Source organism: Cryptomeria japonica, chromosome 3 (genome assembly GCF_030272615.1).
Source record: "Cryptomeria japonica chromosome 3, Sugi_1.0, whole genome shotgun sequence".
Classification (NCBI taxonomy): domain Eukaryota; kingdom Viridiplantae; phylum Streptophyta; class Pinopsida; order Cupressales; family Cupressaceae; genus Cryptomeria; species Cryptomeria japonica.
This window is the reverse complement of record NC_081407.1, coordinates 197,881,417-198,025,595: the sequence shown is the minus strand read 5'-3', so window position 1 is coordinate 198,025,595 and position 144,179 is coordinate 197,881,417. Positions and strand designations below refer to the sequence as shown.

The window sequence follows — 144,179 nt, the reverse complement described above, 5'->3', positions numbered from 1 at the left end:
CTTGACATTTGTGTTGATGATGATGCCCTCCTGGCATTACTCAACATGCAAGACCTTGAGAACCACACCTTTATCAATGGGATTCAGCTTCATTCAGAAGCTTATTTTGGTAGTCAGGTTAACTCCCTCAGTCGCAAAAATGAAAATAAAAGTAAAAATCAAAACTCCCTTGGTGAAAACCTCTCCTAGGTACCTTTAGATGCAAAAAAAGTAAAAATAAATGACACATCTTCTAGTGAAAACTTGGATCGGGCGCTAGAAGATGAGGTACTTGACCTCTCTACCATGGTTCCCCCACATCAGGAAAAATCTCATCTACTCATTGAGGAAATGGACACAATCAATTTGGGTACAGAAGACACCCGAAGAATGTGCTCATAGCCAAGTCTTTAAGGATCAAGAAAAACAAAACTTTATGAACTTTTTAAATGAGACAAAAATCAATTTTTCTTGGTCATATGCTGACATGCCAAGCCTTGACCCTGAATTGGTAGTACATAATCTTATTGTCCGTCCAGATGCCAAACTTATTAAACAGAAGCTACACAAGATGCATCCCCAAGTGGCTCTCTTAGTCAAGGCAAAGATTCAAAAGATGTTGGATGTTAGTTTCATCAAACCCATAGACTATCCTAAATGAGTTTCAAATATTGTACCTATTGGAAAACTTGCTAGGGCCATCAAAATCTGTACCAACTTCAGAGACCTTAATAAACCATATTCGAAAGATGACTTTCCACTACCAAACATAGATATGATTGTATATCTCACGACAGGACATAAGATTCTCTCCCTAATGGACCGTTTTTCTAGGTATAATAAAATTAGAATTGCAGAAGAGGATCAACATAAGATAGCATTCACAACACCTTGGGGCACCTTTTTCTATCAAGTTATGCCCTTTGGTCTCAAGAACACAAACGAAACCTACCAGTGAGCCATGACCACCATCTTCCATGACCTTTTGCACAGCATAATGGAAGATTATGTAAATGATCTCCTAGGAAAGTCTAAAACAAGAGAAGAGCATATTCCAGTCCTAAAGAAGATTTTTGAGAGACTTTAGAAATATAAGCTACGCTTAAACCCTAGGAAATGCATCTTTGGGGTTACATCAGGAAAGCTCCTAAGGTTTAAAGTCTCTCACAAAGGCATTGAGGTGGGATCCCGCAAAAGTGAAAGCTATAATGGAAATGCCTCCTCTAAAAACACTCAAACAACTATGTAGCCTACAAGGAAAGCTTCAATCCATTGGTAGGTTCATTGCACAACTGGAAAATAAGTGTCACCCATTTGCACCTCCTATGCAAAGACACTAAATTCAAATGGGACAAGTCCTATGTCAAAAGGCCTTCGACAAACTGAAAGAATACTTGGCCTCCCCTCCAGTATTGATGCCACCGATTCCAGGACAACCCCTTCTTTTGTATATATGAACAACTACAGTGTCATAGTGGCATAGTGGCATTGGGGGCATTGCTAGCACAAACAAATAACAAAGGCAAATAGCACACAATTTACTACATCAACCACACTCTTGTAGGGTATGAGCTCAATTATACCCCCATAGAAAGCTCTTGCCTTGTATTGGTCTTTAGCACATAGAAACTGCGACACTATATGCTCAACAACAAGACTAAGCAAATAGAAAAGATTGATCCCTTAAAATACTTGTTGTCTAAATCAACTCTCACTAGACATACAACTAAATGAGTCATGCTCCTGAGTGAATTTGACATTGAATATGTAGATTGAAAATGCATCAAAGGAAAAGTCATAGAAGATCAACTGGTTGATTTCCCCCTACAAGGTGATCACCCCCTTATCAAAGAATTCCTTGATGATTCCATTATGATTGTCGCCACATCGTCAAAATGACAGTTGTATTTTGATGGCTCTTGCACACAAAATGGATCGGGGGTAGGAATCTTGCTCATAATACCTTAAGGGGACTGCATCCCGAAGTCATACATGATAGCATTCGCTTGTACCAACAATATAGTGGAGTATGCAGCATTAATCACTAGGCTCTGATTGGCTATCCAATGGAAGATAACATAATTACAGGTCTATGGTGATTCTCAACTTGTCATAAAAAGGTAAATGATAAATATCAGAAAAGGATAACAAGTTACTTCCTTATCGCAACATGGTTGAGGATCTCAAGAAGTAGTTCACTCTCATTTAGTTTGATCAGATCCCTAGGACAAATGCCAGAGCTGCTGATGCTATGGCTACAATTGGTTCTCTCCCAGAGATGCCGATAAATAGTTATAAGTGTGAGTTCTTGGTTGAGAAACTCCTAATTCCGGCATATAATTTCCCCGAATCTGAAATGGTGTGCGTCCTCGTTGGTCCTAACTCCCCTTGGTATCAAGAAACCTTCACCTACCTATGAGATGATATCATCCTCCCACAACTCACTAAAACCTAGCAACAAACCTTCATCCATTGATCTGCTCGATATACTATCCTTGGTGACACCCTCTTTCGAAGGCATTTTGATGGATCCCTCCTAAGGTGTTTAGATAAAGACGAGGCTGAATGGGCACTGCGCAAAGTACACAAATGTATTTCTGGAGCACACTCAAGCAACCTCACATTGGTTAAAAATCTCCTACACACGGGATACTATTGGCCTACAATAGAAGAAGATGCATATCACTAAGTGAAGAAATGTATCCCCTGTTAAAAACATGGCAACAAAATTCATGCACCTTCTCAAGATCTACAATCGTTCATCACACCATGGCCCTTCTCTTAGTGGGGGATTGATCTCATAGGGAAAATCCACCCCATCTCATCCAATGACCACAAATTCATATTAACTTCCATAGAATAATTCACTAAATGGGTGGAAGTCATACCCCTCACCTTCACAACTGGCAAATAGATTTCCAAGTTTATCCTGAACTACCTCATCTACCGCTATGGTATCCCTAAGGTAATAATTACAGACAATGGCAGACCATTCAAGAATCAGGATGGCAAATAATTATGCTAGAATTTTTCTATCCAACACCGCTTTTCCACTCCATATTACCCGCAAGGTAACAATCAAGCTAAGGTTTCAAATAAAACCCTTATCAAAATCCTCAAGAAGACAGTCAATGAAGTTGGCCATGATTGGCACTTACAACTCCATCCCGCCCTCTAGGCCTACCACACAAGAATTCACACACCCACAGGTGCCACCCTCTATTCCCTAGTCTTTGGTTTGAAGCCGTCCTTCCACTTGAGATCGAGATCCCGTCACAGGGTATCGCTGCAAAACATTCTCCCTGATGAAGAATATAGAGTGGTCAGATTACAAGAGCTAGAACTATTGGATGAAAGGTGTCTCAAGGCCTTGAACCATCTCCGAGTTTATCTAAATCGCCTTCGACTAAGCTACAACAAAAAGGTCCGAACCTGACAATTTGAGATTGATGACCTTATACTTATGGAAAATCAGAAAAATCTACAGGATCGTGAGAAGAAAGAAAAGTTTGAGCCTAACTGGCTTGGACCATATGTAATCATAGTAAAATACGGATCAAGTGCTTATCAGTTGGCCACTCCTGAAGGAGATCCCTTAGATGAGCCAATCAATATCATGCATTTGAAGAGATTCTATGCCTAGTCTTCCGAAAGGTCCTAGTTTTAAATAGTCAGAAAAAGAGCAAAAAAATCACAAAAATCACAAAAATACAAAAAAAGAAAAAAAGAAAAAAGCAAACAAAAATCAATTTGTCCATCACTTAAAACCACTTTGTGGCACTATGGGCAAGTACCTTGGTGAAAACCTAGTTTTAGGTGTTAAGGTAAATAAGCTAGATCCATCATCTCACATGATGTATCGACTTTCTAGGGATGAAACTTAAAGAATTTACACCTCCCGCTTGCAATTTTGTCATTTTTGTAGTGTTCATGAGCAAATTCCACTTCCTAGCATCGTAAAACCTGTTCCCCCAATCACCCATCCAGCCTCCATATTTTATTAGTGATTTCAAGAATTAATTCACCCTTAATCGTCCATTTGCTCATTCATTTTCATATCCATAATCTTTCATATGATGGATTGAATCCTTTTATGAGCATCTACGTAGGATGTTCTCATTTTGACCATCTATCCCCTCCCTATCCAACCTCGATATTCCATTAGTGATGTAGGAAATAATTCGCGTACAATCCATCATCTGCTAGTCTGCTTCTATCAGTGACCATCCACAATGGAAATGGAATGATTTTTGAATTATCCGCAATTAATAAATTTTGCTCCCCCTTCCGCTTCACCTCATCTCCCCCCCACGAGATGATGAGTCTTTGTCCGAACTATGAATAAGGATCATCCCATCATAGTGAGCTTCTGGACCATCACACTGAGCTTCCCCCCGATTTATGAGCTTATTCTTGACTTGCGCGTCATCCAAGCACCCATCTACATGACCTTAATCGAGTCTTCGCAATCAACCACACATCTGCATTCACATGCGCCTACCATATGCTCTATTACCTATTTATCCCTATCAGTCACCCTTGCCCAGTAGGATGCATCCTTCCCACATCGTAGTCCTAGTCCTACTCTTGGCAAAATATGTCAGTTGGCCATGTGCATGTCATTTGCGTGGTTTGATTTTTTTGCATTGATTTGCATCTTTAAGTCCCATGACTACTCCTATCTAAGGCTGCCATGATCATTCTATATCTTGGTATGTCTAGGTTGCATGTATAATGGGGTAGGTTTTGTGGTATGGCGTGTTTGAGACTCTCTCTTGTACGAACCTGGAGTCCCGTATCTACATCATCATGGTGTTTATGCGACTGTGTGCAAGAGACACCTATTGTCTGAGAGTCTAGTCCATGCCTCAAATTTTCACAACATCCTGATTCCTATAATCAGTGATGTAGATCATCCTTGGAAATATCAAAACTAGGTTTTCTCTCCACATACACACAACAACAAATCCCCTCCACTTCATCTATTTCATTTTGCACTCCCCATATCATCTTGTCATTTCCCATTTTGGAGATCTCAATTTATTCACTTCTCCCCTTCTCTGTCTAGTCCTATATCATTGTATTCTGGTTGGAACATTACAAAGCAAAATTATTATCCCGTTACCATTACCATTTTTCATATAGTTGCATTCTCATTTAGTTGCATATTTCATTAGATATATATTTTATTGGTTGCATATTCATTTACTCATATTACCATTATAGGTTCATTTTTTTGCATTTTCATTATTACAGTCTAATTATCATTTACTTGCATTTGCATATTTACTTAGTTGCATGTTTTCATCATTATCATATAGTCATTTTAGGCTCATTTTTGTTCTCATTATTACAACATCATTGCATTTTCATTTAGCTACATTATCATTTATTATCATATTAATAGTTGCATTCATTATAACTCATGTTCATTTAGGAGGCATTATCATCTTAAGTCCATTTCCATTGCATTACGTCTTTCATTTTAGGTTCAATTTATCATTATTATTTTAGGTCCATCGATTGCATTCATTTAGTTACACTAAATTACCATTTTAGTTTCATATAGAAGCATTTATTAGACATTGCATTCATTTCACTTTTATGCATTCATTAGACATTGCATTTATTCCATTTAACATTTAGATGCATTTAATTACACATTGCATTTATCTAGGCTCATTCATAATGCATTACATTACAATTCATGGTGCACCCATCAAATCATATGTACATCAGGAACAAATCATGAGCATATCACTAGCAATATTTCCACATGAATGTAATAAAGACATGATACACATAGCATGAGTGGAAATTACATTGCACAATCATCCATTTTCATAAACATACATCATAGGATAAGCATAATCACATCATGATAGATCCACATCACATATCATATAATCACATACATGCATCCTGCATCCACGAGCATGTTAGAAACATCATATAGAATACATATGCATACATATCACATCCATCCATCCTGCATCACAAATAGGTCAGATCATATGCATCATCATATCATATAATTATAACCATCATCCATCACATATAAATAATAGAGTCCATGTACAGTCCATAATAAATACACATGCATATTGCCGCCAAAAAATCATATCTCACATATAGCTCAAAAAAAAAATGTCTAGTCATAATATAATGATACCCTCTCAAGGGTCAAAATATGTCACATATACATCAATGAGTGCTAGCCTGCATTCTCCCTATCTCCTTCCCCTCCTAAGGGACCTGCTGGTGGTGGTTGGGGAGCTCTTATGCCTACAAACTCTCCTAATGCCTAAGTCCTCATCTGGGTTTGTCACAACTGTGTGTGCTTAGCGAAGGAGGGTGCCCAATGGTCTTGTAGTACTGATCGCTCATACAAGATCCTGTAATACTGTACCTCTCGCACGGTCCTCTATGTCGGTCAACGTGCATCCAAAACCTCTGTAAAGAGCGTCATCTGCTGCCCTGGGTCTAGTGCTTGCCTAGCCACATCCCGATCTCCCCGTAGTCTCATTACCTCAGCCTCGACTTTGCCCAATTGGGCTCACAAGGTCTCGAGATCATCGTCCATCTGCTGCATCTCATCCTGTAGCTACCCGATCGCCCCACTACTCCTGGCCTCCTCTAACATCCGCTTCGCCTCATTGACATTTCTCCTCAGACTCTCCCTCTCTGTGATGGCATTCTATAGATCCTGTCTCAAATAATTCCCCTCTCTCCTCAGCCAGTCCACCTCCTCTTGCAGATTGTCTGCTTGAGCCCTCTCTTGGTCCACCCTCTCCCTCTCCATGGCTAATTTCTCCTCCAAACTCTATGCTTTATCCCTTTATGTATCTCTCCAAGTGAGCCTGATCCAAAGCAACCCGTTTGCCCTGCCTTGCATGTCCTCTTGCTGCTCCATCCCCTCCCTCTTGACCTCCCTCCCCCGCTGGTATATCCATTGGCTTAGCCCCCTCTTTGGAACCGTGATCTTGAGTTTGTTCCCCAATCTGTCTTGCAGGCACTTGAACCTATAACAACACCTCTACTCGTGGTACCTGTTGTCCCCTCGCTCTCCTCCTCGACACTTGTTGTCGACCCCTGGCTCCTCCTGCTACTTGTCCCCATCCCCTACCTCCTTCGACAACATCCCCCTCTCTTGGCCTATCCCCCTCACCACCGACAATCTCATCAACAAATGGTGCTACCTCATCTGGCTCCAAATCTCCATGAATCGACAACTGAACTGACCCGTGTGCCTCCCACTAGCATGCATATGCTCCTGTGCATCTTGGATCCTCTCCTACATGCAGCCTCTCATCCCATGGCACTGTAGATGCCCTTTTCCAACTGACTCACACCTCAAACGACCCCACTTCCTCCCCCCATGTCTTCGCCTCCCTAGTAATCTGCGGATACATGCGCTCATGTCCCACAATATCTTAAAAAAGGTCGAACTATCTCACTGCCTGATGTGGCAGATACTGGTCTATCACATGGATAGTACGCCCGAAGAGCCAACATTCACTTTGAACCCATGTCAGCTGCCAATCACCTCTCCATCTCTCGCTGTCCATGAATGATCTCCATGTGAAGACCACCAGCTCATCTAACACTCTACGCCAAAACCAAACCGCTCTGACCCGAGTGTAATGCAGTAGGCCTCTATAGTGGTCGACATATGGGAACCATCATCATGGATCCTACACTCCCATGGGTTGCGTAACTGTAATGTGCTCTGAGGCCCAGATGTGAAGTAGTGTCATTCTTGTCTCGAGGTTTCTGTAACCTTGATATATGCACATGTGCATGTTATGGTATAACTGACCGTGCATAACAACCCCCCATGTATACTCTACACAATCCTCCAACATATAATACACACATCGACTCCATCCAATCGAAAACCCATGATCGCTCAAGTAGGGCATCATCCGCCTACTAATCAATCCGCACATAAATAATACCAAGCGAGGAATTCGTCAAATTTGCATGACCTCTCGCAATCGTATCCTGGTCCTGTCTATAGGCAGATCATCACACTCACATATGCTGCGTAGGTAGTGCTCCCCCTAGTCCAATCTGTACTTTGGAATGACTCCTTTGATGGGGACCTTCAAGATCTGCTAGACATAAAGAAGTGTGATGCTAGCCTCACTTGTAAGCAAATGGAAGGTGTAAGTCTCGCTGTCCCATCGCTCTACGAGCGCTGTCATCATCGTGATGTGCATGCAAATTCATGACCATCTCCCCATGAACCCCAATCCTACTGCACTCTGTATCTCCTTCTCATCCCTCCTCAGCTGCCTAAACAATGCCATTGTCTGTGGCCAGTGCTCTCGAGAAGTAATCGGATCAAGGTCTGCCCACATCTAGCATAATCACCTCATTAGCTCTCTTATTCTAGCCTATTTCTAGCCTATTCTACCCTTGGGGCATCTACGTGATAGCCCGACCCCTTTTCCCATTTTCCTCTATTTTCCTTTTTCCCTTTTTGGCCTTTAGGTGGAGACAACGTTTTTCCTAGGAGGAGACGTTGAAACTGTGTCCTATGCATCAATCCGCAAAGCGAAGATGTTGATCGACAATCGCCCCCTTTTGTTTTCCCTGTACCCGTCGACCAAAATTTGCGCAAATGCTAGTTGTCTACGTGGGCGGGGATTAGAATTTTTTTATCTCATTTGGCGCCTATGCAGACATTGAATGCTTGTGCAAGCGTCAATCCCCTGCACAAATGTCGAAATGATGATCGACGTCTACGCCCTGACCAATTTCCCCATCATTTATGACCCTAATTAATGCCCTACTTACTAAATCACAAAGTCAGGTTGGGGTACATACCGGTGGGCCATACTCGGTCGATCGCTGGAAGCGTCAGACCCTTTCAGCTCGATGCTCATGGTGTGAAATGTGTTCCATCTCTCTTGAGTGCTCTAAGCTCCTTCAAATTCCAAGGTGTATGTGTGACAATGACCCCTCCTTGGGCCTCGTGTGGCTTATATAGAGTCCTCCTCCTCCCTTTTTCTTCCCTTTCGCCGTTCTTCTTCCCGTTCCCTCCCAAATTCCCTTTTTCTTTCTATTTTCTCTTTTTTCCTTTCTTCTAATTGCTATTTTCTTCTTTTCAAGAATTTCCCCAATTTTTTATAAAAAAATTCCAATTAAATTCTTGAGGGGGCATATACCACTCGCATCTTCACACTGGGGCATCTTTTTATGTCTTTTACCCATCACCAATTTTGCCGCTGCGTAAAAGAGGAGCAAAATGTAGACATCTAAAATTAATTAAATTAAATATTTAATTAATTTATCCTTTCTACACAATTAATTCATTTAATCATGTTATTCATATTCTTCTCAGAGTTAATTAAATTAAATTAAATTAATCTTGTCACTATAGTCCAATAATTGATTTATCAAATAAATAAATTATTCTCTTATTCCTCTAAAAGTCATCTAAATAATTAATTCTTCTAAGTCCCCTTTAGTTAACTTAAGTCATGTGATTCCTACAAGTCACTTTTTCTAATTCTCACTTAAGCTAATTAATTCTTCTAGAAGCCTCATTATCATTATTCTACAATTTTTAATTCCCCCACTCATTTTCTCTCCTCTTGTCAAATCATCCTAACTTGTCCACTTGCATCCTAATCCTCCATTATTCCACTTAATCCTCCCACTTAATCATTTTCACAATCCTGTTCACCATGATTAGGAGCAAAGTCAACAACTTTCCATAAATGGTTTGTCCCCTCTCACCTTCCAAACCATAAATGCACCAACTTTGGTCATTTCAAGGATTTCAAATTTCTTCATTTCCCCATGCTCCCCCACTTCCCAAGGAATTTTTAATTCCTTTTCTCTTCTCCTTTTCCCATGCAATCCATTATTTGAGAATTTTTAATTCTCTTGTCCTCTCCCAAGGAATTTTAAATTCCTTTTTATTCTCCTAATGTACTTAGGGATCTCTTCCCCATGTACCTCTAGGTGTGTGGATACAAGAAATGCCTTTCTGGTAAATCTCTTGAATCCCACACCTTGTTCTCTCAATCTACTCCATCACTTTCCTTCAATCCTCACCCTTCACTCCAAATCAATCTTGGCCCTCCATTTCTTCCTTCTCAAATCTATAAATTGGGGTCTCCTCCCTTTCATTCCATCATCTATCAATTGTGCAATCTCATGTTGTTATTTTGAGTTTATAATCATCTCCTCAAGCATCACCATTATAGACAAATACATATGTCCTTAGTCATCTATCCATTTATCAACCCATCTTAGTGTTGTGTGTGGAGAGGAATCCACATCCTATCATAAGACCAATCCAAACAAGTTGAGGACGGGCACATTCTCAACTTCATCCAAGGTCCAATCAGAGGAAAAAGAGGCATCAAAGCAAAGGTATAAGGTTGTTTTGTGTTTTCTTTGAATGTTTATGTTTATTTGGATTTAAACTAACCTTCTCATCCTTGCATTTTTTTTCTAGCTTGGAGTTGACCTAGTTTAATCTCATGGTATGTGAGAATAATTTAAAAAAAAAAAAAATTCAAATATTAAGTTTACTAACCCTTATACTAGTTGTCATGAGCCAAATTCCACATGCTTGTTTGACATGTTAATATGTTATAGTATTTAAAGACATTTAATGTGCACTTAATCTCATCTATGCATATGGGATAATTATAAAAACATATAAAGAACACTTTAAATTTCTAAAGGATAAAAGAATCACATTCACATATAGATCATTTGCATATTTTTGAATATTATTTTTTGATATTTCTCATTGTTAATTTGACCTACTAAAAGAGTTTGACCTAGGAGAACTTGTTCACCTACCTTGTTAGCAAACTCTTAAATAGTTATTTTCAACACTACCTTAACACATTCAACAACTAGGAAGGTGAAGGTGAGTAGGTTTACCTAAACACATTCGATAGATCATTTTACATGACAAATCGTAATGAACTTGCAAGATAATATAAGCTAAACATAACAAAATATTTCAAAATAAGATAGATAGAATATTTTTTATTATCTGCATAACACTTTAGAGGGGCAATGTTCAAATAGAGCATACACTCCAATTACAAATATCTAAGACGCCTTCCCTTTGGACATTCAATTCAACAAATAATATTTTTCAAAATACAACTACTACCATCTAATACATGTAGTATACATACTCTATTCTAATACTTCTAAGAGATTCCTTACAAACCATGTTCATCCTTTTTTTATAAATACCACCATTCACTGACTTAAGCATCATATGCACCCAACTGCTACTAGCTAACATATAGTAGAATAGGGTTCATAACATTACCTCCTGTTTTGAGAAACTTTGTCCTCAAAGCTTGAGATGAAAAAAATAGAGAGAATGTTGGCTAGTTCCCATGGGGGCATCTTAAATTTGCAAATCCTTCCACTAGACTAAGAGCTCCTTTATAGAATAGTTTCAAATGTGGTTGGTTTGATTTTCTAAAATAATCTCAAGTTCTAAAAATGAGGATTCCTCCTCATCCAATTTAGGTACCTCTACTCAAGTGTGGTAAATAATCCTAATTACTTTTTTGAGATAAAAGACATGAAAAAATAGGTGAATATGAGAAGAAGGTGGGAGTGCCAACTTATATGCTACCTCACCAATGTGATAGATTACCTAATATGGCCCATATAGTTTGGGACCCAACTTATGAATACACTTGCACTGTAGTGAGCCTACTTGTAGGTACTTGTAGGGATGGTGATGGAAAAAAACCAATAAAAAATGTCAAAAGTATATTTTGTCCTATATTGACCCACTTGTTGTTTCATGTAATTTTATGCCAATGCCAAGTTTGCCTTATCTATCCAATAGATACCTTCAACTAGAGTGATTCTAATTATTGCAACTGTAGAAAAAATTGAAACGCACACATGTAGAAATGAGATATAACTAACAAGTGAAAGTATATTGTAAACCTATAGCAGATAAGTAATTAAATCATGATGAATTATATATGAAAATAAAAATAATCATAAAAGAGATGCAAACCATGACACGATATAAATGGAGAAACCATTGCAAAAAAACTACACACCCATAGAGATCCGAGTCTTCTATTAATCATTCAAATGAGCTACATGAATACAATTTTTTCTCTCTAAATTCCTAATGCACTTCATTATTTGAACAACTTGCGAAAATTATCCAACCTCATAGAACATGGAATGGTCTTGGAAACCATTTATAATCCTAAGAAACTTATGGCGCATAAATTGGTTATGGTGCATAAATTGGTTGAAATCAAAATGTAGCATATCCCTTGGTCTAAGATGCCCCCATCTATTAATAACACATTCCTTAAATATTTTCATAGTGTCATAACATAGAAAATTTGACTACCCAAACTTGAGAATCTAATTTTTCCTTAATTTTTCCTTTGTCTTCCATGCATTATATGCTTCATAAAATGTGTTCAATATTATCATAAGGCTGATCATGATTCTGTTGTAACCTCCCTCTTACATGCTCTTACACGTCACACTAACTTATCTTATGTAACCCCCATGAAGACTAGTTCAAATTCTCTTATACACCTTCTAAGATATCGACACATCCAAATAAAATAAGAATTAAGTGAGATGCCTACATGCTTATGTGAGGATAAAATACACAAGAAGACAAAATTCATGACATTACAAAATGGGACACCAACTTTTCCAATTGGAGATAAAAGGCACAAAACACAAAATAACTGTCAGAGTAATCTTTTATTAGCTAATATTTATTTAATTATTAGTCTATTATACTCTACGCTTAAGCTAAACTTAGGAATCTTATAATTCTTTAGGGTTTTCACCTTTAGGGTTTCGAGTATCCTTTTATAAGGATTCTCTCTTTGTATTTTCATTAACAACTGTAATTATTGAGTTGCATTCTTGTTGCACAATCAATATGACTGCTCTTTTCTGGATCTTTGAATTCTAGCCTCCATAGCTATTTTGCTTCTCTCTTTCTGTGACAGGTTTGCATGTAGGTGATCTTTAGGAGCTGTAGAGTTGATTTTTCCTCAACTCCAATATGGTATCAGAGCTCCAGGTCTGCATGCCCCTGTTCGCTTTATGAGAGATTTTGGGCCTTGTTCTTCACATTTGTTCTATTTCTGGGGGTAGCTGATTTTTTGGTACATTTTTGGTACATAGTTGGGTTCAGAAGGCTGATTGCATGAATTTTGATATGTAATTTGCCTATTTTCGGTGACAGGGGCATCTGGGGCATGTTTTTCGAGGCATGAAAAATCCATACGACTGTACCTGCAAATGCATCAAAAAAATTTCCTCAAAAAATAAAAAATAAACATTTTTTTTTATCCTCTTTATGCCCTAAAAGAGGGTTTTTTTTTTCTTTTGGCCGTAACTTGGTCATACGGAGACATTTTTCGACAAACCTTATATCGTCGGAAAGATTTTTCCGAGCTCTATTCAGATCTGGAGGTTTGAAATTTTTATTTTTTTTATTTTGATGGCATTTTTTGCTGTCAAATCTAGAAGTTCCTTTTTGCACTCCGGGAGACATCACTTGAGCATCCGAACTCCGTTTTTTGAAAACTTTATATTGTTGGAAAACTTGTTCTGTGTACTTTCCAGTCATATGAATTTTCTTTCCAGATTCTGTTCCAGGTATATTTTATTCATTTTTTTTGCTTTTCAGCACTCTGGTGTATATCTTGGATGTTTCAAGTCCTGAGATCTATTTCTTTGAGTAGGATGTCTCATCTTTGGTTGTTCTTTTTGTTTCCAGTCTTCCATCTCTTCTAATCATTGTAGCATTTTATTTATGCAAACACACTGAGATAAAGTGCCATCATGCATTGTATACTTGGGATCTTGCACATCTTGTGCCTTATTGTACATGCACTACTTATAAAGTGCCATGGGGGGGTTGATGTTTGCCTTTTGTTTTCCATCTAACTTTTTCAAATGAGTGTTCCTTCCATGACATTAGCCTCATGATGTGTGTCAAGTGAGTGTTCCTTCCATGACATTATGTACTCTCTCTACACCTTCGATGTTCCTAGTTCTTTGTCATGCAGTTCTTGTTGGCCGTTCTTTTCAGTGTCCATGTTCCTCTCCCTTTTCAGCATTATGGGGAGGTTTGTCCTGTTGTTCTAATGCTTCCTTGGTTCGATTGATCAGCTCTTCAGGCTTCGGTGTTTTATGCTATTTGTATCTTCGAGTTCAGTTGTTTGCCTTTGTTTGCCATCTGATTCGAGTAGTGTCATTTGAGGGCACTCATGCAGATTACAGTCTTCTCTACCTGTTCATGTTCTATTTCAGTGGAGGTTCTTCAGATCAACAGTTACTCTTCAACAATGTTTGTAGCTATTTCATGCTTCAGTGGTGTTCTTCATTCTCTTCTTTTTGTTCCTATCTTCTCGAACACTCTTGTTTGGAGGCTTCTTAGTCCTTCACTTGATCTTTCATCTCTTCTTGGAGAGGAGTTTTGTTCCCACTAGTTTTCTCCTTTTTTCTCCACTTTATAGAGATTTTATTGTACTTGGGTACCTCATCAGGCCTAGTTGTCGGGACCCATTGTTGCTTTCCTGCATTTTTTACATGCTTTTTTAGTCTTTTAGTTGTTTTTTAGCTACTCCCTAAGTTCATCTTAAGGGGGGGGGTGTTAGAGTAATCTTTTAATAGCTAATAATTATTTATTTAATTATTAGTCTATTATACTCTATGCTTAAGCTAAACTTAGGAATCTTATAATTCTTTAGGGTTTTCACCTTTAGGGTTTCGAGTATCCTTTTATAAGGATTCTCTCTTTGTACTTTCATTAACAACTGTAATTATTGAGTTGCATTCTTGTTGTACAATCAATATGACTCCTCTTTTCTAGATCTCTGAATTCTGGCCTCCATAGCTATTTTGCTTCTCTTTCTGTGACAGGTTTGCATGCAGGTGATCTTTGGGAGCTGTAGAGTTGAATTTTCCTCAACTCCAATAATAACAATACACAGAGAAATTAAAATATCAATATTAGGATTACAAGGTTGAGATAACTTATTCTAACATTCTATCACTTATTGAACACCTTGCAAGAGAATAAGGTAATAACACAAAAATATTGCAACATTATAAAATTAGGTTCTAGAAGATATAAGGCACATGACCTCCCTATACCAAGTAAACTCCATGCTCACTAACTTAGTAAGGGAATTTACAACATTCTCTAAGGTGTCCAATTCTTGAAACATGTCTTGACCACCCTAAACCATTTATTGAAAAAAGTGATATTAAACATAAATATGCTTCATTTGAGAATGATACATTTTGTTCTTTGCCAAACATATGTCACTTTGATTGCCACATCCGATCTTTAAATTTTTACATTGAACACGAATACTTGAATATAATCTATCTAACCATACCACCTCCTTACAAGCATGTTATACATCCATATACTCTACTTCTATAATGGACAACATGAATAGATACTTTTTTATATTCTTATCCAACTACAAACAAAGTAAAAACATAACTGCTCATGGATCTCCTACAATCCAAATCATTGATCCAATGCAAATCAAGAAGCCATAAAAATTAACTATTGCACCCACATCAACCATGATAATAGATATAATGGCTACAAGCCGCACATAGATATTTTTAATCCCTTTTTGCAAAATTATAATTTTATTTACTAGGATTTTCCACAAAACTATTAAGAACTCACACTACTTGGACAATATTAGATCTTCTACAAACCATGGCATACAAAAGGCTTCCAACAAAAATAGTATATGGAATTTTATACATCTCTTCAAATTCATCATTAATTATAGAATTTCAATCTAGAGATAGCCTAGTGGCAACCAAAAAGGGAATACGTACTATTTTATAATAATGCATGAAAAAACACTGCAAAATAGTGTTAGCATATTTCTTTGATTTGACTATAATTTTCTATTAACTTGATCCCTATTAATTTTCATACCCTATATATATATATATATATATATATATTGCAACTTCTAAATATTTCACATCAAATGTACCAAATAACTTTCCATTAAGTTACCTAATCAACTCTTATCCTTTTGAAGAAATAACATCAACATAAAGGATAATGATTAGTAATTGAACATGAATGGTTAAAATAAATACTAGGTCTTCAACTTCACTATGAATAAAGTTATAATATAATATAAAGATCTCTTTACCCTGCAAGCAAAGTGTTTATGATCCTTCACCATAAAATTACTAGGTTGTTTCATAAATATTTTCCCATCAAGATCCTCATGTGAAATACATGTTTCAATTCCTATCTGGTCTACCTCTAACTCCAAAAGAACAATAATTAATAAAAAACAATATAATAGATTCTAGTTTAGCCATAAAAGAAAACATATCACCAAACCTAATTGGGTGTAACCATTTGCCACTAATTAGTTCCTATATACCTCCAATTAACCATCTGCGAATTTACTTCTATGTACCCATTTACATATAAGGTCTTTCCTTCCCTTTTGCAACTCAACTAGATCCCACGTGTCACATTTTCTTAGGATTTATTTCATATTTCATGGATTCTAACCAAGACTCATGCTCATCTAAAGACAAAGATTTCTTTACAAATCTAGGTTCATTATTAGTGCATGATAAAGTAACTACACATGTATATTAATAAGGGATATGCCTTTCAATTAGATTATGTTGCCTAATAAGCATTCAAAGAGGTATAATAAGAGGCTCTTATTGTTCCATATTGATGCTTGAATCCAAACCTTCTCCTTCCTCATTATGTTCAATTTATTGTTATTCTATCCATGCATCTTCAAGTCTATCAATGCTAATATCACAATCTATTATATTCTTAAGCTTCACATTAGGTCGATTACCATTTTGAAATTCCCCAAGCTCTTTAAAAATAACATCACTAGGATACAAAATTTTCATTTCTATAGGATCCCAAATATAATAAACTTTAATATTCTAACCACAACCAATGAAAGAACACTTATTAGCCTTAAAATCAAACTTAGAACATTTTTTCCTAGGAACATGAACATATGCCTCGTTAAAAAAACTCTTAAGATATGAAATTGATGTTCGTTTACCTTTCCACACCTTAGAGTGTTTTTCAATAAGAGAAGTGGAAGCTTTGTTAACTAGGTAACAAGCAAGTGAATTATTTTGGGCCAAAACTAACATTCAAGCTTAGCACTATTCAATGCATGATTGTAGCTCTATCCACTACATTACTATTCATCCTTTCTACTTGTTGGCAACGACGTTAGCACAACCAACGATAGGTCTAAGGATAAACTTTCTCTCTTGAAAAGTGATAAATCACTTCAAGGTTCCTTTAGGCTAGGTCATAGTCGTGCATGTTTTTACTCAGTTGTTTGGTGTGGTTGTTTGTACAAAAGAACATTTGCAGGTCCTTAGCCTTGTTTAATGGAAATATAGTGTCATTTCTCTCAATAATGATGAACTTGCAAGACAAGATAAGATTTTCAACAACATAACACTTTGCAACATTAATCTAAAATGAAAGATTTCTAAACTAATAATTAAATTTAACTTGGATTTTTCAATAAATATCAAAAGAGATAGGGTAACAAGAAGTAAATTAAATCTACTTTATCTAGACAATGATAACAAGGCATTTATGTTGCTACAATAGATGACTAGATTGAATCTCACAAAAACCAATAACATATAAATCAGATTTCACAATTCATACATTCATTGGTGCACTCATCAAAGAAATTTCACAATAATATAATAAATTCAAGTTTCATCAAATCACTATGCCAAACCCATGCATTGTGCAAGATGAGACCATATGAAGCACACAATAATCAGGATTCAACAAGGTTATCCAATTTGAGCAAAGCAACTATGAAGCTATCAATATTGAATAACCAGATAACACAAAAATGTAGAAGACTAATGCTTGAATCTGATTGATTTCAAAATTCACAAGTTTTAGTAGTATAACACATTGAAATTGTAGCACATTTGTTTATAATTTATGCATAAAGAGTTTCCAAAACTTAAAATGTAAAACAAACATTCTAAAATAGAGTTTAGAATTAAAATATGCCAACCCATAGCCAGAGTTTCTAGCATAATAAATGGGTGCTTTATTGTTTCCAAATGAAATAAATCTAGAATTAAACTGAACTATTTCTACTTCCCAAATGATTCTAATCTATTTGCCATGCCTTATGCAAGAGGGAAATGTTTATGCAACACCTAGGATGCAACTTTGATAATATTTATTAATTAATTGAAAATAAACAAATTATTGTATTGTGAATTAATTAATAAAAATGATCAAAAGTGCATCCTAGGTGCTACATAGACATTTTATGCAAGAGGTAGGAACCTTATTTACTAGCTAGAAAAAGCAAAACGTGGCCCAAAACATGCGCTTAAACTAAAGTTTCCTATGCAGTTGGGCTGGGCATGATTTTTGATGTTGTTCTTGCTTCCCACATGACCCTATTCTCTTGCAAAGACACTTGAGTTTGATGTGGAGTTGACAGTGCAAGCTAGGTGTGTAGAAAATCATGGTGTGGACTTGCAATTAAGCTCAAACTCTTATATTTTTTTATTCAAGTGCGTAGGTAAAACACTAAGTGCATTTATACACTAGAAACTTTTAAAATCCGATCCATAATACAAAAGAACCTTATGCAAAACTTTTGGTTTGCCTCAATTTCGAATCTGAAACATGAGAACCTTTCACAAACTTGGAAAGGCCTTCACATATGCATTCACAACACTATTCAATTCCTCAAGGTTTGAAGCTTTTGAATACTATCTTCATAATATGAGAGTATCAAACCTTTTTCAAACTGACTTTTAAAGCCCTTATGTCATCTAGCTCTGGCTGCATCTTGATTATCTCAACTTTCATGATCATCATATTGTCAATATTCTCCTTAGTGTTTTGCAGATGTAGATTAGTTTGCAACTACCATCCACCCTTCTATAAATAGAGCGGAAAGAACGAGTGCCTACCCACAACAGTAGGAACTCCTCCAACCAGCAGGTGGAGTGGGGGACTCACTATTCTATGGTAGCAATAGTCTATCTAGAATATAGTCTAGATTCTAGAATAGATCCTCCTTTGCATAGGAGCTAACCCATCATAGCTCGCCCCCTTCCCATAATCCAATCCAACAAAGCTCAACAAGCCACTCTAATGCCACAGAATAGTAGGGGCTCACAACCAATTATATTACCAATTAATCAATTCATGCAAGCCGCTCCATAGAATTGAAGGGTGAGCTCGATTCTAGCAACTATTGATTGCAAGTTTTTCGATTTATGCATTAATTTACCGCATAGAATTGGGCAAGGTAGGGAATCAACTTGCACTTTATTTTTGCTAGATTAAGCATCAATAAGTGCTAGAATTGAGTGGGAGGCTATAGATTGGGGGGAGGGAATCTTAGTTCAATCGGTTCCCCTAAATTCAAGGAACCTACTAGAGTAAGCAATTTATAAACTTGCTAGAACAAGGAATCTACCTTAGTTTGATTGGGTTGGGTGGGCCCCTACTATTCTAAGGGTACATTCGAAAAACCCTCTACCCCCCTTGCTTATTCCTTGCATTGATTAATTACGAGGGTAGATTAATTGAGGGCGGTGGGTGGATAGCCGAAGAAGTCCTCCATATGGTTCTAGCCATTTATCTTCCACGGGCTATTGTTGAGCCTAAGCAAAGCATCCCCTATATCCTCCCACCCGCCCCTAGTCAAGTATGGCATTTCATTTGTTCCTCTCAGAACAACTTGAGAGGGAAATAGAGTAGCAACAAAATCGAAATGAGAAGCATGTCATAGAATTATAGCGTGAGTAATTCAAGCAGCCCGCTAGAATAACCTGCTAGATAGTTCTAGAATCGAGCTAGAATAACCACCCTATAGAGTCCTACCCTTAATTATTGAGTGGGGATTCTAGTAGGAGATATATTGCATTCGAGGGCGGGTTATAGTAGATCGATCAAACTACTATACTATAGATAGACTTATGTATAGATCGAATAGATAGATAGATAATGCCCACTTAAATTGCTAACTCCCACTAGCAGGTTAATTAATTAGGCATCGGGTAGATTTGCTTATTTTAGTATATTCTAGCCCCTTGGTAATTCTAAAGGGAGAGTAGGTTTATTAATTCATGACTCACCCTACAATTCTATGGGACTGCTCGACTCGAAGTTGGAGGGAATTATAAGGGCCCATGCCTTACTATTTTAAGGCCAAAAGCTAGAATTTTAATTAATAACACTAGGTGATAAGGAAGAGATAGTTGTCCACCCCGTGGAAATGAATATCTAAGCACCCCCTATTATAACTAGAGTAGTGGGGTGGGGTATCACTGAGTTAAATCTTGATGGATCATATACGTAATATGATCGATCTCTTAATCAACCATCAGTTGTATGTAGTATATACTAGATGCCCTATAGGTAGTAGGCAAACTATTTATAGTCTGTAGTTGAAGGGGCCAACCGCCATATAGAGAGAGAGGGGGGCTGTCCCAACTATATCTATATGGAGTCGGCATAGGCTGTTGGTCTTCTATCTCCCCCCCACCTGTGTTGGTAAGAGATATAGTTGTTGTGGTCCTACCAACACCTTACAAATAGTAAGGCCTCCCTCCCACCCTTTCATTAATAGTTCCAGAGCTCGATCGACAAAAAGCTTGATTCACTAGTCAAAGGTTGCTCGAACCAGCAATCATAAATTGATATACAACCTCCAAACAAATAGAGTTATAGTTGGTCCTTGATCTATGGTAGTATATACCAATGGTGAGCAAGATACAATGGTGGCTTAAGAAATCGAATCAATATAGGCAAACCAATCCAACATGACAACCTTATGAATAGAACTACATACTCAAGGAACTACAACTATATTACTACCCTATTCTATAGTGACAACATGTGTGGAGGCAAACACCCCAAAAGATGATTCACTCTCTTCCTTCTATCAACCGGTAGCACTTGTGAGTTGTTCCATGGGGAAGCACACATAAGTTGGTCGATGAGCCCCACTATTCTATGGGAAGCACACATAAGTTGGTCGATGAGCCCTACTATTCTATGGGAAGCATACATAACTTGGTCGATGATGCATTATAGATGCACTACGAATCAAACACCACCTCGAGACACTACTTATATAATTCAAGGACATCAATCATGATAGCGATCCCACCCATTAAGTAGCTATTCAAGCAAGGGTGGGAGAGAGGATGAAGGTCGGGGCTTTTCATTGATTTCTCAATCTAACAAAGTTGTGAGTAATGCCCTACCCACCCAAAAGGGCACATTACGTGCTACTCATTCTTGAGTGATCCTCAAAATATAAACTTACATTTGGAAGCATTGAGTGTAAGTTTACATTTTGAAGCATGGAATGTAAGTTTATATTTTGAGTGATCCTCAAAATTTAAGTTTACATTTGGAAGAACACTACATACATTCTCAATATATAAACTTACATCCAAAGACATAACATCTATACACTATAAATAATTGTTATATAACATACGTATGACTACTTACATTTTGAGTCTCAAGTATAGCTAGGGACTTGCTTCTACTAACAATGAAACTTGTATGGCTAATTTTGTGAGTACATTTGTTGACTAAGAAGCTTTTCATATTAAGACTCAATCATATCGTCGATTTATTATAAAATGGTGCTGCATTAACTATGTTCTAAATGAAGTCAACCTTGTAGACTTTATCTCATTTAAACTACTCATGATGATCATTTGATTGGTCATAATATTGGTGTGAACATTTCTAGATTAGACTACGTAAGCACTTTTCTTTATTGATATTTTTAGATTACAATCCATGATCCATCATCAAGATGAGCAAGTATAAGAAAATGGGTGATCATTAGGTGTTTTCTGAAATATCAACGAAGAAAAAACGCCTATTATGAACTGGTAATATTGCATATTATTTTGTATTCAAAATGGCTTTACATTTGTCATTTATGTTCCACTTTATGATTAGTCACGCTTGAGAAACATGATGGGACAAATAATACAAAAGCTCGTTCTAATGTTCTTGATTATTCAAGAATATTCAAGAAAACATCAAATAGTGCTTGAAAGTTTGTTACCTAGAATTCATTCGGTTCTCTTTACGAACACCATGTATCATTTCTATGTCAAGCAAGGATGTCCTCTTTATTTACGTCACTAACCATTATCAACATTGCATATAGTCACTCAAATAGCATAAGATACAATGTTTAACTCAAAGGAACCTTGTAAACTATTAATTTATTGTTTCTTTGTGTAACAAACAATTACATTAATCTAGTAACGATAGCGTTTCATGATTTGGTTTATTTGTGCTAACAGAATGCACAGTTCCTTGATTTTTTTGCATATATACGTAATAGACAAATTAGATTGTGTTCACAGTAAGGTAGTAAACCTACAACCGTCCTTTAAATTAATGCCAAAATCATTGTCCAGTCAAACCAATAACAAAAAGAGAAAAAACAAATAAAGCTCACAATGGAATTTCACAGAACCTTGTAATCAAAATTTTGCAAAATTTGTCATATATGGAATCCACAAAATTAAAATGAAACACGGAAATGTTAGACCTTTAATAAAGTACAGTTTATTCAATCTCAACACGTCAAAGGATAATGTCTTTTTGTGATCATGGATGTCACCTTTTGGTTGAATCCGCACATTGTATGATGCCTAAAAATAAATTTAAAATTCTTTCTTAAAGTTTGACTGTCTACATGATTCTTATGTTTTAGTACCATGAAGTAACAACGCAAAGTTGAACAGGATTTAATTCCAGTCATACTAAATTCATGCACCATCAGCCAAGTAATTTCGTTTTAACAAGATTGCATTCTATATATTACAAGATATTCAAAATTCTGAAGCATGAATGAGGAATGGAGACGAAATTAAATATACTGATTTATAATATTTGTCATTAACAACCATACTGCTTGCGAAATGGGGCCCTTCCAGCACAGATACATATCATGCCTGAGAACTGAAATCAGGCTCAGATAACAAAGGCTTTTGAGAAATCTAACTAAATAAGTATCCTGCAAAATTTGTACACTTGGAACTTGTCAAGTACACCAGCAAGCTGCACTGACAAGAATCACAGGATTCAATTTCAAATACAAGTTGTTGCTCAAAAAGACTGATAACAAGACAAGCAATGTAAATCTTCTATTTTCGATGATGTCTAGCACGCTTTGCATCGCCTCTTTGTCGCTTTTCATCTTCCCAATCACGATTGTAAACCCTGTACCAAGTTAAGGACACTGATCTTTGATAGCAAGAACTCTCACAAACTACCTATCCCTAAAATAACAGGAGAAATGATTCACTTTATATTGTGTTTACTATCCATTATATAGTTAAATGTTATAAAATGTACATTTAATCAGGTTAGATAATACTTAACTAACCTCCAATGAAATAAAAAGATCATAGTACTAATATACTTTTACATTAAAATTTGGAAGAGATAAACATGGAAGGATACTGCTCATGATCTCTTCGAGCAACTTTGCCACCCTCTTTGTTATGTATTCTTCCAGTAGAGCCTTTATCGTACCCACTTTCCTCTATGTATAAGCCCCTTGGCGCTGCTGTTTCTTTCCTCTCTCTCTCTCTACCATCATAAGGCTGAAGCGCTGTGACTGGTACAGGTGGAGGTGGTGGTGGTGATGGTCCATAATTAGTAGTGGTTTCTGATGCTGGAAGATGATCTCGTTTAAGCCTACGCCTCTTTGAGGCAGCAGACGCATCTGCTTCTTCTTTAAGGAGGTTTGTCTTCTCCCTATCCCTTTCCTTCTCAACCTGTTATGCAAATGTACAACAGAGATATAAATCACAGGTACAGGAAGAATGTCTTATGCACTTTATATTCACAAAAGAACTAATTTTGGAACAATTAATAATTAGCCTAAATACATTTAAGTTGCTTGAAAAAATACCACAGTTATTAATATCAATAGATCTCCATGCTAATCACATATTCTCTTTACATGCAAGGTATTTCAAATGTATAGTAAGCATGACTATAAAAGCTAAACATGAAGGATACACAAAGCACAAATATTCAAATTATAGCTTCAACTACATTTACACGTCAGTGAAACAATTCAAGAAGATTGTGAAGCTAGTAGCTTGAAGCAGGGAAAAGATACCTGTTAAAGTAAACTCTATATTTATCTCAAAAATCTTGAAAACCAATCCAAAAGTTTACACTTCTATTAGAAGCAGGGGCACATCAAACAACACTTAATTGCAAATTTCAAGCAATCCCATTGCAAAAGGTATAGTACACATTTAAAAAACTATTGAAATTACTAATTAGTAATCAATCTTAGAAAATTGCATGATGGAAAGTGTTGCTTTAAATGGTCCACATTGCAACAGTGTCACAACCTGAATTTTTATCAGATATAATTATTATTAATATTTTGGACATAATGTGACATAAGTAGAAAAGTAATTAATATGTTGACTGTTGACTTTATATTTATTTTATTTTTTAAATATGAATTAATTAATCAATATGTTTACTTAGAAATGCATGGAAATTTGATTATGATTATTGCTTTTTTTGTGTACTGACATATTGATGCAAAATCGAGTTTCTTGAGTTGATTACAGGTGTGAAGGCGAGAATAAGATCCAGGTACTTTTTCCGCCCAACCACGAAGCGTAAGCTTCCCCAGTGCTCTTTCAAGTGATAAAGAGCTCCCAACCCTACATGAGGTACCCTGGCAATCCGGAACCGGAGGGTCGGATGGAATCTAGTGCAACATGATACAACTAACAAGCATTTCACATATGAACATGTATTGTCCTAGAATCATGATATGGCAGAGAGTAAAGAAACATTATAATCACCTAACATCAACTGATTAATCAACAGCTTTGGCCAAAGCATTTTAAGCCGACCATCAGCAGGCAAATCTAAAGTAAAGACCCAACCTTCTCTGTTTACCCATATTCGGCACTCGTCCATGATACATTCACATTAAACATTTCTCCTACTTCTAATTGAACGAAAGGAAAACTACCCTCTAATGCAATTCAAAAAAGCAAATGTAGATTCAGTTAATTGAATGTTCTTATCCTACAGCATAAATAAGCATAGCCTGCTAAACTTCAATAGACACACTTCTAATGCAGGCACTTTCAACACAACCTGCTATTATTTATAGAATAGCAGTTGAAGCTGCAAGATTCGCTATCAGCTCTTTAGCATGTGTCTCTTAGTGCACAGTTTATGTATATAGCTGGCTATTACAAAAGGTTTGTCAAATCACATCCCAAGGTTAATTATCATAGATAGTCCATAATCTTCCATAAAAAATCAGTATTTGCATGCAACCAACCTTCCAAGCAGAAATACTCTCGATTCTCAAATATGATGGCAATTTTAATACACTTTGTTATTTGATTCCTGCCATTGGGCTTCTCACTATCAAATTTCAAGCTGTAAGAAAAGTCATAATGGGATGTAACGAGCACCTCACCTTTCAAATTATAGAACAAAGAGGTTATACATAGAGGTTTCACCAGCACCCATATTAATGATTCTAGAAAATACAGCAGAAATAAGATATATAAGCCATTGCTACAATCCTGTTATATATTCCTGAAAAATAAAGGAAATTTAAGAGGCAAAACTCTGTACCCATTTGAATTTTTGTTGCTCTTCAGATAATCTAATGATCCTTTAGCCAAAAACTCCTCTGTGCTCATACACAAGCCCTAGTACAAAGGCTTTTAAATCCTACATATGCAAACTTGAAGAGATAGAACAAATTGTAATGCAAACCTTCTTTCCATGCAACCACATGCACACTTTGCCTCATCCATCCCATGTCTGGATAGGGATTTGAAATTCAGTAACAAAAAGAAATTAAAAAATAAACACACAAAAGAAACTAGATACTACGTAGTTAAAGCACAAGAAGAGAAAAGATTAACTAGGAGCAGTGAAAAGAGTGGGGGGTTGTGTGAAAGAAGAGAGAAAATTAAAATGGTTAAACCTTACAAAATTAGAAAGAAAGACATTATATATTATTGAATTTCAAAAAACAATAACAGCCCCATTGAAAACAAGATAATGCTCATGTAGACTTTGGCAGGAAGACAAATCTGGTGACAGAAACACACATTATGATTTACAAAAGGAAAATTTGCATATTAAAGAGTAAATTTATATGAACTAAAGTTTTCATGCAAAAATGACACATTTTCTTCAATTCAATGCATGTTCCCTGCACCTAGTAGTTAAGATTAATTAACAAGAAATGAGAGCAAAGCAACTCTCATGACAGAGATGCTTACATAAATTCGAATACCTAATTTCCTGGTTGCCATACAAGTTTTAATCAATGGCATGGAATAGAATCTATACTTAATTAATACCTTTATTGGTAAAGTATCCCTCTCCTCACGCTTCCGGATCTCATCTTCTCTCCTCCGTTTTGAATCATCCATTATAGCCACAGAACCTTCTTCCAGCCTCCTTTTCTCTGTTTTTTCTTCACGCCTAGGGGAAAGCCTCTGAATCGGTCTGCTACTTGTACCTCTCCGATCAACTTCATCTTCTCTCCTACCCACAGGAAGTGATTGGGGAACAACATTCGGAGGAAGAGGTGGTGGGGGTGGTAGGTTCTGCATTGGAAAGCGATCATCAGGATGTGGCTTCTCTGCTGTTGACTCACTGTATCGAGACCTATTGCGGTCATCTTTATTTCTTTCATCCTTATTCCTGTCCAAAGGCCTCTCAAAATTTCTTTCTGTTGCCCTGTCTTGGGCTCTATCAACTGATCTTTCTCTTCCAAATCTTTCTATTGACCTATCCCTTGTCCTATCCCCTGGATGCTCTTCACTACGAGACTTGTCAGAGCGTTCTGGCCTTTCTCCTCTGTGGTCACGATCAACTCTTTCTCCAGCCCTGTCTTTGGTCCTATCTAAAGATTTATCAGCACCTTTGTCAAAATTGCGCTCTTCATACCCAGATTTATCCTGGTCTGTAGTTCGAGCTTTATCTACAGAACGGTGATCTAAACCTCTTACTTCTGAAGGTTCTGCAGTCTTCTCCTCACTATCACCCTTGCGACGTTTATTCATTCGGTCTGTCTCATCAGTTGTATTAGGTCTCTTTTGCTGCTTCTCCTTCATGATATCATCCGTAATTTTTGGAGCATGTAAAGCTTCTTCTCGGTGAGGGGATTTAGAAGGACGATTAGACTGAAGTCCCGATGCTTCTTGAGGTTCAGTCCTATCAACTTCATATTCTCCACCTATTCTCATGTCCACTGATTTACTTGTTTGAGTTTCTGTCTTTGAAATATTTGACATTTCCTGGGGAACTTTTGCTGAGGTACCTGATACTTTCCCTGTTCCAGAAGAAGAACCTGTGCCACCATTGCTTGGAACAATCACAGTATTAATTGGTAAATTTTGCCGTGTTTCTGTCGTACGCAAGGCAGGATCCCTGTCACCAGTAGATGGTACCACCCGGCCAACTGCTTTTCCAGATCTTGCATCTTCTTTAATTGTATCTGGCTTTAATTGCTTAGTCAAGGATGCTGACTGGCCACCCCGTTTTGGTGGAGGTCGAGGCTGTCAAAAGAGACGAGAAAAGTATATGAATATTTGTTTAAGTAATACTCCATCTACATATGAGTCAAATCTTGCCATAATATCTGACAAAGCACATTTCATGCATGAATAGAAAAGCAAAATAAAGAGCTCTTAATAAGGCAGTAGAAAGAACAAAAGTTAAGATTTTTAACTTTCACTAAGCATTTACATTTGCAGTAAGTTTTGAAGAGCCACTCTATAATAAAGAAACAAAAAACAAATCCTTATTTTTCCCATTATCTTAAAAAGAATATCAGCTTGTGACTTCATACAAATGAATCATTTAAGTGTGGAAAATCAGCACCAGAAATAGATACCTCAGCTTCAGTTGCAGTTGTTTTTGAAACCAGCTTGACTGAAATTTCTTCCGTTTTAGTTACTGTTGCTGGGTGAGTACCAGATCCTTTTGAAGGCTCGTCTAAGCTCTTTGACATTCCTGCTATAGATGACTTACTTGTCCCAACTTGAGCACCTCCTGATTGGACAGAATTCTGAGAATCAGTTGTACCTGCCACTGGCTTCACTGCAGCTTGATGTATATCGGATTTCATGGGAGGAGTGATACTTTCAGAACGCTCAAGCCTAGTATCTGTATTTAAAGCGCTTGAAGTTTTCAGTGAACGAGACATCTGTTCTGGTAGTGAGCCAGTGGCATCACCAGGAAGCACAGTTCCTGGCATGATACGCGTTCCTGAAGGATCATGTTGGGAAACACTAACAGAAGAATTTGAGACTGCTAAAGATGTAGCAGCCAAATGCTTGGCAGGTGAAGCTGAGGGCTTCAAGTCAATGTAACCCATATTAAACTCGTCTTCTGAAACCCATGAACTCTGCACATCCATTTTCTTATTTTTTTTAAATGCAGAAACACCATGCAAAAAATTTATAACCTCACTTTAAGTACTTCAAATAAAAAATAGTCAGATAATGCTCAAAATTACATTTTAAGCGGATCTATTGCTGAAAGCATTTGCAGAATGAACATGAAACACTAACAAAGGTGCTGTATGGGTGATAAACGAGTAAATTAGAAGTTGAAAATAGTGACCTTTCGAGAAGCAAGGGCTGCAGCAACACTTGTTGCTAAAACTTTGAGATCCTCTCTTTCATCTGCCTTAATTTTGCCTACCTGAATATGACAATGCAGACAATACAGTGGAAAGAGTTTGAAAATATGGAGGCAATAATTGTAAATAGGGAACTATGTTTTCTGAAATGCAACAAAAAGATTAGCTTGTAATCTCACCCTTTCAAGATTAATGCCACTTTTTCTTGTGACAAGAAAAACACTAGAAATGAAAATATGGAGGCCATAATTGATAATTGTAAATAGGCAACTATGTTTACCAAAATGCAACAAAACGATTAGCTTGTAATCTCACCCTTCTTTCAAGATTAATGCCACTTTTTCTTGTGACAGGAAAAACACTAGAAATTTTTGTCAAAATTATCAAGGCATTGCGAATATCCATGTATTCATTTGATTCCAAACATTGTATAAGCAGGCGTGTAATCCGTCCACTCCATTTCCAGTGTACCTATTAATGATGCATAAAACTTAAAATCAGTGAACAAAAATATAAAACTTATTCATTAACAAAAAAATGCATATCTTTTTAGCATGACCAGAAACCATGGTTGCAAGATTAGAGATGCATTAAAATTTATATATCAAACAAGGAAAAAAATTTCAGGGAAGAAATCTGATTCTATAAAAGCATCAAAACAGAAATATATATACCACTAATGTACACATCTCTAGTCTAAGAATTCAATGTTGTTTCCTGCTTCTGTTTCTACAGAACTAGAATGTGATTCAGTTTGATATGGAATTAATATATCCTCAACCAACTCAGTGAACTCAAAATTATCTAAGAATTATATTTAAAATATAATTAATATGCTAATTCCACATCATGTTTAAATATATAAGAATTTTATAAAATGTGTCAATTATAGTGATTAGGGCAGGAGATGTGCATTTTGTTATATTAGGGTGCCTTATTTGTAGTTATTATTATTTTCTTTTGTGAGTTGGCTGAGGATAGGGCTAATATGATGGTAAAAGGTCCGTAGTTTTGGGGGCAAGGTTATACTTATTATTAAACATCGGTATCCTACCTTCAAGCCTCTCAAAGAATCCTTCTAAGGTTGGAATCTTGAACCCCCTGATTGGTTGGTTGGGTCTAATTGGCTTTGGGGAGGACCTAACAAAATTGTCAGATATTTGTGCACTCCTTTTCCAGTTGAACTTTCTATAACAGAAATGTGCAAATGAATGTTTAGGAAAATTGAGAATAAGAATATTAAATGGCAAACCCATTTGCTCTCCTTGGCGGGTCAGCTGCAGGTTGACCAAATATCTTATCTTCTTATAATATTTATTATGCATCTGCTCAGCTGTATAGTACCTATCAAATTGATAGAATTCAAAAGTTAGTAAGAGAATTTTTGTGGTTCAATGGTAAAGGAGGCAAAAAAGATATGTCTGTTCTAGTGCTTACTTGACACCCAAGGGGTCTTGGTCTTAAAGACCTCAAGTTGCAAGGTATTGCCTTGGCTTTCAAGTGGATCCTAAAATCTTTTGATGGGAAAGAGACTTAAAAAATATTGGTGAGGAACAACATTGCTCTGTCTATGCCCAATAAGGGTAAGAACTAAAATGCTCTGCATCCTCATGACTTGCTTTTATATTTCTCCTTTTGGCTCAAATGTTTTGGCAACATATGGAGGGCCTGGGAAAGTATTAAACACTTGAACGAGAATAAAGATGCTCTCCAAGACTAAATTTTTTTTGTTACCCATAGATCTATTTGGTGGAATTTACACCGGAATAATAACCATTCGCATTAACTCAAGGCTGCTCTGATAAAATGTGGGCTTCGAAAGTAAATAAAACTTCGGAAATATCATTGAGAGGCAAAATCAAAGATTGGCTATCAATGCAAAAGGAATTTTGATATTCAGATAAGCAGAGAAGAACATTCTCAATACTTAAGAAGGCTTTCTCTAATATTAATTTTCCAATTGTGCTAAAGTTCAACACTGACATCTTGGGTAATATTAAACGGACAGATGATACTGTGCTGAAAAAGAAAACCTCCAAGAAACTTTATGCATACAATGGGACATGAGAGAGATTTTAAATAAAATCCATGATAACTGAAACCTTAGGATGTCTAGCAACTAACTGTCCTATGTTCTTAAGTTCATGTGGTCTTCTATTGTGAGCCCAAAAAATTGTTTTTGTTGGTTGCATAATTTTAGAAAAGCTTGCTGTTTTCAATGGTGTTCATAATCATGGCATCCCTATCAATGCGTGCAAATTGTGTAATAAAATTGAATCTTTTGAGCATTTGTTTTTTGACTGTCCATTTTACTTTAAAATGTGGTCAATCTTTTTGGGAATTCTTTAAGTTGGTGTAATAATGAAGGTTGCAAATGAGCTGAAATCTTGTTCAATAAATTTTGGTTAATCCTAACCTGTGAAGTTTTGTGACATATCTGGAAAGCAAGTACTGACGAGTTATTCCAAGATAAAAGAAGACATCTTACTGTCTCCTACTATGCGCTGATGCTTTTTAATATTATAATGTAGGTTTCAATGATCATGGACACCCCAAAGAGTAGGTTCATGATCCTGTTGAAAGAGGGCCACACATTGGTGTACAAGAAAGAGATTATTAATGCTCACTTCTGGTACAGGATAGAAACAACATAGAGATTGCTAATGCTCACTTCTAGCTACAGGATAGAAATAAAATTGATGACAAAGAGTTGCAGCTGCTAAGAGAATAGATGAAGAAAAACGATGTGTCCAAGCCTGAAAAAAAAAAGCCAGATGGAATTTAGCAGAAATACCAAGAAATCAGTTGTTTGAGCCAATAGGGAAAGTCCTGAACACAGAAGATGAAGCAAAACTGTTGTTGGGAATAATGTGTTTCATCATTGGTCAAATTCTGTTTAGGCCTTTTTGATATTAATTACAAATCTATTCTGTCAGTTTTATCTATATTGGTCCCTAGTTTGTAACTTTTCATAACTGCAGGCTATGCAAGTCTGCTATGTCTTTGGGTCAATATTATAAGAATTGTGTTGTGGCTGGTGTGTGCACCATATATTGTAACTGCTCTTTGGCTCATTTTGGAAGTCAATCTCTAATATTAAAAGAATAATAGTATCATCTGCAAATTGCATTGTCGTAGAGATATGCTCCCTTGCTGATTATGGGGCTTTGGTGTGCTTGTCCAGCTTAATTGTTTTACATTATTATGAATTTTGTGGAGTTATCTATGAGCAGCCTAGAAATTCTATTGTCAATTGTCACATTTACTGCCACATACAATGGAAAGAAGTGGGGCTATATCTTAGTGCTATTTTTAATATTCACCAAAGTAATTTTTGATTGTAGATGAATTTGTATAACACAAAAGACACAAGTGTGGCTGTAAGATCTGCATACCACAGACTACCCCAAGCTCTTCAGCAAGCCACGCTCACACAAAGAAATCAACATTTACTACAAAGTGCACCATTTGCTGGTATTCATCTTTCTTAACCTAAGTTACCGGTTCTAGTACAAGATCGGGTTTGCGTTTGGGGATTCTGTTTGTGGGTTTGATCCCAAAAAAAATTAGGGGATTGGGTTTGTCCATACAAAAAAATACAAAAATAAGAAATATATAAACATATTTGCTGCCTAAAATCAGAGATATTAGAAGCATCCAATATTTTTATAGTACAAGAATATTTATAAGGTTTATACAATATTAATAAAGTTAGTATACAATATAATAATAAGTTTATATTATTAATTACTATTAGTATTAATAACAATAAAATTTACAAAATGAGATGTTTGGCTTTACATCTGCTATTGCATTTACTTCTATGCCCTGGCAGATGGGAGAGTGCTCAACCGAACCCATTGATTGATTGGCCAGATGGGGGAGGCAACCTACATTCCCATGCATTCTCATATATTGAATATGGGGATGGTCCAACCCTGTGCCAATAATCAATCATTCCACCCACTGTTTTCCAGGCGATTTCAAGAAGGTATTTCTCGCTCTTTTTAACTTGTTTGTTAAAATTTTGAATATTATATTTTTATATTTTATTATTTGCCGTCTCACTGCTGGCCCAAAATATAGACTTTTTATGCCATTCCTGAATCTCAGAGAAATACTGAAGTATGGGAGAAATAATAAAAGTTCAAAATATAAATAGGGAAAATTTTGAATTAATAAGAAAATTGTTGCATTAAAAACTTCCACAACTCATCATCCTGGATTCCGTAGTCAACAACAAGCTACTTTCTCCAGGCTAACAGATTACAATTATAAAATAAAATTGTATAAATTGCGAAGCGAAATGCCAACAGATTTTTTCATCATATCAACTTTAATCATAAACAATACGATTCATCTTACAAAGAAAAATTGTAATAACATATATCACAATAATTTGAAATGGACGACAAATATAGTTCTTCCACATGGCTGCAGTCTGAAAACAACCATTTCTTTGTACAGGAGGATACAAATTACAAACATATAGAACATTATCAGAATAATATAGACAAGCAAGCATATGTCTCAAGGTTGGGTTAGGAGTTGGTACATCATAATTTACTCATAATGTTTTTCAGAAAATTATGCATATCAAAATGTCAAAAGTAATGAACACTTCATTTTATAATGCAAGGCTTTTCCTTATCAAGCTGGGAAAAGAAATTAAAAGAAACAAACATAAATATTTGCTTGCATGGATTATGGAGAAAAAATGTTCAAAAGTTACAATATACAATAAATAAATTCAGCTGGTCTTGATTTCCGTTTTTAATTTCTCCTTTAAAAAATTGACATCCCCTCTGCACAAACCGCATTTTAGGAATGTTTCCAGTTACAGGAAATTTTTGGGGACAGCCCAACTGATATTTCCTAGCCATCCCTGCATCATCAAAACCCCTAGGGGTTGTGGATGCCTACAAAAGCCCCAGCATCTCCAAGATCTGTATGTCTCCAAAACATGTACGTGATCCCAAGGTGTGAGTCCCCCAGTAAGATACAATTCAGCATATGAGATAAAGGAAGATGGAATTCAATAATAGACACATGTATAACTTATATGAGTGCATGACAAGGATCCAGTGATGCAGAGGAATGAAGTTTATTGAGCATTTAAGTGAATATCTAGATGGATTTCAGCATATAAACATCATTTCCATACAAATATAATATGTATTATCTTGTAGAAGATATCCTTGGCTTTTCACCTCAGCGAAAAGTTTCCCCATGTCTGGTTTTCCAAAATAAACTACACAACAAAGTGAACATGAAATCAATGGGGCCATATATGTACTAATATGACCAATACATTTAAAAGAACCAGGACCCCAAAAACATGTGCACCCCATATATTTCCATCAACTTTTAGACCTTTTTAATTAGGAGGAAGATGAAGAATTTGGTATAGCTATTCCATTTTCTGTACATCCTAGGCCAGATATAGAAGGGATATCTGAGCTGTGTTTGGGCCCTATCAAATTAGATATGTTCACATGGATATGTTCTATCCACTTGTCATATTGGGGCATTTCTATTCATCCAATAGTTCTCAATGGATAAATTTTGGTTCAGAATAATAACCTAATTTGCAAAATTTACACATCACCATACAGGTGAAAGAAAGGAACTTGTCTCTATAACCAACCTAAATCACATTGTAGTATCAAAAGTAATGCTTACTTTAATGTACTGTGCAAATGTAACCCGCTGGCTGTTTGGATCCCTGTAATAAACGGCAAAGCCTGGCATGTTGCCACACTCACGTTCATAAATAGACTCATCACTCTGTAAATATGGAAATAGTTGAATAAGCATCTTCCCAGTAAATCTAGATAAAACTCAAAGCAAAATTCTAAAATTCGATGTTGCCCAAACAATACCCTTTAAATAAGGAAGATGAGTATCTAGGTTTATGTGTTCAAAATTTTAAGTGCATGATCCAATACACTAGAACAGTAAACAACAGTACAAAAGAATTTCAAAAAAAATCACACTAACAAAAATACCTTCCAATAGTAAGCCATCTTCAGTGTTTCATGCAAAAACCTGCCTAGTCGACCAGCTTCATTCTCTGTGCAGCAACATATCATGGGTGGTAAAGCTTTGCATATAAGTACATCAATGTGGTTGACAGTGTTAAAAAATGGTGTCCCTAGAGAGTGCAGAGTGTGGACAAACTTAGCACAATACACAGCATCTGGCATGCTGAGAACACAACGTGGGAAGATACAACGCTGTAAAAACTCCATATTGATCTTTAAAGAGTCAGGGCAGGAAGTCAACCAAGAATTCTTTTCTTGTACAAGTCGCTGATGTACAGAAGCAACATTCTGTTCTTGCCTCTGATGTTCGCTTGTTAATCTGTCTAAAACCTCTTGAATCCTTTCCTTTTCTTTCTTACGCTTAGCAATAGCAGTATGGGAATTGTCTGACAACTCCTCAAGTTGTTTGAGAGCAGCATGCTGTTTTGCAATCTCAGTTTCATAACGCCTTTTAGGGACATACAAATCATACAATGTAAGTCCCCAAAATGTAACATATAACTCTGGAGAGAGACTATTCCATGCTTTTGAAGGCAACATTGAATGAACTGTTGTGAGAAGATCTGACCACCTGCAATATGATCCATAAACACAGAAAGCAAAAATGGAGTCCCATCAATTGTATTTACTATTTACTGATTTCTGAAAAGAGACAATCGAAGTCTATAAAACTAGACAAACATAGAATTGTACACTTATCACCATGAATAATATTCATTTTAAACACTTACATGATGGGCTTTCGATGTGATCCGAGATCCAGAATCAATTCATGGGATGTATTCAATTGCTCTGATTCCTTCTTTCCATGAGGCAGATCTGCAGGCCAGCAGGTTTCAGACCCTTTAGAAGGTCTAAATAAGCGCATTATTGGACGATATATTAAAAAGGCTACCTGCAAAAAAAGTAAAAAGTGCATTAATTATTGCAATGTCCCAAAGGAAGTGATAACAAAGATACTCCTCAAAACAAACTCTAAACAAATTATTCTCATATTGTTGATCGCACTACATTCTTCATGTTATGTACTTCAGCTTAAATTTAGGACCTGTGTGAGACTCTTCTGGAATCGATTCCAAAACACTCAGATAGTAATACACCATTAACAATTACTCAACAACAAAATTACCAACTTTCTAAGCAATATTTGAGGGATTTAAAAGAACAACATTTCATTGTGTCATTAAACTGGAAAAAAATTGAAAGGGAACCCAAAAAAAAGACACAAAAACATCAGCAGAAATAGAGTATCACACATGCACATTTCTAAATGTATATGTATGCATATCACACACATAACTAGGAAAATTTGTGAAAACATTCTATATGATTGCCTATGAAGATCGTGATTGAGAACACAATAACAAACCTTAAGTAACCGTCAGTATAATGTAAAGTTAGGCTTTGTGGCCATGACACAGCTTGGGTACCAAAAAGCAAGCCATGTAGATTAGCAAACCAAATTTCTTGCAGATAACTAAGCTCTCTAGACCTGCCTATGGGTCATCAAAGGAGGTCATTGTAATGTCCCCTTTTTAGCGCAACATGATATGGGGTGTCGTTAGCCTATTCTGACATGGTCCCGAAGGCTAACAAGGACATTGGTGGGATCCTGAGGTGTTTTGGCCTAGGTGTTTTCAGTTTCAGGCCAATCGGTGCTGCTTTGACAGGGTTTCTAGACACTTACTATTTATAGTAAGTTAGTCCCCAAGCAGTGACTTGAAATTTTTAGTGTTTCCCTGGTTGGCATAATTATCAGTAAAAATGTTTGAAGGCGACAATGATTTAAAGAGATTATCAACAATGTTTTAATATTTAACGATAAAGTGTAAAGTTAAATTAAATATTTAACTTTATCGTTATATTATAAGGTTGGGAATATAAAGTAATGTTTAAAATATTAAAAGTTCCCTTTAATGTGTACATTGTGGGAAATAATATTTTATTCTCAAATGTATTATCCCACATTGAGGAAATGAAGTGTTTTGCATCCGGGAAGAAGATATAAATGGAGGTTGAGAGCTCTCTTTTGGGGTATGCTGGGATGAGATTAATGTTATGCTGTTGGATTTCGTAGAGATCTGATTATTGGGCTTGGAGGACGGAATCCCTCTTTGCTAGCATTCTCTTCGCTGTTGAAAGACACAGTCAGGAGGATTAATGGTGTTTTCATTCAGGAAACACATTGGGCTTCATCTGGTGCTCTCGCATGAAGTTTTTACAGGGGTTTGAAAGTGCAGATTTGAAGATAGTGATTTTGCTACAGTATCGCGTGAATAGTGTTTTTGCTACAGTACCGCGTGAATAGTGATTTGCTACAGTACCGCGTGAATAGTAAAAATGCTACAGTGCTGTGAATAGTGCAGCTATAGTGTGTGAATAGTGTTTCAGCAGGTTCTATACTTGTGGAGTTCAGGTTTGAATTTGTTTATTATCATATGGTCTGTAATGTTCTTCAGATCTGATTTGTATGCTTGAAGTTGGAATTAAATAAATACCATCAGCATTAATCTTCTTGTTTTTGGTATTTGATATGTCTGGTTGTTTTTATATTGAATAAACTTTGAAAGCTTTACAATAATATATCAGTTTATCCAATTTATCCTATTGCAAAACAAGAACCAAAAAAATCCAATAGTCAGCTTGCAAGCCAACTGTTTGGCAAAATTACACTAAGTAAAAGGGACATAAATTTAGTGCCGAACAAGGGGTGCCCATTACAGTCATCTCCAGAACACTTACCTTTCTTGAGCTGTTGAAAAATAAAAGAGATCCCTTACCAAGTCCTCCTATAGTTCTCTACTTGCATCTCGCCAAGGATGTCACTTGAAAGGCTTAACTTTCAGGGTCCCAAACAGTAGAACGGCACTTCTCTTTGCTTTTATCAAAATAATACAGAAGTAAAAACCTTATACTCATATGTCCTATAGCTATTGACTCCAAGCACATTTCCTGACCAGATTAACTTTCAATGTTCTGAAGAGTGGGAAGTGGCAGTTAGATGCATTTATCAACATAATGCAAAGTGGCACTTTAGGAGTAACTTGATCTTGAAATTAGATTGACAACTTCAAGATAAACATGATGCAGGAAAGGTATACACTAGCCTCTGCTTGAAATCCATTCTGGGCATTTCGATTGGTCATCTAGATGATTTTATTTTGTTTATCACCATACAGGTTTTCCCCCTCCTCTATTATTATACCTATATTTTTATATTTTTGTTCATGGTCTTCTTGTTTGCCCAGGTCCTTCACTATTCCATCCAATGCACATTACAGTCACATTGATCTACATTTAATTGTTTGTGGACATAAATATATTTCCATTATTTCTAATGATTATAAATCCTAAGGCACACAATGCTGTCAGACAATATACGATCAAATTGTTTCGGAGAGAAAATATTTCAATCACATATATAGTTTCAATTTGCATACATGGTGAGAAAGTGCAGCATAAGGCCAAAATTTTACGTATAGCAAGTATTTATATATGTATCAAATTACCCTGATAATTTGTTTACAGACATAGCTTACTCTTAATCAATTGTCTATTACAAATTCTAAAGCAAAATGATTTGATGTCCTGAAAGTGCTCAAAGACTTCAAACTTCTATCAAAGAAAATAAACCCAAGTAAACCTTGTAAAATCATCAATCATGAATGGTGATCAAGACATATCTGGCCTCGCTAAAAGTAGGATGCACAAACAGACCAGCCACATCACTATGAATAAATTCTATAATCTATGTAGCTCTCAATGCCTTCGTTTTGTCATACTTCTCTTCAAGATTCTTGCCAAGGATTCAACTCTAACAAACACCATCAGAAAAGCAAACATGAGGCAACCCTGCAACTACACCTAGCAGTAGTTAAGATGGCCAAACTACTTGTGCCATAACTTGTTCACCTCATTCAAATAAGTGATAAAAATAATTGAAGGATGAAGAACAAAGTGTGAAAAGGGATACAACCATGATTGGTGATCTGCTCTTTGAAATGGTAATTCGATGTTCGATATTTACAAAGAAGATGAAAACTCCTTAAATAAAGAGTACAAGCGATAATTTTATAAAAGAAACAATCGAGAATGAAAGACAAAAAGGAAACTTCCTAAAACTAACTAGATGACGAAAGATAGAAAGGAAACTTCCTAAAACTAACTAGATGACCATTATATGCTAAATATTAAAATATTACTTTAATACCCTCCATTAACGGTTATTCTACTAACTACCCTACAGAAGACTTGACATAATCTGTGGGTCATTTGGCCACGAATGCATAGAAGGCTGACTCCTCTTCAAAATGCTCTACGACATGAGTCTAGTGCTAAGACCCTCCCTAATTGGACTTCTAATCAACCAACCACTTTCTACAGAACTTCTATACGTGACCAAGTTTACAACAGTAATGGCATGTGCTAGATATTAGATTCTTGTTGAGTGGACTTGTGTTTGCCTTTGTCCTTGGTAGTAAATGCTTGTCCAACATTGGCCATGTCATTGCTGCTACCAAACTGCTTTTTGCACCTGGCTTGCTGTAAGAGCTTATTGCACAGTTCATCAAACTTCAGGTCAATATTAGTGGATGTAATGTTTAGAGTTTCGATGAAGTGCTCATAGGATTGTGGTAAGCTTTTTAGTGTGATAACCACCATATCCTCTTCTTCCATCTTGTGACCAACGGCCTCCAATTGATCGCAAATGTCTTTGATCTTCATGAGATGATCCCGCAAAGACATTTTTCGTCCATCCTAATCTAGAACACCATATTCTTAAGGAAGAAAGATCTGCCTTTATCTAATGTCTCATGAAAATCCTTGAGGTGAGTCCAAATTTGTGAAGCATCTTGCTAGATGACATCGATGACTGATAACTTGAGCAACATAATCGCTTCACAGTTACGCTCATCAAACTTGTCCTAGTTATTGCCTGCTACTATGGGACAAGCAAAATTGCCCAGAACAATCTTGTCTAGACACCGGTACTAAAAAATCGTCAACATCCTCTACTTCCAGGCATTGTAGTTCTTGTTGTTGAGCCTTCAAGTGCCTTCCAACATGATATTGGGAAACAAAGCCATCACTCTTATTACCAAAAGACATGGAAACTGAGATCAGCTTCTCAAAAAACTTTAATTTGATAAAAATTGGCAAAAACTAAGACCTACGATTCTGCAAAAGAGGACGACATTTTTTAGGAAAAAATCATGAAGAAATCTGCAACAATTTTTTGGAAAAAATCATGCAAAACCCTCTATCATAGAAACAAAGAACCGTGAAAAAAAGCATACACCACAATTTTTGTTCAAAAAATTCACCAAAAATAGGAAACTTCGTGAGCTGTAACCCTATCCACGGAAGAGAGAAAAACCACGATTTTAAATGAAAATCGTCAAAAAAATTGCTCAGAATTCGACCCCAAAACAAAACTTGATTCGTAGAAGAATAAACCTTAGTCACGTCCTGAGATAGACAGAAAACTCCCCAGCTTTGTGAAAACCAGAAGACACGTCATTGAAAGAGCAATTCACGTGGAAAAAAAAATTGTGAAAAGAATCACGGAGCCTATGATTTTCACATAAACCTGCATGCGATTTTGCAGACAAAAAAGTCGTGTTTTTTGCTTTAAGGAAACTTGTGATATTGAACAGAAGAAACACGGTGAGATTCTTCAAAAGACCAAGCAAATTGATGAAAAACGACCACACAGTTATGAAGAACACGTCCAGATTGTGTCAAGAAAGAAACCCTGACATGATGCGAAGAAAAGCCACAATTTTCAAACACTCGTGATCTTATCATAAAACCCTCGAACCTATGAAATTTTGTAGACCCATTAATTTGTTCTATAAAAAAATCCGAGTTTTCAATAAAAAAATCTTGAATTTCAAACCCACAATTTTTAATAAAAAGATCTTTGTACGAATGCGTACGGTTAAAAAGCCACTATTTTTCATAGAAAATTGTTTCATAAACACCTGGAAATAAATTCTAGGTAATAAAACCACAAATTTTATTAAAAATTTCGCCAAACAGTTACCTTTGCTCTAATACCATGAAATGGTATCTAAATGTTCGATATTTACAAAGGAGATGAAACCTCCTTAAATAGAGAGTACAAGCGATCTTTCTATCTATAAAAGAAATGATCTAGAATGAAAGACAAAAAGGAAGCTTCCTGAAACTAACTAGATGAACATTATACGCTAAATATTACAATATTACTTTAATACTCTTCTCATTGCTATTGTAGAACCACTATGTATCGCACTAAAAAAACACAAAATCAAGAATGAAGTCAACTCGCATTCCTAAACCAATCTGAGTGATTCGGTAGATTAATAGGAGATTAGTTACTAGTAATAGTACACAAAGAACATTCTAGAATGTCCTGTCATCCACATCAATAGGCACTCTACCACACACCTCAATAGGGGTGACATCACCCATCAAAATAGTTAAGATAGAACATGGCTCCAACGAAGTGAAATCAACTTGAGACAAAGCCAAATGGTGTGAAGCACTCAAATCAAGTAGCCATGAAGATGGTGGAAATGCTATATAGCTACAAGAGTTTGGACTTTTCCTTTTGTGTGCCTTAGTTATTATCGTGTGCCTTAGAAGACCTTTTAGTCAGCAAACTCGATTTAGCTGAATCAAGAACCTTGATGTGACCTACTCAAGATGTGGCTAGCGATCGATTTTCTTTTCCATGCACTTGAGTTCTTCATGACCAAGCCTTTCGCAATAAGCACAACTAACCCTGTCTCTCGGGGAATCGTGTGACTGACAGTTCCACCAGCAGAAAGGATTCGGTGTATCGGGATGAGAAAGGGTTTAACAATCGAGACTCATTGAACGAAGTGAAGCTACTTATGCTTACCCTACCCCGTAGGGCGATGGATCAACGACTGCTTAATCGTGATCTCCTAAATATAGATCAGGATCACAATCAAGAATTGGAGCAACTGCTTACTCTACATTACAATCGATGATATAATCAATGGCTTTAGGCTTATCACCTTTTGAAGAGGAGGTCTTAGAAGATAATTTGGATTTTTGCTCCTTTCTCCTCTCATTATCCTTCCTATCTCATTTTTTTGTTTCTTATCCCAATTGTTGTAAGTTTTTTGTTCTTTTGTGCCCGTATTAGCAACAGGCACATGTTACTTAAGACTTTGGAGAATCTGTCTACTTCAGATCTTTTTTCTCAACTTCTACAATTCTCTAGATTATTCAAAGATACAAGATAAGAGCATACTTAGTATGAGAAGAAGACATGCCTATAGAAACTATCTCTTTGATACCATTGGTTATGAAAGCCACCCAAGGCAAGTGACTAAAGGCATGCGCAAATAGATCATGCAATAGGAAATTAAAAATAGGAATTTTCAACTATTAATACACTAAAGCATTTTTCACATTCATTATATAATATTATTACATAACATTAGAGTTGAATTAAGAATTCATATGAGTCAACTTACAAATTAACATTGCTTCACACAGGCCTACTCAAAGTGTTTTTGGGATGAGGATGTTTCGAAGATCTACGAACTTGGGGTAACCATCCCTTTGCCAATCCACCACACCACTAAATATTGGGGGACATTTTCAAGATGCCCCCTATACTAGAGACATTGCCAGGACACTGAGATGTCCACAAGATGCTCAGGGGACTACAAAACACTAACAAAACTTATAAATAGGCTTCTAAACCTCATTCCAAATCACTCACAAGTTTCAAAACTTGTAAGGATTTAATATTGCAGAAAACAAACTGATAAAATTGAGAAAATCGTGTCTGTTTCCCCTCAACCCTAGTAGAGGCTCTACCTCCACCAGCCAGTACCCTGCCACCATCCTGCTCCCCAAATCTAGGCCCTTGATCCACCACTACACGTCCCCTTGTCCCCCAACCCACATAGGGATAGGGGAGTGCCTGGGGACATTTCCAACACATCCTCAAATTACATAAATGTCACAAGAACGGGGGCAAACAGGAAAACCTCCTAAACATGTCCCCATATTCATAGTCCTAAGTGGATGCATTAAATAAGAGAAAGAAGTCAAGTAACATACCTCTGGATCCAAGTGGTACTTATGTGTAAGGTCATCCAATGTAGGTATCAGTTGTGCATATGCAACAATAGGTGTAACTGCACTAGTCAAGAACTCCACATACTGAAGCAATGTTCCATGGCACCTGTCAAACTGCTCACTGACCATTTTTATGTATGGTGCATCTGCTTTAATGACAACGCTGAAATGAGAACAAGAATCATTGTTATAATATTCTTGATTTGATGGCAAAATTCATGTAAGACAAATAAGGATATTCATTGTATGATCAGGTATATAGCATAATTGGATGCAGAATGTTACTTACATTGACCGGTGTTGCGCTATAAGCAATAGAAGAGGCACTGCCAGCTTTGGTTCATCTTTAGGAACCAAGGAGTCCCTTAATCTACTTGTAGATTTGATAAATGCCTGTTTAAAGTTAAAGATGCAGAATATGCTAATCAGATGTGGTCCTACCACACACTGAAACAGAACAACAGATCAAAGCAAAATAAGAATAAGAATTCATAAGTATTAAAGAAGACACATGAAATGAATAACATCTTCTTGAGTGTTCCACAGATATCCGATAAGTGAAAAAAAAAAGCGCAAAATAATGTTAATGTCTGAGACTGGTTACCCCATTTTCTGTCAAGTCATTTTTCCCGTAGTGTTTCAACTTCAAGGAGAATGAAGAAAACTAAAATGGAGCTATGCACTAAGCGAAAAGCAGAAAAACTATTCCATATGACTAAAAAAGTCACACAGCAAAAGAACTGCACACAAAAGATCCGAAGAAACTCTTCATTTACTTTAGAATCATTACAAACAAATCCAATCTCATAGTTTAATAGGTTTAATCACTACCAGGTTGTTTAACATCCTCTAGAAACTGGTTTTGTGGCATGACATATTTGAATACCTTTGATTAATCACCTGTTCAGTGCCCTGATTTATTCATCAATCTTGTTTCCATTTTTTGCTGCAGTAGCTGTTTCGAGAACTTTCATTCTCCTCTCTTATGGCCACTAGACTTACTGTCTGTGTCGGAATCTATGGTAACTTTTTTAAAGCATTTACCTTCACTGTTTCTTACATTAAAATTGCTCTTGTTGGCTTGTTCTCACAATATCGTTAAAGTTGGCCATGTTCATGACAGTGCCGGCAATTATAGGAGATGCTTTCAAAGACCACAAACATTTCCCAAGAATAGTCCATTGATCTTGGAATTATGGGTTCAGAAACAGGATCCTACTAGACCAAGTTCATAAATTATTATGGTTATGTGCATACTAAGCTTTGAGACACTTAAAAATTATCAAGATTAATCCTTTTAACATCCAATAATGTGTTATTCCAGAATGATTATGGTAATGCAAATATTCTTAACCACACAGGAGCTACTAATAGCATTTCCTCACATGCAATATAGTACAGTTAAATAGCTTTTTGACTATCATAATCCCCACTCCCTGCATGCTTATCTACTTCTATGCAATACATTTATTGAACCATGTTAGATATGTAGGCAAGCCCCTAAATCTGCAAATGAAGGCTCTTGCTTAGAATGTCCATGTGTATGTTGAGCTCTGTATAGTGACATTCATAAATTGTAACTTGAAATCAGTGTTACAAGAATCTGCCAGAATCACCAATTCCAGCTGATTCGCGAGGCAGCTTGGCAGAGTCCACAAGGCTCAAGACTTGGACTCACTGAGTCTGGCCGAGGCTGGCAGAGTCTCAGCAGACTTACCAAATCTGCTAGAATTAGCGACTCCAGCAGATTCCCAAGCCCAGAATCTGCCGTCCTAGCAAGATGAAAAAGTCAGAAAAAAAATAAAAAGATAATGAGTTAAGTTCAAAGTTAAACACTTATATTTGTTTCCCCAACCGCTAAAAGCATTCTTATTGTTTTCAAGCACAAAGAGAAGATAAAAACATGGCTTTGAGCAAAAATAGTTGAAATTGAAGAAAAAACCAGCAGGCTGATTGAGGACAAAATATTAATTGAAGATCATTTGGGCAGGTTAGTAGCTTGCATTGACGTATTTAGAGGATCTCAAGAAGGATTTGAAGGAGGCCACAACTAATTTGGAGCTACATTTCTTCATTTTTGGAGCAAATTTGAAGAGGTAAGTTAATATTTTTTGTTGTTTTCTATTTTTTGTTTTTTCTTTTAATTTCAAAGTTTTGAAATTCCATTTTTTGGTACATTTGTTTTATTTTATTTCATTTTAGATTAATGGGAAACCGGAAAAAAGAAACCCTAGCTATCAAATAATCAAAACCTAGCTATTTTTTTAAGGCAGATAACGAGATGTTGAGTGGGCTCTACACAGTTGTAGAGTGAATGTCATCTGATTCTCATTCATCAGATGGAGCACACATAGTCTATGAGATAGACATGTTCAAAAATGCACAAGGAGACCTCTTTTTATGAGAGAAGTTGAAGAATGGAATTGATTTTTATATTTTCTCATTTCAGATGCTTGGTGGGAGATGTTTGGTGCTAAGGAGCCAAATATACAGAGGATTGCAGTTCATATCTTGAGCTAGCCATGTAGTGCTTCAGGATGTGAACACAATTAGAGGATGTTTGAGCACATACAGTCCAAAAAGTGCAACAGGTTGTCAATGCAAAAGTTGACTGATCTTGTGTATGTTCATTAAAATCTTCGCCTCTGTCATAGACAAATCTTGGGCATTGATGCATCTCCTATCGCTTTAAAGGAGGTTGATCCACGGTTAGAGTGGAACACTGAAATTGAAGATCCTATCTTCAACAATGATGACTTGGCATGGGTTGATCAGGTGGCTCAAGAGGCAGAGGTAATAGCCATGGCAAAGGAGGAGGTTAGGAAACGAGGAGACCCATAGGAGGAGGATGATGATGTGGATGTGACTGAGCCTGAACTTGAGACATAGGCAAATATCATGGCTACAGCAGCATCCATGATCTATATTAGGCACACACGTAGGAGGGTCAGGGTGTCAAATGATATAGGTTCGTCTAAGCAATAGACTTCTAGCTTTTATTTTGATATTTGTTTGGAACTTTTGATGCCACGGATATCATATTCCATGACTTTTGTAGACATTTGACACTCTAGTATTTATATATTTAATGTGTTATTTCCTTCAGCTAAAATTTACATTTATACTTATGTGATCAATGTATACTTGTGTATGTATTCAAAGTAGCTTTTATTTCATGAGATTATTGTGTATTGAATGTTTATTTATTAAAGAGTGCATGAAACAAATTTTAAATCCTTAAAAATCTCTAAATTTCTTGGGTTTTTCAATTTGCTGAGTTTTTGTCGAGACTAGGCACCGAGTCTGAGTCCAAGTTGACTCCTAATCTTATAACTTTGCTTGAAATTCATTACAAAGGATTAGAGAACCTTTTCATTTACTCCAGAATCATTATGAAGAAATCCTATGCCATAGTCTTGCAGTGCCATTCACTACTATACGGTTTAAGATCATATTATAGCTGCTTTGGTGGTGCATCTAGCCTTATCCAATCACCTGCTTGTTCACTATCATTTTATCTGGAGTCTGTTGTTCCCCCCTTTTTGGCTACAAGGCATTGTATACCCATGTTATTCAGAACCATCCATAGTCACAGTTTAGAGCACTTGTTTCATAATAAAACTTTATAGCACTTGCTTCATGATAAGTCGCATGACTTTTAACAAGCTTTGTTTTGACTCTTCAGAACTTGTTAAATGAAGTGGCTAAACAAAACCTTTTCCATTGCCTGTCGTTTTATTCTATAACCTTATCTTGATATTCATTGTAAGCTACCTCCAAGTCTACCCTTGATTCTACATTATCAACTAAAAGAACTTCAAAATGACTTGAAGAATGTCTTTGATGTTTATTTTACTTTGAATATCAACAGATTTTATTTTTTTCTGCTTAGTTTTCATCATAGCCTTGCTTCTCTCAAACTTTATACTTGCTAAAGATCTCCTAGGAGTTGACAGCTGCAGCAGCTTTTTCCAGCCTTTTCATCCATACTTCTTATGGTCAATAGAGTTTCTCTATGGGTTGGTTGAAAGCTACATTAACTTTCTCGCAGCATTTAATTTGGATGTTATTAAATTTTATAATTTTTTTCTTGTATATTGATGTGTATCTCACAACAACATTGGCTTACTTTTGCAATCTTATTAAGGGTGACCATATTCATGACAGCCCCTGAAATTATAAGGGACACTTATAGTCCACAAACATTACCCAAGAATGGCCATCAAACTTGATTTAATTTGTGCAGGAAAAGAACTTTCCAAGACCAAATACACAAATTAAGATTTGAGACATTTAAAAATTGTCAAGATCATCCTTGGCCTCTAATGCAATGACACTCCAGAAGTTCAATAGTAACACAAGGAGTCTGACCCGAGCTAAAGACAGTCATAATATTTTGTTTTCAAGTTGAAAACACTATTCCAACACAAAAAAAATAGTAGCCATTTGCGTAGACCAGCGTACTCTTTGGACAATAGCTTGTCTGTCCTTGATGCATATAATATGCTAATATAGCTCTTTGGGAATACCATAATCTCCATTCCCCTGTATCCTTGTCTACTTACAGGCCTTTTTGCTGGGCACCAACTTATAAGAGTTTAACATTTCAAATATGTTGTTTGCATACATTGGATTGGGACGAAAACCTCAACTCTAGGACTCTCTAAGTAGGATGAAAACCATAATTGCTTTGTGAAGCACTGTCCATTTATCTACTATGCATTGTGCTGAATTGTCCTTATTTCCACAGATCTATTGCACAACTGGAAGGAGCTGGGCAGATTTTGTGGAGTCAGAATTGATTGTAGGTTGCAGGCCATCTTTGACCCAGCTAGGGCACTCTTGAGGGACTGTAGCAGTTGATAAGTGGGCTACGATGGGCACTATAAGTTCTTGGTCATGCCTGCAACTCACAAGGCCTGCAAATCTAAAGCACCGAATTGCCAAGAGTGCCTCATATTTGAACTCAAATGTCTGGACAAGCCATCAGTAGGTCTCAACACTATTGACTCTAGACTCTATACAGACCTGTTGAGTAGTAGTAAGTCAAAGAATCTCCTATGGTATGAAAAGCATTCTCACTAGAGAGTTTTCTCTGGCATCAAAAGCATGCTCACCAGAGAGTTTTCTTAGGGTATGGAAGCTATAAAAGTTTGTAATTGTAAACCTTCTTATCTTTAATTCGTAAACATACAACTATTATTTAAATGCTAGCACAAAAACAAAAAAATGAAAACAATCGAAGTGTTTTGGCATATCTGTATGCAGGTGTATTATGCATTTTTTTAAGAAAATGATTACACTTGAATACATGCTACATTATAAAGTTCTGTATCGGCACCTTATTGTTTCTCACAAGCCCAAAAGATGTAGCTTGATATCGTAGTGCTTCCCCACCAGCCATTGCATCCAGCTGTTCCTCATTCATATTCTCTATATGTTGGACGTTTGCCATTTGATAGATCAATTCCTGCAATAAAAGAAGAGCATGGTCTTCTCACTAAAGGCACTACCACAGTAAGAGAAAACAAATAATTTTCAGACCAGATAACCAGCATAGAAAAAAATAAAATTACCTGCAAGAGTACAAGTTCCGTACCCTCTCCCCTCTTTAATTGATTTACCACATACTGAAAAAGGCCTCTTAGCTCCATTGATGGATATTTCTTGCACCTTTGAAAGGTAAACTACAGTAGCATTATGCTTCGGAATTCAAAATTCTAGGGAATACCAAATGTTCTCAACTAAAATATCATCAAATATTCCCCCACTAAGACAATTATGAAACAGTTATTCTTATCAGCACTCCAGTAAAAGAAAGAAAATGGCATAGCACTATTCAAGTCAAACTTATGTGATCAATTTTCACTTTACTTATCAGTATCATAAGATTATCGGTTTAAAAAAGGCTAGGAGATATTCTCAGTGCACATGAATAAACTACTCACAAAACAAGCTTTTATTGTACATGCATCAGAGAAGCCTGGGGCTATTGGATGCTGCCATACATTTGCAGTCAGAGTCCCAAATAAAGCCCTAACTGCACCTGGTTATAGCTGCTATTGCTATTTCATTTTCTTGCAGAGAACCAGTTTTAAGTTGATTCCCATATCTTGAAATAACAGAGGCAATCACAGATGACTAGAACTGCTCTTACTAAACAAATCTGCAGGTGGAGACTGGACTTCCAGTGGAGGAGTTGCATGCTCTTGCAACCAATTTCTTTGGTGCATATTTTTCATGATCCAAGTAAGGTTGATTTGAGTATTTCAATTTAGTATGTTCCAAAGTTCAGTATACGATGCAGGATCATATAAGACCATTTGTAACACTGCTACAGTACTTGTGCAGGCTGCTACAGGCTTTGTGTAGTTGGCTATAGGCCTCTGCAGGCTGCTACAGGTTGATGTGGGTGTTAAGTCTTACACCCTAGAGGACATGACACCATTTGAGGAATATTTCCCAATCTCATACAAGTTAAAGGGGCATTACTCTACAATTGGGATCAGCATTGGGGCAACTGCCATTGCTTTCAACAATATGCAGAATTCTAGACTAAAATGCAGCAAGTGTACGAGTGTAGAAAATGCATCTACAAGTCAGTGTTGGGAGATTTCTGGTAATTATTATTGTTGAAATCCACTTTTAGGGCAGATGATCTGGAAAGAGACATTTTTGTACCTTGTTTGGCAGTGATTTGACTTGGGAAGGGATTATGTTGGCTCTGTAGTTGTACTCACATTGTGTGATGTTAGAGTGGCAAACATTGATTGAGTGGGCTTTTTATTCCTTCAAGCTGTATCTATTTGCAATTCTATGGGGTTGTGGTTGTATATCCTGATTCACCCCCACTCACCCGCTCCTCTCATTATAAGTTATAACCGTGTGCTCTTCAGTAATTTACACTGTAGATCTAAGATTATCTAGTCTTTGACACAGGCAGTGAAGGAGAAGACCCCAGAGGAAGCATGGTCTACGAGGAAACCGAAGGTGAATCATCTTAAGGTGATCAATGAAAAAGTTGGGCCTTTACAGCTCTCTTCAGAGATCAAGACTACTGCAGATCAACCTCTGAAGGCTAAAGATTTAGGTTTCAAGATTCCATTAGCTCCACTTGAAGGGTGGGGGGGGGGGGGGGCGCGCTCTAATAATTGATAATTCAAAACATGAGGAATTTCATTTTGAGCATGTGGAATCTCCAAAAAAAATACTAGTTCCAGAAGATTTTCTTCAAGCGAACCTAGATCAGCATCCATATGACATAGAAGCAGGCATCTCAAGTAATGATTTGGCTAGAGAGGTTTCTCAAAAGAGACCAAAGTGGTAGGAAAAACTCGTTGGTGATATTCATGATGATCAAATGATTAAAGGTAGATCATCCAAAGGAAAGAACAAACAAAACACAGTTAACTTTGCTCTTATGGCTAAAATTCAAGAAATTTACAAGCCACAAGTGTTTGAGGAAGCAAAAAGTAACCCTCAATGGGAAAAAGCCATGGAAACCAAATATCAAAGTCTTGTGAAAAATAAGACTAGGGTCTTCAAATTTTCCACCGAAAAATCCCCATTGGTTGCAAATGGGTGTACAAAGTCAAGTACAAATTTGATGGTACACTTGATGAGTGCAAAAGCATGATTGTTCGCCAAATATTTATCCCAAAGATAAGGTATTGACTATGAGGAAGCCTTTGCTCCTACAGCAAAGATGAGCAGCATCTGTCTAGTTCTAGCCATGGTAGAACAGTTTGGTTGGAAAGTCCACCAAATGGATGTAAAGAGTGCCTTCCTCAATGATGACTTTAAGAGAAGTGTACATGACTCAGCTTAAGGTTTTCAAGTTCTAGGAAAGGAGCATCAATTATGCAAACTGAAAAAGCTCTCTATGGCCTGAAGCAAGCACGCCAGGCATGGTACATTACAATTCACAAGTATTTGGTTCAACATGGACTCTTGGGAAATCCTTCAGATCCAAATTTGTGCGTAGATGAGATCATTCTACTAATCATATACATACATGAAGTCATCATTATAGGTAGTGACACACATTTGATTGAACAAATCAAATGTAAATTAGGTAAGACTTTTGACATGATAGACTTAGGCTTCGTACACTATTGCCTAGGTGTTGAGGTTGGGCAAACAAGTGGTGTTATTACAATTGCTTAAAAAAAAATATAATTGACACAAAATGCATAGAATCAAATACAATATTGAGAATACAATATATGAAGTTTAGATAAAAGACCATAAAGCTTAAGTTTACCGATCTATGCAATTGACTTCTAATTACTGACCATGGCATCAAAAAGTAAGAAAATTTAAGGAGATGCCAGATCAGACTTAGATGATAACTATAAAAAAGAAGATGCTTCTCACTAGACATGCTGGTTCTCCATTTGCTATTAAACTCACAAACCTAGAACCAAACTAATTTGTAAATAGTCTGCTGTATTGTCAATTGATTGGTATAAATAATGCACTAATATCAGTTTCATTGGTTCCATACACTAAAGGGTTTATGAAAGGCAAAGTGTATAGTTTTGCCACAAACTTATCTGAAAATTAAAAAAATAATCCCTGGATGAAGTAAGCAAGCAATTTTGATTCAAGGTTGAACTGTAACACTAGAGCCTGCTGATCTTTAATATTGGCTACCACTACCAACAACAACATAATTAAGAATATCCATGAGTGAAAACTGTTCATCAATGATTTGCAACGATGCCCAGAGTTCAACATTGTTGATTTCATGTCATGGACATGTTCTAACCAACCAGGTTCATCTGTTAGACTAGAAATGCCTCGAATATTTGAATTTCAAGAATAATATATTCATGTAAATATAAAATGAGCCAGCTGAAATTTGAATAAGTGGTGTAACTAAAATAGCATCAAATTTAAAATTCTATTACAGCATCTTAAATATCTAACAGTAAAAGAGTATAATTCTGAACATACAAATGACCCCAAAATGATGCCAGTGACTGCAGCCAGTCAGATAAGTTTAGGCCATCTTCTTTCAACTTTTCACGCCCTCCTTGTGCCAAGCGTTCAATTACAACATACTCTAGTACATCGTATTCAAGCTGTAAAATGTAAACAGTGATCAGCACACTTAGTATCATTATATTTTAAAAACCAAAAGCACAGCAAAACACAGGATGATAAAACTGAGTTTATCAACATAATCTTGTAGCGAAAATATAATGCTTTCCAAAAATATGATTTCATAAAAAACAATAAAAGCATTTTTATTCTAAAATCTTAATGATCCGTTTTCAGTTTGATATATATTTCCTACATTTTCTTGACTCTAGAAGGGTAGCTGTAATGTCCCCTACCTGATCTATTTCAATATAATAAAATTCATTGATATTCTTCAATTAGTTATCATCAAGTGCTTATCTATTTTCCTCATAAGATGATTAATTTCATTATTCATAGTTCTTAACATAGATATCAGACCTTGCTACTACTCCAGTTTTAAGGGAGAAGGGTTTATGTATGTTACCAAAGCGCTTAGAGACCAACTACAATAGGTTCCCTCAAAGTTTACATATCCAAGCCCTTAACTATCTTTGGTCTATACCCTCAAGGCTTATGGGTTGCTGATCCCCACCCTATCTTGGGACTTAACCTATTGCTTGGATTTAGACTTCCTCTCTTTGGAACATCTCATTCCCATCTTCTTAAATACAGACAGTAATAACATGTTTTAGACTATAAGTATAAATATATATATATGAGATTACATATGACTGTCATACATATTGCAGTCCATATTAATATTACTATCAATTCCGCATAAGAACATTATTGGGCTTCATATATTAAGCATACTTATTAAACACATCCCATGCATACCACCAAGAACAAGGATGTTACTGCCTGTAACTTAATAACAGCTCTGATCTGATCTGATCCATGGTGATGTTACTGGATGCTTTGATTCCTTTTTCTTTATATCTCTCAATGTGAGGGAGCGGTCATACCTCTTCATCATGTATGCCCTTTGCCAAGAGACACACCCTTTCACCATTAACACCCTTTGAAAGTGTGCAACTCTTCATTATTTCTGCCCTTTGAAAGGGACACAACCTTTCACAATCAGACCTGCACTTCTTATTTAAATCAGATCTGCACTTCTGATTTCAAAGTTATCCCCCTCCCAAATGAGGTTCTCTTCTCCCTTTTATATCTTATTGTTGAGGATGTCACAACTTTTCCTTCCATGTCTTTTAACCATTCATTAACTTAATTAAATTTTAATTAATTAAATTTTTTATGTTATAATTTAATTTTTAATATTTTAATTTAATTAATATTATTTATTATTAAATTCTATTTCAAAGTGGGGACATTGAAATAATAATTATTATTATTATTTTATTTAATTATTATTATTTATTATTAAATTATTATTATTAACCTTTTGCAAAAGATTGGAGCTTTGTATCAAGCAAATAAGTTACCATAAACAAGTTGCCCAATGCATAACACAAACAATAGTTTTGCAACTACCAATGTGGATTAAAAGGAGATATAACATAATTGTACATAATCTTGGGTGTAGTAAGATAATATTTTACATTTTATATTTCCCAGATACACTAGAAGTTGAATTATCATCTAGAAGATGAACTAAAAAGTCATTTCATCTCAATAAACATGTGTATTTTCCAAAAATGGAATATGACGACCTTCATTGAAAACTTTCTTGTTTAATTTCTTGTCCATTTCATTTTATCATTTGAAAAATTGACTTGTGAATTTTGCAATAAATTTTTGAAATGGAGGTACATCAATCTCATGGCAAGATCTTTATTTTTTAAGCTAACTATGTACAAGATATGTTGAACAAGTTTAATATGTTAGATTTACAGGAGTTGTTGCAGCAACAGCACTTGGAGAAAATCTAATGAACGAAGATGGATTGCCAGAAGTATATGAAAGGAACTACAAACATATTGTTGCGGGTTTAAAGTATTTGACTACTACAATGCCAAGTATTATGTTTGCAACTGCATTGATTTCAAGATATATAAGTGACATACAGAAAACATTTAGAAGCAGCAAAAAGAATAATCTAGTATGTGAAAGGAACAAAGAATCATGGAATGCATTACTGTTTAGTTGAAGAATCATAGAATCCATTAGTGCTTGGTTGAAGATTCAAAGTTGTTTGGTTATTCAAATGTGTAATGGACAGAATCATCGAATGATAGAAATGTTGGAATAGGTGTCATACACCTTGCAATCTTAATATTTGATCCTTTATTCAATTAATGTTTATTTTATGAGCCCACATGGAAGAGGAGGGTCCCATTTGAGGTGGCAATTATGCTATGTGTAATGTTAACATGACACCTATGTAAGAGCATCTATGTCATGTAAGATGTGTAAGAGCATCTATGGCACTATAAGATGCACAAGATGTAAGAAACATTATGACGTGCACAACAACATGTAAGAGTGAGGTTACATAGCGGACTATGACTTTTAAGACAATTATGACATATCATTGAGAATATTGGAATGGAGATAATGGAGTGCCCAAGTTGGAGTGTAGGTTATAACAACATCATCAAACATAAGAGCACATTCTAAAAGTACCCTAGAGACCCACCTTAGAATGGGGCTTTGGAAATTTGACTTGGGGTTTTATTGGTAATTTTTCAATATTTTCACATTTACCTTACGACAGTTTCCTAGTTTGCTTCTCCTGTATATTAGATATTTGGGATGAAGGATAAATCACTTTTCTATGCAGGAAGATTATCCGGCCCGAATTTTTAAAAATACTGGCGGTGGTTATAGATGACAATGGATGTTCTTTTAAGATTGTATTGTAACCATAGCGTTACTGAATAATAAAATAAGACACCAATACCTTTGCTAACAAATGGTTTTTCTAGTAGGGTTTTCTCAGGATAAATTTTGTGTTATGTGATTGTATTTCATTGCGTTATTTCTTTCTGAAATTGTTTGATCATAGTTTATTTGCAATTCTGAGATTCTCTCCTCTTAAAATATTGTAACAAGTGTTCCACCATCTAGCTTCCTTTCAAGAAAGTGCACATCAAGACATTGTTTCACATTAGGAAGTGGATTGATTACATGCAGTTCAAAGAAGCAGAATATAGTTACATTATCAAATGCAAAAATAGAGTACATTGCATTAATGGTAGCATGTGCACAAGGAATTTAGTTAAGAAGAGTCTTGGAAGATGTGGGAGCAGCACAAAGAAATCCTACAGTATTTCCTTACAATGGTGGAACAATACAACTAAGGAATCCAGTATCTCATCCAAAGATAAAACACATAGAACTAAGAAGCACCATAATGTGGAAGAATTGATACAAAACAAAAAAAAATTAAAATTAAGTTTTTCAGTTCAGAAGAACAGTTGGCAAACATTATGAATAAAGGATTAGGGAAGATAATACCCTCAGAATTGAAGATATAGTTGCAGACAGAGGAACAGTTGGCAAACATTATGAATAAAGGATTAGGGAAGATAATACCCTCAGAATTGAAGATATAGTTGCAGAGAGAGGAATTTGACATCAGGGGGAAGAAAATAGGAAAAAACTGATGTCAAACAAGTTAGTGTCCAAAATCACTGCCATCAAAGCTAAAAATGAAATCATGTCATGTCCCCTCCTTGATCGTTATATATATCCTAAATGAGGCAAGTATTACTATTGATTAATATAATGATTAACAAATGATTATTTGAAATTTATTTACTTATTAAATAAATTATTTAATTAATATATATTAATATTCATTCTTGAAATGTGATAAAGTCAATTATTTAATACATATTAATATATATAAATATCATTAATATATTAAATAAAATTAATATATAAAATAAACTATTAGAAAATATTAATATATTAAAAGATGGAAATATGAATTATTAAATGAACGAATCAATAATGTTAATGTTTAATATTAAAGCATGTTAAAATATTAACAAGAGTAAGCATTGGATAGAGTAAATGTCTAAATATATTTACGTGGAGATAACCCCCACGTGGAGAGCTAACTCCACGATGGCCCCTCCCCGCGGGAAGTGGTGTGACGGGGGGCTGCGACCACCGTCACACCCCTTCCTGCGGAAGGACCCCGTGGGGGGATGTGACCCTTCCCCTCCACGGGGTATTAAGGAAGATCGCCGTAGAGCTAAGGAGGGGGGAGAGGAGGTGACGAAGAAGGAAAGGTGGACGAGAGGATAACCAGCGACACTGTGGGCTAGGAACTGCACTGCGGGCTACGAACTGCATGCGGCTGTGGACTGCGACAGGTAAGTGGTGGCTACGGTTCACAAAGTATATATATGTGTGTGGGCGTGTGTGCCACACACACACATATACAATAATGAATATTTTAATATATGTTAATGAATGGTTCTAAATATATGATAATGAATATTTGTGAATATAGGTTAATGAATGGTTCTAAATATATGTTAATGAATATTTGTGAATATGTGTTAATAAATTGTTCTGAACTTATGTTAATGAGTATTTGTGAATATATGATAATGAATAGTTCTGAATGTATGTTAACGAATATTTTTGAATATATGTTAATGAATCTTCCTGAAGACATGTTAATGAATCTTCCTGAAGACATGTTAATGAATATTTTCTGAATATATGTTAATTTAGGAATATGTAAATGTAGATTATGGAATAATATATGATAATGAATTGTAGAATGTTATATGAATAATGGACTATATGATGGAGGCTATCAGGAGGAAATTCCCATAGCCTAATGCAAGGATTATGATAATCCCTGGTAGGCAGTATATACTGAATATCTATATGCATATATGTTATCGCTTGGTTGACAAAGTTCATCCAAGAAGAGATGGATCTGGCCGGTCCTCTCTGGTAGACTTGAATGATGAGATGCATCATCCAAGACAAGGAATTGATCATATATGATGGTCCTCCTTGGTATGGCTTGGGTGCAATAAATTACATCCAAGACAGGAATCGAATTAACCTTCGATTTCCTGGTATGGCTTGGGTGTAAGAAATTACATCCAAGACAGGAATCGAATTAACCTTCGATTTCCTGGTATGGCATGGGTGTAAGAAATTACATCCAAGACAGGAACCGAATTAACCTTCGATTTCCTGATATGGCATGGGTGTAAGAAATTAGATCCAAGACAGGAATCGAATTAACCTTCGATTTCCTGGTAGGGCTTGGAATCAAGATGGGTTCCAAGAAGGCGAGCTTCACAACCGCCTAAGGACATGTCCCAGTACTGCACTCGTATCCTTTTTATTAAATAAGAATTGAGATTAGTGTTAATCAAGTAATTGAAGTTTAATTGCAAGTTAGATTAGTTATATATATATTTGTTGTATTCTAGGGACATTACAAACCAGCGATAAGATTTAGTGGCAGTTGAAAATACAAGCTGCAATCCTAACATTGGGAGTGGCAAACCTTGAAATAGGAGCTGCAGATTTCTGTTATTTAACATAGAAGCAGCAGGAAAGATTAAAAAATGAAAGGATAAAATTAGAGCTGTTATTTTGGTACCAAAGCAGACTGTGTTTAGAATGTTTTATTATTGCTATAAAAAAGTCAATCAGATCATTGTTAAATACAAATAGAGCAGATTGGAAAAGTTGGATTGTAATCTCAGTTTGACTGAAGCTAATTAGGAAACTGGTTATTTTTCGTTTATTTTGGTGTGACGAGAAAACTATTCTTTACATGTTGTAAGAACTTGTGAATGACATTTATTATTCTTTAAGCTTACTGATTTCTTGAGGTTACAGTCCTGCTCCTATTCCATACTAATTTTGTTGACAGTTGCTAGGAAGTTGGATGAATGGATAGTCATTACAATGCAATGAAACAAAGATAAAATTTCATTTGGTAAAAAGCAATGAGGATAATAGCAAGATGATCCTTCAATCACATTTAAAGAAGAGATAGATCAAACTTAAAGTCATGTAAATCAAACTAACAAAATCATGTTAGTCAACATAGTACATGCCATAATTTTAGGACTCAGAATTGGACTCAACTCAGTAGCCCAAACTTTTGACTCAGGCTCGGGACTCAACATGGACTCAAAAAAAAACTCAGCAATGACTCCACAAAATAAAAAACCTTATAATTACACCAAAAAAAATGCATATTACAACATTTTGCATCTTCCTCTTCCCCGGTCTAGTGAAAACTTGAGAAGAGGTTCTAATAATCACATTTGAATCTTTGATATTAATAGTATGATACTTCTTCATTGATCAATGATATTATGGTAGAGATAAAATTAGTCGTCTAAGTTATCAATTCTGGTCTCCACACCCAGAGACCCTAATGGGTTTGAGGGGCAGCAATGATAAGCTGCACAAGGTGTTAGTGTGAGAAAAACCCAATGATTGAGGGGGTGTGCGAGGGTGGGCTGGAAGTGGGCATTTGGCAGCTATGCCCCTGAAAAAAAAATGGATTATTGAAAAGATAAAGCAGAAATGAAAAAAAAAAATCCATTTATAGAGCTGAGTTTTTTTCCCAACAAAATGAAAAATGAAAAAGAAAATGAAGGCTTTTTATTTTTGAGTTAAAACTCGGCCCGGGTTCGTTTGACAACAAACTGAGAGTACTCAGCCGGACTCACCAGGACTCGGCTGGCCTCAGGACACGTGAGTCCCACGAGTCCTACCGAGTACTTGGCAAGTCCTCAATCTATGGTACTACATACAATATTGGGCTTCAATAAAAAATGACAGTAAAAAAATCAACACAAAACAATCTCAATATGCTGGAAGAGAATATTTGTTGGATGGAAGTCCAGGTCTTCAATCTCAATATTGATTGTTCACTAAAAAAATTGAATTACCTGCAAATTATGTAAAGAGATGAATGACAATTGAGAATAAAACTTAGTTTGAATGAATTTAATAATAATATAGATTAGGCTGTGTTAGGGATGTCAATTCACTTCTTTAATTTTTTTTGTTTTAACTCTTATATTGTATACGATTTTACATTTCTCTCCTTTTTTGATTTTGTACTGAATTTAAAATGAGTTGCATCCCCAATTTAGCATGAGCACCCAGTGCATTTGTCTGCACTCAATATGTCTAGGGTGCAGATGGGGTGTGTTTAAGGGAAAAGATAAATTTGGTTCGGTATCTACATCCAAAAAACCTCACTACAAATAAGTTATTCATTTAGACACTCAAATAGCCCTGAAATTAGTAGACGGGCAATGCAACCTGGATCATAAACTTGAGAGAATACTCTGCCCACTGTCATAAATTATAAAACTCAAAAAAACATTTTTTGTTTCAACAATTCTCAAAGAAAAATAAGGAAAACAATTGCTAAGTAAAGATTAGATAAAACTAGGATCCAGCTTAAGATAAAGGACAGATATGCTTACTTGAGTCAAATACTTGAAGGCATCCACAACAGGAGCAATCATATCCTTATAAGCTTCAATCTGAACATTCCAAAAAATATTTAAGCAATGCAGGATACTAGCAGAAAGTAAGAGAGGAAACCATAATCGCCATTATGTATAATCTTTACCAACACTATATGTGCATACCTGATGCACTATTGTGCGAAGGACAGTCATTGGGTTAGCATGAGCTATCTTTGCCACCATTCGACCAAGTTGCTTTAGATTATCCTTTGCAAGACGTTTAAGAATCCTCCTGGTATCTAACTGCAAAAAAACTATCTTCAGAGTTTTTCATTATAACAACTATAAGTAGCAGCAATATCCAAATCATTGGTGCACACAAATGGAAACATGAGGAAAATGAAGAAAATTATAGGTCAATTAAGCAAACTTCTGACAAGAAGCATTATCAAGTTCTAGAAGTTACTATATTACCTTAGCAGTTAAGCGTGCCACTAAAACAAGTGGAACACGCTCATCATCTTTTTCCCATTCACCATATAAACGATAACGTGCCTACACAACAGAATATTAATAATTATCATCCAAAAGATGTATCTACAAAAGGAAGAAGTTTTTAAGATAATATTAAAATTTCATATAATTAACTACAAATGCTTTATTAATAAAGATCAGAATTTAAATGCTAAAAGAACTAGAGAAAAAGTACTGTGCTTAAGAATCCAACCTCATATGGAAGAAGGCTCATTACTTCCCATATCTCTTGCCCTACAGCAGGGTTTGCAGGTATAAGCTGTAAAGATGGAAGCAAGCATGTTCCAAGTGCCTCCTCAATATTTAACCGAGCCTCCTTTAACCGAAGACGAGGATCTTTTCGATCACCATCCCCTAATTCCTGTATATTTGAACTGCCAGCAGAGGCAACAAGAGCCAGAGTAGATGTATAGTAGCCTCTTAGTACCCTGCATACCTGAAAGTTTTTGAAAGTATATAGGTTTAGATGAACAAGTCACTTAGTCAAATCATTAACCAGACAAAAGCAGAAATCCAACCTTTTGTAAGAGAAGAGCATCCTGATGAAGATATGGACCAACATCAGAAAGCATCTGAAAAAGCTCCCTAGGTAATTCAATCAAAGATGATTGACCAGTGGATTTAAATATTCCCTCTGCATTTGCAGCGCCATCAATAAAACGAGAAGAGCTTGGTTTTGCTGAATGAGATTGTCTCAAAAGTGCATATGTTGAAGAAATTGTCTTCTCAATAGCCCTGCAACCACACAGACGTCATACAATATATAGTCATAGTTATAACCTAACAAAGGAAGGGAGTTGCCTTTGCATATCAGCATTAAGACAATGTTTGTGTTTTTAGTGTGATCAAGTGTTAGAAATATCAATGAAATACAGAACTTTTGTTGTGGCATTTTGATGCCAAAAATATCAAAAAGTGGGCACTTATAGAAGATGAAGGTAAAATGTCACATCATTCTCAGGCACCGTCTCAATTTTGTTTGTTCGGACAAATTTGCTCCATGCATCTTCTGTGCAAGGTGATAAAGACTTTAATTCATTTGTCAACGCAATTTCTGAATTGGTATTTCAATTTGTTTTTTTTTTGTTAAAAGCAGAATTAATGCAAGCTCCAACAATGAAATCTGAGGAGTATATGAGTAATTTCTTGGATCTCCACCAGTATGAATGTATGTTCTAAACCTTCAAGTAAATCTGCTTCAACACATGAGTAAACTTTCCAAAGATATTGATGTCTCAACTTGTTGGAAGACATTATCTTGGGTAGCCAATGTTGACAAGGGCACTACTTTCAAGTAAGAACCTCTATGAGATTTATTTTGACACAGCAAAAGTTAACCAATGACAGATAACTTTAAGGCAGTTGAAGATTTTCTTTGATATAGCTCAACTTGTGGAGAATGTCTGAAAGCTTGGTTCACCCCATGTGGGAAAAATAATGGTTTGCTTCCTGACCCTCTTAAATTTTCATTGTGTTTCATTTGTGAAATTTTCCCAAGATTCAATGACGGTAGAAAAAATTTAAACAGAAAAGTCACGCTGTCAAGTAGTTATTTAGAATGATATTAATTTGAATGTTAGTAATATCAGTCAACAAATGCTCTTGAATAGTTGGAATTCCATTTATACTTTTACGACACTGTTTTTGCCACCTATATAGAACGGTACTATAATTGGAACTTTACAAGCTGATATCACAAGGAATGTTAGAAATCAAGTTAATAGTAAGTTAATAAATAATATTGTGAGGGGTGTTAGTTCGATAGTTGTGTGGTAATTGTCTTCAGGAGATTTATCACTTATTTGGTATGCCTTAAAAAAGGCCTTTACAAAACAATGTAACAATCCCAAGGAATAGATATCAAAAGTTAATATCATGTTGTTGTTTTTGAAATGCATTCATGAAGTAAGATTTTGCAGCTTTGGAGCTCTCCATTTTCAATAAATAGGAGGCTCATTAGTCTAAATGTTTCCCAATAAGTTATATGCTAAAGTTCTTGCAAACAGATTGAAGAGGATCTTCCATCAGTTACTCTCAGAAACATAGAATGGTTTTTTTTTAGGAAGATATATTTTGGATAACAGTATCACAAACTGAAAGGGATTTTCTTAGTGAGATCTTACGGTGAGAACGTCTGAACTGCACCAATTGACTTTGAAAGGCTTATGATATGAACTGAATGTTAGCTTTAAAGGTAAAGTGCTTGCAAATGATGTAGAATATACCAGTCAATGAAAGTATAGGGAAGAGAGTGTCTATCTCTGACTCAGGGCATTAAGTTCATGTTTTTTGCCAACCAATTCGTACACCCTATGTCTCTTGCCACTACTAAAAACTTTTGCCTCGACAGTCATCATAAACACTTATTATCCACCCAGAGAAACTCAATGAATGCAAGGCATTCTCTAGTGAAGCATTGAAAACAAATATTGCCAAGCTACTTCCTAAATGCAATAATGACAATCAAAAATAATCTATGTAGTTAAATATTATTACAAGTCATGACATCAGATAATTTACATGAATAAGCCATGACAAATTTGATAATGTGCAACTGGATTAAGTGGTGAGAGACGGTCCAACAGAACATGTGCATGGGGCCTGCATAAAGTACAAAAAATGCTTTAGAAGCCAGAAATTTGCATTAAAAAAAATGTATAATACATTTACAACCAAAAAATTACAAGCTAGAAATTAAGGATACCTAAATCTAAATCAGGCTACGCATTATCTGCATCTTAATGTAATTAAGAAATTTTTAAGGTATAAATAGAAAAACAAAATGCAATCAAACAGCTAGTTGAAAGTAAACTATAGATATAATTAGCAGTAGCACTAATATACTGTTTTATTTAATGGTTCAATTCCATCCATTGCTATTTTTTGGCAAATGCAATCAATTGATTTGTAACAATAATGTTGATAAGTGCATACCTGTCAATGTTCAAACAGAACCATATGAAGGTTACATTTAATCTTGGGAGACGATTTATGGAAAATGGTTAATGCCTAATTTAGGAGAATGGCAACAGCTGGTATTAATCTTAGCACTGAACAATAAAAGAATGCATTCAAAACTGAGTGATGTTTGAAAAAAAATTGAATGAATTAATTACGAATATACAACCGTATATAAAGGAATTACAAGAGAGTGTTCTAAAAAGAAAGAACAGTAAAGCTAAAGCTTCAACATGAAGCTTAAAAGCTTAAAACAGTAAATAAAGCTAAAAAACTAACTATGCGTCTTTATAAAAGAAGCAATAGTTACACTTAAAAGACTAAAACGAACTAAAAAGCTAAAAAGCTAAATGACCATTAATAAAAGAATTAAATATAACTGACTAAAACATAATTAAATATTCTAATACCCTCCCTTAATGGTCATTCTATCTACTAACTACCCTACAAAAGACACTGCAGGTTTTTTTATCACAAACAGAAAGAACAATTTGCCGCAGCGGAGACCCTCCCAGGATCTTGAAAGTGTTAATGATCAAGATTATCATAATCCATCCAACCTGATGTTGGGTAAAACAGAAACTTGAAAACACGATTTTGAGGAAAAATTGGCAAACCCTCCGAAACTAAAGATAACAAGCATCATTTTTTGTGGTAAAAATTTGTAAAAACTCTAAACAAGAACTAAAACCCTTAAACGATTTTTTAGGAGAAAATCGAACAAAACCCTAAAACGTCACGCGACAAAACCTCAAACAACACGATATAAAACACCAAACATCACGCGACAAAACACCAGACATCACATGGTAAAACACCGGAAATATCACGTGGTAAAACACCAAACATCGTGCGGCAAAACATCACTCCTTGATTTTTGAGGAAAAATCAAGCAAAACCATCCCATGATTTTTTGTGGAGAAAAATAAAAAAACCTCTGATGACAAAATCAAAAAGCATAGAAGGTTGACTCCTCTTCAGAATGCTCTACAACATGAGCCTGCACTTGCTCTTGAGACACAACATGAGCCTGCACTTGCTCTTGAGACACAACATGAGCCTGCACTTGCTCTTGAGACCCTCCCTAGTTGGACTTCTGATCAGCCAACCTCTTTCACCAAAATTTCTAGATATGACTAGGTCCACCACAATAGTGACATGTGAAGATCTTTGAGAACCCCTCCTCAAAGTTGCGTTGTCATTTTTGTTGAGTGGACTCACCTTTGCCTTTTTCCTTGGCAGTAAACGCTTGTTCTGCATTGACACTGTTACAACCAAACTGTTGCTTCCATCTATCTTGTTGTAGAAGCTTGTTGCAGAGATCAAGAAACTTCATATCAACACTAGTGAAAGAGATATTGAGCATGTCAATGAAATGCTTGTAAGATCGGGGTAGGCTTTTCAACGTGATCACTACCATATCCTCTTCCTTCATGGTGCGGCCAGTAGCGTCCAACTGGTCACAAATCTCCTTGATCTTCGTAATATGTGCCTAGATAGATATCTTTTTATCCATCATGATAGAAAACAACATATTCTTCAAAAAGAAAGCTCGGCTCTTGTCAGACGTTTCATGAAGATCCTTCAAGAGATCCCAGATCTCTTTAGCTATTTTATCTAAAGGCACTTGAGAGAGTTGATCATCGGTGACAGACAACTTGATGAGCATTACAGCCTCTCGAGTGCGCTCATCAAATTTATCCTAATCTGCACCTGATGTTCTACGACAACTAGCCTTGCCCAGAATAATCTGATCAAGGCAACAATATTCAAATATCGTCAACATGTGCAATTTCCAGGTGTTGTATTTGCGGCCGTTGAACTTCTGATTGTGTTCCAACTGTAAATGTTATTCAATTTTCTATTCAAGATGCAAGTTATATTCAAGGTTTATTTTTTCTTTCAAACATATGTTATTTCTTAATATAATAAATCTAATTATCGTCTGGTATGTTGCAGATGAGAAGGAGCATTTATAAATTTCGATCTTCTTCTCATAATCATCAATCGATATATATATGTCAATCAAGAAGATCAAGCAATACCTTGACCGGTCATGTCTATTAGACATGACCGATCAAGATATTACTTGATCGTGCCCCTTCAAATCATAATTGCATTTAACCGATGTCAACCGGTGTGTATGTATTTAACAAACAAAACCGATACTAATCGGTATTTTATGCATTACGATAATCAACCGATGTTAATCGATATTTTGGGCATTGGTTACGAACCTGGTGTTAATCGGGATTTATTGGCGAGTTTATATATGTATAGATCGAAGAATACGACCATAGCAAGATCGTATACAAGTGAATATCTACGTATACTTGAGTTATCATGCATATAATTATTAGTATAAGATGAAACCTGAACATAACATATCGGAGAGTAATTATAATAATCATCGAACAAGGAATGATAACTGAAGTCTTATCTAGTCTATCGATGAGATAGATGATTGAATGAGAGACTTCATTTACCTCTCATTCAATCATTTATCTTACCGAGGCTATCATGTATCAACACCAACATGATGTTGGTCAAAGATGCCATAACGGAAACCGACGTTGAATGAGGTCAACATTGTGAAGGCATGAAAAACAAGATAGAAGAATCTAATTAAAAATCAAAATAGAAATAGCTGCACAAAGGATCTGAAAACCTGGAATGGAAGTCGAGGCACGGATCCCAATGCATGAATTTCGAGGTTTGCTCAAAAACCAGAAATTAAAATTTCCTGCAAATTCTGGAAACTAAAAAAAATTCCAAACCCTAGCCACAAGGGGACGAGAGACAAAAATCCGCTGCAAAAAAAAACAATATGCAGCAAAATCGGTCAAGCACCCGTCATACCCAAAATCGCAGAAAAAAGCTTCCAAAATCACGGGAAATCGTGAGCACAAATAACGCGATTTTCAGAAAAAATCGTGATGCAGAAATAACGAACACGAAATCCACAGATTAAACAAACTGTTGCCGCCGGAAAACATAAAAAATCGCGCATTGGAAAAACACGAAGGTCATCACCATCGCAAGAAAAACTCAAATGCATGCAAAGAAAAATCACACCAAAAATATCCCAACACGGGTCGGAAAATCATGCACTAAAATTGTCATAAAACCCTTGCTGCCACAGGGAAAAGAAGACAAATCGCACAAAAAATATTGCATGCCAAAAAACAAAACTGTAGAAATCCGCACAAAAATCACAATCGCCCAAAAACCCTAGGCGGCCAAAAACGCGACATTGAATTCACAAAAACAGAAGCGACCCAAAAAAACTTGCGAACCACGAACTCAACCACGTGAAATTTCCAACAAACCCTAGCACGAAAAAAAATGCCCAAAAAAAAAGTGATTAAAAAAAAATATATATATCCTTCCGAAAAATTTTAGAAAAAAAAAAATTCAAAATCTTTTATTTTCATATGAAAAATAATTGAATTAATTAATTACTAATATACGACCGTATATAAAGGAATTACAAGATGGTGTTCTAAAAAGAACAAACCATAAAGCTAAAGCTTCAACATGAAGCTTAAAAGCTTTAAACGCCAAATAAAGCTAAAATGCTAAATAATAAGAAGCTAGCTATGCGTCTTTATAAAAGAAGCAATAGTTACACTTAAAAGACTAAAACAAACTAAAAAGCTAAAAAGCTAAATGACAATTAATAAATATAACTGACTAAATTTAATTAAATATTCTAATAATGTTGTGATAGGAATCATCATGTTCATGAATGGGCATGGCATATCAGCAAACTATAGACAGTTAAATGCAAACTCATATTTGAGTTTGCTACTAATGTGTATTATACAGGCCAGTTTTCTTGAATCAGAATTCAAGATATAAGATTCCCGATTATTCTGAACTTAGCAAAGACAATCATACAGTTGCAAACATTTCCATTTATACTAAAAGGTAAGAGAGCTAGATAAGAAAATTATTATAACTAATTATTTTCTGTTTGGGTCAAACTGATGTCACAGGCTCTAGATGTTAGTAAGAGTTATCTTTGGCAACTTCTAGCATACTTCTTGTGCTAACTTTGCCAGGGGTTTATGGATCCTTACATGGAAAATATGACTTTCAATGGTCAGGTCTGTCAGATATTGGAAGCAATAAAATACCAGCTAGTACAAATCTAAAGCAATAATGCATGACAAATATTGGAAATAAAAAACATTTTGCATCTTCTCTCATAGAAAATTTATTAACTCAAATTTTTTCATTTTCCAACACAACTAAGAAAGAAAACAGTGGATAAATGCTTGCAGATGGACAATGTATGACAATAGGACCTGAAAGAAAACAGTGGATAAATGTATAAGTTCAACAGTAAAAGGAAACAACCAAGCAGTAAACGGTAACAAAGGATGAGAGGCAAGCACTCGTAAAAATACTTTAGTCTATTAACTTAGAAAAGATTACAATTTATAGAAATGACAAAACACTGTAGCTATTAATGAAAACACCTACTTCTAACTACCTAGAACTGTAGACATCTAATTACAATATATTTGACCACTAAACAATATGAAATATTATTCTAACACCCTCCCTTAATGGTCAATATATCAAAAACACCAAGTTGCCCCCTGAATTTTAGAAATTTATCCAGCCTCATAGACTTGGTGAGAATATCCGCAGTCTGATCCGCTGTCGGAACATACTGCAACTGAACTGATCCGTCTTCTACCAGCTTGCGGATGTAGTGACAATGAAGCTCGACATGCTTGGTACATTCACGGAAGACTGGATTTTTGGCCAATTTGAGCACCCCTTGATTATCAGTATACAAGGGAGAAGGACTTGCTTGCAGCATCAGCATGTTAGAAAGCATCCTTCGAAGCCAAACTGTCTCACATGCGGCCTTAACTGTTCCCTGGTATTCAACTTCAGTCGAGGAAAGAGCCACGGCATGTTGCTTCTTGCTGCTCCAAGTGACGGCACCTATACCCAAACTGAATACGTACCCAGAAGTGGATTTTATGTCATCCATTGATCCTGCCCAGTCTAAGTTAGTATAATCAATCAGCTTTGAATCGTTGCACCTGCTATACAGAATGCAATAGTCTGAAGTGCCTTTCACATATCGCAGCACTCGCTTCGCTGCAATCCAATGATTAACTTTTGGGGCCGTCATGAAGCGAGAGATGTAGCTGATAGCAAGACTGATGTCAAGTCTAGTGGCAGTGAGATAGATGAGGCTGCCTACTAGTTGCCTGAAATCAGTCTAATCTACTGCAGGTGAATCAGACTTGGCTGATAACTTCAGACCTTTATCCATAGGTGTGGAAGCAGGTTTACAATCCTGCATTCGAAACTTGTCAAGCAAACTACGGGCATACTTGGACTATGAAATAAAGATCCTGTCATCAATCTGCCATACTTCGACACCTAAGCAATAATGGAGAAGCTCCAAATCTGTCATGTCAAAAGCTTGGCACAAGTCATGTTTGACGGCTGTAATAAAATGTGTTGAATTGCAAGTAATGATCAAGTCATCCACGTAGACAACAAGAAAAAGGATATCATCACCGGAGAGTTTTACATACAAATTAGTGTCAAAGGGACTGCGCTGAAAACCATGTTCAAACAAATACTGATCAATCTTGAAGTACCAAGCCCGAGGGGCTTGCTTCAGGCCATAGAGGGCTTTTACCAATCTACAAACATGATGTTCCTTACCAAGAACCTTGAAGCTAGGAGGTTGAGTCCTATAAACTTCTTGCAACTCACCGTTGAGGAATGCACTCTTAACATCCATTTGGTGAAGTTTCCATCCAAACTGAGCTGCAATGGCAAGAAGAAGACGAATGGTACTCATCTTGGCAGTAGGAGCAAAAGTCTCCTCATAGTCAATGCCCTCCCGCTATGTAAAACCCCAAACTACCAATCTGGCCTTGTACTTATCCAAAGTACCATCTGCATGATACTTGACTTTGTAAACCCATTTACAGCTGATGGGTTTCTTCCCAGGAGGCAGATCAGAAAGAACCCAAGTGTTATTCTTTAGAAGACTATGGTATTCTATCTCCATAGCCTTTTCCCACTCAGGAATGCCTTTAGCCTCGGAATATTTTTGGGGCTCATGGATGTTGTGGATGTTAGCCATAAGTGCAAAGTTGATTGTATTCTATTGCTTTCTCTTGCAGAAAACTAATCTATCCTCAAGAAGCTCATCATCACGAAGATCTCCTATTGTCTTGGCCCACCATTTAGGGCTAAGGGTAGAAGTACCAACATCTGGCATTGGAGAAACAACATCCCTTGGAGTTTCCGGAACAAAGTCATCTCGATGCGAATCCTGTGAAAAATCAGTTGGTGCTGGATCGGTAGATTCCTCATCTTCAGAGTCAAAATGCTCTGAATCCCTCCCATCATGGGAACCAAGAGGAATACGAACACCAACATTAGAAGTCTTCATAGACTAAGTCGCAGGACTAGGAGTAGTAGAAAGTATAAATGGACGAGTAGTCTCATCAACCACAACAACATGACTGAAAACGAGAGGATTTGTCTCCACATCAATCAACCTGTAGGCCTTGTGGTTGTAGTTGTAACCGGTAAACATAAGTGTTTGGCTCTTTGAATCCAACTTAGCACGCTTGGCGTCTAGAATCCATACATGAGCAGTAGAACTAAAGACTTTCAAATGGCCCACTTTAGGCTTGTGTCCTGACCAGGCTTCTTCAGGAGTCATCTTCTTAACGGCATGTGTAGGCGATGGATTCAATAGGTAGACTGCAGTGTAAACTGCTTCAGCCCAATATTTCTTAGTTACATTTCTATGCTCTATCATAGAACGAGCCATTTCAATAATGGTGTGATTTCTACGTTCAACGACACCATTCTGTTGAGGGGTGTATGGTGTGGTGAGTTGGTGCTTAATGCCATTTGTAGCACAAAATGTAGAGAAGTCATTGGAACAAAACTCCCCCCATTATCTGACCTTAGAGTGACAATCTGAGTTCCGAATTCTTTCTCAACGAAGGCCTTAAAATGCTGAAATGTACTGAACACATCTGATTTATTTTTCAAAAAATACACCCACATTTTACGACTGAACTCGTTAACAAATAACAAGTACCTGCAACCAATAACAGAAGGTGTATTCATTAGCCCACATACATCAGCGTGAACCAACTGAAGGACCTTGGAGGCTCACCAAGAATCACCATCCGAGAATGGTGTCTGATGCTGCTTCCCAGCTTGACAAGCTCCACATACTCCATGATTTTGAGGTTGGATCTCAGGTAGACCGGCAATCAAACCCTCCCGAGATAACTAAGAGAGATAGTGCATGTGTAAGTGCCCATAACACTGATGCCAAAGTGTTATGATGGATGTACTCCTAGCAGCCAAAGCATGCTCCTGAGAATCGTCAGAATCAACAAGTCTATACAAACCATGATCCTCAAGTCCCATAGCGATTGTAGTATGAGTCTCCCTATCAACAATGTTGCAGGTGGACGAACTGAAGATAACATCTAATTGAGGAGAATGCCTCAAGATCTGGCTGACGAAGAGGAGATTATGTTCCATGCCTGGAACATAGTAGACATCAAGAAAAATTATATTTCTACCGCCTGAGTGAATCTGGACAGTGCCCTTACCAACAACTGTGTACTCTTCTCCTCCTCTAAAGATTACCGAATCCGAGAATGGTTCAAATTTTGTGAACCAATCTCGACGATGAGTAAAATGCCACGAAGTAGAAGAGTGGACTAGATCTGTTGTTCTCTTGGCCATAGAAGCATAGAAAGTAGATTCTTTCTGCTCGGAGTGTTCGGCAACATTTGCCTTTGGTTGAGACCCTCCCTACTTCTTTTGTTTAGAAGCCAATCGAATTTGACACTCAGCCTTCATGTGACCAAACTTCTGACAATAATTGCACTGAACGTTCATCTTCTTGTTGTCTTGAGAAGAACCAGAGCCTTTTGGCTGAGAAGATGGACCCTTCCCTTTGTTCTTAGCAAAAGATTTGGCAAAGAACACTTGCTCGGTAGAGGTGGAACTGGTACTACTTCCAAACTGTTGTCGTCGCCGATCTTGTTGTAAAAGCTTGTTACAGAGATCAGGAAACTTCAAATCGACGTCAATGGAAGTGATATTCAGCGTTTCAATGAAATGCTCATAAGATTTTGGCAAACTCTTCAAAGTGATGACGACCGTGTCCTCTTCCTCCATTGTGCAACCAATCGCCTCAAGTTGGTCACAAACGTCCTTGATCTTTGTCAAGTGATCCTGCAGAGGTGTCCTCTCATCCATCATAATCGAAAAGAACCTATCCTTCAGAAAAAATGCTCTGCTCTTGTCAAAGGTTTCATGGAGACTCTTCAAATGATCCCATATCTCCTTCGTAGTTTTTCCGCATGGTACCTGAGGTAGCTTCTCATCGGTGACAGAGAGTTTAATGAGCATGACTACTTCCTAGATGCACTCATGCCATTTGTCCTGATATTTTACGACAGTAGTTGGACGTTGAGATGTGCCCAGAACAACTGTATCAAGACATCAGTACTCAAAAATTGTCAACATACGTTCCTTCCAGATGTTGTAATTGCGACCATTGAATTTCTGGCTACTTTTGAGCATAATGTTTGTCAAAGATGCCATCACGTACCCCGAGGTCGGAATTGGTGAAGGCACAAATTCCAAGGACGAAAACCAACAGATGCAGAGGGTTTTTTAAAAACTCTGCAAGTCGGACTTGAAGGTAGAAACTGAAACCATAGCACAATTTTCGAGGCAAAAAAATTGGAAGACCCAGAAATATCTGAAAGCAACCCAATTGAGGTTTTGAAAAACCCACCAAGAATCTGCAATCGGAGAAAAAATTTTGCCTTGAAACAGAGGGTCAAAACCATAGGTCAAGTTGCAGAAACATTAGGCAAGAAACACGAAATTTGCACACAGCACACGGGCGCGAAAAATCACACAACCAATCTCTACCGCCGAAAAACTCGAAGTCGCGCGGAAAAAGGATGAAATCACGGACTAAAATCGCAGGCCGAGGAGAAACGGGCGCCAAAATTTCTAAGGATTTCAACTAAATGAAATTCGTGACCAACTAGAAAACTCTTTTCGCGTCAAAAAGCGTGACGAAAAACCCAGAAATCTCCATAAAAAATGCTGAAGATCACGGACACAGAAAATCGCGAAGTTATGCAGAACGCGGGTTCAAAAATCCGCCAAAATAAATGAAACCCTTTTTCACACAAGCAGAAAGAAGACGAAATCCGCAAAAAATGCCCACCATGAATAGAGTAGGTGACACCAAGATCCACGAAAAACGCGACACAGAAGTCGCAGACACAAAACGCGATTTTTAGAAAACGCGAGTGACGGAATAAAGGTGGAGCAAACACCAGAACGCGATTTTTAGAAAACGAGAGCCTAAACCCGCAGAAAACAGACGCGGGTGTGAATAGGAATCCACAACAGATGCCAAACGGGGGTGTGAAGCAGAAAAACAAGAAAAATTCGTGTTTTTGGACACCCAATCGAACACAGGCCAAAGTTTTGACAAATTTTTCAAAAAAAATCTCCTAGGCTCTGATACCATGTTCAGGAAAGAACTAGTAAAAATACTTCAGTCTATTAACTTAGAAAAGATTGAAAACACCTACTTCTAACTACCTAGAACTGTAGACATCTAATTACAATATATTTGACCATTAAACAATATGAAATATTATTCTAACAATCAGAGGTAATAATCAGTCCTGCAATGGCTTAAACTATTCCCGCTGTAACCCAATGGAGGCCCCCTACTATTTAAAGTCTAAAACAATAATGCATGACATGTATTGGCATTAAAAACCTTTTCCATCTTCTTTCTTACAAGATGTGTTAATTCAGTTTGTTTATTTACTGTCCCAACTAAGAAAGAAAAACATTGAACAATTAAAGTAACGTAGTACTAGTTTATGAAAAACAACCAAATAATAACACTTAAGCAAACTCAAAGTAATCAAAGCATGATGGGCAAGCCTCAACTATAGATTGCCCAAAATAAGAAATGACGAAACAAATCAAAGGGAATAAGCAGCCCAAAATGGCTTAAACAAATCCCACAGTAACCCAATGTAGACCTCCCACGGCCTAGAAAGTACCCAAGAAAAACGAAAGATAGGGGAAAAAACAGCATAAATAGCTCTTCAATAAACCACAAATAGAAGCATACCAGAATCATTTTAGTGGCCATTGTATTAACCACTACCACCAAAACAAATACCATTAGGGACTGAAAGTGACCCAGTGTTACAGCTGGAATGTATGATACTAGGATCTAAAAATCACTGTTGACATCAGAAATGCATTCAGGCCATTTTAAAACACAGCAGCGCCTCCACACTGAGTTTCTTGCTAAATAGAAAAAAACCATAAGATCCAAGTACAAGTACAAATCGACATGTCAGGAAACACCTCCAATATAAAAAAAGAAATCAACACAAAAATAAGAACATACAGAAGTAGATAGTGTATTATTAGACACAGAGAAAAATTACAGGCCAAGTTCTTCTAAATTGCTTTAGAAAGGTTTTCCTTTAAGTTTATACAAGCTACATAATATTTCCCACTTTATGAAGGAAATGTATTTGTTAGTCTCAAGTATGACATTGCTAACAATTTATTTAAGATAAACAATGTTAACCGAGTGGAAGATGTATCAGCCACATATGTGACATTACCAATCATCAACATCAAGAAATCCTTTCAGCAGACCAAGTTTTTGATTTGTAACAAGTTCAGTAGAACGTTCAGCTGCAGCTTCAGATTCAATATCCAGAGCTGCAAACAAATCAATTGTGACATCTCCAGGTTTTTCCTCTTCCATTAAGTCCTTCCCTGTTGCTGCAAGATTTATCTTGCCAATTTTATTTGCCTGCAATTAACCAAATCTAAACAATTTACCGAACAAAACTGAAAAGAACAGTCGACTTTTCATTCTCATGAATAAACATTAGAAGAAAATTTAACATGACAAACTAGTTACAAGGTCAAAGTACAAATCAAGATGTATATGTTCTGTAGGACACTTCTTTTAGAATGCAATCAAGTGAAATCTTTTCCAAAACACAACCATGATTGAATAAAATGAAGCCACATTGCAAGCTTCTTTATTTCTTAAACTTTTTTTTAAGGATAGTCATACCTCATCCAAACGCTTTTTAGAGAACTCTTCATAATGCTCAAATGCCTCTTCATCTTTGGGTAGCAAATGCAAATATCTGAGGTCACATTAAAGTGCAATCATTTGTCACTAAATAGGCAATGTTCTGCAGGAATATTACTTTAAAAGCCTATAACTCAAATTTCAATTCATCCATGATAGTTATACAGCATCGTCATTTATGTAATATAAGAGCAGCATACATTTAACTATTCCAAGCACAATCCATTATATTCATCCAAATTTCGCTTTTCCGTTTGGAACATGAGTTATTAAAATACAATGAAGTACATATGTTTCAAGAAATTACCATAAACCATGCTTAGAGGGGATCAAGGATTTAAATACAATAATAGAAATTACTTCCATAGCACAAGAAAAGAGATTAATAGTTTCACTGAGTTTTCCATTTGAACAGTTTAACTTTCACATAATGCAATTTGGATTTTGAGAAAGGAAATAATGTCCTTCTGAGTTTTGAATGTTTTGATTTATTACTAAGCCCACACACACTGGCTATAATGAATAATTGAATTAAATGAGATATGAAGCACCGAAGAAAAAAATCTTCTACCATGCTACAACTGAAAAATTAATTGCTCAAATAATTGATGTGTTCAATAAAGGAGACAAGGTCTCCTTAAATAGAGATTACAAGATGTTCTAAAAAGAACAAACCGTTTAACAGAAGCTTCAAACTGAAGCTAAAAAGCTAAATACACTTAAAAAGCTAAAAAGCTAAAAACTAAAAAGCTAACTACACCTTCTAATAAAAGAAGCAGTAGTTACACTAAACGAACTAAAAAAAAAGACAACTAAGACGACAACTACGATGACCATTATAGAATAAACATAATATTAGTTTAATAACAACATGGCACGTATGTCCATGATTCATAAATTCAACTACTAACCAAAAGCAAGTTAGCAGATACCATAACATTGGAAGTACTTTCTGACATTGTTTCCAGTTACAAATTTGGTGAGTAACTCACTCACTCACAGGTACTCATGAGTGGAAAGGGTTCAACAAATAGCTCACCCAGGTAGAGGCAATGCTAGGGGCCCGATTTAGAGGCACGGCACAGAGGCAAGAATGGTTGTTCGCAATTATTATGAGAAGCAGAGGCATCAATCACCTCAATTGTAACATTTAAGCTATTCTATTGCTAAACAACACAAAATGGAATGGCACATACGGTAGAACTGTTGTTCAAATTATAAGAGGAAGCTCCCTAAGACCTAACTAAACCTAAACTTAAACCTAGACTAAACCATATATAGAATTACAAGTATGGGTTAAATGTAATTTCATTATTGATTATGATTTTGCCCCAGATGCATGTTTGTTAACAATCAAGTCTTGCAAATGAGATTTTCAGATACTAAGAAGAATAAACTAATTAAAGCATTATTAAACACAACTTTCTACTAGCTAAAGCAGAGACCAATATTCAATTGCCAACATATATTTAAAGAAAAAGCAGACAAATGCTTACTACTAGCTAAAGCAAATGCCAATAAATTAACTTCAAAAAGATAGAATTAAATAGATAGATATCACAATAACTAAATGGTTAAACCCCATTAAAAGTTACAATTTAAACAAGCACGATTTTCCAATACAAAAATTGACTAAGGATTTTGTCCCAGCACAAGATGCATGCCAATTAGCAATTTTCAGAAGTACAAACTGATAATCAAAATAGCAGACTTTCCCCTTCATATATTTTATAAAATATGCACAGCAGATTGGCCCAAAAAATGCAAGGTGGGTCGGGTCGGCCCCCAAGTTGGATTTATTATAAGGCAGATCAGCGCCCAAAAATGAATTTTATTATTATCATTAAAGTAATGTAAATTATTAATATTATTATTTGTGTTTAAAAACACTTTTATTATTTAAAATTTAGAATAACAAATCGACTATACCTGAGCAGAGGGGACATGAAAATCCTCCTATCCCGACCAAAAATGTCAGCGACTCAATTCCTTGCCATGTGGTGTCCACAAGAGGCAAATTTTCCCACTTAACCAAATACTTAAGCATAATCTTGTTCCTAAATTCCTTTTTTCTGATGTCCATCATAGCTTCAAGTTCCAGAATTAGCCTTCCTTAATCATCAAATGGTGGCAACTCAAGTGAGGTAATTTTCTATCCAAGGGCCTTCTTCAAGCATGATAAGTGAAAAACATTATGAATCTTGTTGTTTGTGGGAAGCTCCAACTCATATGCAACCTCACCAATTTTCCTTAGGATATTATAGGGCCCATAAAAGCGAAGATTTAACTTCTCAGCTCCACTTCCCTTGAGGGTAGATTGCCTATAGGGTTGTAGCCTAGAGAATACCATATCTCCCACCTCAAAAATCCTCTCGGTTCAGTGGCAATCAGCATACATCTTTTCCTGGTTTTTGGACTGTTGTAGGTTCTCTGAGTGCCTTCGCAAGGTTTAAGATTTGTTGAGTCACATCCTTTGCCCTTGGAACCTTAGTATCTGAAAGGATAAAATCCATGAATGAGATAACATCATGACCATAGAGTGCCTTGAAAGGGTCGTACCAATAGACATGTGGTAAGTAGAATTGTAGCAATAATCTCCTAGGTGTAGACATTTGACAAATGTTGTTTGTAGTCTTTTAACATAATTCCTCAAATAACCTTCTACCCATTTGTTCACAATTTGTCTTTGCTCATCGATTTGAGGATGATAGCTAGTGCTAGGCTTCAATTCTGTGCCCATTTAGTAAAACAGCTCTTGCAAAAACAAGCTGGTAAAACTATTGTCCCTGTCATTTGCAACCCATGAAGTCTAAAAATTTGTATAAAGAACATATTAGCAACATGCGGGGCCTTGTAATCTAAAGGAATAGCATGGAAAAAAGCATATTTAGTGAGCCTATCAACAACCACACAGATACAATCCTTACCTTGGAGATTTGGAAGGCCCGTAATGAAATCCACAGAAATGCTCTCCCATTTCTGGTTTGGAATGAGCAGAGGGTACAACAGGCCAGCTGGAAATACATGCCTTGTTTTGTTTTGCTGGCACACCATACACTCCCTAAGATGCTCACCCTTACTTCTATGTCTTGTAGTAACTTGGATGACCACCAAGTGGTGTGTCATGATATGCCCTCAAATTGTTTCCTTCAATTTTTATTTTGGCACAAGATACACTTGATCTTTGTAGAGGATGAGCTCATCAACCACCTTGAACTTGTCATCTTGCAACCTTCCATCCAAGATGTCATTAGCAACTGTGTTTTTAATACATTCACCTATTATGGAAGCCTTTCAATCAGGCGAGATATCAATCATAGAGAAAAAATTAAGTTTCTTGGAGAGTACATCAGCCACAACATTATTTTTCTCTTAACATACTCAATGTCAAAATCATAGGCTTGGAGTTTGCTTACCCACTTTTGATATCTATCCTTCAAATCCTTCTAGTTAAGGAAGAATTTCAAGCTGCTATGATCTATTTTGACCACAAACGAAGTGTTATCTCAGTTTCGTGAATGCATGCATGATGACCAAAATCTCCTTGTCATAAATAGAGAAGCTCCTCTCTATCTCCTTGAGCTTCCTACTCACAAATGCTAGGGGATGCCAATTCTGCACCAAATCTACTCCAATCCCCTCTCCTAAAGCATAACACTCTCAAACAAATGTGAGAAATCTGGAATGAGCTCATTACCTCCTTGAGCTTATCAAAAGCTCTATGTGTTGTAGGGCTCCAAGAGAAAGCTCCTTTCTTTGTCAAAACTGTCAATGGGGCTGCATGTTGTGAAAAGCCCTTCACAAACCTCTTATAATAGTTGTTAAGTCCCACAAATCCCCTCAAATATGATAAATTTCTTGGTCATGGCCAATCTTGGATCCTCTTGATCTTCTCCTCATCCATGCTAACCCCTTAAGCACTAATCTTATGCCCCAAATATAATATTTCAGTCAAACCAAACTCGCATTTGGATTCTCCAGCATAGAACAAATGCTGCTCAAGTATACCAAGCACCTCAACTATGTGCTTCAAATGATCCTCCCATGTCTTACTATAAATCAACAAGTCATCAAAGAAGACTAGCAACAATTTCCTCAATTGTAAACTGAATACTTGTTTCATACATGACTGAAAAATGGCAGCTACATCAAACAACCCAAATGGCATGAGCAAGAACTCGTAGTACCCATAGTGACATACAAAGGCTGTCTTGTGCACATCCTCATCTCAAATCCTTATTTGATGATAACCCAATCATAAGTCAATCTTGGAGAAATACACTGCACCATGAAGCTCATCTATCAACTCATTGATCCTAGGTATGAGGTACAATTCTTTATTGTCTATGGTCCCATCATTTTTATTCACCAATATCACAGATGAAGTCAATGGGCTGGAACTAGATCATATGTGCCCCATGTCCAATAACTCCTTAATTGCCTTCTCAACTCCTCCTTATACCTCCTCGATCGTCGATAAGGCATAGTGATGACAATTTTTACTCCTTCCTTGAGCTCAATCACATGTTGAAAGCTCCTATGGTGGTAAACTAAGAAGAATTTCATCAAACACCTTGCTATGTTTATCCAAGATGGACTGAATGTCAACATGGTAGAGAAACTCATATCTATAATGACGCATTACGCTGCCCAAGCCACATGGTCTCTCTGAAAAACTCTCCATCCTTTTGGCAAAAACCACCATAGGATCCCAATTTGAAAGGCCATGAAGAACTACCTCCTTCCCATTAGATTTGAACTTCAACTCCAAGGTACTTTAACTTGTATATTTTCCAAGTGAATGCAACCATTGTACTCCCAACACCAACTTTGTCTCGCCAATGCCAATCACATAGAAATAATCTCGAATCTAGCATCCTCCTATGGTTAACTCCAAGTGTTGAATCCTTTGGTTGCATGAAATGGGACTCTTGTTTGCCACTATAACATTAAACCCTTCAAAGTCTTCTATCCTCAAACCCATCTTGGCCACTAACCCTTCATCAATGAAATTGTGTGTAGCCCCACCATAAATCAAAACTGTTACCCTTTGTCCTTGCAAAACTCCTCTAACACAAAAAACATGATATCTAGGTGCCCCCAATATTGTTGCATGTGTGCCACCCAAATGCTCCCCTCCTTGGCCTTCATGCTTTACATAATCCACAAAAACCTCAAGCTTAGTTCATCTACCTTTGAATCCTCATTGGAAACTACTTCTATGTAATGTATTTGACCCTTCCCCAAACGCTTGCGTCTTGGCTGCCATGGATCTCTATAGGTGAAACATAGCTTTTTCCTTCGAAGCTCATTCTTGGATTCCTCAACATTGTTTGGATTTGCGGGTAGTGTCTTTGGTTGTGGGAAACTCTTTTGAGGCTTCCTATGTTGAATCAGTGGTGTATTCTTGCAGCAGAATTTGCCTTTGGGCATTGGGTTCTCCAAATTTAAGGTTGTTCCGATGGCCTCTTGCAAGTAGTTCATATTAAATGCTCTTACCAAACACTTGAGTGGTTTGATTAGCCCTCTACAAAAACAACTATGACCATCATTGATAAACTCTAGAATTCCGCCAAATAGTACTCTATTATTCCCTCTTGCTTCAATTGTGCTAGCTCCCTGAAGTGAATGTCTAGATCATTCTTGTCAAAACTTTCCACCAACCTTTGGCTAAATCCTTCTAAGGTAGTGATTAAGTTATGTCCTTGGGTCACCATGCCATGATACCACCACTCATGGGCTACTCCCTCCAGATGTAAGGTAGCGAACTCGATAGCCTCTTCTTCAAACATTTGATTCAAATAGAAGTATGTGTCCAATTTCTACAGCCATGCTCTTCCTGAGAAACTTCTTAATCCATCAAAGGTAGGTATTGTAATTTTTCCAGATGCAAGGTAGTGAACTTGATAGCCTCTTCCTCAAACATTGGATTCAAGCAGAAGTATGTCTCCAATTTCTACAACCATGCTCTTGCCATACATCCTTTTGAGGCTGCTCCCCATACCTTCTCCTCCTATGCCCACTCCTAGTGCTCATCTCATAGTACTCTGCAAAAGACATGTCTCGATGGATAGCAACGTTTATGGTATTATATTCATCATGATATCTTGTCATCTCATCCCCAAGTAAGCTGTTCTTGTTCCACAAGTACTGCCTCTTGTCTTTCCAGAAATTTGGCTATGAAAGCCCTTGGGATTGGTTTAATTTTAACCGTCACTACCGGAGTTACTTCCTTCAGTACCATTTTGATAGACTTACAAGCACTTAGCTGCTGATTCAGCCCTATTCAGAGTCGAACCATTTCAGCCATAGAATCTCTCTCATAGTAGTCAGAAACTCCTTGCTTTCCCTCAGAAATTATTATGAGTTATCTTCATCCCTGTCACCCATGGCTGCCTCCTTTTCCATTCGCTGATACCTTATTCTCTATCATTCAAGCTCATGAATCTGCATCACATACCCAGAAGCTGGCAGAAACAAAGGCTCTGATACCACAGTGATGAAGTAGGGTATTTATAATTCTAATCTAATCACATTGTCAGAGGGTTAAAATATAAAATCATCAAAAAAAAACAATTACACAGTGCAGTATCAAGAAGTAACACTGACTGCTCAGGTAGATAACAGTAATTCAATCCCCAAATCAAATTTCAATAGAGTCAGCCAATTCAGTTAGTATCTGATACAATTCTGAGTAGCAAGATCTAGGGCTTCACAGCATATGTATATGGTTTACAGTTTGAAAAACAATAGTTATTTGATGCATAGCTAGTAGTCGCCAAACCTCTAATAACCTTCTTGATTTGTCACAGCAGATGGAATGAATATTGCATAGCAGTCCCAAACTCCTGATGAAGATCTCACACTAGGATGATGGTTTGAGGCGTGAAACCCTCAAATATATGTCTTTAATATCATGGGAATGGCGTGCCCAGGGTTTCTGCTGTTACGAATGGATTTACTTAGCAAGCCATTGCCGCCATGGTTCCTCTTTCTGGACTTTCACCTACAAGGTACTAAGCACAACTCAAATCTGCAAAGAAACATGTACAATAACACTGGAAGAAACTTAATTTTGATCGTAGACCTGAAATGAAGTGCAAATTAGCTACCAACAGGTCTGCTTATATTGATTATGAAATGAGTTGCTCAAATAGAGTTTGCGCCCTACCTAGAATCTCATAGACTTTGGGTTTTCTCCCAACCAGGATGTGTGCCAATTAGCAATTTTCAAGAGTATGAACTGATGATCAAAACAAACTTTCGTCTTCTTATACTCGGAAAAAGATGCATAACAGGGAGGCGCCAAAAATGCAAGGCAAGTTGGCCCCAAGATGAATTGTAATATTATAACACAGTTCGGCCCCAACAAATGAAAATTATTTTAATATTATTATTATTTATTAAAATGATAAATATTATTATTTAGTGTTTAAAAACATTTTTATTATTAAGAAAAACAAATTATCTTTACCTGAGCGGAGGGTACATGACAGAGCAGTACATGTCAATTACTATATGTAAAAAGGTATGATTGTTGCTGGATTTTTTTGTCTGTTATTTGTGCAATTAGCAAAGGTTTCTGCAGAAGAACAAAAAGGATATGGCACAAAAAGAACTGCATAATTTTGTTTAACGAGCAGGAAGATAGCAAGAACACACATAGTTCAATTTCTTAGGGGTTTTGAGAAGACAATTGAAGTTTCTAAAGACAGATGATGCCTCTAATGAAGTGAAAAATGCCAGGACCCTATGCAATATGTTGGATAAGCTGGTAATAGAGGCAGGTGGGGAGGATGTTTCATGTCGTGACTTACAATGTAGCAGCAAAGAGACTTTATGAGAAGAGGCGCACTTCTATTTGGAGCCCTTGCACAACTCGTTGCATCAATCTTCTCATTTAAGATGTAGAAAAATATATGTAAAAAGTTATAATTGTTGCTGGATTTTTTTGTCTGTTATTTGTGCAATTAGCAAAGGTTACTACAGAAGAACAAAAAGGATATGGCACAAAAAGAACTGCATAATTTTGTTGAACGAGTGGGAAGATAGCAAGAACACACGGTTCAATTTCTTAGGGGTTTCAAGAAGACAATTGAAGTTTCTAAAGACAGTTGATGCCTCTAATGAAGTGAAAAATGCCAGGACCCTATGCAATATGTTGGATAAGCTGGTAATAGAGGCAGGTGGGGAGAATGTTTCATGTTGTGACTTACAATGTAGCAGTAAAAAGACTTTGATGAGAAGAGGCTCACTTTTATTTGGAGCCCTTGCACTACTTGTTGCATCAATCTCCTCATTTAAGTTGTACAAAAACTTTGAAGGGTGAAAACTATGTTCAAACTCTTGCCATCTGCATTTATTCCCAACCCTATAGGATTTCGACATGTGAACCATAATTGAAGCACATCGAGGCATTCACATGAAGAAGTGCAATAGGTTGAACCAAAACCATTTGAATAACCTTGTTTTTGTACAATAAAACCTATGTTTGCATGCCAAAAACGCAAAGGGGAAAGAGACATATGAAGCAATTGAATTAGATAGCGTCAATGAATATTTCTATTGAATATCATTTACAAATGTTTTGCTCATATGAACATCAACATAAAACCAATACAACCACCTTGCAAGCACACACACCAGAAATCACCTATGGAAGACCAAGAGTTGCTACCCAGAAATTCACTATATTTGAAAACCATTTACACAAAAGAAGCTAACTATGGAAGACCAAGAGTCGCCACTTTTGATGTTTATATTTTACTAATGTATGTTGAGCTCTTGTGGAATCTAGAGTCCAAGTCAAATTTTTGGCCTGCCAAGTCCAAGTTTTTCAACTGTGAATAGCTCTCTCGAAGAACCATTTGACTTGTATAGGTAGCGAACGTTTGTTGATAACCAAGCAAGTAGTAGTTTGCTCCTTGCTGTTAATTTTGTGGATCAGAAATAAAATTTATCTTGTTCTATGTATTATCTATCACTGAATTGTTGTATAAATCTGATTGTCTTCTTTTTTGTTGCAGGAGAGGAGGAGCATTTTTATTTCAATGTCCATTCTCACACATTTCATTCGGTATATGTAGTGGGTTGGGTACGGTCAAGCGATGCCTTGACCGGCCATGTCTTTTGGACATGGCCGATCAAGACATCACTTGATCCTGCCCCCTCACGATAATAAATGTTTGAATGAGAGACTTCATTTATCTCTCATTCAATCATTTATCTTACCGAGGCTATCATGCATTAACACTTGCACTTATTGCATTTCTAAACAGACATGCTTTACCTACATATGCATCTTGTTGATTGTAACTAGGCTTATAGGGGTTCGGATTGCCTTAAGGCAACATCCGAACCCCCCCTTTAGGACCGGGTCCTATCCTAGGGTAACGTGACCCTTTCACAATGCCACGCTATGCCAAAATACATGCCATTTAATTATTGGCGCCAAAACCAAGGAGGCCGACTTGGTTTTGAAAGTGCAAAAGATGCATATAAATAAATAACAATTTGTAAGTCAATATACAATCATCAAGTTCACATACAAAGGCGATTTAGCTCTGCTGTGCGAATTCAAGGAAGAGTGCGAACTATTTCAGATTGGTGCAAAATTGTATTTCAGATTGGTGTGAAATTGTCCAAGAGGACATAGTGGTTTTTATGCAAGGCTTTGAAGCGTTCAAGGGACAGATCTGATATGTGAAGATCAAATTCAAGCTAAGTATTGTACTTATATTTAGAGGAGAATATATAATCTGACCTGTGGGTCTTTCATGCTGGGTTTTTCCTCCTTGGAGGTTTTCCCAGGGTATGCTCGTTTGTCTACTGCTTTATTTCTGATTTATGTTGGCTTATTAAATACTGCAAATCTGAGTACAATCTAGGGCATAATTAATCTAAGTTGATTTAATAAAATACTGCAAATCTGATTACAACCTAGGGCACAATCAATTATATAAATCTGATTAATATACCTAGGGTTTAAAATTACACATCTTTCCATAGTGGACCGTTCTAGTGACAAAAACAAAGGGATAGTATCTAAGATGTCCCCTTCTGATAAAATAAAAATTATCTGATACTCGAATTAGCCAAACGAGAAATGTTTCTTATGTTGAGGAATGCTTTCCTCCTGAATATACTTATAAAATTTTCAATTTGCAAGATAGATCTTATGGGATGTTATTTGGCATTTGCTTTCTGCACACTGAAACCCAATCCATTAACTAGATCAAAGTCCCTAAGTAATCCATAAATAAATTCTGAAATACACATCCATTGGATTAATGAAAAACTACAATGGTGGTCTCAAGGTGACTCGGGGAAACTGCCTCCTCCAAGTCAGATGGCACATATAACCTGGACTGGCTCGCATTAACAACACCATGGATAACTAACTGAGCAGGAAAATAAGGCATAAAGCATTGGGCTAGACCATATGGAGAATAGTGTATAGCCAACTCTAATGAGATTCAACTTGTATAGTGTCCACTGTGAAACCAGTGTTCATCCAAGTGAAACCAAATGCAATTATCAATATAGAAAGAATATGAGATACTTAATAATGATTAGAGAGAGCTTTGAATTTCTACTAGTAATAGTAATAGGAATATACTAATATAATGATATATATTATTATTACTATTACTATTACATTTATCAAAAATTTCATAACTAGAATTGATTCTTTGACTTGAAATTTACTTAGATTAACTCAGAGATTTATGATTCCATTCATCTCCAATTGAAAGGTCTCTGAGCATTTTGACTAACCACGATTAGGAAGATTGATTCAATACCGAAATGATCCTATTCAATCACAAGATGGCCTAACACCTAAAACTATGCAATGTAAACTTAATACCTAAAATCAAAGCAAGGAGAAATCTTAACACAATACAAAACGAAAACCCAAAACTATATTATGGCTTAATGCAATTACCTTCGACAGTACCTTAAAAATATTATCAATTGAAGGCTAAATCCAGTTCAAAAATGGTCCAAATCCCTACCTACGACAACCTAAACATGATGGAACACAGCTCAATACAATACAAAGGGTGTAACTAAAACAGTATAAAGAGGAGTAACACAATCCCAAACTGTCCTAAAGCAATATAACAATGGTACTTAGAAACATGGCAATAAAAAAATTCAATAGCCAGTACGCAAAACCATGTGCAATGCAAGCATAATCAGAACCTCAGATCACCAGATGCAATTCTAAAATACATTAATACAATACCTATGCAATATGAATGTAATATCGAGGGGCAGTGGAAGAAGAAAGATTAATATACTACAAATGTGATTACCAAAACAATATGAAGTGGGTTATTCAAATCCCCAAATAGCCTAATGCATTGTCTTTTGCAATATAATGCCAACAGATAGGGCTCAAGTTACAATAGATATAAAAAATAATGATTCGCAAGAGGGCACAACATTGCAACCTAGAAGATGAAGACCAGTGCAAGAATTGCTAATGAAAAACAAGAAAAATACACCTAATCACTCTACAAATGTTATTCTGATATGATCCAGATAAACATGTTCGCCAAGCATGTATAATATTTGTCAGGAAAAAGAAGATTTACGAAGCACCCAAAGGCCCACTTTGTAATAGATGTCAACAAGACAAACACCATCATCAATTCTGAAAATATCAATTTGCCTAGTCTGATAACAGCTTCAAGCAACTGAGTTCTTTTCATATTAAGTGGGTCCAGGTATGGAGATAGATAAAGGAAATATCATCAACCAAGCATCAATGGTCTTCAAATCATCCAATACCCCATGAGCCATGGAGTTAAATCTACATGAATTTGTTAATCATTTGTTTCAATAATGGGTGACAGTTTTAGAGAAAACTTGGGATATAAAAATTATATAATGAATATGATTATGAGACATTATGAAGAAAATTCATCTATAATGTTTGTGAGAAAAAAGCCATCATGGCATGCCAATCACAATCAACAAGTTGGAGGAACAACTTGCCAAATGGAAAGTCGAGTAAGAAAAACTCAAATCCTTGAACTGTAATATTGTTAAATATAGAAAAACTCGATTCTTTCAAATACTCCAAACTCCTCTACTGTGATGTTTATTGTGCATTTCGAAGAATACAGAATGCTTCCTTAATTGGAAAAATGAAATCTTCTCATGATATTGACACAAAAAATTTGGATGTCAAATTAGCATATTACATGCCAGACCCACAACTACTACAAGTCTACGAGCATAGATATCTTAAATGCATCTCTCTAAAAGAGACCAAAAGATATCAAACTAATGCATATAAATTAAGTTGTCAGTTCCAATTCGCTTGGGTACGAGTTCGGGTTCGCAGGTTCAAGCAAATTTTTTAGGGGGCTTGGCTTGATTTTGGGTTCCTCCATACAATGTATAACATTTATATAAATATATAATATATATATATATATTAATAAAAAAATTAATATTAATATTTCTTATTTATATTATTACATTAATATATAAATATAAAATATGCAAATAAATTATATATATAATAAAATAAATATAAGTTTTAAATATTAATATATAAAAATAAATACATTAATATGTAATTTTTAATACTCGTCCACATGGGATCTTTTATTTAAATTTTAAAAACCTTACAAATGCCTCTCCCACTCCTGCGGCAATGTATTGTGCTTGTTATTATTCCTCTTCTAATGGCGAACATCATTGCAGTGGAGTCCAGAATGATTTGAAGGACATATGTCCAGGGAAAATATCTCTTGCGGGACCACTACATTGGGGATTACCACTTCACCGATGAAAGGAAATTTGATGCTCTTGACTAGGGGAGATTGTTGTGTCCCATTGCCTATATCCCGCCTCTTACAAGAAATATACATCTTTGTCCCAAAAGATACAATAGCCACTCGATCAATCACCCGCTCTCGACATGCTCCTAGACAAACTAAATTTATCGTTGCCCACCTTGAAACGAACGCAAAATCGAAGTTTGACTTCCATATTAGCCACATACCCTGGGGTTTAGAGCCCTCGATGACGAAATTCATCCAAGGTCCATGCAGGTTCAGCAGGACTGAACCCATAATTTGTGGGTAGGACCCTCCCCAAATCCACAATGGACCGGCCCCAAACCTGGACCCGATAAGAACCGGACCGGTACCTGGGGAGTCAACGGGAGAGGCATGATAACTTAGCACATAAATATAACCTATATCACAAATCCAATATAGACTATATCTTAAAACCAATATAACCTATATTTAGAACATTAGGTTGTGCCATCTAAAGAGAAAATGATGAGTCGTGTGATTTCACATCTCCTTTACCAAAAGGCAGTTTCGGTGAAAATATAGAAATTTGTCAAAAGTCCCCTATGGTGATTTAGGTTATCTCAGTGTATCTATACTTTCTTTGTTCGAGAAAAAAAAACAAGAATTGTTTTGTGGACTAATATTAAGATGACACTTTATTTTTGGGATGTTTTCACATCTACAAACTTTGTGCATTAGATTTTATTATTTGCATCATATAATACAAATGTATGTTTGTAGTGTAGGGCCCAAGGGAAAAATTTCCAAAACATGACGTCCTTATCATTGTTGTGGATCGTCTTTTTATTTCTCTTTTGAGTTTTGAGGATGGTAGTGGACAGCAACCAAATCCATTTAAGTGCCCTTTAAAAATGGTGGAAAATATGCAAAGGGACCTTTTAAGAAGAAAAACCCTTTTTCTCTAACTGGTTACAACTGTGGATAAAAATGAAAATAATTCAAGGGGAAGTAGGGTGTAGCTTTGTGAAATCTACAAGAAAGATTTTAGAGGCAGCTACACAAGGGTACGGACTCATTTTTTGGGTGTTACAGGCTATGGAGTTAAAGTTTGTTCAAAACTAAAAGAAAATGAGAAGATACACTGCCATATATTGCACATGGAGGCAGAAATGAGGGCTCAAGGTGCAACAATTCTAGCACCTTCTTTTGCATATGCACAAGCATCTATGCCTATGCACAAGCATCTATGCCTATGCTATCTATGATTAGTAATAGTGAAGTTGTCACAACAGGAAAGAGGAAGATGAGTGGTGGTGATAAGCCACGTTCATTTGAAGCTATGTTTAATGTGCGAGCACGAGATGCTACAGAGTCTTCCATTGCCAAATTCCATTTTGCTCATGCCATCCCATTTCATGTGGCCCATTCCTCTTACTTCAAACAAATGACCAGAGATGTAGACTCTATGGGTCCCTCATTTGTATCCCTTGGAGATCATAAGCTACGCACTATCCTCCTATACAAAGAGTATTCCAAGGTAATTTGCTAATGAAGGATATGACGCAAACTTAGATGAGGACAGGTTGCTCTATTGTGATGGAAGGATGGACTAATATTAGACATCGCCCACTCATGAATATCAGAGTCACATGCCATGTTGGTTCTTATTTTCTCAAAGCCATGGATTGTTTAGGGAAGCGTAAGGATGCAAACTCCTATCTTACCATTTTGAGAGACCCCATAGAGAATGTTGAGCCCTCAAATATTGTATAGGTGATCACTGATGGTGGAGGGTGCTTACAAGAACATCTTTTGGACCCCATGTTGTGTTCATGTATTGAAAGACAGAGAGAAAATAGATTGGGTGAAGCAAGTGCAGAAGCTAGAGACAAACAAATGTTCATTTGCAACCACCACACCTCACTTTCTCTCTTCAACACATTTTCGAAGGAGTTCCTCAAACCTATTGAAACAAGGTATGTCACTTCATTTTATTAAAGAGAATGCTTCAGGTGCATGAGCCTCTACGATTGATAATGGTGTAACCAAAGTGGACTAGACGGCCTAATTCTAACTCTACTCAAGGAAAATCCATCAAACAAAAGATTCTTGATGACATTTGGTGGTCCACTATGAGGTAAGACATTGCTGATTTTATTAAAAATTAAATATTAGATAGCTTATTTTCATATTAAATTTCTAATTTTAATATTTTTATTTTGTTTTCCAATGCTCTAACTTTCTAAGTTTCTAACATGTCAATTAATTCTTTTGATCTTACTATTTGCATTTTTCAGACATGTTTTCTCTTTTATCTCACCTATTGTAGATGTTATTAGATATACTGGTACAAACTCTCCTAGTATTGGAGAGATATAAGAGAACACTGTTTGGCTAAGGATCCTATTTTGGGATTATATAAGCAACATATTAAGCCCATAGTGATGCAAAGGTGGAACACAACGAACGCCCCATTTCATATGGCAGCCTTAGCTCTGAATCCCAAATGTTATGAACCAAAAGATGGAAGGCTACCTCTGTGTCTTCAATACTTGGCACACAATTCCTTGACTTTGCAAATCTTTATGGTCTAACATCCAATGGACCACATGCAATGTTGGATAAAGCTAAATTGGCTCAAACTAACCCTATTGGATGGTGGACATGTCACGAGAGCGATACACAGCAATTGAAGATTATTGTCACTCACCTCCTTGCACAAGTTGTCGATTCCTCTGCTACAGAGAGGAATTGGTCCACATATTCCTTTATCCACTCCATCAAGAAGAATGAAGTTACCTCTAGGCAAGCAAAGAAGATAGTGGTCGTGCACAGTGCTCTTTGACTTAAGGATCATCAAACTCTAGAGTATCAGCAAACTCCACTTTACGATGGGATATTAATCTTGAAGACATGGCCCAAGTTGATGAGGAGGAAACACCAAAAAAATTGGTTTGGATTTTGTTGGATCAGGTGGGTACCAGTCGGGTTCGAACCCAATTCTTGTCCTAGTGCGGTTCTGGTTCTAGTTCGATATTATAATTTTGATATTGAACGTGGAGTCTATGAAGCTATGATTACAAGTTTATGGAGCTTCCCTTTCCAATTCAAAGATAGATTTTACCTCACATACTGTCCCATTGTCTTGAAAAAGACAAATCCAGATGCTTACCAGATGGTATGTGATGGCAATGGTCCCTGCAGTATAGTGACCAAGAAACAATCAACTCTAATGATGTTCAGAATAGAACATAATATTCACTCCTAAAATCGATTACCATATGGAGGCAAGAGAATGCTCTAAACCACCAAGCAAGGAAATGCTCAAATGCATCATAAGCATGCACAAGGACAACCAAGTTGTACACATAAGATAACTTTTTTATCATATATTTCCAAGGAAAGGTACCGTAGCACATGATTGTTGAGATATCTGTCCATGAACAAAATGTTGAAAGAGGAAAAACAAGTAGAAACCTAACACTTGAATGAACAAGTAGATAGCAAATTTACTCAAGAAGGAAAATGAAACAAAAAAAGTACTCCACGGAGATACAAGTATGGAAAACTATATGGAAGAGGGATTTTTCAGAAATCCTCACTTTATTTGCTGCTTGAGGAGACAAAGCTTTTCTGCAAAACAATACATTGCACACCATTGAATGAGATAGTTTTCTTTCCACCATCTTGGAAATTTCCCCTGAATCAGGGGCAAATTGAATGCACTAAACCGTATACTGTATAAGGATATTTATCTGGATAGGCCCATGTTCAGAAAACTTGTTATTAATATACATCAGCTCACCTGTACCATTGACTGTTCACCTACAGACTAGAGATCAAAGACTAATCTATTTTCTCAACTATATATTTGGTACCCTTCCCACTATAATGCTATTTGAATGAACCCTGGTAAGATCTATAAAGTAAAAAATTCATATCAATCATCACACAGTCAATGAAGACATTGAACTAGTCTTTTAGCTTTAAGTCATCAGGCAATTTGGGATTATTTTTTCTATTCAACTGTTTTTACAATGAAGAAATCTCCCCCAAAGAGGAAACTTTTATGGATTTGAAAAGCTTAACCAAATTCAAAATGTTTTGGATGGCTTTTTTCTTAATCTTGCCTACGGATAGAATGTAAACAGAAATATACATAAAAACTTATGTTAAACTCAAAGGATTAGAATGCACCTGCTAAACCCTGGTAAAAGTATCAGGAAGAATTTATGGCCAGCTTTTGCAAGCTCCAGTAATAGTTGTTACTTCTGCCTTCATTCTTGGACCCATGTTATTGTTTGCACTACGACCCCATTGGGTTATGGCTTTCATGGCTTGTTCAATACTTAGCACTCTCACTTAAGTACTATTTCTTCCCTATTTATTCGCCCCACCTTTGAACAAGGAGGATCTTTCAATAATTACCAGAACTGATTTGCTAGATCTAAATTTATCCAAAGGAAAACAGTGCTTGTTCTCCACATCAATCCATCAGTTACACCAAGACCATAATCTGATCTAACAATAGCTGCAGTCTTATGCTTTCTAGAGTTTTCTCTAACAGCTGAACTTTACCAAGATCTGTTAAAAGAATGTTGAAACTGAGTTTGGCATTGTACTTCCTGTACAAGTATTTTCAGAGTCATAGATGAATAACATTCTTGCCAAAGCTATTACTTTTCCCTTTCTGATTTCCAACAGTCTTGACTTCCCTATTAAGCTTCCTTCAAATATTGCATCTTCTACAGATTCGAAGACAAAGAGTGCCACAAAACTAACTTTTTCCATCATCAAAATATTTAGACTTCAGATCCCTCACCAAAACCTTTGCACGAGATTCTCCTTTTCAGATGTTGTCCAGATAAGCAATCTCATAAAATTGTTGACTAGTATACTATCTTATGACGACTTCTGCAAGGAAATCCTTAGAAATTTCATTAATAATTCACCAGTCCATATTTCTCTCCAAGCATACCCTGAAATATACACATCAACCAGCCCACAATATTCAACTGCAACTTTAATAAGACACTCCGATTACAGTGACTGCCCTCTTGTTCCCCATTGCTTGGCTGCACCAATTTAACAGTCATGTAAGTTGAAAGGATTTAACATAGATTTTGAAGATTATGAATGAGAACCACATTATCAGGCACATATCACCAGCAACTTCTTCATAGAAGCATAGTAGAAATTCACTTTTTTCTGTTTAAACCATTCACCAATGGGATTGCTGTCATCTCACTTAACATGTGAACATAATGAGCCAGCTGGGCAATCACTCTCTTTAAGAAAGAGGAGACAGTGCAACATGCTTGGTCAAACATAACTTTATTAAAAAGCATATTTGATCTTTCTTTTGTGAACTGTAACAAAATCAGAAGGCCTTATGATTTCTTTCTGAATGTTTCCTCGCTGTTGTGCAGCACACATCACATTAGCTTCACTAACAATGAGTATCCATACTTCGTTAGTTTGCAAACATGATAAGTGTTGGTATATCAATTCTAGGTTCCATTCTACCTCTTTGTCCACTGATTTGTGACATACAAAACAGATACTGATGCTTCAAAAGATCAACTAGAAAAGTATTGACCGTATCTTTATATAATCCTAAATGAACCAATATAAATTCCAACAAGTGATAATTGTTACATACAACAAGACCCAAATTGACTTCACAATCTTCTGAATAAACAATGTACTACTCATTTGAAATTATTGAATTCAGAACATAACACACCACAGCAAAACCAATTTGACAAAACAACAAATTATGAGGAAATGGTAAGGAAAGAAGCATACATGTTATCAAGCTCAATGAAATCTGCCTTCACCAAAGCTGCTGTAAGTCTGTAGAGGCCATCAGGTACACGCTCATTTACTTCCAAACGCTGATAATACTGGAACTTAAATCCAAGTATATGTGAAGCATGAGACTGTCAAATTTTGATATTTCACGATTAGAGACAACTCACCAGTGAAAAAAAAGTGTCCAATAGTAAGTTTCATATAATTCTAGTCGACCAAGAGGAGTACTACTCAGGTACTGTAAAAGAAATTGCACACAGGGTCCTCTAAAGTATTTAGCATTCAGTTTTCCAAGTTAGAATAGCATACTGAAAGTATAGAAACCCACAAATCTACCTTTGGGAAAATAGGTATCAGCTCAAAAAACCCATCATTTTCCGGTTGAAGCTCAAAACATTCCAAAACCTACAAAATGTTCAGAGTCACCTCACCTTTAGTAAAAGACTATATAACTGACAAACTGCTTATATTAATTAAAGGTAAAGCACAAACAGCTCATATAGTAACATCAAAAAGTAAATGGCAGTACATATTTGAATAAAATATAATAACTTAGCCAATTAGAGTTAAGACCATGTAACAATAAGATGAGAACAAGTACAGAACATCAAAATAATTACTGCTAAAACTCCACCAAATAAACAGCAAAATAAAAATCAAGAGTTACCAAGTTCTCAACCAAACTCTAAAAAATTAACACAAAAAACATAAATCATTATCATGAGTTAACAAGTTCTTTTCAGCATCTTTAGGGCTACAGAGAAGGCTAACTTGAAAGAGAACATCTAAAAAACAATGATGTCGGTTAAAACTAAAACATATAAAAATGGAGTATAATTTCTTTAACAAAAAAAAATTAAATAGGAGCACAATTTTTTCAGTAAAGACTTCAGAAATAATTTTGTAGGGAATAGTTTAAAAACTTACAATGTCGAAAACACGATTTGGGTCCAAATCAAAGTGACCAATCAAAGACTGCACAGTGAAGAATAGTAAAGGTAAGTAAAAGAAATGACTTGAACCGGGTTTCAGAAACTCAATACATGTAATAAAAATGATCAAGACACGATAAAAATAAAAACATACAAAACAATTAAATATAATAAACCTTAATTGTGCTGATAGCTGCAGGAGCAGTCTTATGCGTCAATGCACTAGAACCACGTTGACATAGAAGAGTCACCTGCATCAGAGAAAGTGCAATATTACTGTTTTTTCTGTCCAAATACTACTAATAATCATCTTATGGGTTATTTAAGAGAGTAATCTCTTATTGCTAAGAATGCAAAAGGTTAGTATCAACGTTTAAAGGCAAGAGTTTTTACTGTGCCCATAAGTCAGTGCCCTGAATTCATGTAAAGGAACTATCTTACCTCTTATGCTATATTTTCAATTTTTGGCATCATTTTGTAATCAATGTTGGCCATGCCTGATTTGATCCTAAAATAATTGCTGAAAAAAAGTTCTTAGATGCATTAATCCAGTTTCAATTAATTTTTTTTCTTTAATGTTTTATCCTTCACTGGCAATTGTTTCCTAGAACCCATAAAGGTTCTTTTCTATTCAATATCTCTAATAGACTTGTAATAAATGAACACAAATGAATAAGACACCAACATCTGGAACTTTTCGTAGAACGATGGAAAGTATATATAAAGGTTCAGAGAGCCTTAAAAGGCTGTCTGAAAGTTCTTTACAAGGGAAAAAAACAAACTTCAGCCTAAGATGTGCTCTGTAGAAAACTTCAAAAGATTCATGCACATAATTACTTGTCTAGTTTGAAAAAAAAAAAGTGACGACCATGAATCCTATGCAACCACACCATTTGGATCTAATTGTACTATTAATAAAACACACCCTCAAAATTAAAATTTTTGTCAACCACTTCAAGCACCATTCTTTATGTATTTAATTTATCTTGTTGTAATAATATTGTAATATTGATATAATGGTCATATTAGTCATTTGATTAGTATTTAGAAACTTCCGTTTATGTCTTTCGTCTTTAGTTAGTTATAGGAAGTTTCCTTTATGTCTTCCCTGTTTCTATCGTTTCCGTTATGGGAAGATTGTCTTGTAATTTTCTATATAAGGAGTATTCCTCTCCTTAATTACTTACAAAATAACAAATTATCATTTCATGGTATCAGAGCTATGATTTTTTTGGCAAATTTTATAGCAAAAAATTTGTGGGTTTTCTGATTTTTTCCACAAAAAATCATGGAAGGGTTTTCCTTGATTTTTTCCACACAAATCAAGGAGTTTTTATTTCTATTTACTACTCGTGATGGCCACGAGTAAAGTTTTTGAACAAACTGAAGGTTTTTGTATGATTTTCTATTCAAAAATCATGGATGGGTTTTCTAATTTTTATCCACTAAAAATCATGGAAGCTTTTGCATGGTTTTCTCTTCAAAATCGTGGATGGGTTTTCTAATTTTTCTCCACAAAAAATCATGGAGTATTTTGCACGATTTTCTTTTCCAAAATCGTGGTTTCTTTGTTTGTTTTTTGCATGATTTTTTCACACAAAAATCATGGGTTCTTTCTCTGCTGGAGAGTTTTCTGATTTTTCTACAGAAATCATTAAGGATATTGTTGTTTTCTGGGTTTTCTAATCTTTCTCCAAAAGAAATCAATGATGGGTTTTTTGTGCAAGTTTTGAGAAGCTGATCTCGGTGTCTCTGAATAAAGGGGAGGATGGCTTCATTACCCAACATCATGTTGGAAGGTTCAAAGGATTATGGTAAACTTGGTCATATCCAAAAATTATGTAGAACCAAGGAGGGTCTCAACAGAAGGCTCATGTCGCAGAATGTTCGGAGAAGGGGGCAGCTTTGTATGCTTTTGTGGCCAAATGACCTACAGATTATGTCAAGTCTTTTGTAAGGTAGTTAGTAGAATGACCATTAAGGGAGGGCATTAAAATAATATTGTAATATTGATTTAATGGTCATCTTAGTCATTTAGTTAGTATTTAGAAACTTTCGTTTATGTCTTTCGCCTTTAGTTAGTTGTAGGAAGTTTCCTTTATGTCTTTTGTGTTTCTAATCTCAATCATTTCTGTTATGAAAAGATCATCTTGTAATTTTCTATATAAGAGGTATTCCTCTCCTTAATTAATTACACAATAACGAATTATCATTTCAATCCTTGTAAATAAAGCAGAAATGTTTAAGGTGTGAAAATCTAGAACTTGCATAAGGGTTAAAATAATCCATGAAGGTGTCAGGAATCCCAAGAAGTCCCTCCAAAGCTTATGTTTTTTTCAAAACAGATTTCAGAGATGAGTCTGTGCCAGACAGAAGCCTTTGTCAAGAATACATGACAGATTTGTTCATGACCAAACCTGTCCAAATATAGCCAAGCATGGAAGTGAGTTCATGTGAGACTTAACTTGTCACAACAGCAATACTAACGGCTCCATTCAGGACAACAGCCCATCCCAAAAAAGACAGTGAAAACCAATCACCAAAATTGGAAGATAGAGTAACTGGTATGCCATATATTCAGTCAGTTTCTGTTTTGGAGTTTTCCATGTTAGGTTTATAGAAGGCTTTGGCTAAAAGAATGTATTGGAGGGATTTGAACAGTCGCTAATTAGTTTGAGTTCAGTATTGTAGAGTAAAAAGAAAGAGATCATTAGGGAACAGATATTTTTAGATGCAGAACCCAGGCGACTTCACATTGGTCAGAGTGTAAAGGAAGCACAACCTCATTTGCTAGAGTTTCGCTATACTGAAATCCTCTAGGGTTAAATTGGATGCCTTGGTTCACTTATATAGGGCATGGAATTGTTGTGCTTTGTAGACGTGTATGGTGGGGGCATGACAACATCAACAAATCATACCCAGTGACTTGACTGGTCCACTTCCTACTTCATTTCAGGCACAAGGTATTTATGACACCAGCAGGATTCAAAGTGAACACCAACAAGTAGATTGGATTTTCTTGGTCATGTTATGGAAACATATGATTCAACATCCAATGAAGCAGCATGTGATCAACAGCATTGGATGGATACCATGCAAAATGAGAATTGTACATTGATGAAGGATTATGTATGGTACGTCCTGCTACACACAAGAAAGCAGTGTCACCAGACTCACACTCAGCCAACTTGGCATGCTAATTTTTGGCTCAGACAAGGACTCAGCACAGACACGGAAATCTTAATAAAACATGATATATAAAGTAAACAAAATTAATCTTAAAAACAAAAACATACAAAATTAATCAATTACATACTAATTGCCAAGTCTGGCAAAATGAGCAGACCCATAAGATTTGTCAAGTACTCTGCAAGTCCTATAACCATGCAACTAGCTACAACAAACAGACAAATGGAAAGCATAAAACTGGCTCTTCTCAATATTTGACATGCAATATTTCTCTAAGGCAGAAAGAATTTACATTCTTAATACCTCTGCCCCTATTGCCTAACGAACTCTATTCATGTTGCGCTTTTCTTGCAGCATCCTGTTATGCCCCTACCTAAACTTTAATATTCCAAACTAAATATTGTGCCCATTGATTTCCATGGGTCTTCAAAGATTGATAAAGGGTTGATCATAAGTTACAAGTTGATGCTAGGTGGCGGCAGTTAATATAGTAGCCGATCCACGCATTCAAATATTTATAGTTATAATGTGGCAAATTAAAGCGGGATCTGCAACTTGCTATTTCCCTAAAAAAAGATGAAATGGTGATTAATTAAAAGTCAAAAGCCATACGAATGATGATTAATTAAAAGTCAAAAGGCATACGAAGGGTTATAACCATTGGAGAAAAAGGGGTATATCAAGAAGATAAATCAAGAGGAAGGAGACATTAATTTGTGAAGAAATAATATACATTTTTCCTTGTGCATTATTCAGCTACCAAGGACAAAAACCCTCAATGATCAGAGATTTACAGACGAAGACCCTTAATTTCTCTTGCCAAGTTAGTGGACAAAACCCCCTAACTTAAGATAGAAATTTAGAAAACATTTCAAGACATTTATACAAGGAAGTTGCAAATTGGAAGAAAGATAACAGCAGAATATAAGTTTAATATTTTCAAAGTTCAATATTATTGTGAATGTGGTATATTTATTTAAGGCGCAAATAAGGAACTTTTTAGAACGAGAAATTACACTAGACATTAGAGCCGTTGATCTTGGCAACCTGCAAGGTCAGAAGCTAACATCTAAGCACAGATCTACAATGGATGCATAAGTAAAGGGAACTTAGGAGAAGAAAATCGATTGGTAACCTAAGTTCTTACAAAAAGAAAAAGGCATAGATCCTATCCAAGAAGCACAAAAAAAGAACCAAGATCTCTAGAACCAGCTTTTAGAGCAACTTTGTAGCAGCCAAAGAACTCTAAATTCCCTTAGCAGAACAAGAAAAGACAATCCAATTCGAAGGCAATAGGGGATCAAGTTGAAAAGAGATGAGTGCAAACTTATTGCCTTTTGCAAATATAATCAGAAGTCTATTATTTATAAATCCTATGTTACTTATAAGGAATGCTTGGAGATATTCAAAACGGACAGAAGAATACAATTGTTCCTCTTACTCCTAGATAAGTAATCAAGGAGCAAGAGGAACAACTGTATTCAGAGTCACAAGACATCACTGATAAACAACGAGAGGAAACTAAATACCAAGTTGAAGGGAAAGATTCCTTGGTAGGAGAAGATGTTTTATTGGTCACCAAAATATCAATGAAAGGAAGATGAAAGGGGTTATCATGCAAGGGGAAGAATGATATCTTGTGACTCTGAATACAATTGTTCCTCTTGCTCCTAGATAAGTAATCAAGGAGCAAGAGGAACAATTGTATTCAGAGTCACAAGACATCATGGATAAACAACAAGAGGAAACTAAATAGCTAGTTGAAGGGAAAGATTCCTTGGTAGGAGAAGATGTTTTATTGGTTCCTAACGGTGGCATGTGTCACCAAAATATCAATGAAGGGAAGATGAATGGGGTTATCATGGAGAAAGAACAAGAGGAACCTAAAAATCAAGTTGAAGGGAAAGATTTATTGGTAGAAGAAGATGTTTTATTGGTTTTTAATGATGGAATCTGTCACCAAAATATCGAGGAAGGGAAGATGAAAAGGGTTCCACTTGTTGGACAGGAAGAGTTCAAGTTGAAAGAAGATTCACCAAATCATGCACTATCTTTCAAACTTCCACATTGTGAGCCATTGATTTATTTTCAGAAGAGCACTCAATCACCTTTTCCAAATATCTCAGAAGAGGAAAGATTTGGCAAAGTACAAGACTTTTCTTCAAGTGCTAGAGATATACAACGAACAAGTGAGGAATCTTCTTGGCACGGATGCCTCAAACAATAATGGACACAATGGATTTAATGTACCAGTCTTCTGCCAATTAAATCCACATGATGTCTTCTGGCCAAAAGAGTAAAACTGTTAGCTAGTACCTTGAATGACCATTATAGCTGTTCTCAATGTATTGATTGTGCATATGCAAAGTGCTGATTGTGTTTCAGGATGTACACTTCAAAGCTGCCTACATTAAGTGAATCTTGCTGGAAGTGAGAAGGTGGACAAATCTAAGGTAACTGGAGATCAGTTAAAGGAGGACCAACACATCAACAAGTCTCTTTCATTTTTAGGAGATGTCATGGCAACACTGGTGTAGAAAAATTTGAATGTACCATATTGAAACAGCAAATTCACTTGGTCACTTTAATTCCTTATAGTGTCAGGCAAAGACCTTGATATTTGTGCACATAATTTCTGAAATGGATTCATATGGTGAGACACTTAACAATCTTAAATTTACTAAATGAGTGACTACAACTTGGTGCTGCTTATATAAACAAAGGAAGTGCAGAAACTTGTGAGCTTAAAGAACGGGTAGATAACAAAGCATTAACAAGAAAAGAGTTGAGCTTGGGAACTTGCAGAGTGTTATGAGGAAGCATAAAGCAAGGACAGAAAAAAGCTCAAACAGATTAAGTTTTGATGGTCCTGGACAAAGACAATACTGAGTAAATTTATGACAAAAAAGCAACAACAAAAAAAAGCCAAACCATAACAATATTTACTAATTTCAGAATGGTTTCTCTTACGGAATTTCTTTATACTGGTTCCAAGGAATCTATTTACTTCAAGACACCATTGACAAAAAGTGTGTCCAAAAGGATATCAGAGGCATATCTAGTGATAAGAATTTTTGCTATTATATGGCATTTACTAGTCTAAAACAACATGGAAATAGAAAAGAGGAGTCAAATCAAGGATCACAGTAAAACATATAAAAATAAATGAGATATGGATGAAGAGAAATTAACTGCACTAGAAAAATCTCTCGTGGAAGGTGCAAAGCTTCCAAATTAAACAGTGTGCCCATTTATTTCCACAAGTCTTAAAAGATTGATAAAGGCTGATAATAAGTTGCAACTTGATGCTATATACTGGCCGTTAATATAGCAGCCAATCCACAAATTGAAGGATTAATAATTATAATGAGGTGAATTACAACAAGGACATGGAGCTTGCTCTTACACCTGGGATTTCCCTAAAAAAGAAGATTAAATGATAACTAAGGGCATGCGAAGGTTTATGACCTGTGTATGACCTGGGCATACACAGGTTTCTTTGAGTCCATATACTAGATTTTTTTTATTCTAATCCATCCCTTAAATTGAAGCTTTCTTTCATAGTACTAATCTTAATGTAATATTCTACCATGTGCAAGATTAACAAGGATTACATTTTGTCTGCTCATTTTATCCTCACATGACTCCAAGATCAAGGATAACAGATTCCTACTATCCATACATTATTATAGGTTGCAAACAGTTCTTAGATCCGCAATCAATCCTGTGATTAATATGATCTCATTTAATTGGAACCTTCCCCATCCAAGCCCTCCTTACAATTATATTCTTCCTCTTGTGAAAAATATGCTAGATGTAAATTGCAGACTAAGATTCATTTACAATGTCCAAAACATTAACATGAAGTACCACCACTTTCGACTTCATTTTCATGCTATCCCACCCAAAATGCACATTTTCTATACCATTACAATTTTGTTTACACAGACTGCTAGAGATTAACTGGTTCAATTTCCAACTTTGAGACAATTAGCCAGTTTTTGAGTTTTGGATTATGTTAGTTTGTACTTCACTCTTACTTACCATCAACCATGCTCTATTATCCAGTTTAAACAAAAACACAGAAATTTTCCATAAATTACTTTACTGGTTCTTTAAAATGGTGTTCCTAAATGACAACCACTTCTCACTGTGCATAACAAATCCTATTTGTACAGTAATGAATTGCATAAGTGTTCAATGTGAGCATTGTACAGAATCGAACACAGACAGAACAGTTACCATTCTCTAGTATGTGAAAAAAAAATACTGATGACTTTAAGAACTAAATAAGTCATTCATACCAATTTTGCATATCCTTCACTCTCTTCTCGAAGAAGATTAAACTTTGTCTGCTGATATAGAAGGCGAGTGTTCACCCTGACCTGAATTCAACACACCAAAATAGGAAAGAAAATATTATTACACATGAATAAACAAAACCGATGTAGATAAAGGAAAAAATGCTGAACAAATGCCAAATATAAAGGTCAGTTATCAAATTCACAATAAAAAGATAATTTTCACAATTGATCCTTGACGTCATTTGTAGTTATTTCAGGATGCAAAAAAAAATATTTTAAAGTATTACCATCTGGAAAACTACCACTGATACAAGCAGCTAATCATGATCAATAATGTTCTGTTGAAATTGAAGAGCCTGTTTAAGAAACTCACCTCCTTAGATTTTAGATCTGCCGCATTTATTTTTATCATTTCAGATTCCCAGAGAAATTCAGCCTATAAAAGAACAAATTATCATCCAAAAAAACAATAAAAATCATGCTAAAAATTTGAGAAAGCTGCCAGCAACAACAACACAGATTCTAAATACCTCACATCTCTCCTGAAGAAGCCTCACAGGAACCAAGTTAGATTCCACGAGCCATTTTGACTGATAAGAAGAAACAAGTAAGTTATCACGAGCTGTTCACCACAATCATTTTATTTTCAAAGCAATCCAATCGAAGACAGACTTAATACACTGGCAAACTTTTTCTCAAGAACAATATTTTGAAAGAATTTATGGATTAAGTAACTCATAAATGCTATCCATACAGATTCTCCAAATATATTTCCAAATTAAGTGTCATTTCACCTATGGCAGGCTCACATTATAACCACAATAACAAAATAAATAATAGTGTATCAATGAGAAAAATGTGTTCAAAGGACATCCACGAGGTAAATATAAATTGACATCAGTAATTGTGAATAAATGTCCTCAATGAGTTGCTGATGCTAGTGCTTCATCCATAGTGTGCAAATTCAATTAAATATTTTCTTACGTTGATTATGTTGATGAAAATCTCCCTCCCTCATTCCCTCCCTACCCCCCATCTCTCTCTCTCTCTCTCTCTCTCTCTCTCTCTCTCTCTCTTCCAATATATATTTATCTCACTCTCTCTCTCCATATTTATTTGTTCGTTAGATATAGATTTATTAAAAGGAATGAGCAAATATCTTTAAACCATAAAAGTGTGGAAATAATTTTTTTGCCAGCAGAAAAATTATACAAGATCCATATACATGTGTTTCAGTAGCAGGTTTTAACCATGAAGAGGGCAATTCAAAATTCAGAGAATAGACAAACCCTTACACATTATTGAGCAAAAATAATTCTATTGTACACAGTAAATTACACATCTAATCTTGTCCAAAACTTTGACCTTGACATGTCTCTAGAATCTTCATATTGATGAAGATAGTCTCAAGCTCTTTGTCTGGCTGCTTTAATGTCTGTATTATGAAAGTGATGTCATATTTGTAAAGGAAGGAAAAACAATTAGAATGTCACCTTAAAATCTAAACTAACAAGAATCATTTGTGTCTTCATTGAGTGCATTTAACAATCATATCCTGAATATTTGTAGATGAATATAGAGATGGAAAATTAAGCATCTTGGTACCTGTTATCAACACATATTGCTTTGTAGAAGGATGTGATACTTACCAGTCATCCCAGGCAATTCCATGTCTTAGCCTAAGAAAAACTTATAATATCCATGTCACTTTGTGCACAGATGTCAGGTCTGATTGATAGTAGATGACCTTTAGGTTCTTCTATTTTTACTCTCTAATTTGGGTACCATATCACTTCTTCAGTCTTTACATTCTGAGGATCATCTTTTTTTAAATGAGAGACATCCACATTTTTTACCTAAATTCTGTTAGGACCCAGAGGCAACTGAGAGGGGGGAGGTGAATCAGTTGTCTATTAGTTTCAACCCAAATATAACTTAATCAAACTTGACACATAATACCAGTAAACCAATCTTAATGTCGGTTAACAGATTAACAGTTAATATCAATACCGGTGAAACTTAATGCATGAAATAGAAAGAGAAACAACATCCACAACACATAACACAGAGATTTGTATGTGGAAACCCTGTAAGGGGAAAAACCACGGTGGGAAACCTTACCCACAATCAGATGATACTATTGCAGATAGTATGTGTATACAAATGGGGTCTGCACATGCAGAAAGGCCAACCGCCTAGAGCTCACTGCTCAATCACAAAATAGGAGTCACACTGACTACAATTGGATGATTAAATCCAATGATAATGTACTGCTCAAAGTAGCATCTCCAATGATGGATTCAGTACCGGTTAAGCTCTGATAATCACCTTCTTATGGTCTGCTCATAAGATCTTCTATATTCGCACATACCATGTTATACCATAGCCTTACATACCATATACTTCCTTCTACCTTATTACATCATCTCACAAATCAGATCTTACATATATACCAAAACCTAAGACCAAATGTGTAGGTCGGCTAATAAAGAATATTACAATAAAATCTGCTAATAAAGAATATTACAATAAAATCAATTACAAGTAAGTCAAGATGCGATGCATCATGTCAGGTCAATGTAATTACAACAATACCAATTGATTAAATCATCTCCATAACGTGTCGTGCTGATCTGGAATAGATAACGTGTGCCGGTCCATAACCTAGACCAATTTGCCGGTAACAGCAAATATGTCAACACGATTAGACCAATAACCAAGATACCAAAACCAAGTGTCAAACCATGTCTTCGACATAACCAATTGATCTCCAGATGATAACAAGTCATCCTCAGTGCCGGTGAACAATATAACCTGTCGGTGAACCAAATACCGGTGACTGTGCATAAGTCACTGAGCTTGTCGGTAAACATAACCAAAGATCTCCAGAAGGATAAGTGTTGATAAGTGTTGACATCAATGACAAAACCAATGCAACACATCCATAATACCAACAATCTCCCCCTTTGGCATTGATGGCAACACAAAGATGGAAAAACATCTAAGTGCCAAAACAGAATGCCAAAAACCAAAAACCAACAATCTCCAAAATAGATATGAAAATAAATGCAGAGAGTATGTATCTCTCCCCTAATGAATAATCTCTCCCCAAAGGATAATGTTTGTTTTTCCATAGATATCTCTCCCCCTTTGACATCAAATGCCAAAGCAATACAAATACCAGATACAGCCAATTCATATAACCAATTACAAATACCAACTGTTATAACCAACTACTCCCTCTGAGAAGTAGCTCCCTTCATCAAAGCCGAAAAAAGATTTCTCTATAAATTTTGTCGGTTTGATGCCAAGCATCAGCTGTCTAGGTCTCTGTCGGTGAGGGTATAACCCCAAGCTGCTCTCTGAGCTATTCAAAAGTTTCCTTAAGCAAAGGCTTAGTAAAGATATCTGCAATCTGCTCTTTAGTATTCAAATAAACCAATCTCACTTCTTTTGCTTCAACATTCTCTTTCATAAAACTGTATTTGATAGAAAAATGTTTAGTTTTAGAGTGAAATACCGGATTCTTAGATATATCAATTGTCGTTGAATTGTCACAATAGATGATTATAGGTTCTTTACATTTTACCTTTATGTCCTTCAACATTTGCTTAATCCATAATACCTGAGTAAAATAGGTTGTTGCTGCAACATATTCTGATTCTGCTGTAGATAATGATGTGCAACTTTGTTTCTTGCTCAACCATGAAATCAATCTGCTACCAAGAAAGAATGCCCCGCCGATGGTGCTCTTTCTATCATCTACATCTCCTACCCAATTTGTATCGGTGTATGCACATAAATCAAAATTTTCATCTTTAGGATACCATAAACCAAGATTTGTTGTGCCTTGTAGATACCGGAAAATCCTTTTCACTGTTGATTCATGATTTTCTCTAGGATTACTCTGAAATCTTGAAACAATACACACTGCATTCATTATATCAGGTCTTGTTTGTGTCAAATACAGTAAACCTCCAATCATAGATTTGTATCTTGTCGGATTAACAGGAGTTGAATCATCCTTCAATGATAGTTTATCAGTTGTAGTCATAGGAATACTTACCGGTTTAGAGTTTTCCATACCAAATTTCTTCAATAGTTCCTTCAAGTACTTTGTTTGAATATACCTTTATCAGTCTGTGAAATCTGCAATCCTAAAAAGAATTTTATCTCCCCAATCATAGACATTTCAAATTCTTCCTGCATCTTATTAGTAAAGTCTTTACACAATCCATCTTCTCCTCCAACAATGATGTCATCAACAAAAACTTCAATAACCAAGATGTCTTCATTAGTCACTTTGAAATATAAGTTGTTGTCAACATTACTTTTAGTGTAACCAAGCTTCAAGAGATATTTGTCCAATCTAGCCTACCGAGCTCTAGGAGCTTGCTTCAATCCATATAAAGCTTTCCTTAATCTGCAAACCATATCTTTATCATTTGTCAATGAAAATCCATCAGATTGTTCAATGTAAACTTCCTCTTCAAGATCACCATTCAGAAATGCACATTTTACATCCATTTGATATACTTTATAATTCTTGTGTGTTGCAAATGGAAGAAATAATCTGACTGCCTCAATTCTAGCTATCGGTGCAAAGGTTTCATTGTAATCAATTCCCTCTTTCTGTGAATATCCTTTACACACTAATCTTGCTTTGTTTCTGATTACCTTACCATCTTCATTAAGTTTATTTCTGAATACCCATTTAGTTCCAATTACATTTTTGTTTTTAGGCCGGGAACCAATGTCCATGTATTGTTCTTTTCAATTTGTTCCAATTCATCTTCCATAGCTTTAATCCAATGTTTATCTTCACATGCCTCAATAACAGATGCTGGTTCAATTTGAGAAATTAAGCATACCTCTTCATTTGTTAGTCTTCCTCTTGTCATAACTCCTTGATACTAATTCCCAATTATCTAACTTTCAGAGTGATTCAATCTTACATACCTGGGTGTGTTCACTTGCTACTGTTCTTCAGTCACTGTGGAATTTTCTGATGATGTCGGTGTGACTGGATCAACATTTTGTACCGGTGCACTCTGTATAGGTTCATTTGTGATTATCTCAACTGCCGGTTCAGAATCCATAGACCTTGAATTTCCTCTAAATTGTTCATCTATCTTCACATTTGCACTCTCAATGATTTTCTACAATCTTTTATTAAAACATCTATATGCTTTGCTCTTAGATGAATAACCAAGAAATATTCCTTCATCACTTCTAGGATCAAATTTACCAATATAATCATCTCTCCTAATGTAACATTTGATTCCAAATATTCGGAAGTACTTAAAAGTAGGAATATTACCAAACCATAATTCATAGGGTGTCTTACTGGTTTCACATTTGATGTGAACTCTGTTAAAAGTGTAAACCGTTGTATTCACTGCTTCTCTCCAATACACGAGGTAGATTTGCTTTTGATATCATGCTTATGGCTGCATCCAAAATAGTTCTATTCTTCCTTTCCACAACTCCATTCTGCTGAGGTGTCCAGGGTGCTGATAGTTGTCTTCTAATTCCATTCACTTCACAAAATGTATTGAACTCCTTAGATGTAAATTCACCTCCTTGATCTGATCTTAAACATTTGATTTTCTTACTGGTTTCATTCTCTACAAGTGCCTTGAATAATTTGAATTTCCCAAAAGCTTTTGATTTCTCCCTGAGAAAAGTAACCCAACACATTCTAGAATAATCATCAATGATTAGCATAAAGTATCTATCTCCCTATAGACTTCTTGTTCTTGTCGGACCACATAAGTCAGTATGAATTAAATCAAGAACATCATTGGATTTCTCAGAAATACTCCTAAAAGTTGTTCTAACTTGCTTTCCCATTTGACATTCCTTACATACCGGATTATGAGGTTTTACAATCTTAGGTAAATCCCTTACTGCCTTGGATGAACTAATCTTTACAATGCAATCAAAATTCACATGACAGAGTCTTTTATGCCATAACCAACTTTCATCAATATGTGCAATCAAGCATGTCTTTTCATTGTTATTCAAATGAAAGATATTACCTCTAGTCTGATTACCGGTTGCAATCTCCAAACCAGTTCTATTCATGATTTTTCATTTACCATTCTTGAACTGTAACTGAAATCCTTTTTCAACTAATTGACCAACACTCAAAAGATTATGCTTCAAACCTTCAACATAATAAACATTGTCAGTATTGTGCTTACCATCAAAAGATATAGTGCCTTTTCCTCTGATCAAACAAACTTTGTCATCTCCAAATCTTATTAGACCTCCACATTGTACTCCTGAAAAGATAAGAATTTACTTTTATTACCAGTCATATGATGTGAACATCCGGAATCTATAATCCATTCATCCTTTTCTTCAATTTTAGCTGCCAAGGCCTGCTCTACCGGTGGAACAGTAGGTGTCGGTTGATCTTCTGTTATTGCAACAAAAGCTCATCCATTGTCTACCGGTTCTTCATCAGAATCATCAGTAACTCCTTCATCAGCATAGTAACACGATTTGTCTCTATTCTTCTTAAAACTTTATCTCTAATATTCAGGGTTAGGCTTATATGTTCTTTTAGCTGCTTCTCTCAATCTTGCATGCCTATCGGGACATCTAGATGCCATATGACCAACTTTATTGCAGGCAAAACATTTAAATGGTGCTTTACCTTCATACTTACTTCCAATAGGACCTTTAGGCATTTTCCTTGCAAATAGTGCTTCAAGTTCTTCCAGTTCTTCATTTTCCCTCCTGATGTCTTCAAGTTCTCTTGCATAAAGTACTTTCCAATCAGATTTGTCAGCTGATGATGAAGATGTTGCAGATGATGATGCTTTGAAGGCTAAATCTGTCTTAATTGTAGCAACAAGACCAAATTCCTCAAGCTCAAGTGCTGAAAGTTTTCCAACCAAGGTATCTCTAGATACTGATGTATTAGGCATAGTTCTCAACTCATTAATAGCATTTACTTTCATTTTGTATGCCGGTGGCAATGCTCTCAAAACTTTAGAAACAATTTCATCTTCACTTAAGGAACCTCCACAGCATTGTATTCCTAAAACAATTTCATTAACCCTTTCCATAAAAGCAAAAATTCTTTCATCCTCTTCCATTTTCAGATTTTCATACCTGACCCGGAAGCATTCCAGTTTTGCAATTCCGATAGTGGTATCACCTTCATTCAATGTTTCCAATTTATCCCAAATAGCTTTAGCAGTAGATCGGTCTGATAATCCCATGATTTGCTGATCTGACAAGGTGCTCAAAAGTGCTTCTCTTGCTTTGCAATCATTCTCTTGATCCTTACCCAATGTAGGTGGATTAGGTTGACCCGGTGTAGGACCAACATAGTCATTCTGTGTAACATCCCATATGTCTCTTCCAATGCAATTCAGATGTGTCTCCATTCTGATCTTCCATATACCATAGTTAGTTCCATCAAGTTTCGGACTGTCCTTCCTGAAAAAGTTAGTTGCCATAGAATCTCCTCAAGTTGTTAAACTTCTGCAAAAAGAGAACTAAGCTCTAATACCAAATGTTAGGACCTGGAGGCAACTAAGAGGAGGGAGGGGGGTGAATCAGTTGTCTATTAGTTTCAACCCAAATATAACTTAATCAAACTTGACACATAATACCGGTAAACCAATCTTAATGTCGGTTAACAGATTAACAGTTAATATCAATACCGGTGAAACTTAATGCATGAAATAGAAAGAGAAACAACATCCACAACACATAACACAAAGATTTGTACGTGGAAACCCTGTAAGGGGAAAAACCACGGTGGGAAACCTTACCCACAATCAGATGATACTACTGCAGATAGTATGTGTATACAAATGGGGTCTGCACATGCAGAAAGGCCAACCGCCTAGAGCTCACAGCTCAATCACAAAATAGGAGTCACACTAACTACAATTGGATGATTAAATCCAATGATAATGTACTGCTCAAAGTAGCATCTCCAATGATGGATTCAGTACAGGTTAAGCTCTGATAATCACCTTCTTACGGTCTGCTCATAAGATCTTCTATATTCGCACATACCATGTTATACCATAACCTTGCATACCATATACTTCCTTCTACCTTATTACATCATCTCACAAATCAGATCTTACATATATACCAAAACCTAAGACCAAATGTGTAGGTCGGCTAGTAAAGAATATTACAATAAAATCAATTACAAGTAAGTCAAGATGCGATGCATCATGTCGGCTCAATGTAATTACAGCAATACCAATTGATTAAATCATCTCCATAACGTGTCGTGCTGATCTGGAATAGATAACGTGTGTCGGTCCATAACCTAGACCAATTTGCCGGTAACAGCAAATATGTCAACCCGATTAGACCAATAACCAGAATACCAAACCAAGTGTCAAACGATGTCTTCGACATAACCAAGTGATCTCCAGATGATAACAAGTCATCCTCAATGTCGGTGAACAATATAACCTGTCGGTGAACCAAATACCGGTGACTATGCACAAGTCACTGAACTTGCCGGTGAACATAACCAAAGATCTCCAGAAGGATAAGTGTTGATAAGTGTTGACATCAATGACAAAACCAATGCAACACAACCATAATACCAACAAATTCATGGTTGCGATATTGGACTTGAGAAAATTCTGGCCCAAACTAATGAATAAGCATGGCAGAATTTTGTTCAATTGTTGCTTTTTGTAATCAATGACCATCCTAGCATGATGTCGATAGACCTCGGCTTTCACCTTCCAAAGCTCTTAAGCCCTTGGAAATCCTTGCTAATGTATGGATGTCTTAGAAGACATCAATTTCACCACTTCATTCTGCATAAATGCATCCTATTTTACATCAGAAAACAAATAATTACATGACTAATAACATGGATACAAGGAAATTGGAGAAACTAACATCTGCACCTCTGTCTCAGTAACAATCAACTCAAACCTCTTTATAAAAAGACTAAAATTTGAATTTGAAAATTTTAAAACATGTGTTACCAAGTACTGCAGGGTATTAGAATATTTAATTATATTTAGTTAGTTATTTTTTGTTGTTCTATTAATGGTCATTTAGTGTTTTTATTTATTGTTTCATTTTGCATCTTTTACTATAAGACGTAGTTGCTATTTTTGCTTCAATTTGAAGCTTTAGTTAAACAGTTAGTTCTTTTATGAACATCGTCTTGTAAATTGCTTTATATACCTTGTATATTCATAAATAAAGTCACGCAATTAAATTTTCATGGTATCAGAGGAGGTGGAGGATTTAGTAATTCGCAATCGCATGTGAATTTTATTTTTTTTTGTTCGCAACTTCGAAAAGAGGTGCACCCTAGTTTGTTGTCCGTTGCAGACCCTGCGCGCTCCTATATATTTTGTGCAACCACACACGCCTAAGCACATCTTGTTGTGCGCCTACGCACAACATTCTGAGCGCCCACATGCATCATATTGGCAAGGTCTATATTCGGAGGGGGTGTAAAAAAAAAAAATTCTTGTTTTTTTGCAAGTGCCTGTGCTTTCGCAGCTGAATGATTTGTCTTCTTCTCTGCACAAGTTTCGACACTAATTTCCCTGTTGCGTCTTTCTCTTCCTCACCTTGCGCGACTGTTTTTTATTTTCTGAGGGTTTGTTTTTACTTTCATTGCTAGGGTTTTCTCTCTGGTTTTGATGGGTTCTAATCGTGTGGAGGACCAGTTGTTTTCTTTAAACCTAGCTATAGTTTTTTGTGTTTTGTCTCAAACTCTTTCTGTGTTTTTTCTGCCTTGGGATCTGTGTCGGCTGATCAGCAACCTATGTCTCAATTTTTGTGCCTTCACATGGTTGAGCAAGGTTGACCTCAGTTTCAGTGATGGGATCTTTGACCAACATAATGTTGGAGCACAATCAAAAGTTCAACAGCTGCAACTACAACACCTGGAAACAGCGCATGATGACAATTTTTGAGTATCGGTGCCTTGAAAAGATTGCTTTGGGTACAAAATCTCATCCTACACTAGCGGGTAAAGACCATGACAAGTTTGATGAGCAAAATCGAGAGGCTATCATGTTCATCAAATTATTTGTCACAAATGATGAGCTCCCTTAGGTGTCATCTGGAAAAATAACTAAAGAGATCTAGGAACTCTTGAAGGATCTTCATGAAACGTCCAACAAGAGCCAAGCTTTCTTTTTGAAAAGAATGTTGTTTTCTATCACGATGGATGACAAGACATCTCTCTAGGCACATCTTACAAAGATCAAGGACATTTGTGACCAGCTAGAGGCTATTGGTTGCAAGATGGAGGAAGAGGATATGGTAGTGATCACATTGAAAAGCCTCCCCCATTCCTACGAGCATTTCATTGAGACGCTCAAATATCACCTCTACTTGTGTCGATCTGAAGTTTCATGATCTTTGCACCAGGCTTCTGCAGCAAGATAGATGGAAGCAAAAGTTTGGCAGCAGTGCTAGTTCATCCTCCACTAAATAGAACTTCACAGCCAAAGCCTCGGATAAAAATAAAGGTAAACCTCACTCCTCCCAGCAGAAAACACAAGGTCAATCTCAAGAGTTTTCCAAGAAGAAAGGTGTCCAGTGCAACTACTATCACAAGTTTGGCCACATGAAAAAAGATTGCAAGAAACAATTGGCATTTAAGCACTCTCTACAAGGAGGGTCTCAGCAAAAGCCCCAAGCTTCTATGCATTCTGATCAGGAAGAGTTTGCCTTCTATGCGTTCTTGGCCACACGCCCAATAGATTGATTCTAGCACCTCTCGACATTTCACACATCATCAAGATTGGTTCACAGAATTCACACCTTTCAAAGATTCAGTAATCTTTGGAGGAAGCGAAGAGTATACTATTCTCGGCAAAGGCAACGTTCAGATTTCATCTGGAGGGAGAGATTTGGTATTTCTCAATGTATACTTTGTCCCAAGCATGGAGCTCAATCTACTGTCAGTCAATCAGATTATGTATCATTCTCCACAACTAGATGTCGTCTTCAATTCACACAAGTGTAGCATTGTTTCCAAAGAGACTCGCACTACAATTGTTATTGCTCTTGAGGATCATGGTCTTTATAGACTTATTAACTCTAGTGATTTTGAGGAGCATGCCATGGCAACCAAGAGTACTTCCATCAACAATCTTTGGCATCAATGGTATGGCCACCTGAATATTCACTCTCTCTCAATTAATTTGAGAGGGTCTGGTTATTGAGCTACCTAAACTTCAGACTCAAAATCATGGAGTTTGTGGAGCTTATCAAGTTGGCAAACAGTATCAGACTCTATTTTCAAATGGTGCCACTTGGAGAGCATCCAAGGTCTTGCAATTGGTTCATGCAGATATCTGTAGACCAATGAACACTCCATTAGTCATTGGGTGTCGGTATTTTCTATTGTTTGTTGATGATTTTAGCAGAAAAATGTGTGTATTTTCTTAAGTACAAATCAGAGGTGTTCAGCATGTTTCAGAAGTCTAAAGCCTTAGTGGAAAAAGAGTCAAGTTGTTAGATAGTCACTCTTCGGTCTAACAGAGGTGGGGAATTTTGTTCTACTAATTTCTCCAACTTTTGTTCATCATATGCCATCAAGCATCAGCTAACCAAACCATACACCCCTCAACAAAACGGTGTTGTTGAGCGCAAGAACCGTACAATGAGAAGGCCCGATCTATGTTGAAGCATAGAAATGGTCCAAAGAAATTTTGGGCGAAAGCACTTTACACTACAATTTTTTATTTTGAACCGGTCTCCCAAACAAGCCATTAAGAAAATGACCCCCGAGGAAGCTTGGTTCGAAAGGAAGCCCAAAATCAGTCATCTAAAAGTTTATGGCTCTACAGCTTATGTTTGGATTCCAAATGCTAAGCGCACCAAACTGGATTCCAAGAGTCAAAAATTGATGTTCACAGGCTACAACAATAACCATAACGCTTATCAGTTGATTGATATTGACACTGATCGTCTCATCTTTGTCGAGATGTGTTTGATGAAGAACAATGGGCCTTCTCTTGTTTTGAGCCCTAAGGAGCAGCCTCTGAAGGCTAAGGATTTGGGTGTTACTTCAATTCGATCCACCTGATGGGAGGGATTCAGATGACTCTACAGTTGTGGAGTCTCCCACGCATGACATTGGAGTTTGCTCTAGATATCCGAGGTGATGTTATTTCCCTCCTGCAACAGATGTGGCTACTTCTACTCTCTGGCCTAAGTGGTGGGCCAAGACCATTAGCGATCTTCATGATGATGAACTTGTTAAGGGTAGATCAGCTAGAGGCAAGAGCAAGCAGAATACAGTCAATTTTTCTCTGATGGCCAACATTCATAGTATTTAAGAGCCTCGGGCATATTCAGAGGCTAAAGGTGTACCTGAGTGGGAACAGGCTATGGCAGTTTAACATCATAGTCTTTTGAAGAACAACACTTGGGTTCTGTTTGATCTACCACCAAGGAAGAAACCCATTGGCTGCAAATGGGTGTATAAAGTCAAGCCTGATGGAACTCTTGATAAGTACAAGCCTCAGTTAGTACCAAAAGTGTTTTCACAGAAGGAGGGCATTGATTATGAGGAGACATTTGCTCCCACAACCAAGATGAGCACCATTTGGCTTGTCCTCACAATTTTAGAGCACTTTGGATTGAAAGTCCATCAAATGGATGTCAAGAGTGCATTTCCTCAATGGTGCTTTGCAGGAAGAAGTCTATATGACGCAGCCTCCAGGTTTCAAGATTGTTGGTAAGAAACACCAAGTATGTAGACTGGTGAAAGCACTCTATGGCCTCAAACAAGCTCCTCATGCATGGTACATAAAAATTGATAAGTACTTAATTAATCATTGCTTTCAGAGGAGTCCTTCCAATGCCAATTTGTATGTCAAGCATACCAGTGGTGAAATTCTTCTTGTCATCTATGTTGATGATCTCATCATTACTAGTAGTGCAGCACATTTGATCGACCAGGTCAAACAAAATTTGTGTCAGACTTTTGATATGACAAATTTGGGAATTCTCCATCATTGTCTTGGTGTAGAGGTTTGGCATATAGATAGTCACATATTCATTTCTCAATCGAAGTATGTCAAGAGTCCATTGGATCAATTTTGGATGCATGACTGCAAACCTGCATCTACACCAATGGAGAAAGGGTTGAAACTATCAGTCAAATCGGATACACCTGTGGTGCATGAATCTTCCTTCAGGTAACTAGTGGGCAGCCTCATATATCTCACCGCCACTAGACCTATCATCAATTATGTTGTGAGCTACATTTCTTGCTTCATGTCAGCTCCAAAAGTTGAACATTGGGTTGCAGCAAAGTGTGTGCTGAGATATGTGAAGAGCACTCCTAATTTTGGCATTCTGTACAGCAAAAGCAAAGATCCTAGGCTCATTGGTTTTACAGACTCAGATTGGGAAGGTTATGTTACTGAAAAAAAGTCTACTTCTGAGTATGTTTTCAGTTTGGGCACAAGTGCAGTCACATGGACCAGCAAGAAGCAGCAAGCAATAGCTTTTTCCTCAACCGAAGCAAAATATCGTGGAACTATTAAGGCAGCTTGTGAGGCAGCTTGGCTTCAAAGGATGCTTGCAGACATGCAAATGCCTCAAGCAAGACCTACTCCCTTGTTCTGTGATAATCAAGGGGTTCTAAAACTCAACAAAACTCTAGTCTTCCATGAGCAGACCAAGCATGTTTAGCTTCATTGTCATTTCATCCGCAAGTATGTCAAAGATGGATCAGTGATATTGCAGTACATTCCAACCGCATATAATACTACAAATATCCTCACCAAGTCTCTCAGTCCGGAAAAGTTTGACAAATTTAGGGGGCAACGTGGTGTAATTGATAGAATGACCATTAAGGGAGGGTATTAGAACATTTAATTATATTTAGTCAGTTATTTTTAGTTGTTCTATAAATGGTCATTTAGTGTTCTAATTTTATTATTTCTTTTTGCTTATTTTATTAGAAGACGTAGTTGGTGTTTTTACTTCAGTTTGAAGCTTCAACTAAACGGTTAGTTCTTTTTTTAACATTGTCTTGTAAATTACTTTATATACCTTGTACGTTCATGAATAAAGTAAGGCAATTACTTTTTCACAGGGGTCCCTGCCATACCCAGACATGTCTGATTTTAAATCCCAAACTGACTCGAGCCAAGGCACCCCCAAAGCTTGTCCATTTCGCCTAGACACATCTCAGACAGACCCAAGCTGAATGGACAGGCCCAAGTTCATGTCTGCGGTGAAACTAGTACCATTTTATTTAAAAAGGATAAATAGTTAGAATTTTTTTTAACAAAAACCAACCCACCCTAGCCCACCCTAAAAAATGACTCTAATGTCACTAACAAAACACAAGATACAAACATAAACTCATTCCTCAGAGACACTAGTTTCTAAAGTATTCAAGCCATGTAAAGGCATATTTTAATGCCTCGAAAAATGGTTAAATAGGTGTCACAGAAATCAAAATGCTACTATCTAAGTTCTTGTAAGTTCAATAAATTTATTTCCAACCTCCTTTTTTTCTTCTTTTTTAAAGAGAATTTATTGTTGTATTTCAAATTGTCAATCATTTTTAACAAGTATGGAAGCCTAGAGTTACATTATTGTTTCTCTTTTTTGATAGATAATGATAAACTAGTTGCATTATTGTAGTTTTTTATTTTTCGAAATTTCTTAATAATTGTTTATCTTGAAAGGTAAAGATACAAGTATAGTTTATAATGGTCGATATTTCTAGCTCAATGGACCAATGGCCAGTTAAGGCCTTCAAACTTGACCATCACCACCTCTTTGGCACCATGTCACAATGACTGACCAATCTCGTGAAGGCAGGGGCGAACAAGTCCCAAATCGAGTATAAGAGCTGGTATAGTCAAGTCAAAGTTGGCTTATGTGCAATTGTTGACCAAAGAATCAAAGCTTGTAATGGAACATAAATGCATTGCCAAAGGGGCAAATCCTTGCTTACATGAAAGAGCAAGAGAAAACAAATAGTGCAGCCAAGAAAGCCAAGCCAAATCAAAATCTCATTCTTCGGCCAAAAAGGTTCTCACAAGCAGGCTACAAGGTTGTTTCCCCCTACTCCAATAGTGGATGCCACACAACCACTTGTTACAACACCATCTTACCAAGAAGAAGATAGCCCATGTTTCTCGAAAAAGAATCAAAGATGCAAGCCCATTAGAAAAGGTATTTAAAATCAGGTCAAGGAACATTGTTAATGAGCACATTCTGCATTGCAATTATGCTAATAGGATTCCTTTCAACTTCATTAGATTGTCATATTGGTGGAAAATGTTGGAGGGCCACTAACAAGGTTTACAAGTCATGGCTATAAAAAGGTGTGCACCGCCTTATTGGCCAAGGAAACAAATTTTCTAGACACATCATTTCAACCAATCAAAGGTATCAATCGTTTTTGATAAATTGAAAGACTGAAAAAAGTAGACCACTAATTAATATCATTGCAGTGTACCTTAAAGGGACTATGTTTTTTAAGGCAGTTGCCTGTAAGAAGAATGGAAAAGCTGAAAAAATAGACCCATAATTTACATCATTGCAGTGTGCCTTAAAGGGATAAAGTTTTTTCAAGTTGTTGATTGTAGGAGCAAGTAATTGTTGCAAATTTCATTTCCAGCATCCTGGTAGCGTCAACTAAGATGGTGGGGTCGCTCAAAACATTGTCCAAGTCATTAGGAACAATGTCAAAAGTTGTACAGCAATAGGAATATTGGTTGAGGTGAGATACATGCACATATTTTGGACAACATGTGTCATCCACTTACTCAAATTGATGATGCAAAAGGCGGGCACAAATTATGGCAAATTATAAATATTCAACAACACTATCATTATAGCCTTTTGGTACAAGTAGTTCAATACAAGTTGGACATAGTCCACAACGATGAGAACAAGTCAAGAGATTCTAATAGCAATCTTATCAGTATGTTCCACTCCAAATCACCAACCATTTAGCATAACCTCCAAATGTGAGAGACAAGGGGCATTGTGCAGGCATTTTACCTGTTGGTGTTGGAAATAAGCCACACTTGGACCGACGATGGACTGGTCCAAGAGGGGCCAGTAGCTCGGTGGTAGAGCAATCCAACAACGTTATGGAAGGTCCTAGGTTCGAGTCCTAGCTGGTCCATGTCTCAACATGGTATCAGAGCCAGGTCCAGCCTAGGAGGCCCAAGCACACAAGAGGTATGGCTTAAGGGGGGGTGTTGGTGTTGGAAATAAGCCACACCCGAACCGACAATGGACTGGTCCAAGAGGGGCCAATAGCTCAGTGGTAGAGCACTCCAGCAGCGTATGGAAGGTCCTAGGTTTGAGTCATAGCTGGTCCATGTCTCAACATTACCACCAACCACATAGCATAGCATAGCAAGTCCCCTTGCACATACACCTATCCACCAATTACATGAATATAACACCTATTTATACAAATCAACCTTGACTACAAGGTTGGCTCAACCTTTAACACCTAATTACAAAATTACATCACCCGATACATAAATCAACCGTCGGACCAATACAATGCCAAGATGACATAGCATGGACCCAAATCAACTCCATCGAACACGCAACACCACCAGAAATCTCGCCAAGATCATCCGCAACACGCTACACCACTGAAAATATCGCATAACACAAAGAACATCACCAGACCAATGAGATCTTCAATAACGCGCACAATGATCAATGCGGACCAACAAAACAAATAGGACACGATTAGGAAACACCAACAAGTGCGTTAGAACCATCCGCAATAGCTGCACCAACACCACTTAATCAAATCTCCATCGATCAACACGCTGATACTCAAAAACACTCAACAGCAGCAACTGGGACTAGAAAGATAGCTTGTTGAGCACCAAATCAGGAACCATATGAATTGAAAATACACATGAACATCCCAAACACTCCCCCAAATCCGCAACTCAAGATATAATCATTTGGGAGCACAATGGATCAAATACCAAAACACTGCAATACTAAACACTGAAAAACCAATTCTCATACCGGAATCCATAACTCGATCAAATCACCACATATCATCATGAAATCAACATTGAATTTAGTATCTCTAGTTGATTCAGCATATCAACAGATAAACCAACCAAATCAACTCGGAACACCAAAACAACTCTCTGCAACACCGAAACACAGGAATATGTTGACATCAATGACAACAACATATCCTAGTAGCAGCAATATCCAACAGGTCAAGCCCAAGTGATATGTATAGAAGTATTGGTTTCACAGGCTGCACTAAAGCACGGAGGGAATAACTGAAATAATTGTTAAAAAAATTTAAAGTTGTTTCAAGAACTGAAAGGTTGCTTCAAAAGATAGAAGTAGAACATGAGAGCCAATTGTTACCCAATTCTCCGTTGCAATACAGAGAATTGAATAACAGCAATTGCCACAACTTTGTTCGAAAGTGAATAGAATCCATTCATCCCCTTTCCAGACAGCTACAATTTTAAGCTTATCTTCTTTGTCTCAGAATTGACTCAGAAATTTTCTTAAGTTCAGCAGCCTAACTCTGAAGCGCTTTCTCTGCCTAATTCTCAAGAGCAATAAAGCCAACCATCTAACTTACCCTCAGAGAAGAGCAGCAACCCAGCAAAAAGTCTCAAGAAAAAACATGTTCATGGTATTAAAGTCCACAAGGCATAAATAATTAAATGATGAATGCTAAAAGACTATATTATCACAATCATGCAGCTTGTTTTCAATTTCTTAATAGGAATAAATTTCTCCAACACGAGAAAAAAAATCAGTATCAATTTATATTACGAATTCCTAGCCAATCTCTCCATTTCATAATATAAATAATTATATGTCACAAGCTAAGAGACTATCACAGAACTAGCATGCAGTTTATTTTCAAGTCTTAACAGGAATAAAGTTCTTCCAACACAAGAAAAAAAAATTAGTGACAATGGCAATTATTGATTTCCATTTTCCCATATAGATAATGGTTGTGAAGAGAACATGATTTCTACAAAATGCTCTATGTTACATCATCAATTCGATTCACCATGACAAATGATGTCCATTGTTTACCAATATAAAATCCAATACACCATTACGCCATTCAATACCTATATCATTTATGACGTAGAGCCATTAGAGATCTACGATGTTCTTCAGCTTCATAAATCAAAGTGATCCTGACATCATCAGTGCATACTCAAACCCATGTGTCATGATCTATACATACAACATCACCATGCAGTAAGGCTATCAAAATAGGAGGTGACGAATAATGCAAACATTTCTTTTAATTACTTTTGGCTTTTCCTTTTAATTTTAGTTTTTTCATTAATTTATGTGCTTTTAGTCGGGTGCCTATGTAATTTAAGATAGATGCACTGAACATGCTCGAGTTTATTGGCCTGCACTTGGTACACGCTTGGATGTATTTCACAGCCACAATCAATTGGGTGCATATCATGTAATGTTCCCTTTCTAGGCGACAAGAGACGAGCAGAGGGTTGACCTTTCACTCGAGTTCCGATAGGTCAACCAAATGGTTAGGGGACTCATTCTGAGGAGCATAGAGCTTTGTGGGGGCTCTATGAGCCATTTTGAGCTTCAGACGACAATTCCTACTTTTTAGGGAGGTCTCTTATTTTTTTAGGGAGAACTAGCAGTTAACAGGTTGACCACCCGAGGGACCACGGAGCTAAGCAGGAGCCTTTTGGACAGTTTCTGACACTTTGAGTGAGGTTCCTATTTTTTAGGGTGAGATCCTATTTTTTAGGAGGAACTGCCAGTCAGCCTACAAGGGTTCAGTCGTCAACGGTGATCATAGCACTTCAGACGGAATTCTAATTTGAGCTCCGGATCTCATTTTATTAATAAATAAGGAAATATTAATAAAATAATAATAAAGTAATATTATAATCACTTTATGTGGAAATAAGTTATAATAATTCATTGGCCCTCTTACCTAGGCGTTTTAGCAAATATTACTATAATAATGAAGGGGCCAAATTAAAATAATGATGGAGGCCCCTTGTGGTTCGATTTTCATAAGGAGGCATAAATAAAATAAAGTTATTTTATTAAAAGGGGAAATGAAACCCTAATTCAAAATTAGGGTTTGGGCTGAAAATAAAAGGTGTTTGGGAGCTCATTTTGCACATTATGATTGAAGATTTTGAGAAGAAATACTTTCGTGCAGGTCTGCAACGTATTTTGCAAGTGTCTGGTGTGAAATTGGAGACGAAGACCTCCATTTCTGAGTGGAAGGACGAAAACCCTTTCATATTCTATCAATTTGGAGTATTGGGAATGCATTTATTTGACCAACAAGGGTTTTAATCAAAGGAATTTTGACAGCTACAGCAACTTTTGGACATGAGAATCATATCTGAGCAGATAGAGGGCATAACTTGGTGAAAATATTGCAGCTTATGGCCAACCATACTTCTCTCAGCCCAACCGTACACTCCTAGCTTGCCTGGGAATTCATAGAAAATAAATTGGAGGGTTTGCAGTTGGTTCTTTTGCATAAAATTCATTGTCAGCATTAGGAATAAAGAAATAAATCATTCTTTCAGGCTTTTGACAACTTTGGGAAGAGATATGAGCATATCAATGGAGAAAATTGACCAATTTCAGTGAAGTCTCCTGGAGGCCTGAGGGAAACAGCAGCAACTTCATTTATTTGTGCAAGATTTGTTTTTGGTAATTATTATTTAGGAGAATAAAACTCATTGGAGCAGTTAGAACACATTGGAAGCTCCTATAGCAGCATCTACACTCAATTAAGCCAATAAGGAAGCCCTCCAGGCAAAACATTGGACTCCTGGTAGGCCGATTTTGGCATGTCATTGTTGAATTTCATTATTTATTGGCATTTGTTAATTGTTGTTAATAAATCAATCAATCTGAAAATTTATTTCCAGTCAATTGTGTATGCTTTATCCTTGCTATTCATTTGCATTGCCAAATTCCCAAGGCAAATAGTACAAAAAAGCATAAAAACTTCAAAAACTAACATAAAAACTAAATTCCCCTACCGCTGGCCAAAGAAATCAGAATCAGAAAATTAAATTAGATTGCTTCAGTCAGTACTTGGCATCTTTCATATCAGTCTATTTTACACCCAAATTTTATTCAATTATGCACACTCCAACAACCTTGATTGCCCTACATATGATATTCCACTTTGTTGTAATACCATTTAGGCCTTTATTTCATTCTGCCATTCACAATCTCCATATCACCTTTTGGTTCAGCCACCTTCAATATTCTCTTGATCTATATCTTCTTTCAATTGTTCCAAATATTAAACAGGAACTTCATCAGTCTACTCTAAATTTATACCCTCATCAAAAGCATATTAGTAAGCAATAGCCTTACTAGAGCCAACATCTAATAAACAATGCACCCCAAATATTTCTTGTCATCCTCTTCCAGCTTCTTCCCTCTATGATGCAAATGTACAAGCCAAGCCACCAAGAACTCTCAAATGTTTTACTTGACGTTTTTGTGAGATTTTGCCAAGATCTAGAGGCAATGGAAAGCACAAATAAGAGAGAACAAAATAGATGATAGGAATAAATTGTATTCTATCAAGATGCAAAATGTTAGCCTGCTTATATAGGCAAGCCTATATGGATATGTGAGCACACAAACATGACATGTGGCTCAATAAGAAACAAGGGTAGGTAGGAAATAGGTGTGGGTAGGTAGGAGAAACAATAAAATATTCCACATGAGGTGGATCACCCACCGAAGGTGGAGTGTAACAACAAGATCAACACCATAAAAGGTGGAAATTCTCCTACACACACTATCCCAATGTGGCACAAACACCCAAGTGTCTCATACCCAAACTACTATGAAATGCATTTACCTAAGTAAACTTAAGTGAATTGTAATAATATCCAAGATGAATAATTATTTACACCAACAGTTTTCACTCGTCTATGCTTCTGATGTAACATTCTGAACTTTTATAAATAGGTAAAGCAACTGATTTTCAATAGATATTCAACCTTTCATTTCCAATTTAAGACCGAAAATAATATTTGTCAAGAAAAAACAATTATGACTTATAGATAATAAGTGAAATGCTTTATTCATTAGAAACCAACTTTAAAATATAGGCCAATGAGTTGGTGTTCTCTTGTTAATAAGTCAGTCATTTTCCAATCTGAAGAAAAAACAAACCTTGTGAAATGCCCACTAATGTACTTTGAATCATATATATGACTTGCCATTTTTGTTGGCAACCTTCAACAAATAGGTACAATGGTTGTATTTAATAGTCCATTTCACTTGAGATGATAATATGATGAATTACAGTATGCATTATTTAAATTTTGTATTTTTCCTTTCACTTGAGCATCATTAATTATTTGTTCCTTGAAACTAAATTCGTAACTTCAAAGGCACTATTGCTGATTCCTCATACTTAGTGCATGACAACCAATAGAGAACTAACATGATACAAAAATGGTTACTCTCTTCTCTGTTTTTCAATGTGTTCCAGTTAGAACTTTACTAAAATTATATATTATCACAACATCTCAATGAACAACACATTTAGTATACTTCTGGGTATCAATATTAGCAACATGATGCTCATAATTGCCTTGAAAGAACAATAAAGTTTAAAGAATGGGACTGATCAATAAAATCAAATTAGATCATCACCATTGTGATTAATTAAACCTGCAGACATATCAGAAGATCTAATTTCATAACAAGTTACAGCACACACACTAAACCAAGAAAAAATGAGACATAACACAGTAACCCTCAACTGTTTGGATAAGATTAGAAGCCTACCAATTCCACAAGTCGAACCCTGAATTCATCAGGCAACGTAAGCTGAAAGACGCAACATGACAGATATTAGAAAATAATAATAACTTCCAAAAAAAAACATTTCATTAACAAACAATCAAGCATGCACGTGAAGAAAGCAGAGGCTATCAATACTATGTAATGTCCCCACTTTGAAGTATAATTTAATAATAAATAATAAGAAATACAAAAGAATAAAAATAAGAATTAAATATAAAAGAATATAATTAAATTATATTTGATTAGAGTTAGTAAATGTAATGTCACGAGAGTGTGCATGCTACCAATTGCCATGAACTTACATTCCAAATGAATCCCTCGAACATTGTATGAAGTATGGGCATGTCTGATAATACGGCAAGGAACTTTATGGGTTATTCCAAACAGGTGTCTGAGAGCCGATACAAGACATAGTTGAGCTACCCGATATCAAGATATTCTTACAGCCATACAAGAAATCGAAAAACTATTTATAAATGAACAAATCAACTATCTCCCAGTCAGCGGTTAAGAAGGAATAATATTGGCAAAGGTAGCAACGTAATATAATAGATATGAGATATTAATCCCGACATAAAGAAGGAATACCATCTGCTAAGGTACCAGTGCAGTTATTCAAAGGTTGAGTTTATTATCAAACAGCGATCCCTCGATATTAAAGTATTAAAACAAATCACAGTAATAATATACAAAGATCAGCATTGTCTTGATAACGTAATTCTGAAGTAATACGATATGCTGAGGCAGTGAAGTAACTAAGGTGAAATCCAGTAATACAATTTGGTCAAAGACAATGAAGAGGTTCGATTCATTAGTTTGCTGAGGAATTATTATTATCCAAAGGGTGCGGTCACATAAATCTTTAATTACAGAAAGAAGCGATGAGTTTAAGAGAACCTATCTGTTGTGAAGAGACGTGCCCCAAGAGATGTTACCAATCAAGGTATATAATATCAAATCCATTCTATAAAGGGAAGGAGGGGTTTTCATCTCTTTAATTGTCCCAGGGGGGATCTGCTCTATATGGAGTGATTGCCTTTGGCATTGTTAGTTGCATATACAAAAGGAAAGAAAAAGAGATAATATTGGCAGCCTTCGAATAGATTGAGAATTATTATACGTAGTCTATGCCATCCATCAGATCAGAACTGAACTGTTATTAAGTTACAGGCAGTAACATCCTTGTCCTTAGTGGTATGCATAGGGACGTGCTTAGTATGTATAATATAGAAGGCCACTGATATTGCTATGCAAAAATATTATGAATATTAATAATGACATAATAATTATAACTTACTGTAATACGGGTGACTTCTCTGCAGTAATATATATATTAATAATATCTGAGAATAGATAAAGGTATATGAATATATAAATATAAATATATATCTATATAACTATATATATACATACATAGAAATAATGCTTTGATCAGAACAAATAAATCTGAGACTATAAATCAGATTGCATTATCAATCCAATATCAGGAAAAAGATTATGTTATCATTGATTGGATTCATGTTAAGAGGATTTTGTCTCCTAATCAATGTAGTTTAAGTCAATCCAATATCAGGAAAAAGATTATGTTATCATTGATTGGATTCATGTTAAAAGGGTTTTTTCTCCTAATCAATGTAGTTTAAGTCATAAGTATGTTGAGATGGATTAATTATCGTTAAAACAGTCCTAAACCTAGTAGAGGACATTACAAGTGGTATCAGTGCATGCTCCTGCTCACCTGGGGCAAAGGGCTACCAGCTTGGATTAAAGGAGAAGCAAGCAGTAACAGGTACGTATGGGGGGGTAAGAAAATAACACGAAAAGCCTACACCCTATCACCTATACGATCAGCCAGAGATTCGAAATTATAAGAACTCTGTAAGTTATGCATATCAGTAGATTATAGAATCATTATGGTAATATAAGCATAATAATTTCTGCATCTTTACAGTATGAATATGTCATATATGTGTGATCTTATCTTTCTGTCATTAAATTGATCTATGTCTATGAATATACCTGGGATACATGCTGATTTCAGTTAGAGGGAGAACTGCTGTAAGGCACCCTCTCAGATAAGAGGGAGAACCATCATTAAGACACCCTCATTGTATGTTTTAAGGGAGAACCATCATTAAGACACCCTCATTGTATGCCTTGAGGGAGAACTGTCATTAAGACACCCTCACTGTATGTCTTGATCAGGGAGAACCGTATGTTAGGACACCCTATCAAGGCAATTGGATTTCTTATAAGTTATAACTATAATCCAGAACTTTCTGTTTCCTTAACTACAATGATGTTTCCATAATTGATTAAATTCAATTATAGTAGTTATTTAGTTGCAATTCTCTGATTCATCAATCATAGTTAGTTTCATTTATTTCCTCTTTTATTTATCTTTCATGACTGGTAATCACTTATATGTTGTAATTAGAAATCTATCTTCTAACTTGTATTGCATGTTATTTATTTCAGGAAGATAAGAAGGTCTCCTCTCTTTAAACCTTCTTGATAGTTAAGGAAGTGTGACATTGTAATGTCCCCTATTTGTAGGCTGTCAATTCCCAAGAGCAACATCTATGTTACTACCCTCTATCATGATTGCTTAAGCATAACTAATTCTCTATAATATAACTTATGATGCCATTAAAACCATGCCTAAATCCAAACCAATCTGACCCCATTCCCAGAAGAGGATTTGGCTGCCTAGGGCGCCTGACACCACCTCTTTAAGGTAGCCCAGATTACCGAACTCAGTCCATTCACCCTTGGGGCCTGTAGCCCAGATTTCAGGAGGAATCTTTCACCCTTGGGGCTTTCTATCCGATGGTTTTACTCCGCCCTTCCCTAGCAGCACCCATCTCCCTTGGGGAATAGAAAATACAGAACTGATTATGATTTAGATGATTTAAAGTCATTCCTATTTATGTTTCAGAAATTATCAATTTATTTGTTTATCTTATTATCTATTTATTCTTGAACCATGGATTAACTCTTCATTTAATTGTTAGTTTAAGATCAGACTGATAACAGAAAGCAGAAAATAACAAATGCAACACACATAACACAGCAGTACCTTGGGAAAACCTCCCTCTTGGAGATGAAAAACCCAGCAACAAAAGATCTCAAATAATATTAATTGAACTCAGTAGTAGATTTACAATCTTGCTTCACACATGAAGCATACTTCAAATTAGGGCACACATTAGGGCAACTTATCTTGCTGTAGGCGATAAAATATGCTGAAGGCTATGTCCTTGAATACTTCGCTGCCCTAGATGAAGTTCACTGCTGCTGTGAATGGATTCGGCAGCCTTGAAAGGAAGTTCACCAGCCTTGTATGATGTTCGCTCAGCCAAGAAAGTAATCAGGATGAATTCGCTGGACTGAAACACTAATTTGCTTGACAAAGGCAGATCGCTGATCAGTAGACATAGATAGTTTGCTGTATGTGAATTGGCATTGAATAATTACAAATCAACTTGTATATATATGCCTCAATGCCTCCTAATAGACCTTAGGTCGGCCTTATTGTTTTGGCGCCAAGAATAGGATCAGACCTATAAATTAAAAGTTACATTCATATAGGTCTTGTCCAATACAATGACAAGTTACATATAGGTCTTGCTAAATTACAAGTTACATGTGACGCCCAATTAGGGCCAGACTTAAATAATGTTTACATATCAAATTGAACCATCAATATGGCTAAGGCCGACAAGCCACTTAGCCATAAAGTGTACTAGGTCGGCCCTAGAAGGATCTGACCTAGCTACACATCAACATTAATATTTGATTTAATTTAAATCGTAAACTTGTTCTTTGATATATATATATATAAATATTTACTGTATATATGATCAGTATTTATATTCTCCTTTAACTTCATACAGATTACTAACTGTTCCATTTGATCAGTATTTATATTCTCCTTTAACTTCATCAGTATTTATATTCTTCTTTAATATATATCATAATCTTAAAATTATACAAATACAGGGAAATACAGAAATATTATTATATTTGCTATTGTAGTTACTAATGCTGGGTAATATTCTACTGCTACATACCCGTGAGACCAGAACGAGGTCACTGTTTACGTGCTTCTTTCTTTTTCTATCTCCTTGCCATCTCCTTGTAATCTCCGCATTCCCCCAATCTTTAAAACTGCTTTATGCATTCATATACCCTACATGGAACAATACGTCTTTTTCTGAAAAGTTATATTCATTAGTTTGTGGCACTTAAAAGCTATTTGTTCCACCGTAGCTTCATAATGTTTAAGTTCCATCCTGGCTTTTCAAAGTCTAAGTTTCATCGTGGCTTTTCAAAGTCTAAGCCCTTGACTTTCTAACCGTGGCTATTCATATTAATATTGCAGCCATTATGAGTATAAAGTAAATCGTGACTTTTCTTCAACGATTTGCTATTAACAAATCATGGTATTAAACAATGCTTGGCTTTTGACTTTAGTCTTGTTCAAACTTATTAATATTTATAATATTGATAATGATTAATATTATAATATCTCATTTACAATTATAATATCTTGTTATTATATAATATCTTATTAACCTTTATTTTTTCTTTCTTTCTGATCACTGCATTTGATATACACAGATCTTTTAAATCGCTGCCTTTAGTCATCGTCTTAGATTGCTTCATCAATATAATCGCTGATCCTCTACTATTTTCTTAATTACATAATCACTGTCTCTTCTTCATTATCGCTGATCCTTCCATTGAATCACTGCTACATATATTCAATGCTACATATACTTAATTGCTTATCATTCTTCATAATCGTTGCTTTCTCTTGTAGTCACTATCATATATCCGATACCATGTAATCATTGTCATATATTATAGGCTTATTCACTGCTCCTTATTCACTGAGGTATGTCTATCGATAATGGCATTTGATCAAATTCTCAAAGACGGGACATGACAGACATAGGACAGAATAGACAGTGTGTATACTTCATGCCTTATGTGCATTTATGATTCATGACTTGTAGCTATTCAATGAGCACCCATATGTTTTAAAATATATTTCTATGCCCTGAATGAATGCTCATATATTTGTATGTATGCTTCATGTCCTAAATGCTTTATGTGTATTCATTTAGGTGTTTCACACCCTATGTGTATTCATATGTATGATTATGTCATAAGTGTTTTCATGTGCATGACCCGGGCCGTATGTATATTCATGCCTCGTATTACGTATATGTTTCATGTTCTACATGTGTATGAACGTCTATGTATATGCCTAATGTCTTGGTAGAATACATGTGCCTTACATGTATAATTTATACTTCATGTGTTATCATGTGAATGCTACTTGCCTTAAGTATATTCATGTGTATTCTCTATGTCCTATGCGTATACTTTATGTTTTACATGTGTACTTATTGCCTTTATGTTTTACATGTGTCTATGTCTCCTAATCAATGTAGTTTAAGTCATAAGTATGTTGAGATGGATTAATTATGGTTAAAACAGTCCTAAACCTAGTAGGGGACATTAGATACTAATGCACAGAAGCCATGTTACACAGAATCTGATTACAATTAACAGTTATGTTGTTTCTTCCAAAAACAGTGTCTAGGATTTCTTGGAATCAAAAGAAAGATTGAAGAATTCATAAACCATTCATCCATTTGCATCATTAAATTGGTAATTTGGAAAAACAAGCTCCGATTATAATAAAGAATAACACAAACACATATTTAAGAGGAACAGATCAGTTCTATGAGGAACAACAAAACATTTGGGAGAAATAAATTGGAGTTACACTATCTTCTGTGAGACAAATCATACAATAGCAGCATCTCCGCCTCAAGTTCAACTAGTGTACACTAATGCATTTATAAAACATTCACACTGGATTCCCTTTCATTTTCTTTCATAAGAAACAACTGAGTCCTGCTCTTTCACTCTCTTATGTAAAACTGAATAATTAATTGCACAGATTACTAATCAACCATCTATATGCTTAATACATGAGTCCAAAAATAAACAGCTAAATAAACACTCAGAAAAACACTAGACACCCACGGGTTGGCAATACCCCCAACATATGTCGTCAAAACCTAATAGAAGAGATAGACGTCCGATGTGAAAAACAAACAATATTTCTATAGTTGGCATGCAAAACAATTACATGATACAAATGGGTCTACAAGATCACACAGAAGGCTTATAAAACAACTAACAAATATAAGGCTATATTGATGATAAAGAGGTATGCACAGAAAGATGGTATAACTATGACTGGGAGAGATATTTCCTCAAACAGCCAAAGTGATAACAATCAGTTTAGCAGTCTCCATTGCAGTAGAGTATGTTTCGGAGCGCCCATCAAATGATAAATAGGGGTAAAACGGAATACCTATAGCATCTTTGTATCATATTATCAAATGTTAGTGACTTCATTCACAAAACCTTGGAGTTCACAGATTGAATGATTCCAAGACAAAAAAAAAGCTTTGTATATATGCAACAAATAAAACAAAATTACAAAGAACAAAACGCTTACTTCTTGACCCGTGTGTGCAATGGTACATCATATTATAAAATGTTAGTTACTTCATTTATGAAACCTTGGAGTTCACAGATTGAATGATTCCAACACAAAAAAAAAAAAGCTTTGTATATATGCAACAAATAAAACAAAACGCTTACTTCTTGACCCATGTGTGCAATGGTATCTGCAAGAATAGAAGCAGTTTCCTCTTTAATTTGCTTTTCTGAGAATTCTACTGACTCAATAGCAATCTTGCATTTGGAAAGAGGCAATTCTCCACGCACCTGGAAATGGCATTCCAAAGAAGCAATGAAGACATAAAAATGCATTCCACCCCAAGCAAAAAAAGACACATGGTTGTCTGTGCATTCATTCATACAGAATCTTAGTTATGATTATAAATTTAGCTTGTTATAGAATGATGTACATAATGGGCAATTTTACAGAGCTTGCAAATACTAATATGTGCATTGTACAATGTATATAATGTTAGCTATAGATAGTAATGCTGCGCCACATTTCTTCAGGACACAAAATAATAGAACTGAAAATTGATCATGGAATGAGACACACTTAAATATAAATAACCCCAGAGCAGTTTGCATTAAAGACTCAAAAGCTTATTTGTAACTACAATACACAAATATGTTGCAATCAATTTCAAAGATACCATTGAATAAAAAATAAGAAAAAAAATCAAAAACATCGTCCAAAAAATCAACAATTAATCTATGTATAAAATAAACAAGAAATTGTTAGCTTCAGACAATTCTAAAAAGAGATATTTGTGTTAGATCAATTTAATATTTTGATTGATGTGTCATCAGTTTGTCCTAAATATTTTATAATTAACCTTCTTTATATAAGTCTTCAAAGTTCAAAATTGATAGTGTATGAGTGTGAGAAAGAATATTTCTTTGTTTCACAAGCATATAGTTCAAAGGCACATATAAATCTGGATAGCAGTAGTACGAATCTAATGGTTGTTAATTCAAGTCATTTTATGGTATGTGTGAGTGTCATATATGTACCCCTTTTAAAAACTAAATAACAATAGATATTAGGGGCTTTTGCACCTCACTCATCCAATGTAACATGGGTATTCTACCATAAATGTATTCTGTCCCCCTATGTCACTGTGTTCTGCTGCACCTGGGTGCCAAGCAGCAGGAGGTTCCCACAGCCTTCACAGCTTAACGACTTTTGGATGTGCCTTGATACAATTTATTCACTAGTCCTTCATGTTGTTAACTATTGCATTTTTTCTCTCCCTTTCTGTTGTTTATCTCTGTATTTAATTATAGCCTTGATAAGCATAGCTCCAAAGGAGATAAAGGGCAGGAAAAATTCTCCCTAAGCCTGAAAAAAATGATATATTTTTTAAGGAATAAGAACTTAATGTGAATTGAAGCCTGAATCTCTTTTCAAAATGCATACAAACATCAAACATGAATGAAGAAGGCAACAGTTTAATGAGGTAGAGTTGTTTACTGTGACAAAAAGAATGAAAGTGTCACACATAAAGATGGATGAGTAGCAATGAGCAAAGCAAAGCCTAGAATTATGAAGTGAGCATGTATCTCTTTGTGGCCAAACATATCCCTTATTATAGCAAATTGAAAATCATTACTGATAAATACGAGATATCAGTCCTCACCCTCATTTATGCATTTAATACACATTTGCAAAGTGAAAGGTGGTGCCTTGAATTGCTTACTAAAAAGTAGAGCAATATACAACAATTTGCAAAAATTCGATTTCGAAATGAGGTTACAAGATTTACCGAGCATAAAACTCTTTTTTAATAAACATACGGAGAAGTGTGAAATATCATTTTTTAAAAGAGAATTGACTTATTCAACAATAAATGCCCCAAGAATCAGAGGGTTCACAAGCCAATTTTGCTTATTGTGAGGACAAATGCACTCTTCATGGAGGTTGTCGTTCAAAATAATTTCAAACAAAAGGGCATGTGCAGTGAATACAAAATGAAAACAGAGGGAGAGGCTATATTAAACAATCAGCCAGAGCAGAATGATGGTATCTCAAAAGAAGTCTAGGACAATGGTGAAGAAAAGCAAACAAAGACACTCCTGGGAATGAAAATGGATAAATCACCAAATCTCAATTCGGACACAGGAAGCTCAGGACAAGGAAAAGAGAAAACATGGAATTGAGCTCTGCGCGAACAAAGATCTCAAAATAATCTATTCAAAAAGCAACCCTCAATCAGATAGTTTCAGATAAACAAAAAAAATCAAAGCTGAAAGTTTGGTTTGAAATTTCATGGAGATTAGCCAGATACACTAGCATTTCCAACCTATGCTTATAACTTTTAATACTTATTGAGATTAGCTAGCTACATTACAATTTACAACCTATGTTTGTACCCTTTAATAATTTTTAAACTGTTTTCTTGGGAACCAATTAGATGTTTTTTTATAACAAAGCAGATCAAACCTGAAATTTTGATTTGGAGATTTTCAAGGAGAAAAGCGGGCTACACTAGCATTTCCAACCTATGTTTGTACCTTTTAATACTTTCTAAACTGTTTTCTTAGGAACCAAATATTATGATCAGTGTAAAGTGCCCCTATGGTAAATATGCTTGATAATATGTGTGTGTTCAAGAAACTACGATAAATTTAAACATATGTTCCATTGAATTCCCTTTTGGGGGGAAGAGAGAGAAATTCATGAGCACAAAAAGGATAGCCTAGAAGTGCATGTAAAATCCTCAAAAATATATATGAATAGGAAAACAGCAAGGGAACAGTGATAGGGGGTAAGGGCTGATGAAGTATCCGCATGGAGCAGAGATATATTCTAATAAAATTAACTGGCATTGACATCAAATGACCATTGACAATCGATCAGTTATGCTAATGCACAGTAAAATTAAATTTGATAAGATTCTAGGTTTTTACTTCATTTTCTCAAAAGAGCACCATTCTAAACATATGTGATGTGTGCAAATTTCATAAACAACAATAGAATTCAGCAATTATGTTGCTACTATGTTGTTATTATTTCTGCATTTTGGCTGCAAACTTTAAGTCTTTCTGCAGCCCAGTCTCATGGTTGTAAATCTGCAAGGCTAGTTTTGTGTTGCCTTTGCTGCTCTACTAGCTGCCGTTATGTTTGTAGCTCAGTTTCACTTCACGTTGACAGCCTACTGATTGTCTTCCTATTGTAATCATTGTGCATTTTTTCATTATAAAAAAAATATTGAAGATTTCCACAAATGAAAATTGAAATATATGTATCTTGATACGGCCCTGTCAAAACTTTTTTAATCTATATCCTTAAAGAGGGAACTCAAAGGAGAATCCAAACATCAGACGAAAAACTTTAACACAGTTGTATTAAGATACATATAGAACTTACTGCTAATGAGTATACACATATTACCAAATCTAACAACTTTACACACATTTTATGGAAAACTTGCAGGGGAACTATTCCGAAACTTTACGAAGTGATGAATCTAATTTGGTCAAAAGCTGGACAATTAATGGCGTATTTGTAAAACCCTGATTCTAAACATTAATTCGTCTAACAAAGCACCTCAGGACAAAACCTTTAACAAGGGAGAAAAAATTAAAAGATAGGAAGGTTAAAAAATATGTATTACCATGGTCCAGCAGAGTTCATAGATAAATCTTTCAGGCGGTACCACCACAGGAAGCTTCACAATACTTCCACTTCCACCACTTTTCCATTCCCGAATGCAATCATCTGTCACGTATTTACACTCCACGGGCAGAACAGCCATTTTCTTCAAACTAGTTTTATTTCTCCGCCTCCGCTTTTAAGCCTGCCTTTGCCGCTGCTACAGCAACTGAAGAAGAAGATACCACCATTAACACGCTCAGTGGTTTCGTTTCCTCTTCGATCGATTCAAGTTCAAGTTCAAGTTCAAGCACAAGTAATTTTTTTGGAGAAATAATCCCATTTCCTGATGAGAAGTGTAAATGTACCTGCATACTGAAGAAGTGAAGACTTATCCTCGTTGCGTCAATTTTTCCTGCCCTCCACCCAAACCCTAACAGAAAGAGATTGGGATAGAGAAGGGAAGAGATTTAAGAAGCTTTGGCTTCAAATTGGGCCCTCGCCCTGCCTGCGAAAAAATGAAATTTAATGAAGAAAGGAAAAGAAAACATGTAGTGTTGTCATTCAACGTTATAGGACTCATTCAGAATTACACGGTATGCTCCGCTGTAATGGTGGTGATGTATTAAAAGTTTTTTACGGACCACAGGGTTTTTACATATAATAATTGTATTTCCTTTTACTTGCGGTTTGTTTCAACTTTCCATAGATTCCTATAAACACCGATAACGGCAGAAACCAGGTGAAATATAAGCCTTACGTGTAACGTAGCCCATCAATCCTCACACGGCAAAAAAAAATTACACCAAGAATTTCGATGCATAAAGTTAAAAAACAAATTAATTGAATAAAGTTAAAAAAACAAATTAAAATAGCAGTCTAAAATGGAACTTCAATAAGAAAGACATTTATCACAAATAAAGGATCACACTATGAGCAACATAAATGTGAGAACTTCAATAAGAAAGACATTGATCACAAATAAAGAATCACACAAAGGATCACACTATTATTCTGACCAGCATTAATATGAAATAACAGAAATTTGGTTGATTTTTACATCATTGCACTAGTCCATTTTTTTTTCTTTCATGGATTCTTTTGACCTCCTATAAGGACTACTATCATGATGTAATAATAGTTTTTAGATGAAATAAAATACAAATAAAATAATTTCATGAATAAGGATATCTATCGATGTTTTTTACATATTTTTTTCTTAATATAAGTATGCTAGTTTAAAAACTAAAAACTAGCATTTGAATCAACGTGTAATGGCAATGTCTATTGTAATATATTAAATGTCTTATAAATTTGACATGAGGTTAATAGATTTATCAGATTTTCACAGTCTATGATGTTGATTGTAAAATGTTTTTTGGATTCAACTATGTAATAATTTTTGCATCAACTTTTCGGGTTACACTTTGTGAACCATCATCAAGATGACAGAACGGTTGCAAGAGAAAAATGATGTATTGCAAACCAATACTTAATAAAAAGAAAAGAGGGTGGGGGGAGGAGAGGACGTAGTGGAGGAAGGAATGCACAAAATTCAAGGAGAGGACAAACCAAAAATATCAACAAAATTACTAAAAATGAGAGGGAAATAAATAAAAAGACCAAATCATAATAAACAAATAAAACCAAACAATAAAAATACAATAAAATAAAACAGATATGCTATGCATACAAATAAACAAGTCAAGATATATATGTATGTGTGTGTGTATACATACACATATATATGTATGTATGTGTGTGTATATGTATACACATACACATATATATACATATTGTAGACACCTAAAATTGTCTTGTTTAATTAAATAAATATTTTTATTTATTTGATTATTTTATCCTAAGTCTTCTATTAATTAAATAAATTCTTATTTATTTAATTAATTCATTTATCCATTTCTAGCCTTTCCTCATTTAAATGAATATTTTTATTTATTTAAATCATCTTTTCCCTAAATAAATATTTTATTTAATTGGTCCTACTTCCTCTATTAATTAAATAAATATTTATTTGTTTAATTAATTCATTAATTTTTCACTCTATGACACATGTCATTTATCTTTTAATTTTCCTCTGCCTACCCCCTTCATTATTTTATTTTTTCTTTTACCTACCCTTTAATCCTAGCCGACCATTTATTTCTTTCACCTCTTAATCTCATCCCTCCATTTTCTAAAGTGTCTTCTATATAAGAGGATGCTCTCATTCTTTCAGAACCCTAGCTAACAGTTTTATGCAATCAAGCCTTCTTGGGATCAAGCAACTTCACAACCACAAATGGTTCTTTGTTGAGCTCTTGTGCACAATACAAAATATAATAACAAATATATCAAACAAGATCGATGGAAATACGAGACAATGGAGATCAAACCCTAATTGGCATGTCAATGGTATTACTATTCAATTTGTTAATAGGTATCTTCATTGGTGTATGGTGAATATTTTATTGTAGGACTAGGGTTTGTAGTGGTTGGATCTTTGTGGTTTTGCAATAGTTTGTCATCGTCATTTTTTACCTCGCACATTTTTGCACGCCCTGTGGGACTCTTGTCCCATTTTAACATCATTAAGTTGTTGTTTTTTTAATTTTTGTTGTCGAGTTGCAGGTTCAAGTTTTGGATTTCGCATTTGAGACTTTTCTTTATGCATTTGTGTTCAGATTCCACGTTTGTGGCATAGCTTTCAGCGTTTATGTTTTTTATTCTTTTTTGCAGCATTAGGTTTTGGATTTCGCATCTGCGACATCACTTTCCACGTCTGTGTCCATATTTCGTGTCTTTGATCTATATTTTCACGTTTGTATTTTTTACTTGGTTTTGCAGGTTCAGTTCGGATTTTCACATCTGCGATTGTTTTTTGTGCGTCAATGTTTTAAGATTACGTCTCGGTCATTTATTTTTACGTCTGTATTTTTTGTTTTCATCTATTTAAAGGGTCTTTTGATAAATCGTGTACGTGATTTGTATTTATGCGTCTGTGTGCAGAATCCATGTCTGTGATAAGTATAATTGTGATTGTGTTTCCGCATTTAGTTTTTGTTGTCATTTTAGATTTGGTTTTATCCTAACCCCTTGCTTGGACTAACAAAGTGGTGCAGCTGTTTAAAAGGCAAAAACATATTGTTGAAGGCCCTTTTCACATTTGGATTTGGATTTTATAAAATTAACCTAACAAGTGTGCTTGCAGGTGGGGGTAATTTACCAAAACTACTAATCATTTTTTGCAGACACCTAAAAATGTCTCATCAATCATGTACTAATTATGTGAGAGTTGAAAAATACAACACCACATGAGCCCAAATGATCTTTGCAAGCTTAATAACCTTGTTACAAGGAGAAGCAAGGAAGCAATAACAGAAAAATAAATACACACAAAATATGCTCAAAGAGATGAGAGCTCAATATTCACGAAATGTGTAATTTGATAGTCCATCAATCTAAGATACAAAGAAAAGAATTAACCTCTAATAGGTCAAGAACCCCTAAAAAGGAAAACCTAGGCTTGCACATAATAATTAATAAAAGAATTAATTATTATGCACCTAAAGTTAGCTTAAGTGTAAAAGAGATAAAGGGAACTTAAATAATTAAAAAAATGTTATTTAATTAATCAAGTAAAGACCTGAATACTCTAACACCCCCCTTTAGCTAGACTTAGGAAGAAGTTAAAACCTAGAACAACTACTGAACAACTACTGCAAGCAAGAAAGATGGGTATCGACAACAAGGCCCGATCAGGTACCCAAATACAACCAAATCTCTATGAACCGGAGAAATAGAGAAAACCACGTGGGAAAAAAAACTCTACTCCAAAAAAAGATAGAAAAGGCAAGTGAAGGACTGAAAAAGCCTCCAAACAAGAATGTTCCAAAAAGATAGGAACAAGACGAGATCAGCAGAATCACTGAAGCATGAAGAATTTGCAAACACTGTCGAAGAATAACTATTCATCTGAAGAACCTCCACTGAAATAGAACATGACCAGGTAGAGAAGATTGTAATCTATATGAGTGCCCTCAAATGACACTACTCGAATCAGAAGGCAAACAAAGGCAAACAACTGAACTCGAAGATACAGATGGCATGAGAAATCAAAGCCTGAAGAGTTGATCAATCGAACCACAGAAGCATTAGAACCAACAAGACAAACCTCCCCATAATTTTGAAAAGGGAGAGGGACGGGTACACTGAAAAGAATGGCCAACAAGAACTGCACGATGAAGAACTAGGAACATCGAAGGCACAAAGAAAGTACATAGTGTCGTGGAAGGAAAGCTCACTTGACACACATGATGAGGCAAATATCGTGGAAGGAACACTCACTAGACAAAGGTAGATGGCAAACAAAAGGCAAACATCAACCCCCTCGTGGCACTTTATAAGTAGTGCATGTACAATAAGGCATAGAATGTACAAGATCCCAAGTAAACAATGCATGATGGCACTTTATCTTACTGTGTTTGCATAAAAGAAGCTACAATGATAAGAAGACTAGAAACAGAAAGAACAACCAAAACTGAGACATCCTGCTCAAAGAAGAGATCCCAGGACCTGAAACAACCAAGATATTTACCAGAGTGCCGAAAAACAAAAAATTGAATAAAATATTCCTAGAGAATAATCTGGAAAGAAAACCCATATGGTTGGAAAGTACACAGAACAAGTTTTCCAAAGATATAATTTTTTCAAAAAATGGAGTTCGGATGCTCATTCTACGGTCCCGGAAGTGCAAAAAAGAGACCCGACTTTGACTAGAAGAAAGTACAATCAAACAGAAAAACTGGAAAAAAAATTCCAACATTACGAGGTCCGGCTCGAACCCAGTTTTCCGACGCCTATTCATTTTCGAAAAAATGACTTTGTTTGCCCAAGTTATGACAAAAAAACCAACCCCCCCTAAAAGAGGCAAAAAGGGTGGTTGTTTGGTGGCAGGCGGGTGGAGGTGGCCCGTGGGTGGCGCTGCAGTGGCGGGCGGGTGGTGCAGCAGTGATCGGGTGATGGTTTTCGGTGGGCACGGCGAAGGGCGTCGGCGGCGACGGGGAGGGCGTTGACACTGGCGAGGAGGGCGTCGGCGGGGTGGTCGGCAAGGCTGTTGTGGCGGGGGGCCTGCACGAACAACAGAGACCTGCGATAGCCAAGGGGCCCCATGGTACCCTGCGTACCGTGGGGAAACCCCCCAAAAAAATTTAATTTTTTATGTGTAAAAAACTTTTGCCCTTAGATTTTTTATTTTTGGAAAAAAAAAAATTCAAACAAAAAATCATTCGGCCTACATGTCATAAAAAGGCATTTTTTATTTTTATTTTAAATAAAAAATTATCGAGCTACATGTCAGGGTCGTACGCCCTGGTACTGGAGAAAAAAATACTCCTAGAGGCTCAGGAGCCAAAAAGGGTCAAGTTTTAGATGACCATTGGGGTTTTTGGGCCTTCTGAGCACGATGGTGAGGTCCATTTAGGCCCAAAGTGGTCAGAAAAAAAAAGGCCTATCCCTAGGTGCATAAAAAACTTCTGAAGAAACCCAAATTTGCTTCCAATGCAAAAAATCTCAAAACAAGAACAGATAGCTGCAAATTTGAAGCTCCGATACCATGTGAGAGTTGAGAAATACAACACCATAGGAGCCCAAATGATCTTTGCAAGCTGAATAAACATGTTGCAAGGAGAAGCAAGGAAGCAATAACAGAAAAACAAATACACAGAAAATATGCTCAAATAGATGAGAGCTCGATATTCACAAAATGTGTAATGTGATAATCCATCAATCTAAGATACAAAGAAAAGAATTAACCTCTAATAGATCAAGAAAACATAGGCTTACACATAATAATTAATAAAAGAATTAATTATTACGCAACTAAAGTTAGCTTAAGTGTAAAAGAGATAAAGGGAACATAAATAATTAAATAAATGTTGTTTAATTAATCAAGTAAAGACCTGAATACTCTAACAAATTATTCGTCTTATTAATTGAATAATTATTCAATTATTTAATTAAGCTAACTATTCTTCTAAACTGACTCAAACATCACATTCAACTTTTCTAATTATCAAATTTCTATTCTTTAATTAATTAATCAGTTAACCCTATCAAAAATATTAATTAAATATTATTTATTTAATTTTTTACAATTAATTCCTTAATTAAGTAATCTTTATTATTTATTTATTTATATTTTCAATGAATAAATAATTTCATTTAAATTATTTAAATTAATTAACTTATTCCTCCAATTCCCTAAATGCGAATTACAGTTAATATCATCTAATTCCAAATCGTCAAATTCATAATTCACCAAATCTGAATTTCAATAAATTTCAACTCAGTTAACTCATCAATCACCCCCTTTCCACTCCAAATCAGTTTTTCTAACCAATCCATCTATTTAGTCTACTGATCAATCAATCCACTTATCTCTCCAATCAATTTAGTCATCTGATTCATCAACTCAGTCAACTAGCTCATATATTCAGTCCACTAGCTAATCTATTCAGTTCACTCCTCAATCAATCATGTTAACAAATCAATCAAACCAATTAACAAGTCAATCAAGATGAGTTTGTTAATCAATCAATTTCAATTGACTATCAATCATGACTTGACTTCAAAATTCCTCCCCATCTGTATTGAAAATCTATATAAACAGCATCATTTTCACAAATTAGACTAGATCACACTCTTCAAAGCAATTGCCAATCTATGCAGGAATTTCAGTGTAATACCTGAGAGCCACCCATGCAATTTCGGAGAAGAACAATGGAAGCACAAATCATAATTAGGGAGTTTTACGTAGTTTAAAGCTTTCATTTCTTTCGTATTTGACAATCTATTGTGTTGTATTTGATTATATTTGATTGGTTAAAGATTTGTGATCATCTTTACCTCCTAGTCTGATTTATAATTTTATGATTTTCAAGCATGTATACATTTGGTGAACCTGGTGTGAATCCGCCTACTGATCTGATTTTCTGATTTGCAGGTTCGTACAGAAAATGGAGTGTGCAATTGCCATCGTAGAAATTCGCAATTGCAAATTTTGATGTCATTTTGATTCGCATTTGACATCATTTTGATTTGCAATTGCTTAAACTAATGTATAATTGCAGGATTAACCCAGATTTCTTATTTTTTGTCATTTTAACTTTATAGTCATTTGCGAGATTAACCCATCAATATTTTCTAATTATGAAAAAATTATCTTTTTGCATAAAATGTCTCTAATCCAATGGCAGAAGGGTAATTTTGAAGATTTCAGGTGCCAGGAGGAGGAAAAATCATATCAAATAAAGTGAAAACTTCTATCTTATGTCTTTTCCTTCTATCTAATAAATAAAAAAAATTGGCCTAACTGATGTGCAATTGCTCTGTCAGAAATTTGTAATTGCATTGACATAAATTCGCAATTGATCAGTTATTAGTTTAAAATTGATGTTATATCTGTTCGCAATTGATTAGATAGTAATTCACATTTTCAGGAATAGGGTAAAATGCTTCTATTTCAGTTGATCTATTTTCTCTTATAGTAATTGCCTCTGTTTCTGAAAACAGGCAGGTCAAATCTATAACCAACTTTGAAGAGTCATAACTTTTCACTTCGAACTCAAAATTGCAAACCGCTTACACCGTTGGAAAGATCTCTAAGATCTCTAGTTTCAGTCCTTTCTGGACTTGTCTTGCCTACGACAACGTCCTTAAAGGACCATTCAAAGTTTTGAGGGCTAAAAATGCTCTGAAGACCTCCGAAAATGTAGTTTACTAACATGTAGAAAATACTGAAACTTATATTTTTGATATTTTTTAAATTTGTAACCGAAAAAGAAAAAAAAAAAAGGCTGGAGAGCCCACCACATGTCAACTAACCTTTTTTGGTCTTCTTGCAGGGGTAGCTTAAAAACTTTCATTTTGGTACATTTAAAATAAACCACAAACAATTTGTTTTCTTTTTCACAATTGCTATGAGGGATAAAGTGAACATCATGTTTTCATGGAGCAACATCTCCATTTAGACTAGATAATTTTGCAATTGAGGTTAAAAAGAACATTGTTTTGTGTGTTTGTGAGGTGATAGGTATATGCTCTCCCCTCTTTTGGGTGATCAAAAAGCCAGAACCATCTCTTTCATGCTTTCTGTCAATTCTGCATTAGGGTAACACCTTTTAGCAGGCCTTCCCTCCTGAGAAGCCCATAAGGTCGGTGAGAGGGGAACGACCTAAGTGGCAACAACTAAAGCCAAGTAATCTAAGCCTCAATAAAATAAAAGTGGTTGCAATGAAAATTGTAAGTAACAAGTGATACATGTTGTTATAACGATGTTATGCCTCCTTCAGTACCTATATGGTATGTGAAAACCTAAAGAGTGTAACCTCTTCAAACTGGGAGACCTCCTTAACTAAGCGTAACATGTTGTTGATTATGACCACCTGAACAAAACCCTAACTAATATCTTTAGGATCTAGAGGCCAAACCGAGTCAGTAACCAAACACTATGGTATCATAGTGCAAGGGTGGGGAAGAATTTGCCCCCAAGTACTCACCATATATCTCCCAAGATAACGAGCCAATAGAGGAGCAATCTTCTTTGTTTTAATTTTTGAACAAAGTTTGAGCTGACGGAGTATCAAGTTGTGGGCTATGATATCATTTGTGACCTTTTGGCCTTAGTAGAGTCTGCTTTATGTGTTATCGAATGACCAAAATTTTGTCGAAAACAAAGTAGGGTCTTGAAAAAGATCTCAACATCCACAAGGGCTTGAAAAAATCCTTTTAACAGTGCTCTCTTTGATCATGCCAAGTTGTTTTTCATTGCTTTGATGTTGTGTCTTTGCAACATTTTCAAAAAGATCAAACACCTACAACAAGATCAAGTGTCAACATCAACATCAAAACCAAAATCAAGCATTCAAGAAATGGAGAGAACATCTTACATGTTGTGATCTTAGGTCCAAACCAATCAAGCAATCATTATGGACTGACATTATGCATTTTGTACGAAAGGTGAACAATTCATCCCTTCAATTTTTATTTCATCTTTATCCATATAGATTTTAGCTCAACAAATTAAGACTTTGCAACAAAAAATGAGAGACATGACTAGTCCTAAAAACCATAGGGATTGGTTAGAAAAAATGACAAGGGAAGTGATAACCAGGACGTAATCATTATTAGGCCAACCTTCTTTTTCTTGTGAGACTATTCAAACATGTCAACCTTCATTCTTCAACAAAATCATTCCTACTTCACTTCAACCAACAATATAGACATGTCAACCTTGTTTTTATTTCAACCCAACATATCAATCATACCAATCACATAAACCCAATATTCAAACCCCTTTCAACCAAAATCAAGTCCCATTCAACCAAAGTCCAAATCAATCATATCTATCCACTATTTCATCATTCCCTGAAGTCACACAAGAGCAGTCCACACCAGCTCTATCCAATAACATTATCTCCCAAGGGCTATCCATAATACAAATTCAATCTAATCCAAGTCATGATGCTAGTCCTTTCCATGATTAAAAAATGCAAGATCCAATTCCATCATATATTTCATTTCCAAGAAAACCCATTTTAGATTGTCTCATTCAAAATCCTTTCTCATCAGGACAAAGTGTTGAAACCTTCCAAAAATCTCCCATGCATATACAAACTCCTTCCCCATGTCAAAAGAATAACCCAAAATCAAAAGAAATCAGTCACGAAACAAATCAAGATCAAGAACAAACCCTTCCATCCTACCCAATTTTTTATCAAGATCCCACCAACCAATAATCTTCTGATGACCCCCTCATTCTTTTCTATTCCACTCATGATAACACCCTTTTTATTTCAAGAGCAAGATATTCTTTCAAGTCTCATCCAACATTCACCTCCTAAGCAAGATCAAGACATCCCTTCCATCCTTCGTAACAATCCCTTTCCAAGCCCAGATCAAAGTATCCCTTCACCTTCATGTCCTAAGTAAGATCCCATTATTTCTCCAGATCCTTATCAAGATCCCTCCATCCCTTCATCTCCATGTCATGATCCTCCATGTTCCTCACAAGATTCCCTCTCAAATAAACTTACCATTTCTCCTCATGATCCCAATCCCTCTACACAAGTTGTTCATGAACCCCTTACCAATAAAATTACCAATCCAGATCATATTGTTGAGAACAATTTATCAATGATTGTATGTGCACCATTTTCACATGCCAATGTAGTGACAAAAACAATCATGGCACCAACTAATGAAATCAACACCCAAATTGTTCCATCATCTTCTTCAATCACAAGCATAACACCAGTTAATGAGATCAACACCTGGTTGGCTTCGTCATCCTCTTCAAGTGCATTAATAAAAACAGGCACAATACCCACTCATGTCACAACTTCAAAACCAAAATCTATTTCTCATACACCCACACTTGAAAGACCGAGGCAATAAGATCTACCACAACTGGATTGGTTTGAAAATAATGAGGCTATAGCAAAAACTATACATTGAATACACCCAACTAAGTCCTTATGTCCTATTGAAAAAGCATGATTTATCCAACTTTTCAAATAAAGACCAATGAACTATCTTCATTTTTAGTACTGCATAAAATTTGCATTTTTCTTTACTACATTGCATCACATATCTCCATTTCAATGTGCATCATAGTTGCTTTCACATCACCATTGAACAACATATACTTGCATATCATTATTGCTTTCTCATATAGTTGCATCAATAAAACAAGGAGATTGTCTGAGTTACTCACCTGTCTGCACTGAAAGGAGAGAAGATGGTCTCATTTCCTAGATACTTGATCATGAAGTCTTTAGGAGGCCTTTAGCCATTCATCTTCAACATCACCTTGCGATTGGGATTTATCCATGATTGTGTAGAGGTTTCACTATTGAAACTTGTTACCCCAAATCTATCAATTGTTATATCTCATGTTGGCATTATTGGCATTATGTTGTCATTGATGTCAACCGGTATGGAATGGTCACCGGTGAGTAGGTAGTGCTGACCGATATGGGTGAAGTAAGTTATGATGTCCACCGGTATGAAGGATGAAGCGTGCAAGTAGACAATAAAGGTATGTTACTGGTACATATAAAATGCATCATCTACCGATACAGCAGGATCACCGGTAAGGCAAAGCAAGCAAGCAAGCAAAAGTAGAACTGAAGGATGTGAACTGACATACACAAAGAACTT

At 35.9% G+C, this 144,179-nt stretch overlaps 1 protein-coding gene across 4 annotated transcripts; it reads right to left on the bottom strand.

Moving 5' to 3' along the window:
• Nucleotides 1-22,916: 22,916 nt before the first annotated feature.
• On the bottom strand, nt 22,917-133,627 carry LOC131061590 (THO complex subunit 2). Of its 4 annotated transcripts, XM_057995357.2 has the most exons (33): nt 133,331-133,627; nt 132,985-133,191; nt 129,509-129,634; nt 122,801-122,842; nt 101,527-101,586; nt 101,370-101,432; nt 100,997-101,077; nt 93,680-93,754; nt 93,499-93,546; nt 92,908-92,976; nt 92,566-92,699; nt 73,958-74,033; nt 73,494-73,687; nt 62,347-62,427; nt 60,345-60,561; nt 60,020-60,262; nt 59,767-59,847; nt 59,476-59,595; nt 59,308-59,367; nt 51,839-51,966; nt 48,457-48,553; nt 48,222-48,350; nt 43,170-43,273; nt 42,863-43,043; nt 35,506-35,669; nt 34,739-35,345; nt 34,413-34,517; nt 29,046-29,201; nt 28,712-28,792; nt 27,981-28,493; nt 26,440-27,642; nt 23,531-23,847; nt 22,917-23,287 (listed from the first exon to the last, which is right to left on the bottom strand). In XM_057995357.2, the coding sequence occupies exons 2-33, from the start codon at nt 133,123-133,125 to the stop codon at nt 23,212-23,214; spliced, it is 5,772 nt and encodes a 1,923-aa protein (XP_057851340.2). In that variant the 5' UTR covers nt 133,126-133,191; nt 133,331-133,627; the 3' UTR covers nt 22,917-23,211. The 4 variants fall into 4 exon arrangements, with proteins under 4 accessions (XP_057851340.2, XP_059074140.1, XP_057851341.2 ...); XM_059218157.1 differs by having other exon boundaries at nt 132,985-133,627; XM_057995358.2 differs by lacking the exon at nt 34,413-34,517.
• Between the last annotated feature and the right edge of the window lie 10,552 nt (nt 133,628-144,179).

Bases quoted from the DNA above. Each gene is read 5' to 3' on its own strand.
- LOC131061590 (XM_059218157.1), bottom strand. From the start codon at position 133,125: ATGGCTGTTCTGCCCGTGGAGTGTAAATACGTGACAGATGATTGCATT. The intron at 74,034-92,565 runs GTATGCTTCTTT...ATGTGACCTCAG, and splicing joins TTCATTGAGCTTGATAACAT to ATATTTGCATTTGCTACCCA. The intron at 60,562-62,346 runs GTAAATTATCTG...GTGTGGTTGCAG, and splicing joins ATTTGTCATGGCTTATTCAT to GGCTATTGAGAAGACAATTT.